The 118,997-nt window shown below is 39.9% G+C and overlaps 1 protein-coding gene across 1 annotated transcript; it reads right to left on the bottom strand.

Annotated features, from left to right (window-relative positions):
• Window positions 1-13,523: 13,523 nt before the first annotated feature.
• On the bottom strand, window positions 13,524-94,180 carry unc5b (unc-5 netrin receptor B). Its single transcript, XM_062995620.1, has 17 exons — window positions 93,855-94,180; window positions 32,796-33,020; window positions 31,300-31,443; window positions 31,069-31,172; window positions 28,633-28,813; window positions 27,898-28,065; window positions 27,638-27,802; window positions 26,332-26,364; window positions 21,223-21,417; window positions 20,657-21,022; window positions 19,180-19,267; window positions 17,625-17,793; window positions 17,283-17,522; window positions 17,045-17,194; window positions 15,847-16,011; window positions 15,349-15,527; window positions 13,524-13,689 (listed from the first exon to the last, which is right to left on the bottom strand). The coding sequence occupies exons 1-17, from the start codon at window positions 93,940-93,942 to the stop codon at window positions 13,524-13,526; spliced, it is 2,826 nt and encodes a 941-aa protein (XP_062851690.1). The 5' UTR covers window positions 93,943-94,180.
• Between the last annotated feature and the right edge of the window lie 24,817 nt (window positions 94,181-118,997).

Genomic DNA, 118,997 nt, shown 5'->3' with positions numbered 1-118,997 from the left:
TTTGTTAATGACACGCCCCCACATCGGAAACTCGGGGCTCATCGAAGAATCCGAGTTTCCCACTGGTAAATACGACATTGAGTTGCCGTTCATGTGGGGTCGCCGGCAGATCGTGACCTGCACCATCGATCTGGCACAGTTTTTACGCCGGATGCCCTTCCTGACACAACCCTCCCTATTTATCCGGGCTTGGGACCGGCACTACAATGCACTGGTTTATGCATTCTAGCGGCTAGGTATCTATAGGGCAATTCAGTGTCTCCAATTAGCCTGGCTGCATGTTTTTTGGACTGTGGGAGGAAACCGGAGCACCCGGAGGAAACCCACACAGAACATGCCAAGGTCGAACCCAGGACCTTCTTGCTGTGAGGCGACAGTGCTACCCACTTAGCCACCGTGCCGCCCTGTCAGTTAAGTTCATTAATTCATTCATTCATTTGTTGTCAGTTAAGTTTATTTATTCATGTCTGTTTTACCCATAATTCACTGGGCAAAAGGTCCCCGGTTTCCAACACTGGACAGGTCGCAAGTCCAACACAGGGCAAACACACACATTCATATTTAGGGCAAATTTTAGGAGCAAACCGGAGCACAGGGAGGAAACCTATGCAGACACGGCGAGAACATGCAAATTTCACATAGAAAAGACCCAGACCGCTCCACCAGAGAATCGATGGCAACAGTGCTACCCAACAAGCAACTGTGCAACCCACCAGTTAAGTTGAAGGGGCAAATACTATTTTACAAAGTTGATATGCCAGCTTTTATTTACAATAGGTCACATGAAATTATGTTTTACAAACGGTGTTTTTTCTTTAATTTTGTTTATTTTGTTTCAATGCCTTACTCTTCCTCATCTAGACATATTTCTGGTCACTGTGGCCAAATAATTAAAGAAACTAGGTTTTGTGACCATAAAATTACAACTAAGGCTTTATATAAGGTTTTAAGTCCATAGTGATGTTAAGCTGGCTTGACTGTGAGCAGTCAAGTTCATTTTTAGTTTGCTGTATATGTCTGTTTTTGACCCATCATGGTTTCTCATATTTTTATAAGACCTTCCTTCATTTATTTTCAGCAGCATCTTCATTCTAGTTAGGGTCACCATGGGTCCAGCGTCACCCTGAAACACTTTGCATGGACTTCACTCTGGACAGAGCGCCAACATGTTGCAAGGTACTACACATTCATATGTAAGGACACCAGAATGTCCAGAGGAAAACACAAGTATAGATAGAACATGTAAAACTCCTCACCAGCGGCAATTTCCCATAACATGTGTTTCTGTGCTTCTCCCAATCCAGTCCTCCATCTGTGACACCATGTCTAAAACACTAAAAGTAGGTTAAGATTTTCATTCTTGTTTTTAGTCCCAACAGACACTCCATTAAAATGCAATTTACTTGATGACTGAATCAGGTTATCAGTGTAATATAATGTAATATTTCTCCTGATGGTCCACACCAGGGATGTCACACTCCAGTCATAGGAGTCATACAGTTCTGAGAAGTTTAACATCAATCTAACTTGTCAGCTTATTACCAAGGTGTTCTGATTGCACTGGTGTGTGTTATAATATAAATTATTATTGGGCATTACAATATTGGTCTAAAACATTTGGGTATTCAAGGAATGTGATTGCAGTTGGGCCAAACCGCCACGTGGCATAAAACCGGTTAGAACTGGCTGAGCGGAAGCCTGGAACAAAAGGCATACCTTATATGGAGTAGTACTACACCTGGCCACTAGGGGAAGGGGGTGATAAACTATAAATAACAACTGCGCGCTCTACTCGAGGTCTGTGGCATTCTTCACTTAGACGGAGAGGCTGCAGAACGCAGCTGCTTGTGACCTGGAAGACGAACCAACCTTTTCTGAATAAAACTTTTAAAGAACGTCACCTTGCCTTCTGATAAATTCGGATCGATTCTAACAAAAGATCCACGACGTGTTGATTTTTGGGTGCTTGAAAAAAATACACCTTTGTAGGGCTGTGGCCCTTCATTAACTGAATTTGACACCACTGGTCTGCACTGTAATACTGAGCACTGCAGCTCTACCTAGTGACCATCTATAAAATAGCAACAAAAGCAAAATTTAAAGTGCAATTAACATGAGACTGCACAAAGAGAATGCACAGATTATAAAAACTGCTCAGGTTCAAATGTACAAAAAAGAATCCTTTAGTTAATTTGATGAACTGATATTTACTTTGAAATAAAATGCAAACAAACTAGAAAACTAAATAAAAATGATAGAAATGACAAATTTTAAAAAGGACATTCTCTTTGGAGTTTTTTTTTTTATATATATTTTTCTTTATGCATTTTCTCCCCTTTTTCTCCCATTTAGTGCGTCCAATTGGCCGATTGCATCATGCTTCCTCTCCACCAGTGCCGATCCCTGCTCTGATTGAGGAGAACGAAGCTAACCCACGCTCCCTCCAACACGTGGGCAGCATGCCGTATGCATCTTATCACCTACACTTTGACGAGTGCAGTGCAGCTTAGTGTTGTGTACGGAGGGACACACCCTAAGAGCACTCTTTTCTCATCTCTGTGCAGGCGCCACCAATCGGCCAGCAGAGGTCGTAATTGCACCAGTCATGAGAGAGAGACCCCATCCGGCTTAGTCACGCCCATCTGAACAACAGGGCAATCATTGTTCATGTGGCCGCTCAGCCTCAGCCGGCAGGCAGAGCTTAGATTCGATACGATGTATTCGAGATCCCAGCTCTGGTTCCAGCGTGTGTTTTTACCGCTGCACCACCTCAGCGGCCCCTCTGTGGAGTTTGTGGAATGTACACTATATGGATAAAATTTAATTTTTAGGAAAAACTGTCTAATTTTGCTAGTAAATTGTATTACTTCAAACCATCAATGAGAGAAAAGGTGAGAGGACTGGAGTAATTACATCACTGTAACAAGCAGGGTAGGAACTAAATTTCCTATACTACCATTATACCGAGGGCACTCCAGGGCAGTTGTAGCCTAGTGGTTAAGGTACTGGACTAATAACTGAAAGGAAGCTGGTTCAAGCCCCCCTCCCCATTCCAGGTTGTCACTGTTGAGCTCTTAACACTCAATTGCTTAGACAATATATACTGTCACAGCTTTGGATAAAAGCATCTGCTAAATGCTGAAAATGTAAATGTACTTTTTTACTAATAATAACTTTTTAAGCTTTGGCATTAAATAACCTTTTTAAGATATAATTATATATAAATAAGAAGAACACGACTGTTTAAGTTCTCAGGCCTTGAGACAACAATAAAGCACAATGACAGTTTTATATTCAGTGCACTCATGTAAAGCTTTTTACAGTAATAAACTGTTCGTTATACATTTAATTACAATAAATTATACACTCATTATACACTTAATTAAATCTACAGCTAGGCACTTTTGTTTTTTTGTTTTCTTTCCTTCCCTCCTACCTCCGTCTCTTCGTTCTTTCGTTCGTCCTCTCTCCCTCCCTCACGCTGGTTTTGTTCTGCCCTGATTAAATATCCTGCATTTGTGTTCATTCTTAAAATATTGCAGGTGCAGGGCTTCACCTGGCAACTCTGAGACGAGGCATTACAATGAACAGAGCAATATTCAATCAATATCTTAAGAAACTTTAACCGGCTAAGGAGCTTTTTTTTCTATTAATGAAAACATCTGTTGTATAGTGATGTGCCCAGGACTGAAAAACTACTTGTGGTTTGTACACCATCGCTCTCTGTTCCTCTCTGCTGTACTGGGAAGTCTTTTATCACTGAGATAAATGTAAGCACATCTGTTTTTCACTTCTCATAATGAGCCTATGAGGAGAAAGAAAAAAGGCTTTTCACCGCACTGCTCATTTAATCTGGAAATTGCTTACTTCAAAACCTTGCTAGCTAAAAGGCAGGACAGATACAAATGCTACAGAAAATCCGTAACAGTTGGTCTCCTCTAATATAGAATTCAGTAATCTTGGCAGAGTTTAATGTTACAGTTTATTCTGTGCACTTTATTATCTGTACAACACGGCCATGCACAATGGCCATTATTAATTTAATAAATGTTATTCTGCAGCTAAATAAATAAGGAAAATCTGTAGAGAAATAAGCTGCAGTGCAGTTTTGCTGGGGATTCCCTAATTACAATGTGGAGTGGAACCAGAAAAAGAAAATTGTTTTATAATGTTATTCACCTTTGTGGCATGGCCTCCTAACTCCTTGTTAGTATGTATGATTGAACCACAGAAAAAAAGATCACCTTGCATTGAATATATTTTATGTATGTATTATATGACCATTATATGACCTCAATCCTATTAATAACATACAATGATGAGCCACATTAGTACCACCCACAAAAATATTCATGGACATGTCTATTTTGTAACCGCTGTGGCATGTCATGATCAGGGATATATTAAAAGTTGAGCTGATGGTAGTCACTTGTAGTATATGTGTTGAATGAAGCAGTTATGATCAGACATAAGAACCCAGAGATGTTCACAAGTCACAAAATACGAGTCTTGAGTCGAGTCACGAGTCATTAGGCTAAAGTCCGAGTCAAGTCACGAGTCATTAGGCTAAAGTCCGAGTCAAGTCACGAGTCTTTAGGCTAGAGACCGAGTCAAGTCACGAGTCTTTAGGCTAGAGTCCGAGTCAAGTGTCTTAAGGCTAGAGTCAGAGTCAAGTCATGAGTCAATATAATCTACACAAAACATATATTGAAAATTTAATGTAGAAATAAACAAATAATCTGTAAGTTCAGATAAAAAACAACAACAGATTAGCGACTGTATTTTGTTGTTTTACTTAGTGCCTTTACTTTCCTAGGTACCAGTTAAAAGCTTAAACTGACATTTTGTTTTCATTGCAAATCACTGCACAGCGGCCAAAATCCAAAACACAGCAAAATATCCATAACCACTGCTTACCTTAGCTTCCAGATGCTATTAAATGTATAACCGCGTGTCCCATTAGGAATAGAATTCGTTATTTTGTAAATGTGCTTATAATTAAAAACCTCCAAACTTTTCCCGGTTGTGAAGTAAAACACAAACTCATTAGAAAGCCGATCAAGCGTTTCATTGACAATCATCTGTGTGACGCTGCAAACTGAATACATGCAAATAACAGCATTTCTTACTAATAATTACAATCAGAAGGTCGTTTTTTTCAATCATTAGCGCCAATTCTGGAACATTTACCCATTGCGTGCGTTGTGGGTTAAGACGGCCAGGGTGTTAATGGAGAGCAGAAAATTACATGATCAAAATGATGTCGGCTCATATATATATATATATATATAGTTGCCATGGTGATAGTTGACGCTGGCGCATTTGTTATATAGTTGCCATGGAGTTGCCATGGTGATGGTGGACGCTGGCGCATTTGGCTGCCGCTACCGTTACCGTATTTTACCGTATTTTACCGTATTTTATTGTATTTTTATCGTTTTTCGTTTTCATCTTTTTACACACCTTGTGGATCTATTTCTTTTATGTTACTTTTGATACTTTTATTTGTGCTTTTGATACTTTTTGTTCTTTCTACTGTACATCGCGTCTGCGGCCGGTGGTGAACGGTGGATGAGTTTTCCTGGGATCGGCACGATGTTGAACTATTCCGTTGACCAGCTGAGGAAGTTCAACAACTGCACTACTCCATCGTGTATTTCAGTCATCAAACAGCTTGGACTCCTTCGCCGGCCTCGTTATATTCACAGGGGCTCCCGGAGAAAGCTTGTTTATCTTCGAAACGGTAACGCTATTCCATCCTTCTGGTCAGCCGTGCGCACTGTCGCTCCGCAAACACGTCATCAGAGCGCTGCTGCCTTGCACACCAGTAGCGGTGTAGTCTCCATGACAACGCTGTCCACGGAGTGGGATGGGAAACGCGGAGTGGACTTAGCAAATCTCCGTTCTCTTCCTCGTTCCTCACAGCCAACTACACAACAATACCACTTGAAAATGGCATTGCTTAATGTTCGTTCACTCAACACAAAAAGTACTGTACTCAGTGAATTTATATCTGACAGTGAACTAGACTTTTTCTGTCTCACTGAAACTTGGCATAAACCCTTGGATTATTTTACGTTAAATCAGACCACGCCAATGGGATACTCGTATATTGATGAACCTCGTATGGAAGGGCGAGGTGGTGGTGTTGCTGCAGTCTATAGGGATGATATTAAAATAACCACTTTGTCTTTTCCTGCTGCTCTTTCTTTTGAACACCTGGCTTTCAAGTTGTCAGGGCCTACTCCTCTGGTCACTGCTGTAGTTTATCGTCCGCCAAAGCCAAACGCTTCCTTTCTCTCTGATTTTTCAGATTTTTTAACCCAGCTTAGTGCCCTCTCATCCTCTGTACTGCTTATGGGTGATTTTAACATCCATATTGATGACAACAACTGTAAATTTGCCAGGGAATTTTTGGAATTGTTACAGTGTTTTAATTTCACACAACATATACATTTTCCAACTCATAAAAAAGGTCATACTCTTGACCTTGTCTGCTCTACTGGTGTCCTAGTTCATCAGCCGTCCAGCCATGACCTTACTGTCTCTGATCATTTGACAATCATCATGGACATTGAGGTCACTAGGCCCATCACTAGAGCTAAACGTAAAATATCCTTCAGGAATCTTCAATATATCTCTCCCTCTGCTTTCTCAGATTCTCTTGTTAAAAAGATGTCTGTCTGTCCTGTACTGTCTAGTAATTCATCTGACCTTGTCGATTACTATAATGACATACTCGCCTCATGTCTTGATGAGCTGGCTCCTTTGAGAACCAAATTTGTTTCATTTAGTCATTCCGCACCATGGTACACAATTGAGCTTCACCAAATGAAATCCCGTAAACGCCAGCTTGAAAGACTTTATAAGAAAACCGGTCTAACAGTACATTATCAGATTTATTCTGATTATCTTCAACATTACAAAGACGCTCTTACGGCAGCCCGATCCACTTACTATTCCGAACTCATACATGCTGGATCAACAATATCCTAAGACTCTCTTTTCCACAATAAATAAACTTCTCAAACCAGTTGACAATACTACCAATTCCTTTACAGTTGACAAGTGTAACTCTTACCTCTCATTTTTTCAAACAAAAGTTGAGAATATCCACAATTTTCTGACAGTTTCCCCTGTCATCTCTGTTTCTCCGCCTATCTCATCTCAATTTATTACCCAGCCTCTGTCTCAGTTCTCACCTGTGTCTCTTTTGGACCTATCTGAGATCTTAACAGGGATGCGAAGCTCCACTTGTGTTTTGGATCCTGCTCCATCAAAACTTGTTAAGGGTTGTTTTCCAGTTATCTCATCACTTATCACAGAGATAATCAATTCCTCTCTTAGTTCTGGCTCAGTCCCTCAATCACTCAAATTGGCTGCTGTTACTCCCATACTTAAAAAACCTGGACTTGACTCTAACATTATGAGTAACTTTCGGCCCATTTCCAATCTTCCATTTCTGTCGAAAATACTGGAACGTGTTGTTGCCTCACAGCTCAAAGATCACCTAAATTCCAATAATCTATTTGAATCATTTCAGTCTGGTTTCCGCCCCCAGCACAGCACTGAGTCAGCCCTCCTCAAAGTCACAAATGACCTTCTTCTTTCCTCAGACTCTGGACAAATTAATATTCTCGTCCTCCTTGATCTTACTGCAGCTTTTGACACCATTAATCACTCCATTCTTCTGTCCCGCCTTGAATCCTCTGTCAACATCACTGGTACTGCCCTTTTGTGGTTAAGGTCATATCTCATAAACAGACAACAGTTTGTTAATATCAACAATTGTAGTTCTGCCATTGCTCCACTGTCCCAAGGCGTTCCCCAAGGCTCAGTGTTAGGTCCCCTTTTGTTTATTCTTTATATGCTCCCCCTTGGTGACATCATACGTCGGCATGGTTTACATTTCCACTGCTATGCTGATGATATTCAGCTTTACATCTCCTCCAAATCCATTAATACTGAACTTCACTCCACTCTGACAAATTGCATCACTGAAATGAAATTGTGGATGAAAGCTAATTTCCTCAAATTAAACTGTGAAAAATCAGATATGATCATCGTAGGTCCTACAACCCTGGCAAAAACCACAAAAAATTTTCAAATTACCATTGATAATGACACTTTGTCTCCATCTTCTAACATCCGAAATCTTGGTGTAATTTTTGATAGCAACCTCTCTTTTGACCGCCATGTAAATCACATCACCAAAACTGCTTTCTTTCATCTAAAAAACATAGCACGTCTACGTCCATCACTCTCCTTTTCTGCCGCCGAAACCTTGATTCATGCTTTTATTACATCCAGAATTGATTATTGCAATAGCATCCTTTATGGTACATCTAACAAAATCCTAAAAAAACTTCAGTATATCCAGAATTCAGCTGCTCGCCTCCTTACTCATACTCGCTCCCGTGATCATATTACACCTGTTCTACAAAAACTTCATTGGCTTCCCGTTGCTCAACGCATTCAATTCAAAATTCTTCTATTCACTCACAAAGCTCTCCATAATCAGGCCCCATCCTACCTCACCGACCTGCTCCATCAGCACATTCCCTCCCGTAGCCTTCGCTCTTCTGAGGCTAACCTACTGTCCATACCCTCTAGGACCAAGCACCGGACCTGGGGTGACAGGGCCTTTTCCATAGCTGCTCCATCTTTATGGAATGCTCTCCCCAAACACCTACGAGATTGTCCTGACCTGTCCAAATTCAAGTCACTTCTCAAAACTCATCTATTCAGAGTGGCATTTAACTTGTAACAACACAAAATAAATGCTTTTATTTTTGCTATTCTTTTTAATAGTTTTTATACTTAGATCACGACAGAAATGTGAAGTCCTAGATCCTAAAACTTGTAAAGTTTTCAGTTTCCTGATTGCATGTAAATCTGTCCTGCTTCTGTCTAATTTTAAGAAATTGTTCTATATTTGTTGTTCTCTCTCATAATTTAGCTAATTTTTAATGAACTGTCTTATGCTGCTCTCTTTGTTTTTATCTTAATTATTCTTGATGTTGATGTACTATTTTGATTTTGTACTATGATTTGTATGGTGTATGTACGTATTTGTTTTGATTATTTGTCTTATGTAAAGCGTCTTTGAGTATCTTGAAAAGCGCTATATAAATAAAATGTATTATTATTATTATTATTATATATATATATACTGTATATATATATATATATAATCGTCACATGTAACTAATGTTGCTGACTTTTGTTGTCCAAAAGTCATTTTTTGCATCACGAGTCGACCTGAGAGACTTTGATAAGGGCCAAATCATTATAGCCAGATGATGATATTATCCAAAACAGTATCTCCAAAACAGGAAGGAGTGCTTACAGGCAGCCATAATGAGTACCCACTAACAGTGGTCTAAGGAGGAACAAGCGATGAACCCCCAACAGGTTGTTGGTATATACAGCGTCTAGTACGAACAGAAGGGCCACTGTGGCTCAGATCATTATACAAGTCCATGCCTTGGCGTGTCCAGATATTTTGGCTCATCAGTGCTTGGATTATACTGAAAAGCAAGTCTGTGGCAGAAAACTACAAATTTGGTTGATGCCAAATTATGAGTATAGAAACCTGAACAAAAGTATGTTAGATGCTCCAGCTCTATCAACTCTCTCCAACTTTCAGTTCAATTCTTAAGTGTTAATGAAGCACAGCAAATAAAAACAGAAACACATTTTCTTGTTAAACTAAGAAATATAATTTATTGCATAAAAATTATATTCAGTTACAGTAAGAAGGTTTAACATTTATGTACATTAGATATTTACAGTGTTAAATGAAAAAGAGTTCTGACATGACATCAAAACAAAATGGCCTCCCTTTTAGTCACAAAGGGGGCTGCAGTAAAAAGCAAACAGCATCCAGAAAGAAGTAGATCCCAAAACAGAGAGACCAGATGAGGTCCAGTCGATGTCTTCTACCTGAATGATCTGCAGAGGCTAAGTCGTGATCAAAAAGACGTTTCAGTTCAAAAGAGCAACCAGAGTCAGACACGCCCATCTGTAGTCTCATTTTGTTAAGCTCTAGAGGTCCTTATTCAATCCTTTTCAAAGAGCAGAGTCATTCTTGTTCATTCTTATTTATGACTGTATGCCTCATAACAGTTGAGGACGAAATACAGCTCAGGACGTCCTTTTAATTACCTTATGGGGCAGGACAGCTGACAACCAGCTTGGTCCATCAGGACACTTGAACCTTTTTATCCTAAAGCCCTGTTACAGCATGTGCCAGTAGTACAACAAGAACATTTCCAAACTGACACTTACATATCAAACAAAAAGAGGTCTGCAGATTGACTTGAATTTGTGTATTTGCATAGAACTTGCATAAGAAATGAAAAACAATTGCTACAAAATAATGAGGCCCTTTTACCAGCACACATTCAACACCACAGGTGCACCAGCATGTACACACAGCAACAATGACTCTTTCAGAAAGACTGATACTGCTAGTAACTCTCTCTGGAGGATAGCGTAACACTTTTATAAAGAACTGGTTAAAAATATAAACAAGAAACATCATGACCTTAGTATTTAAAATTATTTCGAAGGTTCTTGATGGTTAAAAGGCCGTGTTGAGATATTGGACAAGAACAGTTTGGTATACCAGCTGACAGAATCGGGTAGCACAAGAATAAACATTTATAGTTGTTAGGGCATAGACTAAAAATACATCAAGAGTAAATTATTAAATCCTAAACAGATTATTACTAGGTATCAAACAGACATAACAGCTTAGTATTCTGTAAGGCTGAACAGCATTTGATTTCACAAGAGTTTATTTGGCCATTAAAATACACTGCAGTCTCCAGATAGTTTATTAATTTATCATTATTGTGTTTAATTGTGCCAGTTTAAACAGGTGCCAATTTAGTAATGTAATGTGCAACTGTTTGCTTCTAAATTAAGATTAATTAACGTTTTAAAAACATTAATAAAAAATCATTTATACCAAAATACCTTAGACCGACCTTAAGATTGACTTAGAAATTGTACTAACAGTTAAACCACATTGCGGTTTTAGCATATAGTAGAGGCCTGAACTCACAATAACAAATATAGTGTATATAATAAGAATAAACAGATGGAAATTACAATGTGTAGCCCAATTATAGAGTGAAATGTGGTTTCACCATGGTATAAAAATCTTCATTTATCCAATATTTTTCTGTAATGGCACATACTGTCAAGCTTTTCCTAAACCAGTTTTAGTGAGTTTAGTGAGTTTGGTAAGATCATTGGTAAAGTTTATGAGCTAAACCTATTTTTGGCCTAAATGCCAGACAGAACCTAATACTAAGGTCATGATATGCTAATGATGCAGCATCTAAACAATGCTCCAAAGTTGACAGCATGTCAACAAATAAAAGGCTGGTGACAGCCGTACCTGTCAGTCTCATACCAAACGTTTTCAGCCCAGAGTCAGCCCGGAGAATACGGTGAATGTGACACACTGTAGTACATATGTCATTTGTATAGACACTTAACAGAGGGTGTACAAGTGGCTGACCTTCCAGTCTGAGCAGTGATTAATGGCTCCACTTGACTTGCAATAGTTTTGTGAACCACACAACACAGAATCATAAAACATTTGCACTTCAGAATTTCTCGTCTCTTTCGATGGTTAAAATTAATTTTACTATGGACTCCTCAAAGCACATTGAGATCCAGCAATAAACAGAGATTCTACTCATGAACAACAGAGCAGATACAAGAAGAAAAGTGAAATAAACAATGATCCACTAATATGGACAATAACTTACGTGCGTTCCCCATAGGAAACTTGTCAGAAAGGGTTGAATAGATATATATTTATTAGAAGCAGCCAAGATACTGTGTGACCATAAAGTAAATCAGTAGATCCAAAATGTTACTCTAATAATAAAAAATCCCTATTTCTTTATTTCCATTTCCAAAAATGCTATATTATAAATTATAATAAACACTGTCTATTTTGCAAATGGCTATCTATATTTTAAAACAGTGGTATTTAAATCAAAGTGGCAGGCTTAAACTGGTAAGATGTACCCAGCAAGCACTTACAGCCAAATGGTGTAAATCCCAGTGTGTCGCCAAAAGCCTTGTTTCCCCATTAATGTAGATTATCACTAGGCACTTTATCATGATCAGAGCTGCACTGGATCTGTAGCCTACCTGAGGACCATGGCCACAAAAATAAGAATACACCCTGGACAGGGCACCAGTCAATCACAGGTTATCACATACTGACCCATTCACTTACTAACTTAATTACTAACTCAGACCCAGGTGCAATTTAGAGAGGATAGTTCACCTACTGGCATGTTTTTGGGAGGTCGGTTGGTTGTCTTGCCCCAAAAGGTGACCTGGGGCAAGACAACACCCATTCTACCTGCTTAGTGCCACTTTCCGAAATCAGCACACCCTTTTTTGTTTGTACTATTACAGGAATTATTCAATTTGTTTGTTTAGGGAGAATAAATTATCCAAAAGTACTTATATTTTCAGACTTACATTAAAAAAGTTATTTGCGGAGGAAAGATGGAAAGGATTAAATATGGTAAATTCTTGCCATTGTCCCCAGTTCTTATAACAGCAGGTATAAAATAAACAAAGCCCATTACATTACATACATCTTATTTGAAAAAAATACCTTTATATAATCCTAACCTTGGAGAACATCACATATTTTTCATTTGTAGTTTCAAATACAATATAGATTAAATCCATCTATGTTTTATATAAAATGCTAGCCTTTTGTGTATTTCATGCCAAATACAGTTATTTAATTTTATGAGCTTATAATTGGTTTTGTAAATTGCACATTTGGTCTTGTAGGTGTTCTTTGTAGGGTGTAATTTATCGTATGTCTGGGCCGCTCTGCCAAAAATATAAATACCACTGTTTTAAAAGAAGGACAAATAAAAATAACGTTTGATGTTCCTCTGTGCTTAGTTGGCTGCTTGAATTCCCGAAGTAGCAACACTCCAGTCAGTGTGTTTGCACGTAAGGAGATCAATCAATTGTGTGTACTGCTTAAGAAAGTGCTTCACTCCTGAGTCTGTCATCAAGCCTCTAATAATGACTGTGAAACAAAGGTTTAATCACAACCTCAAGTGATGTTTAATCATGCACTTGCACACTTGGCTTTCAGCAGGCTGTCAAAGTGTGTGTATGTGTAACAGAAAATATGAGCAATTCTTAAATCATGATCTTATAAGTATGCGCACCAGTGTGAACATTTTCTTTCCTGCATTAAAACTAAACAAATATAGCTGAAATTACTCTGCTTTTTGGTTTCAGAACAGTGTGACTGCATTTCCTGTGACTGAGTGCAGATGAGAACGTTGGCTCTGTATCCTCGGGGGTTCTGGGTACACGCACTGATGAACACAGGCATCATGGCGTGTGGTCACCACATTTTCGGGCACTGGTTTGTGGCTTCCTTTTCAGCAACTTGCATTCGTTTATTTGTGACGCATTATTGTTCTTTTCGTTTGAAAGCTCCTTAAATTACCCAATCAGCAGTCCCCATATGTCGTCATGACAACTAGGACCTCACTCTTGCCCATCTCTTCCAAAGCAGTCGCCAGGGAGACCAGGTCGGCGTCACCGTGGTGACAGGCCTCCCACAGGTCGAGCAGCACACCTGTGGGACTTGGCTTGGTGGCAAAGTAGTTCAGGTACCTGAGCCAGAAACATGAAGAGAGCACAACAGCAGTCAATCAGACGATGCTCAAAACCAAACCAAAAATCTGATTTACAACCACGTCCTTTATCTAAATCATTCTAACACTGTCTAATTCATTCATTTAACTGTTTGTTTGTTTGTTTATTAGGATTTTAACGTCATGTTTTAAACTTTGGTAACATTCATGACAGAAATGATAGTTACTCATTATACAAGATTCATCAGTTCACAAGGTTATATCAAACACAGTCTTGGACAATTTTGTATCTCCAATTCACCTCACTTGCACGTCTTTGGACTGTGGGAGGAAACCGGAGCACCCGGAGGAAACCCATGCGGACAAGAAAGGACAGAAAGGACCCGGACCTCCCCATCTGGAGATCGAACACAGCTGTGAGGCGACAGTGCTACCCACTTAGGCACCGTGCCGCCCCCATTCATTTAACTAAAAGGCTCTTGTGTGGTCAGCCACTGATATTGAACAAAAAGACCTGGCTCACAACTGCTGTTTCAATTTATCTCAAAGGTTTTCAGTGGATTTGAGGTCAGGGCTCTGTGCAGGTCACTGGAGTTTCTTTCCAGGGCAACACACATTCACTCGACCATGCACCCTAGGGGCAACTGGGTGTGGACACATAATTTCCTGCATGTTTTTAGAAGATGGGAGGAAACCCATGTGGACACTGGGACAACATGTGAAACTCCTAACTTGAGACAAGTATCAAACTCAATAGCCATGTTTTAGTGTGACACCCCCTTTAACTGCTGTACATGGGCAGTACTAGTGAGCCAGTAAGCATTAGAAATAGAATCACTGTAATATTGTCCACAGGATGTATTAGAAGAATTTTCAAATACCTTTAGTCTAATATTTTCTCATAGGTTTATTTAAACCAATGGCCAGAGCTTTGACAGTTGAGGGTCATGTGACTGACCATCCTAGAAAAACTGATTAGTTTGCATGAAGGATAGATCTATTATCAAAATAACCAGAGGTCCAAGACTTGCCTTCAAATTGAAAACAAGTTTTCCCTCATTGAGATTGGCTGAAGAAGGGCCAATTATTGATCTAAAATGACAGAGTGACAGTAGATAAATACACCCTGGACAAGGCACCAGTAGATCACAAGTCATCACATACACACCTATTCACTTACTTACTTAATTACTTAAATAGACCCAATTGTAATTTAGAGAGGATAGTTCACCTACTGGCATGTTTCTGGGAGTTTAATAGACATCTAGCTCTCTCTAAAAAAACATGCTGACTATAATGACATATTGTAGCATTTTTAAATACCTTTAGTCTAATATTTTCTCATCTAATATTTAAGCCATTGGCCAGAGCCTTGAGAATTGAGGGTCATGTGACTGACCACCCTAGAAACACTGATTAGTTTGCATGAAGGACAGATCTATTATCAAAATAACTGGCTAAAAACAATTACTACACATTGAGTGTACTTTGGCTTCAGATAAAAAAACACCTAAAAAAGAGGTCCAAGATTTGCCCTTCAAATTAAAACCAGTTTTGGACAGTTTTTGGCATCCAATTATATATCTACTGTCACTATTTTACTTACTTAGTATCGCCTGCTGCTTACACATGTAGTACACATACATTCTCTGCTACACACTCATGCTAATGCACCCACCTGTCAAAGCACAGACTGTGTGCAAGCAATCTCCAGTCACAGCCTCTGGAACTGGGGGCATCGAGACCGGCACAGATCTTTTGGCGGATGGATGCTGGAAGGCGGAAGGCATAAGGACCCACCTGAGAGGAGGGTAGGCATGTCCCTGTTGCAGGCAGCGGTGAGTGAGGGGGCAACGTCTAATACACAAGCACACACACACACCCCCGACAGAGTCAGCCATGTTTAAAAAATCTGTTTTGCATTCATATCATAAAACAGACTAGCACAGAACATTGATGAGTAATACCCTAATGCAAAATCAGGGTTATTAAATTTTTATGATGCTCCTCCAAAAATGACGTAAATACTCTCTAATATAAGTTGAAATTGTGCCACTGGGTAAAGACGTATGCAGTGAACAGTAACTCGGATACCTAAAGTAGACTTTCAAGGGTAATTAGATTTTACAGCAATTGCACTTGTGTCTCAGTGAAACCTTATGTAGTCTCTCTGTACCTCCTGGATGTCTGTGTGCAGCTGAAATATTTGTCCTTCCCCCTCCACCTGTCTGACACAGATCTTGCAGCTGAGCTGGGAAACGGCTAGACTGCCTCTTTCCAGGCTAAATGTGCAGTGCAGGGGCCGCTGGCTTCCATTCCAGATGTGGTAGAATGGGATTTCCTACAAGACACAGCAACACTTCAGGTGAGCCCTTAAAAATGTGATATCATAAAAAATCACAGATTTAACTGATGTGCACACATTTTATACAAGTGTCACACTTTTACAGCAGTGAATAATAGAACAAATGGAAACTACAATACACAGCACAGCCTACCTTAATAGTTGAATGTAAACCTAAAACATCCAGCAACAATCTCAAATACAAAAATACTGTTTTGACAACCCCCTCTACGTCCATAAAATCGGTTGGGAGTTCTCCAAACGCAGTTACCCGAGTCATGTTTTTACCTGCTTTAGACTTCAACATCTTGGACATTTTGACTTGGCTGAATTGCCATAGGATTGCTAGTGGAACAGACTTCCAGCTAGTGGATACATCAATGTTTGATGTATGTGTTACGTATTGAGTGCATTTTGTTTCTTTGGGGATTCCATAATCAAAGAAAAAGTGTGTTTCTCTACACACATGGTCATCTCTCTGTAGTTAAATCGCTAAACACAAACCATACATTTAAAATTTCACAGCGAATTACGTATTACACTGGAAAAGGCTCATGTCCGTGACGCAATTTTTACGCCCGTAAATTAGGTAGGGCCTTAGTTATAACAAAATACGGCCTAATTTGTATCTATAACAGCCTTCACCCTTCTAGTGTGCCTGTAAGCATTTGTAAGGCCATCCCAAAGGTGTTGAAATCAAGGTGTTTCAAATACAATTCTGGTTCTTTGGCATTCATTTTCTTTTTTTTTTAAACTTATTTATTATTGTGAACACAGCTAATTAACACAAAATGTACTAACGTCCATGCGGTGTCAAAATATATATAGAAGTTGGCTGCATGCAGCATCAATATATGTGGAAGCTGGCCATTTTCTGGTGGATCCCAGTCTGTCATGCTAATTACAGCACTTCATTGTTCGCTTGGTGTGTGGGGGCCATATAATATAATGAAATATAATGAAATATTATACATTACATATAATAAAATTATTTTACCACATTAAAGTAGAGAGATTTAGCCTCACTCACTTGATACTTGGCAAGAAGTTTGCTTCTCCAATGAGAGTGAGGAATGTCGTGGATTGATAGTCTTAGGTTGTGGTAACTGTCCTTAAAAAGAAGTAACTTGGGCTCCTCCAGTAACACCCCACCAAGACTTCGCTCCAACTCTAACACTTCCTGCAGGTCAGAGATCACAACAAAGTTAATAAAAAAAGGCAAAAGGAAAGCTAACAATGATTGGCGTTTGTGGTTATGTGAATAAAACCTTTAGAGCATATGGTGTGTCTTGAATGCAGTAGACTCTCAGGCTGTAGTCCAGAGATAGACAGGGAGCTCGAGGGGCAAACAGGGCCAGCTGCAGCCTTTTACAAGCGGGTTGAGGAGGAACTGACTGGCCTACAAGGCCATATGTGCCCAAGTGTTCCATCAGAACATGGCAGTTCTGCTCTTCTAGCTGTAGGTAGCATGGTGATGTCAGACTCTCCTCTCCTACTGTCAGCACCTCCTAGTGGCACAAAATAAACATGGTAATGTTTTGTAACGCTCTGCTTCAATAGAGTCAGCGCAAGTCAAGCGTATTATAACACGTCACCAGCGTGATGCTTACCTCCCACACTCCGTGGTTGGTCTGTGTTTTGAGGGTGAGGCTCCAGTCAGGGGGCTCAAGCTGGGCACAGTGGGGCAGGGTAAGGATGACTGGGCGGCTTAGCAGCATTCCTGAAGGCCCACAGCTCACCACTGGGCTCAGCACTGTCTGACCCCCCTCAGACGGCAATCTGACACAGAACAGTCAACAATAAGTTACAAGAGAAACAACTGTGATAAACAGGTCAGGACTGTAAAAGGACATAGCACTGTGTTCTATTTGTATGCAGCCAAGTTAAACCAACTGTCCCAGAAGCATTCTTTCTAGTATTACTAATATACAGTAAGAGCTCAAATGCTGAAGAAATGTAACTTCCTTTTAGTTCAATAAAGAGAGACAGATAAATCAGAGCCAAAACGAACATTTATTTATGTACTTATGTACTTATTGTCGGCTTTATTTATTATCTGCCTTCTGTGTGTGTCCTTGTGACTCAATGTATATATCCACCTGCTGCCAATCCAGAGCTGCTAAATGGTTTTTCGTTGTTTTGAACAATGACAATAAAGATCGATTCTATTCTATTATATTATATTCTAAAATTTAAGGATCTTACAAAGAAGTAAAAGAGATTTGAAGCAAAACAATGTTTAACATTAATAGCATAAACAAAAATCACACCCAAATTGTGTCAACTTGAAAGTGAACAAACTAGTACTAAATATTAAAAATCCCAATAAATGATACATTTAATGATACATTATATATGATTTCAGTTTATTGTACATAATTTTTTATCTATACTGTCCTCTATAAATATTAGAAACCAAATCAAATTTTAAACACATATAGAACATAAAGAAATAATAATAAATGTTAATGATAATGATCAATGTTAATTTTGTCCATGAGATGTAAACTGGGCAAAGATGTCAGAAAGAAAGATTCCCATACCACCAAACTGTTTATAAAATGACTCTAAGCTATTATATTAAACTTGAATCTATTTGCACATAGAATCCTGGGGCTTTATTTTGTAATGAAACTGTGATGTGTATGGTCATTTAGTGCCACTTACACAAAACAAGACTACATTGAGCTCGAACGGAAAAAGTTCAGGACAAATAAAATCATGCTAATCTGGAGTCAGGGAAAGCTCAAAAACAAACATGGGTCTACATAGCAAACTTGCAGATAGGGGGAGATCATGCTCCACAAAGCTTCTCATGACAAAAGCCGTTAATGAGACGCTACAACAAAAAACAAAAATGTGAATCAGCAGAAAAGTCTGCTCAGAAGCACTAGCAGAACTGTTTTCATTTCACATTAATCTCTTCTCCTCCTCGCGGGGTTTGAAGTGCTGTCACTTGGGCGCCAGTGTTTTTGCAGTTAAAAACAGCTCTGCTGTAGCTGGAGAGCTTTAGCGAATTACGTTGTCGGCAGCGGGAATGAGTGAAGGTTCACATGACAGCTAAGAGAAAGCTGTGGCTCTGACACGATCAGAAAGAGTACAGACAGACTGAAAACTGCCACCATACTACAAATAGTACAAACTGTTGTGATGTGAGTAACTTACGTGGTCTTTTCCCATTTCTTGATGATTAGGTACATTTCGTAGAATTTTCCCTGAGGGATTGTTCCTGGCGGCACTAACAGGCTCACACCTAAAACACAGACAGCGAGAATTATTAACTTGTTTATTCATTTTATTTATAAGTAGTTATTTATTCATTCAGGCAGTGGAAGCATAATGAATAATTTATTAATTATTTTTAAAACATATATTCATTGTTCTTTACTTGAGAGTTTGTTATGATTAGGGTCATGCTGGTATCCTGGTAACATAAATATGACATGAAGTCAGGAATATACCCACACACATCACTTATTCATTAAAAAGAATGAATTATTCATTAAACCGAACTTATAGCAAAGTAACCTGTATTGTCATAATTAAAACAATAAATTACAGTTTAATAGAAAGCCTCCATATTTGGCGACATGGTTTAATAATCCTTAATGTATTATTTATTTTATAAATAATTATATAATTATACATATTTATTATAGCTGTGTATTATGTGGTGTTTAAGTGGTGCACAACAACTCAGAATGACAGTTATCCAAAATGGAAATGGTGCCAAACAGAAACTTTATACTTTAACAGATACTTGAATTGATTTATTTTATTGATTAAATTACTGTGATTAAAAAAAAATTACTGTGATTAAAAGCGGTGGCATGGTAGCGCAGTGGGTAGCAATGTGGCCTCACAGCAAGACAAGCCTGGGTTTGATTCCTTTGTTTGGAGTTTGCATGTTCTCCATGTGTCTGCATGGGTTTCCTCCGGGTGCTCTGGTTTCCTTTCACAAGTCCACATGCAGTCAGGCCAACTGGAGCTGGAAAAAATTGCCCTATGTGTGTGTAAGTGTGGGCGGCACGGTGGCTCGGTGGGTAGCACTGTCGCCTCACAGCAAGAAGGTTCTGAGTTCGATCCCCAGGTGGGGTGGTCCGGGTCCTTTCTGTGGGGAGTTTGCATGTTCTCCCCGTGTATGCATGGGTTTCTGGCAGCTCAGGTTTCCTCCCACAGTCCAAAAACATGCAGTTAATTGGAGACACTGAATTGCCATATAGGTGAATGGGTGTGTGTGTGTGTGTCTGCCTTGCGATGGACTGGCGCCCTGTCCAGGGTGTTACTGTGTGCCTTGCCCACCCCCCAATTGGATAAGTGGTTAAGAAAGTGAGTGAGTGTGTAAGTGTGACTAACTTTCCCCCAATGAAGGCGGTGGTAAAACAGATAATGAATGAATGCTTAGTGGTTCATTGTTAATTTATTTATTATGTTAATTTATTTTTGTAGTATAATTCTTCCTTTGTGTTGTCATATTGTAATTGCAATTACATACATTTTCATATGTACAAACACACTCCAATGCAGAACAGAATTGAGCTCCGGCGTACCAAACCTGTATGAAAGTCATAATAGTATCTAAAATCCACATTAAAATTTCTAATGAAGAAAGGAGAAAAAACTGTAAGCAATAGAGACTTACCCGTGTTAGGGATGGTGAGGCGCCCTCCAAGGCTGCCCAGCGTAGCACTGGCACTGTGACCTGGGTCAGCAGGCAGAGTGTGGGTATGGTGGTCCCGTAGTCCACCACCCACTGACTTTAAACTCATGATGTCTTCATCGACAGTTGCGAGACCAGCGGGCAGCTCGAGTGAAGACATGGTAGACGAGTCGTACACTTTAATCTTGAGGCTGGAAAAAGTATCCAGCAGAGGTGAGTTGGTCATAGGGATCTTGTGCTGTGACGCCAGTGTGCATTGCTGCAGGGAGGAGAAAATGGGCCCTCTGTATGTTCCGGCACTTGCTGTGAGGTCAGGAGGAGCTGAGGAGTGCAGCACATGAGGGTTATCTAATGAAAACAGAAGGTAAAAATAAAGATAAAGTGAACGTAGGAGTATTTTCAGCATGATCAAAAAGTTATGACCGGAGCAGCATGGGGAGTGAGAGCTTTAAAAAGAGAAAAAGATGTGCTACTATAGAGGAATGGAGCTGATTATGAATGTAGGATACAGTACAGAGAGAAAACAGAGATGAACAGAGGGCTCTCACCCTGCCTTGGTGGTTTATAGTTGCCAGGGTGGAAGGTGGCGGCGAGGGCAGATGAGGAGTCGGTAATGTCTCCGTGGAAATGGCGGCAGCTCCGGCGATAAGCCAGGATGCCCACGCAGATTACAAAGATTACACACAAAAACAGACCCCCCACTAGGCTCGCATACATCGCCACTCCTGCTTCAGAGTCCATCACTAAGGCAAACAAACACATGCACAGGATTAGCACAGAGAAATTACAAACTGACATTTTAGATAGAAACATATAGACTGATTAACATAACCTGCATAAACAACACTAGTCTGCAGGACTATCTTCAGGCTTTATTTTTAAATTAAATGTTAAATGTTGAGCTATACCAGATTAAAACATTGTGTACAAATTAAGCATGTCAGCATTCAGACTGCCAACATCAGGCCACATCCACAAAGACGTTGATGATCAAAATCCATCAACAAGAACAACACATTGATTGACCTTGCTTGCCAAAGCAGAGCCAAGGTAAAAATTACGATCCATTCTAAATTTTTACTTGGTTTGAACCTTAGACTGAATTTACCTAATGTGTCAGCCAATCAGATCAATACTACTGTATAACAGTTTACAATCTAAAATTGTGTTTTTTACACCGATCAGCCATAACATTTCTACACTCACTGTCCATTTTATCAGCTCTACTTACCATATAGGAGCACTTTGTAGTTCTACAATTACTGACTGTAGTCCATCTGTTTCTCTACATCCTTTGTAGCCTGCTTACACCCTGTTCTTCAATGGTCAGGACCACCACAGAGCAGGTATTATTTAGGTGGTGGATCATTCTCAGCACTGCAGTGACACTGACATGGTGGTGGTGTGTTAGTGTGTGTTGTGCTGGTATGAACGGATCAGACACAGCAGCGCTGCTGGAGTTTTTAAATACCGTGTCCACTCACAGTCCACTCTATTAGACACTCCTACCTAGTTGGTCCACCTTGTAGATGTTAAGTCAGAGACAATCGCTCATCTATTGTTGCTGTTTGAGTTGGTCATCTTTTAGACCTTCATCAGTGGTCACAGGACGCTGCCCACGGGGCGCTGTTGGCTGGATATACTTTTGGTTGGTGGACTTTTCTCAGTCTAGCAGTGACACTGAGGTGTTTAAAAACTCCATCAGCGCTGCTGTGTCTTATCCACTCATACCAGCACAACACACACTAACACACCACCACCATGTCAGTGTCACTGCAGTGCTGAGAATGACCCACCACCCAAATAATACCTACTCTGTAGTGGTCCTATGGGGGTCCTGACCATTGAAGAACAGGGTGGAAGCAGGCTAAAAAAGTATGTAGAGAAACAGATGGACTAAATTCAGTAATTGTAGAACTACAAAGTGCTTCTAAATGGTAAGTGGAGCTGATAAAATGGACAGTGAGTGTAGAAACAAGGAGGTGGTCATAATGTTATGCCTAATCGGTGTATATAATGATGCCAGCTTTCAACATTTTCAAGTTTGCTTTTTAGGTATACAAGATAGTCAGAAGCTTATAAGCTGGCTGTGTTCCAATCCATATTATACTGTACAAAAAATACAAAATTGTACAGCACTATTAGTGTTGTTACTATGTTGAATGCTACTTAGTATGTGATTTGACATGTTTTGAAATTATTTTCACCAACAATCACATCAGCGATAATATAAGAATTACACAACCTTACTCTGAACTTAAGTCATGCCAGTCTGACTTGTTAAATCTATAATGAGTCTGGATTTAGAATACGTTTTCTTTTAATTAGACACCATATACATGCAGTTCTACCATTCTTTGTATTATAGTTTTGTGTTGGAAGAGTCATTAAATCATTGCTATGAAGCACATCACCACATTTCAAAATTTTTTGTGAAAGAACAGAAGAGAAAAAAACCCTCCTGAACCTCTAATTAGTGTGTGTAAAGGGAAATACATTCTGTGTTAATTTAATGCCATCGACATGCAAGAGGTGAGACATGCAAATAGGCTGTAGTAAACATAAGCATTTCAACATAGTGTGAAGATCATTTTAAGTGCACAATAAAATCTAACCTACACCTTATGTAAACTTTAGATATTATTAGTGTAGCAGAGCTGAGATTCAAACTTGATGTCAGCTCTGGTGTGTTTCACACTGCACCACCCGAGTGCCTGAGAAAATCAACCTTTAATTGAAGAAAATGTATTGCAAAAAAAAAAAAAAAGTCTCATCAAGAATTTTGTAAACAAAACCACATAGGGCTTTCAGGGGGTGTAGAGATGTATTACGCTAACCAAACACCTCTGAGATCCGGGTTTGAATCTCAGCAGTGCTGTCAGCCAGCCAGGTGGATTGACGCCCTGTCCTGTGTATCCCTGCCATGCGTCCTATAATCCAATTCTGATAATGTCGACACATTATCTGGAAGTCTTGCCAGGAAAAAGCCTTTCTGTCATCTAACCACAAACGTAACTGCCTGGAGCTAGAAGCCACTGAAACCATGTTCTGTGATCACTACTGGGACTTTGACTGGAAACATATTCTATAGTCAGACAAAACAAAAATTGAGCTTGTTGTCAACAAACAGTCCCGGTGGGTTTGGCATAAAACGAAGGATGACTACACTAAAAAGAACCTGAAGACCACTGTTCAGTATGGTGGAGGGTCTAATGATATTGTGGGGCTGGTTTTCCTTCAAAGGCCTTGGGAAGAAACTAAAATTGGTCATCACTGAATCTTCCAGCAGGACAATGATCCAAAATATACATCCAGTTGAACAGAAAAAATTATTCACTGGACACAAACAACCTAGCAGGGGACTTGATCCCCCCACCTTCTGATTATTAGAGCCCTAGAGCTCTATCTATCAAGCAACCGCTTCAAAGAATCATAACCTTGCTAAATTTACATCATTTTCCATGGTTTGGCTTCTTAACTGTTCAGCGGTGAACTACATTTACATTTTTGGCATTTAGCAGACGCCTTTATCCAAAGCGACTTACATTACAGTTACAGTCTGAGCAGTTGAGGGTTAAGGGCCTTGCTCAAGGGCCCAACAGTAGCAACCTGGCAGTGGTGGGGCTTGAACCAGCCACCTTCTGATTACTAGTCCAAGCCTAGTACCTTAACCACTAGGGCAAGCCATATCCTACTGGTTAAGGTACTGGACTAGTAACCGGAAGGTTGCTGGTTCAATCCCCACCACTGCCAGGTTGCCACTGTTGGGCCCTTGAGCAAGGCCCTTAACCCTCAATTGCTCAGACTGTAACTGTAATGTAAGTCGCTTTGGATAAAGGCGTCTGCTAAATGCCAAAAATGTAAATTTAGTCCAGTACCTTAACCGCTAGGCAACAACTAGTAGCCATTTCTAGCACAGAACATGAAATTTGACCAAATATGGGTGGGAAAGTAAGTGATTAAATAGATTTGTTGGAACGTGAGATATGAAAACAGTTTTGAATTTGTTGCTGCTTTATACTATCATCTAGTCCACATGTATAGAGCAGGTACACTAGACAAAGGGTTGTTAAATCCCCCCCCTTAAGACTCCTGTGCTTGTGTGATTTAGAACAGGAATCATTCAGTCAGTGAAAATCCTGTATTACATTCCAGCATACAGATTAATCACAGAGCAAATAAAAATGACAGGGCACAGCAAAATATATAAGATAAAAAGACAAAAGAAGACATAGTTGCTAAAAATCATCGCAACAAAGACAACATACAGTACAGTGGTGGAGAGATGAAGAGGTTATACAAATGAGAAGAGAAAAGCGCACGCCACTGTGGGGTAAAAGAGTTCAAATGGTCAGACAGAAGAGAATTAGATTTCTGTCATAACTTATTATTCTAAACGAATAGTGGCATATTAAGTGCATTACTTTTCATCTTTTCCAGTTACAGTGTCACATTGATCTGTGAATATTAGCACCGCTGCAGCTGGAAGCTACACCGCTAATCGCAGTGCGCCGAGATGCATGTTTATTAAAATCCACATGTCTCCGAGCACTACTCACTTTTGGAATCAAGCTGGCTTATGCATTAAATATCAGCCTCCAAGTATGTATATATTTATTTTTAATGCATTCGTCTGTATCCAACACTGATTCGGCCTCCAGTAATGTGCTGGTATTACAAAACAAATTCAATTTTGGTCAAATGTTTTAGTAATTACTTCTCATTCTTTATAAGGAAAAACCTTCAATCTTATTGTTATCACTCTTCTAGTTCATTAGGAGAGAAATACTTAAGAATGGTTAATGACTTTGTGGTTAATGCTTATTTTATGACTATATCTCTTTCAGCCATTACCATCAGCTTTTTGCTTGCTCTACACTATAGAGAGCATCTGAAGGCTGAGGTGCCTCTTACAGTAAACGCTTAGTTTCAATTCATTTATTCCCTGCTCTTCCATTTCCACAAGCTTTTTCATGCTGAAAAAGACTGTGAAATTGATATTTCTGACCTTTTCAAAGCCTGATATTCTCTACGCAACAGCAACAATGATGTGATACAGGAACACATTATACAGGTACACAAAACAAGGTAGAAAACGGCAGTGTCGGAGCTTAATAAGACATGACATTAGTGTCAAAAAGGATAAACTAAGTTGATGTTATTATTGTGTATTTATTTGATTTTGTGTAAATAGATTTATTACGTATGTTGGGGGTGTGTTTTTTATGTTACACACCTGCATGTAGAGCATGTGATAAAAATGCCAGAAAAGGTGTTTAAAGGGTGCTAAATGTGGGTCACGCTGTGGTAACAAAACAGTTTAGACCACTTCTCGACGTATTGGAAACTTTTCAACCATACAAGATGTTTGTCAACCCTAATATACGTAATTTATTAACTAAAAAGATGATCATTTTATTTTGTGTATTTCACTTACTTCGTTGGAACGATAAATCACTATGCACGACATATATATATATATATATATGTGTAAATGTTTGAAGTGTGTGCAAAACAAAACAGCTACCACAACATTAGTGCATGAACACTGAAGAAATCGCAGTTATTTGTATGAGCTCTTGTATTAATGCACGCACACAAGCCAGTAAAAAACACACAGGTAAAAAATATGAAAAAAAGTGAAAAGATGAACTTACGATGGGTTGTATGTTCTAGAGAAAGCTTTTTATCTAGTAAAGAAAACAAACAAAGGAAAAGAAACAATGAACATAAAATAAAAATGAAAAAATGCATTCAAAAACTAAATGATGTTCTTGATGAAGATAAAATAATAAAATATGAAAATGAATGAAATATGATAATGGGAAGAATTTGAAAAAATCATTAAAGGAGCTCTTACACAGTGCTAAAGGAAGTGAGCTAAAGGAAAAGTCTGCAGTAGGTGCATGAATCAGTGAGTGAGTGTGTGGACTGTATTATTAATGATGGAGCCTTGGAGCGAAAATCAAAACCTCCAGTTGAACGCACGCACACACACACACACACACACACACACAAACACATAGAGTTTTGTAAGGTCAGATAAGCTCAGTGCTTTAAGAAAACAAATTCTCATTTATACGTTTGATCTTGTGTTTAGTACATAGCAAGGTTTAGGATACCATTCCCTAAATTATTCCACTTGTTATAAGGATTGTCAGAACTGCTTTACTTTTTAAATATGATTTATTATTGTATCACAATAAATATTACAGTAACTATATTTTTCATAAAACTACACCCAGTTAGATTATGTGGCACTATACACTATAGTCGGGTATGTAGTAACAACCAACCAATTAAAAACCCTAAACACTGAGTCTAGAAAACTCATCCTAAAATGTGTTTCTGAATTAGTTTAACAGCTGAACCCTCCATGATATGCAAGTACATTTATTACTTTATCCTGTTATTAAAAGTTTACTATTTCTCAATTAGTTTCTCATTGAAGAAACACTACCTGGATATTCCGCTAGCACACCAGCACCGAGTTTCTGAACTCCTCGGTAAGGAAAAAAAAGTTTCGACACTTTTTAGGGAATGGCAGTGTTGGAAAGTCAGTGATTTTGTGTCTGTTTACTGTGTTTGAATTAGTGAGAGTCCATGTCAGTAATTATTAATAACTACCAGTGATTTCTCTATCCCCATAAAATAAAGGCTGATCCAAATGCTCATTAAAAATACATTTTAATATGTTTAAACCTCTTGCCAAGATTCTAAAGAAAAAACCCAGGTTTAACATTTTAGGGGTGTACAGATCCTAAAACCATAAAAATAGTCTTTCATAAAATAGAAGCTGCTACAACATGAGTAAAACTGTTTACAGTCAGACAGGTTTGGCTAAAGTTAAAATAATGTAGGTTAAAGTAATTAAAACATATAAGAAAACTGTTTTCTCTGATCACACTATTTCTTTTTCTATGTGGCTTAATAAACAGATGAGACTGAGATCCGCTGACTTACTTTGGGCACAAAGTCCCTCGGTGCAGTTTTTGCTTTCCATCATGCTTCCAACGCAGTGCCGTCCTCCGTTTCTTGGTGGAGGAGCCTGGCACTCTCGGCTGCGCCAGTGTGTGCATTCAGTACCACAGGCAGACCATTTTGCCCACTCCGTCCATCCTCCATCCACTGAGGAACAACACATGACATAGTACATTGTGTTATTGATTCAGTTGAGATTAATGAAGTCAGTAATTAATAAATTAAGTGTCACCCCATATCACCTGGACAGAGGGTGGTGCAGGTGACTCTTTGAAAGGGCGAGCCTTCACAAAAAGCACCTCCATTGAGCGGCGCTGGATTGGTGCAACTGCGTGTCCGTCGCTGCCAGCCCCGCCCGCAACGTGCATTGCACTCGGACCACTCTGTCCAGGATGACCAGCCTCCACTCACTGAAAAAAAAAAAACAAGCACACATGCATAAACTCACAGATATTATGAGACGTGAACGCACGGAACTTGGATTTATCTGGACTTGTCACAACAGCAGCTGGCCTGCCAGTTTGCTGTTACGGGAATGGATCAGCTTAGCCACAGTAATTGGAGTGTGAATGAAGTTTTTCCACGTCCTTCACCTGCATGACTCATAGCAGTCTATCTGATCTAGACAAGCTGTCTGAAATGTCAGTTCTTGCCAAAACATTTTCAACATATTAATGAAACTATACAACTATGCCTTATATCAGGGTTTTTTTTAAAACTTATTTTAAGCAACCCCATTTTGTTCATGATTTTTACCGTGACCCAGGCAACACAAACAATGCATGAAAACGAAACACAAAACGAAATATACTAAAAATGGTGACACATCTGGTCCCACTGTGGTTTACACAATGTAACATAAAGGCTCCACAAGGTTTTAATTTCTTCTTCTTATTTTTCTGCAACCCATTTTTTTGGTTCGAAAAACCCTTCCTTTGATGAAATCTGAAGTATAAAAACAAAAGTTTGCTCGTTACCATAAACAATGAGGGTAGCGGTGCTGCTGCGTCTCTTTGCGACCACATTTCGGGCCACGCATGTGTAGTTAGCTGTATCAGACAGACGGGCCTGCTTGACGATCAGGTCGTGGTCCACAGTTATGAGGAAGTTTGAATCCTGTGCTGGATCAATGAGCTCCTCGTTCTTCAGCCATTCCACCTGAGGTATTATGAAAGGAAAAGTTAAGTAAATTGTTACCTGTTTATACAGACAGTTTATACAGATAGTTTATACAGATAGTTTATACAGACAGTTTTATACAGACGTGTCTCAGTTTTATTTGGATTTCACCAAAATAACATTTTAACCACATGCATTCACATTTCTTGTCAAATTAATTCCTAATCATCTGTACTACTCTACAGGAAGTAATGCTCAGTTTAAATACATTTCTACCGTAATAAGGTTGTAGCACTGCAACTTCAATCTGCAAAATCTAAAGTACAAACCCCATTTTCAGAAAAGTTGGGACAATTTGTAAAACGCAATGAAAAGAATCATTTGTGACTTGTTAATTCTTATGAAATTTACTTTATTTAACTGGCAAAAGTAGAAAGAAAAGATTTCCAGTGTTTTCACTGATTGACTTCATCGTAGTTTGTAAATATAAACACATTGTCACGCATCCCTCTAGCTCAATACTGAGCCTAGCCCTTGGGGACTCCATTTCCCAGGGTACCTTGGGTGATCATGTCCCAGATCGGGCTCACCTGATTACTGCTTGTTTGCACCTGTTTCTTAGTTTATTTAAACTGTTTGTTTTGTTTAGCTGGTTGCGAAGTATCGTCTCTGATTTACAGTACGTACCAAGCCTTATTATTGATTACTGTACTTTCAGGTTTTTGACTTTGTCTTTGGATTCCCCTGTTTGTGTATGTTTGTTTGGTTATCGACCTTTTGCATGTTTTTGACTACGGCTTTGGACTGTGATGTGGTAATAAACCTCTTTAGCCTCATCTGCACGAGTCCTTCTTTGGCTCGAACCTTACACACATTTAGAATTCGATGCCTGCAACACACTTTAAAAAAAGTTGGGTTGTGTTTCCCCCTCTATTCCATCACCTTTTCTATTATTAAGACTTTTCAGTGGTTTAAGATCTGATAATACTAATTGTTGCAGTTTCGTAAATGGACTTTTTATCCGTTCTTGCTTGGTACGAGACTGCAGCTGCTCAACAGTCTGTGGTCGCCGTCGCCTGATTCTGCACTTCACGATGCACCCTACATTTTAACAAGAGACAGATCTAGACTGCATGGTAAGAGAATGAACAAATCACAGATTCTTTTTCTATAAATGGTGTTTGTAGTTAGTGTGTAGTAATATATTATTCATGCACTCATGAAGCTTAATAAACTCTACATTCATTTTTAGAATCAGTTAAAGCATTCGTTTCTTTTATCTCATTTGAGTTTTTATATGGTCCTTTACAGGTGTACACCAGTTTTACTTTTAGTTGTTTAATTTTGGTTCTTATTGTTTCTTAAGCATTTCATTGTTCACTTTAGATTTATAGATAGATAAGTTACATACTTGGACATGTAACCTGCACAAGTGTATGGATATTTTCGTGTGAACACAAGCAAAATATTTTCAAATCAGCTTCAAGTTTTATGAAGATTAGAATAATAAAATGTGCATTTAAAACTAGTCCTACACACATAACAACTGACCAGACCATGCCCCTTATCTTTTTTTTTAATTTATTATTTCTTTTTGTAGTAAATACAAAAATAAATGCAATGCTTGGTTTTTGATGAGCTCAAATACACTTTTAAGCTGTGCAAAATATAAGAAGTGATGCAGTGGGTAAAAAAGGACAGGACCAGTATAAACTGAACTGAAAGGATTAAGATGTTTTCAACCTGCTCTACAAACCTCTGCAAAGTCCTGCGAAGGCCAATGTTTCTCTAATGTATACCTAAAATAACTGACTGTTTTAACAAAGCGAGTCAAACACTTACAACTGCCGACTGAGGATTTGATGAATGTATAGTTTAATAGCTTTTAGTTATAGTGAAAAATATTTGCACTAGAGATATTGTTTTTCTCCAAACAAACCTGGTTAGTCTTTAATATGTTAAGTTCTTTGAAACCAACTGAGAAAATGCACGGTTATTAAAAACAATTCAGAGCGCTCGGCATCCAGAAACTTTTGACAAGCGGTGAATAATTGAGTTCTATTCCGTTCAGGTCGGCTACCTTAATTTAACAGTGAGCCTCAGGTATTTCGAACAAATTGAAGAAAGATTTCAGAATTACTTTTAAATACGTTGTTTGGGGCTGAGAACAGCACACCCAGCAGAATAACACAAGCTGGAGACACTGAAGGAATCCAAATGAGAAACAGAGAGAGAGAGAGAGAGAGGGATGAGGAGGAGGAGGAGGAGGAGGATGATGATATCAGGTAATGTACCTCAGCGGGTGGGATGCCCTCTGGTGGGCGGCACTGAAGCAAGACTTCCTGTTCCAGACGGACCTCCCTGCTGAGCGGCTCCTGTTCAAAGTTCTTCCTGAGGTCTGCGGATAAAAGCGATACACAATTTAACAACACAAGCCGGCAAACATATTCTCCATTCATTTCTGTTTTATTCCAGTACTATATGAGAAAGCCAGTACTTAAAGACTTGGTTATACATGGACTTACATGCGATGCGAACATATGCACGGCGGCTCTTGGTGGTACCTGCCGAGCTCCAGGCCACACACTGGCACCAGTAATCCTCCAGGCCAAAGAGCTCCTCAACCTGAATTCTGGACACAGAGATATCGACCTCACGCACCACCAGTCCTAAAATACAGCCAAACACGAAACACAGTTTACTTTATTGACACCATTTCCATCTACATTTTCAGCATTTAGCAGATGCTCTTATCCAGAGCGACTTCCAGAAGTGCTTCCATTACCTTACTCTAGTTCAAGTAGACAACAGTTCAAGAACACAAATCTGCTGGAACCCTGTTAGAACCAAAGTGTTTTTGTTTTGTTTTTTTTTAACAGGAAATGAATGAGTGTTAGTAAGTAAGTAAGTACATGACAGCTTAAGTGCTTAGTAAAGAGGTGGGTTTTTAATCGTCTTTTGATGTCTTCAAAAGACACCAGTTCATGGTATGATGAAAAATGAAGAACAAAGGGTGTGTGATGTAAAATCGCTGCATTCATGTCAACAGATAGCTGGTTTGCCTTAAGACTACCACGATTCCTTAAAGAATGACTTTTGCTCCAAGTGTAATTTTGTTTTCTAACTTATTACAGTGTTTTTTGTTTAATTGATTTTCATCTATCTTATGCACCTCTGATCACTGCCCCAAATTATTTTCCTGGAAAGTAATCATTCATGAACCGAGGATGGCAGTGTCTTCAACCTGTGCCTCCCTCTGGGAGAACGCATCAACCAAAACCTATAAAGTGAACACGCTAATGTTAATTTAGCACTATCGCGATGTTGCACGTCTATATTGTTTCATTAAAGTTCTTAATTGCAGAGATTTCTTAGCGAGTTCAGTTCGGGCGCATGTTTACTTCTATATTGTTTCATTAAGCTTCTTAATCGCGGAGATCTTGGAATACCGTTTTTCTTAGCGAGCTCATTTACACGCGCCACGCACTTGCTCCATCAGGCTCGCGATTTTTGCTGTTGCCGCAGCGATCAAAGCACAAAAAGCTTCTCATATGAATGAGTCCTAACACTAACCACTGTGTTTACATGGCTTAGAATTTGAAGTAAGTTTTGAGTGAATGTGTAGGTTAGATTCTGTCTTTGCTGTACGTTGGACTTAATGAGACGTGAGTACCTCTATTTTATTTCTGCTATAAGTTTAAGCACTTTGCTTTGTGTACGGAATGCCATAACCACATGTTGCACTTTGTTTAATATGGAGCACTTGAGAATTTGATAATATGGACATAAACCCTGTTTACATTCAGTTTTGTGCCATATTATTATGCCATACAGTTTGTTGTTAAAATAAAATAAGCTTAAATGAGATTCTGAATGACATTTTTTGAAGGAAAATGAATCGTTAGATTAATCGACTAATCGATAAAATAGTCTATAGATTAATCAATAGAAAAATAGTCGTTAGTGGCAGCCCTAGTCTTCATCCTTATTACAGAAGTGTAAGTGTATGAGGGTTGGTTACCTGTGACCTGGTCCAGGCTCTCCTTGGTGACATGGTCATTCTGGTTGACCCACTCGCCGTTGCATTTGAAGTAGATCTGGGTAGCAGGAGCAGCTTTGCAGGACAGTTTTACTGGTCGGTTCTTTACTATAAACGTATCTTCTGGTTCACTCTGGAACTCAGGCAGAGGCTCAGCTGGTGCAGAGGGGAAGGAGTCTGGCAGAACTTCACTGTAATCGCTGCCATCTACACACACACACACACACACACACACACACACAAACAGGATTTAGGTCATATGCTACTAAATAAAAGGGAGTGCGAAATCCCAGACCTGCAATTCTGCCACAACTGCACACTTGTTAAAAATGTTCATCCCTCAACTGTACTAGTGATTCCTTATTGATAATGACATGAATTAGAATGTGGAGACAAAAAGACAGTGAACTGTGTGCTTATACATGCAAAACAATTATTTAAATGTGTAAAATCCTGCATAAATTAACCTGGTTTAACAGTCTTGGACATTTTACGGTTGAGCGGCGGCTCTCTTTGGCTTAGTGTCCTTGGGGAACGCAAAGAGGTGCTGTACAGATGGGGGACAGCCTGACCTTCCACTGAATGGCCCAGTGATCACACATTATCCCCTGACATTTCCCCAGTGACACATCCCTCACAGCAGTAACGTTCATCCAGGGTGCTGTGCATAGAAAGTCTACATCTGGATGAGCCATCACCTCAAACACCACCATGTTCTTAACCTTTCAGCTTTAACAGCCAACACACACGCTCACACACACACACACACACACACACACACACACACACACACACACACACACACACAAAGCCTTAATGAGGTTTGAAGACCAAAATGCCTTGGGACAGAGTGAGAACGTGTTACCTTACTTGCTCACAGATACACAGTGCAAAAGATTGTAAAAATAACAAAGAGTTTTTAAAGCTAAAATTAAGAAAGAATAAAAAAGCTCATTTAACAACTTATAATCTGGGGTGGAGGACTAGATATGTCAAAGTGCTTTTTTTTTTTTTTTTACTATTTTTAACAAATCCAAAAAAACAATTGGAACAGCAGGTAAAATGTAAAAAAATCACCATCTACAGTTCATAACATTATTTAAAGATTCAACGAATTCAGCAAAATCCCAAAACCAATACTCACTGCACATGACCGTCAAGAACTTGGACGACACGGCATTTAAAACAGACTTCAGACTTCTGTACTGAAATACACTCTGGGCAAGTCGTAGCCTAGTGGTTAAGGTACTGGACTAGTAATCAGATGGTTCAAGTCCCACCCATGCCAGGTTGCTGCTTTTGGGCCCCTGAGCAAGGCCCTTAACCCTCAATTGCTCAGACTGTACACTGTAACAGTACTGTCAGTCGCTAAATGCTGAAAATGTAAATGTTAATGTAAATGAACCACATGCGCTCGGAAAAACCTTGTTAGCAAACACAGTTCATCGCTGCATCTACAAAGTTAAGACTCAAACAAGAAGCCGTATATCAACAACATTAAGAAATGCAGCCAGCTTCTTTGAACTCGAGCTCATCTGAAATGGACTGATGCAAAGCTGAAACGTGTGCTGTGAAATGTGTGCACTTTGATGAGTCCACTTTTCAAATTGGTTTTGGAAATAATAGATGTTGTGTTGTGTTGTCTGGGTCAAAGAGGAAGAGAACCATACAGATAATTGCTAAGTTCAAAAGCCACTATTAGTCAGTCATAGGGGTGTGCACAGCTGTAATAGAATTACATAATATTACATGTAATAATAATACATAATACATGTATAATCATATTTAATCTTGGTTCTCTTTTATATATATTTTTGTTTATGCATTTTCTCCTCTCCACCAATGCCGATCCCAGCTCTGATTGAGGAGAATGAAGCTAACCCACGCCCCCTCCGACACGTGGGCAGTAGCAGTATGCATTTTGTCACCCACACTTTGACGAGTGCAATGCGGATCAGCACTATGTACGGAGAGACACACCCTGACAGCACTCTTTTCCCGTCTCTGTGCAGGCGCCATCAATCAGCCAGCAGAGTTCGTAACTGCATTAATTATGAGAGAGTCCCTATCAAGCTTTTTAATATCCCACCCCTATATGAACAACAGGCCAATCGTTATTCATGTGGCCGCTCGGCCCAGACGGCAGGCAGAGCTGAGACTAGATACGATGTAATCAAGATCCCAGCTCTGGTTCCAGCGTGTGTTTTTACCACTGCACCACCTGAGCGGCTTTAACCTTGGTTCTTAAGTGTTATGTACTAACTGTACAATTACATGCAAAAAAAGATTTAATATTTGAGAATATTTTGAGAATATATGTGGACCAAAATGTTTTTGTTTTTTGTTTTGCATTTTCCCCGAACTTTTCTCCCAATCTAGTTGTATCCAATTACCCAACTGCATTACGCTTCCTTTCTACTGATGTTGACCTCCTCTCCTGACTGAGGAGAGCCGTGACTAACACACTATGAGGGGGTCTCTGACACGTGCCGTAGCCGACTGCATCTTTTCACCTGCACGAGGATCATATGTGGATTAGGTTTGTGTACAGAGAGACACACCCTGATCCTTATTATCCCCTGTCTCTGTGCAGGCGCCATCAATCAGCCAGCAGAGGTCGTAACTGCACCAGTTATGAGGAATCCTCTCATAACAAGTCAATCATTGTTCGTGTAGGCGCCCTGCCTGCCGGGTAGAGCTGAGATTCAAACCACCGAACTATCTTTAAATAGTGTGCTCATTTCTGTATCCTTATAAACCCTCCAAGTGTACTCGTAATAGTCCGCCAGATAAACATAGAGAAAAAATATTACTTCAACAGATCTTTAAATTCATAGCCATGTCTTATTTAAATCAACCCCCCAGAACACACAGGGTTTAAGGTAAAATACACAGTGGACAAATCCATCATGATCAATTTAATTAGCCAATCATCCTTTGCATGATTTTGGAGGTGGAAGGAAACCCGGAACATCTGAAAAAATGCACATGGACACCAGATGATCTGGTATTTATTGTGCCCAAAACACTTAAAAACTCAAATAAAAGATGGAGAGTACACAAAGCCATCATGTGGACTAATGCAAAAACAGTAGACAAACAAGTGTTAACAGACACACACATCTTATTGTGTATGCTGCAGGGAGAGCAGGAGCTGGAAGGCCAGAAGGTCCTGGCTTGAGCTGTCATTTCCATTATGTCTCCATATGTGACAGCACTGTCTTTTGTAGCTAACCCACACAGACTGGTCACACACACACACACACACACACACACACACACACACACACACCAACAAGCACTCACACACACACACACACACGTCAAGCTGTTGCTCCAAGCAGTATCAACTATTTCTCTGCAAGTCTCTGGTCAGGCAGACTTACTTACTACAAACGACAATGGTTGAAATTCACAAAGGAAACCAGTCAACTGAAATTACATCAGATCTCAACCGTCTATTGACGGGCTCCTCAGCCTCTAAACTTTCTCATTCTTTCGCTTCCACTCTCTTTCTTTATCCTCTGCCATCAGCTGTCAGTCTGTGTCTTTTTGACGCTGACTTCTCTGTCAATAAGCAATTTTGTGTCCTTGTTCCCCTTGCTCTTTCCACATTGATTGCTCCATTCCAACATGTGGTTTAAAACACAGCCTGTCACACATGAACATGGAGGGACAGAAAGAGACTGAAGGAAAATGTGGGGATAATTGAAGCAAAAAGTGAGAATCAGTGTAAGTACATGCTGTGTAGCTTGTGTACTCACATTTGTGTGTCTCTACATGTTGCCTGCCACCAGCACCCAAAATAACACCAAGCCATCTAGACCAGGGTTTTTCAAACCAAATAAAAAAAATGTAAAAAAATATACCGATCAGGCGTAACATTATAACCACTTTCATAATATTGTGTTGGTCCCTCTTTTGCTGCCAAAACAGCCCTGACTCGTCTGTTGGATTGGACCACATGGACCAGCCTTCGCTCCCCACGTGCAACAATGAGCCTTGGCCGCCCATGACCCTGTCGCCGGTTTACCACTGTTCCTTCCTTGGACCACTTTTGATAGATACTGACCACTGCAGACCTGGAACACCCCACAAGAGCTGCAGTTTTGGAGATGCTCTGACCAAGTCATCTAGCCATCACAATTTGGCCCTTGTTATACTCGCTCAAATCCTCACACATTTTTCCTGCTTCTAACACGTTAACTTTGAGGATAAAATGTTCACTTGCTGCCTAATATATCCCACCCACTAACAGGTGCCGTGATGAAGAGATACTCAGTGTTATTCACTTCACCTGTCAGTGGTCATAATGTTATGCCTAGTCGGTGTATAATATATAATATAAAAAATAATAAGAAGTTAAGGGCCTTGCTCAAGGGCCCAACAGTGGTTGCATGGCAAAGCTGGGATTTGAACTCTCATCCTTTTAGTTGATTAGTTTAGCTCTACCCACTAGACTACCGCTGTCCCTCAGTTCTATTTTAACATTTTATTTTAAAAATTAAAATTTAATTAGCCTTTTGAGGTTTACATGCTAAGAGTCAAATTATTTTGTCCACATACATTTATGGAAAAGTTGGAACATTTTATTTAATTAAACTTACGAATCTATATAAACAAGGCTGTGTGATTAGTGCTTTTATTTAAACATTTATTTAACTAACGAAAGTCTAAAAAAAACCTGATTGCAGCATGTGTCCTAAAATTCCTATTTACACCTCGGCACCAACGGTACCTTCACACATATGCAAGTCACCCATGCTGAGAGCTCTGACACACCCTCATACTGACATATTTAGGCTTTTGCACTTCTGCTGATACAGTCTGGACATCCTTTTTCTGAACTTATGGCTCAAACTTCAAACCTATTTATCTGCAGAGCTACATCTTGCTTTAGGTGAAGTCTTTATTGGTTGAATGATGTAGCAAATGAACAAAGAAAATGAATGAGTAGTATTTTAGAGTAGTGAGATATTTTGTTAATACAATTACAGTTATTCATCCTCCATGAAGTATTGCTGATCACAAAAGCTGAAAGGACATTGTTTCATTGCACCACAAAAGCAAAGGGTATAAACTGTCCAAGACCTTGACCCTTCCTAGAGACACCATTGGGAGTATTGTGTGGAAGTTCCAAACTTATGGTGCAGCAGAAAACCTGCCTGGTCGTGGGAGAAATCCCAAAATTTAATCCAGAAGACTGAGGAATCTCTTCTGCAGTTGCAGCATGAAACCACAAAGTTGAATCAGTTCATCTGAACACAAAACTGATTCAACTTTGTGGATTTGTGAAGCTTGATTATTGAGCATTACAGCATGAAAGTCATCAAACCTCAAACCTGAGCTGGAAGCTTTTGTATAAGAAAAATGGGCAAAGATTCCACAAAAGAGGTGTCAAAAGCTTGTTAGCACTTAACAAAATCGCTTATTAGAGGTTACCTAGGCAAAAGGATGTTTCACCAAGGACTGCAGCTGGGAACTGAATAATAATGAACATGAACATTTATCAACTCAATGCTCGATGCTTTACATTTACACTCAAAATGATGTCAATGATGTCAAATTATTAATGTTGCTTGGGATGTATAAATAAATATTCTTTTTCCTTTACTAAGGCTTCTTCTTGTATATTTTAATTAAATTCTAGCACCACAATACCTTTATTGTGTGTGTGTGTTGTAGGTGTATGACAGTGTCTCTTGAATGTTTTGATGTTTTATTACAAGCGTCTTTTGGGAGTGGACATAAACATGACAATAAAGAATAACAATAGTAGATAGAAGTTTTTTTGGGGGCATTCAAAGATGCAATAAGGGTCTTGATACACCAAGCCGGCCGTCAGTGATCAGACATTGAAGAAGGTCAGGAGTCGATTGTTGTCTTCAGTTCTTTGCATTGTTTTGTTCAACCTGAAAATGTTGAATCAGCGATGATGATGATGATGACGATGGTGTGAAAGGTTTGTAATTGACTGTCTGTTAAATTAGTGCACATGACAGGGCACCAATTTATAGCAACACACACAGACACCAGTTCACTTCCACCTAAAGACAAACTAGGGAATCATATCCACTCACTGCTATTATTAAAAAGTAAAATAAAGCTGGAGTACACGGTGAAAGAACTCAAAACTCCATACATACAGTACCCGAGACTAGGGTTGCGTCTGAAATCGCATACTTCCATACTGAACAGTACCGAAAGTAGTACACAAGAGCGGGTAGTGTGTGTGAATATGTAGTATTCATTAAACAGTACGCAAAAATTACCCGGATGACCTACTGCATGGGCAGCCTTTTTTTAATTTTGTTTATGCATTTTCTTCTTTTTTTAGCACATCCAATTGCCCGTTTGCGTCATGCACCTCTCCACTAACGCCGATCCCCGCTCTGATTGAGAAGAACAAAGCTAACCCATGCCCCCTCCGACATGTGGGCAACAGCCGTATGCATTTTGTCACCTACACTTTGACGAGTGCAATGCGGATCAGCACTGTGTACAGAGAGACACACCCTGACAGCTCTCTTTTCCCGTCTCTGTGCAGGCACCGTCAATCAGCCAGCAGAGGTCGTAATTGCATTAGTTATGAGAGAGTTCCTATCAAACTTTTAATATCCCACCCCATCTGAACAACAGGCCAATGGTTGTTCATGTGGCTGCTTAGCCCAGCCGGCAGGTGTGTTTAACCATGGGCAGCCATTTTTGAGTATGCAAAAATCTATCCCGTAATTCAGCTGGAGCTGCAAAGGCGTTCAGAAAGCGAAGTAAAACAAAAATTAAAAATGTTATGATTAAGTACAACCCTGAATAATGTTATCTGAGCTTTGTGGAGAACGACAGAATTCATTTAGTCTGATTTTAAAGTTGTTATAACTGTGGCCATGTGACGTCATGCATCATGTGAAGTTAGTGAGACTTGCATACTGAAAGAGCGTACTACTTTACCGGCACACTGCCTCGACTTTAGTACGTGCTGTTTAAGTATGTGATTTTGGATGCAGCCTAGGTGTGATCCAGATGCCCAGAACACTAAAGCTGTGCAGCACCCACACTACATTTGCTAGTGTGAAGTGCTTAAATGCATTTTAGGAATATCAAATAAAACACCCACCATGCCGCTCAGGTGGCGCAGCAGTAAAAACACGCGCTGCAACCAGAGCTGGATGTCGAAAGAGCGTCGTTTGGAATCCAGCTCTGCCTTCACCGGTCGAAAGGCTGGGCGGCTATATGAACAACAAATTGGCCTGTAGTTCAGGTGGGGGGGCGGGACTTTAGACCGGAGGGTATACTCTCTCAGGAATGGGGCGGTGGCGCCCTCTGCTGGCTGGTCGGTGGCGCCTGCATGGAGACGGGAGGGGGTGCGGCGGAGTGTGTGATCCTCCGTGCACAGTACTCTGACGCGCTCCACTCGTCAAGTGTGGGTGACAAGACGGTCGATTGGCTGTGCACGTATCGGAGGAGGCGTGGAACGGCCTCGTCAGCCCCCAATCAGGAGCAGGAACCGGTATAATGAGAGATTGACTGATGGGATGAAAATTGGACGCGCTTAATTATAAAAAAAAAAAAAAAACACCCACCATATTTACTAAAAATAATTGCTCATTTCAATTGATTATTTCTCCAAGTGTTACACTTTCTCTCTTATCCTTGTTAATACTTCAATGTTTTATATGCTGAACCAAAATTCTTTCATCATAGCCATTTTATAATCTGGCACATCTCATTTGTTGGCAGTCTGTCAGGAAGCAAAACTAATTAGTGCCACATTATGCATTGTGAAAACATGTATCATACTATATTGGTATTTTGCGATATCACCCATCAAGAAACTCCATGGTAGTTTTTATGTGTGTGATATTGTGAGAGTGGAATTGATGTTAATGAGAGCACGGTTGTGGATGGATGCAGATTTAATCAACCCGCTGCTGAGGGACAGAAGCAGAAGCACATCTGACTCTCCTGGATGCAAAAAAAGAAAATGCACATGGTTTGGAGTGCAGCCACAAATCCACAAATCCATCACAGGGCTCCTGGCAGTCCACTGTTCTGCTGGAATGGCTAAAGCTTTCAGAAAAGAAAAGAGCTCTTAAAAGGCTCCACTGAAAGTTTCTGTTATAATGGCAGTCAGCAAAGTAGCAGAAGAACCTGCTGGCTTATGTATGCAAATCCAATCAGAATGTAGCAAAGAATAAAACAATAAAGCTTTGATTACACTAATTAACACAAAAATGTGAACGGTGCTTGCATAGCCTAGCAAGTCTCCTGACTTGAATTCTACTGAAGCTTTTCCAAACCTTTGTAACTCTGGGAATTATTCATTGTTTGCCAAGAGCAATAGGCCAAAAATATGCACAGCCATGAGTACAACCATGTAGAGCGGGGTTTTTCTCGACTTCACGTCACGAGTCCAAAAAAATGTGTCACAGAGAAAAATAATAACAATTATTGTCCACACGTGTGGAGGCTTTACATTGCATCTTGTAAACCACAGTGGGACCATATTGCCCCCATTTTCATTAATTAAGTATATTTCATTTCGATGCATTGTTTGGGTCGCGGTAAAAGTCATGAACAAAATGTTGGTCGCTTTTAAAAAAGTTTGAAAAACCAGCTGTAGAGCATAACAGTTCTTTAAAAGGCTTCTATACTATTGAAACCATGAAGAACAGAATTATAACACAATAAAAATAAACTGGGAAGCTGTTTACAGTGTTGGAGTCTTGTTGGAAATTGGCGGGGGAAAAACACGCTTTGGCGGGTGGACAAAATTTGGGCAGCTTTGTATCATTTTGGCGGCTTAAAAAATAAGTAAAAAAACTATTGCTTTCTAAAGCAGCTGGAATATAAATAGGCCTACCTTCTCCCACCACATCCAACCCAGTGTCAAAAGTTTGATTGACAGGTTATTCTTTCCAGTCCAAAAGACACGGTTGCCACGCCCATCAATACAGTGATTCATATGTTGTGGCATAGGCTAGGCTTTTTTTGGACTCGTTTCTACATTCCATCCTTCCCGACAGTTTTTGGGGGACATTTGATTCATCCATTTATAGTTAACCTGGTTTGTGTACATAGTTCTTCATAATAACTGTACATAGTTCTCCTGTTGGAAATTGGAATGACAGATGATGCTGAGTTGAATATGAAGGTAAGTATGTGTACAAGAGGTTAAACTTCTTTCATTGCTTGCAAGTTTATTCTTATTTACTTGCAAAGTGTGTCCTATCATAAATAATGCATTTTAAAAACTTGGTAGGCTACTTCAAAGACATGCAAGCAAAAATAATTTGTCCTTTATAATTTATAATTTAATTACTGATCTGTACATTTTTAGATATTAATTTGTAGGTCATGGTGGTTTAATTGGTTTATTATTTTTGAAATGCTAAACATCTGCTTGTCCTGTGTTGTTTTGGGCGGTTTTTAATGCATTTTGACGGATTTTAAAAGGTTTTTGTCTGGAAACCACTGTTGCAATCTGGCAACCCTGGCTGTTTAGTGTCAGTATGGAGTCTGACTGCATGCTAAATTCTGCACTCTGGATCCGTGTTTAACTTTATTTGTTTACAAAAATGATGTGGATATTTGTGCCATGTTTCAGTGTACAAGTAGAAATGTTGCTTTCCATCTCATAATATCTACACACTAATAATTTTAAGACTGCATCTCTAGTTATGATTAGCATGTGTAGTTAGCCACTGTAATGAACTGTTAGATACAGACTGTGAAAAGCTGAACTAGTTCTACTCACCATGTTTATGTTCATATTACTGTTTTACATTACTGCTCCTTTTACCACATTACACGGTTTTTACTGAAGGTTATTGGGTAAACGGCAACTAATGACGGTCGGTTACTGATTAAAAGAAATTGGCCAAATTTGCATCCCAAGTAGCCACATACACAAACACACACTGGCACAGACACAGAGAGGCATTCAGACAGTGTAATTCTGCAAGCTCCAGAAAGTCTGTAGTCATGATTGTAGTGCTTTTCAATTACATTACAAACACACACACACACACACACACACACACACACAAGGTCTCTCTCATTTCTGTTCTTTCTTTCATTATTTTAGCTGGCAATACCACAATACCACGAAAACTGCAATTAAAACAGTATGTGTGTGCACTCTACTCTTTAGTCTAACCAGAGACGCTACATAGGCTACGTTCTAGTGCTTCTTAAGAGAGTAAAAACACTATTTATTAAGTGCTCATAAAACCTTAAAACTCAGCATTGTGACAAATATAGGAAACAAACTGCAAGATCAAGTAGTGCAGAGAGTCCTGAAGTCTGTAGTTTGACTCTTGGGGATGTTTAGTTCATGTTACTGGTGCCATCAGTGGCTGTCTATTGAACAATTGATAGTAGAAAAAATGTCTTTAATAGGAATTAATTTCAGGTAGCAGCTAAAGAAACGAAGGTTGTGAGATTACACATTACGTGAGAGGTTGTTACAACCTAAGATGACCAAATACTACTAGGAGGACAGCTTCATCGTGTACAGCATCAGCTGCATTCACATGATAAGCATTTTGCACTTTGATTACTGCAATCTGGCTACATACTGACACCTAATGCAGCGGTTAAGCCTTTAACATGACAGGCAGCTGCTCTCAAATTGGTCTGCATGGCCGTCACCCCAGAAGGAAGCCTCTTCTGAAGTCTCTACACAAGAAAGCCCGCAAACAGTTTGCTGAAGACATGTCAACAAAGGACATGGATTACTGGAACCATGTCCTATGGTCTGATGAGACCAAGATTAATTTGTTTGGTTCAGATGGTCTCAAGCATGTGTGGCGGCAATCAGGTGAGGAGTACAAAGATAAGTGTGTCATGCCTACAGTCAAGCATGGTGGTGGGAATGCCATGGTCTGGGGCTGCATGAGTGCAGCAGGTGTTGGGGAGTTACATTTCATTGAGGGACACAAACTGGGTCGCAGGGCAGTGTTCCAGCATGATAATGACCCCAAACACACCTCTAAGACGACCACTGCTTTATTGAAGAGGCTGAGGGTAAAGGTGATGGACTGGCCAAGCATGTCTCCAGACCTAAACCCAATAGAACATCTTTGGGGCATCCTCAAGCGGAAGGTGGAGGAGCGCAAAGTCTCGAATATCCGCCAGCTCCGTGATGTCGTCATGGAGGAGTGGAAAAGCATTCCAGTGGCAACCTGTGAAGCTCTGGTAAACTCCATGCCCAGGAGAGTTAAGGCAGTTCTGGGAAATAATGATGGCCACACAAAATATTGACACTTCAGGAACTTTCACTAAGGGGTGTACTCACTTTTGTTGCCGGTGGTTTAGACATTAATGGCTGTATATTGAGTTATTTTGAGGGAAGAATAAATTTACACTGTTATATAAGCTGCACACAGACTACTTTTCATTGTGTCAAAGTGTCATTTTGTCAGTGTTGTCCCATGAAAAGATATACTTAAATATCTGCAGAAATGTGAGGGGTGTACTCACTTTTGTGATACACTGTATATATATGTGTGTGTGTGTGTGTGTGTGTGTGTGTGTATGTGTGTGTGAGGCAATATACGGTATATAAGATATATATATATAAGATATATATATATATACAGTATATATATATATATATATATAAAAGCTTTCCTGTTTGGATTAGAATCTTTGTATTCAGCTGAAAAGAGGTGGCACCTGTGCACTAACATGCCAAGATGAAAAGCATTTGGCTACATTTGCATTCCAAATTACTAATGTTAATGCTGCTAATAAATCAATGAGTGTTACTGAGCTAATTGCACCTGATCTTATAATAATAGACATTCATCATGTCATCGGAAAGATTCCACATAACAAGTAGCACTCATGTTTAGTGTGTAGGATCTTAGGAATAACATGATTAAACAACATAAACAGAAAAAAACTACAAAGTTATATTAAACATCCCTGTCAGTACAAGTGGCTCGATAATCAGCAAGTGGAAAGTTAATTAAACCACAAATCGTCCATGGACAGGTGCACTACAAAAGAATTCACAATGTGCTTTCACACTAATTACAAGAAAGTAAAAAAAGAAGCCAGCAGGCACCAAAAAAGAACTCCAGAAAAACAGCAGGAGTGAAAGTTAGATAGCAAACAATAATCAACGAACAGCATTACAAACAGCTCTGATCCTAAACCCGACCAAAACTCCTCTGCTAATAAAAAAACTAAATCATACACACTGCACATCTGCTCATACTGTGAACATCTGCACTGGACACTTTTCTTCTATAGAACAGTTTACTGAACTAATCAATATTACTAGGTTTGATCTACTCTATGTCAAGCACTAAAACACCAATCAAATTCCCTGTATGTGTTATTACTTAGTAATAAATCTAATTCTGATGCTGACATTATAGACTAATCATAAGAACAGTCAGATCAAACAGAATTATAAAGTATTCACAATAGTTTGGATTGTAAAGGGACAGAAAGGTTGTGTGTATGATGCTACAGACACTATCCCCACAATGCACTATCGGGGCTCTGTCTGTGCAAACAGTACTGGAGCTATAATAAAAGAAACATGAATAAATGGATGAACTGGGACATATTACTGGGGAATTTAATCTTATTGGCCCAACTAAACACAATTTGGATGTTTCAATAAGACAACTGGTTTCTAAAAAGGAATAAGTGGAGGTGCTTGCTTGGCCTCTCATAACTTAGCTTATATTGAAACTTTAAAGTGCATTTTAAAAATTTCAAGTCTGAACCTTGTCAATGTGCAGATAATTTAATCAAAGTAATGGATCAAAACTAAAGTAAGACATGCTAGCCCACTACTGCTGAGATCTGGGGATCCAGGGTTTTGATTATCAGCTGTGCTGTCGGCCGGTTGGACAACTGCACTGACATGGTTGGCTAGTGTCCTAAACAGCCTTGCCATTGGAAGGTGCACTTGTCAGTGTGCTCTCAGTTTCAGTCCCAAGCACAGATGGAAACAGAGGGGTTGCATTAGAAAGGGCATCCAAGGTAAAAACTGTGCCAGTCTGGTACACGGACTAGATCTACTGTGGCAACCCCTATATATCTGTGTACAGCTGAAAAAACTATGCTGCAAAAAGCTTTTTACCATAGCCATCTCAAATGTTAATCACTTGTAGTATTTACAAACTTTATCCCCCAACAATCTGTAAGTACTGGTCACTGGACACTATGTGTAGAAGTACAACGATCAGCCATAACATTAAAACCACCTCCTTGTTTCTAAACACATTGTCCATTTTATCAGCTCCACTTACCATATAGAAGCCCTTTGTAGGTCTACAATTACTGACTGTAGTCCTTCTGTTTCTCTGCATGCTTTGTTAGCCCCCTTTCATGCTGTTCTTCACTGGTCAGGACCCCCACAGGACCACTACAGAGCAGGTATTATTTAGGTGGTGGATCATTCTCAGCACTGCAGTGACACTGACATGGTGGTGGTGTGTTAGTGTGTGTTGTGCTGGTATGAGTGGATAAACACCTCACTGTCACTGCTGGACTGAGAATAGTCCATCAACCAAAAGTATCCAGCCAACAGCACCCCGTGGGCAGCGTCCTGTGACCACTGATGAAGGTCTAGAAGATGACCAACTCAAACAGCAGCAATAGATAAGCGATCGTCTCTGACTTTACATCTACAAGGTGGACCAACTAGGTAGGAGTGTCTAATATAGTGGACAGTGAGTGGACATGGTATTTAAAAACTCCAGCAGCGCTGCTGTGTCTGATCCACTCAAACCAGCACAACACACACTAACACACCACCACCATGTCAGTGTCACTGCAGGGCTGAGAATGATCCCCCACCTAAATAATACCTGCCCTGTGGTGGTCCTGTGGGGGTCCTGACCATTGAAGAACAGGGTGAAAGCAGGTTAAAAAAAGTATGTAGAGAAACAGATGGACTACAGTCAGTAATTGTAGAACTAAAGTGCTTCTATATGGTAAGTGGAGCTGATAAAATGGACAGTGAGTGTAGAAACAAGGAGGTGGTTTTAATGCTATGGCTGATCAGTGTATATAAACTAACAAACAAAAGTACCTCAAGACCTGTTCCCCCCTCAATGTAAACATCTAATATTTGGCATGTTCTTACATAGGAATATCATGGATGAACACGGATTCCTCCTCTGTCTCCAAATGAGTTTGTTTCCTTCTCTGTTAGTCACTGTCAATCCCCTGCTAATTTTCTCATAGAGTGAAAACTACAAAACTGTGCCGGTCCATGATAAGCCTTATTATCACTTCAAACTTCTCTCACGCACACACGCGCGCACATGAAATATCACGCCTCTGATTGAAACTTGCATGTTAGCAAGCTATTTCTGTCTCCTGCTCCGTGTGTATGAGCGTGCCAGGTTTTAAGCCTCTAGAGTCAATTGGCTCGGGGAGAGAGGACGAGATCAGAAGTACATTTTCCTGACAGGTAAATCTCAAAGCACATAAACATACATGAGCATGCACACACACACACACACACACACACTCACACTCACACACACACACACACACACATCTGTGCTAAACGATACAGCAAAATCCTCTGTCAGAGAAAGTTATTAATAGATCACATACACATCTAAGAAACAAGTTTATGCACTAATTTTAGAAATTCTAAATCTGTGACTGGAACACTGACTTCTTATTTATTTATTAGGATTTTAACATCATGTTTAACACCTTGGTTACATTCATGACAGAAACAGTAGTTACTCGTAACACAAGATTCATCAGTTCGCAAATTCAATGTCAAACACAGTCATGGACAATTTTGTATCTCCACTTCACCTCACCTGCATGTTTTTGGACTGTGGGAGGAAACCGGAGGAGAACATGAAAACTCCACACAGAAAGGACCCGGACCACCCCACCTGGGGATCGAACCCAGGACCTTGTTGCCGTGAGGTGACAGTGCTACCCGCTGAGCCACCGTGGCGCCCCACTGACTGCTTAAAGCAAATTTCATGATTATTTGAAGTTGCTGGAACATGTGTACATGTGACGCTGTCCACGGTCAAGTGAGCTCTACATGGCTAGGAGATTTAACACTACCATACATGAAAGAACCAACTTCTGCACAATAAAGTTTGATTACATTTAATTATTGAATAGCAGGAACCTCTTTCTATCTTGCACAGCAATGGCAATTTAAAGCTGGATTGACTGTAGACAGTGTCACCTATTTTCCTGTAGCTTCTATATGGCCAAAGAGAAGACAAGGTTCAAATCCAGGCTTTGCTATGAAGCCACTGTTGGGCTCTTGAGCAAGGCTCTGAACCCTGTCTGCTCCAGGAGTGCCGTACAACGGTCGACACTGCGCTCTAAATCCATTATTCAAAAAAAGCTGGGATATGCAGAAAAAGAATTTCATTGTACTGTACACATGTAAATGTATATATGACAAATGGTGTTTTTATTCTTATTAGCTTTAGTCGATCATGATCACTATTGCTTATATGTTAAGAACACACAATATTCATACTTTTTATACCAGGAAACTTTGTACACCATGAAATAAATCATCCAAGTTGCTGTGCGTATATTTATCCATTTTTTTTAGAAAAAAAGAACTTCAAAACGTAAATTATTAAAAGCTTTTTCAAATGTTTTACTTATTCTGTCACAGAAAAATACCAGTTGCAGAATTAACCTACAATTGCTGGGATCCTGGGTTCGACTCCCCAGTGCCCATGGCTGGTTGGATATATACATACATGGTGTCTGAAGGAGGAGTGGGGATGGCCAAGGCCCATGCAATGGCTTTGCTATATATAGGTAAGATATAGGAGCGATATTAATATTATGTATCTGTTGTGCTGTATAAATGCAATTTGCTCTTCCCAAACATAACTTATCATGTATATTTTGTTTTTATTTTAATACTAATAACATTAATAACTTTTTACTACATACAACAATTTAAACTACAGCTTCACACACACACACACACTTGTTGTGTCTGTATTACAAACACAACGTCAAGAATTTTCTTCTCTGCTGACACACCCTCTCTTCCCAGCCCTGTAATCAACACTGAAGGCACTAATCAAATGTGTTCGTATGTGCGAGTGCATGAACAGACATGTGTGTTAATAGCACCCAGGGGGGCTACGGTCACACCCTGAAACATGACAACGTCCTCAGCACTTATCTGACCTGTCAGCTCTTAACACACTCCATTGAATATGATTGTAGTATTAACATGCACATGTTTGACAGTTTGCTTTTACATCTATCATATCCAACAAAGAGCTGAGTGCCAAAAGTCCTAACCAAAATGTTTCCTATTGGTTGTGGCACGGATACGTCGAGGTACAGAAAATTTTATTAAAACATAAAGCCCTGGATTGGCCCCCTGTCCGGAATATTTCTGCCTTGTTCCCAGTGATTTCTGGTGATTTCACTGAAATAAAATAAAAAATGTTATGGCACCGTGTTCCAGTACAAAGGCTGAACTCTGCTAATCATTTTAAATAACTACACTTAATTGTTTAAAAAAAGCTGTTAATGCAGAATGCAGAAAGCCTGGGTGCAAAAAATAAACATTTGTGAGATGCATAAAGTGCAACATGTTCCTCTGTGTCTCCAAACAGTCAGAAAGCTTCATGAAATACCATCTAGAGTCAAACATATAATAAAAGTACAAAAGGTTCAGGTGAAATGTTGTAAATGTTGCACATTAATGTATTTCATTTGTTATTTGTTTTTCCTGGATGATTCCAGTTGATATTTCCATTAACATACTCGGCTTTTAAATGAAATCCTAATGTCCATTACAGTGGACGTATTGTAAAATTCAAATAACGCTTTTTAAAATGCATTTTCCCCTTTTTCTCCCGATCTTTAGCACGTCCAATTTGTACTCAATTGCATTATGCTTCCTCTTCACTGGTGCTGACCCCCGTCCCGATTGAGGAGAGCAAACCAACACACGCCCCCCCTCCGACACGTGTGCAGTAGCCGACTGCATCTTTTCACCTGCACGAGGCGAGTTCATATGCGAATCAGCTTTGTGCACAGAGAGCAACACTCTGATTGCATTATTTCTCGACTCTGTGCAGACGCCATCAATCAGCCAGCAGAGGTTGTAATTGCATCAGTTATGAGGTCCCTATCTGGCTATTCCCTCCCTGTATGAACAACAAGCCAATCATTGTTCATATAGCCGCCCAGCCCAGCCGGATGGCAGAGCTGAGTTTCGAACCGACGAGTTCGAAATGTCAGCTCTGGTGTGCTAGCGTGTTTTACCGCTGCGCCACCTGAGCGGCATGAAAATAAATGTTTCCATTTTTTTCTTTGCAATGTGTTTTTTACCACCCCAACACTTAATTTATGTAAACAAAATAAAAATTGAAAAGCGTTTTCCCCCCTGGGTCTCAGGAGGATATAACGGCAGTTTAGTTAGAACCTGTAATAAACAGTCAGTTACAGACTCTGTTTAAAAGCTACATTCATGATGCTGAGGTGTTTCTGCTCACTGTGTTTATGTTCATAGTGATGTTTTACATTACTGCCATGTTCACTACATCACACTTTTTAATTAATAAAGCATGAATTGTTTACATGAAACTCGGTGATGTGTTATATATTTTAATAAGCCGTTTTAAGCTTGTCGGTTATCTTTTAACTGTTAACCAGCTTTTTTAGTGGAATTATTATTTTTCACAGAATACATAAAGGTTTCAAAACTGTGGGTGTATGCTAATGTTTATTATTAGCATATCAGCAGGAGCATCTCACACTCACTCCGATGTGAGACACTGATAGATGTGTTAAATAACTCTATATATTACGTTACTGTACTATAATATCTTCTATAATGCAATAACCTGTATATGATACCCCCTATAATATCATACTGACTCTCTTAGGAATACAGTTATCAGTGATAGATACTGAGTACAAGTCTTGCGCATGCACACACAAACCTTTGCACATAGCAAAGAGGTGCTGAAGTATGAAGAGCAGAGTAAAGCAGATGAGATGAGAGAGTTGTGAATGAAAAGAGAAAACTACACATGGACTCATATATTTTTTACAGTATGTGTGTGTCTGCGCTGTTCAAGAATCAAACTACAGTTTTCAAACCAAGTACTAGTCTGAAATAGAGAACTTCACATGTGTGTTGTTTGTCAGACATCCCATGAACACGTGTGTGAGTTTCTTTGCTACGGTTCATGGTAAGTGTATGAGAAAGTTGGGGCACAGTTCTGACTATGAGTTGGAACACAGCTAGAGGGCGCCACCCCCTGCTGAGCTTCATCAAGAACTGCCCCAAACTACAAAACATCCATTCTAGTGTCTCTGTCTTTTAATGCCAGCCATTAATGTCTAAATGGCTGGCAACATAAGTGAGTACACCCCACAGTGAACATGTCCAAATTGTGCCCAAAGTGTCAATATTTTGTGTGACCACCATTATTATCCAGCACTGCCTTAACCCTCCTGGGCATGGAATTCACCAGAGCTGCACAGGTTGCTACTGGAATCCTCTTCCACTCCTCCATGATGACATCACGGAGCTGGTGGATGTTAGACACCTTGAACTCCTCCACCTTCCACTTGAGGATGCGCCACAGGTGCTCAATTGGGTTTAGTCCATCACCTTTATCTTCAGCTTCCTCAGCAAGGCAGTTGTCATCTTGGAGGTTGTGTTTGGGGTCGTTATCCTGTTGGAAAACTGCCATGAGGCCCAGTTTTCGAAGGGAGGGGATCATGCTCTGTTTCAGAATGTCACAGTACATGTTGGAATTCATGTTTCCCTCAATGAACGGCAGCTCCCCAGTGCCAGCAACACTCATGCAGCCCAAAACCATGATGCTACCACCACCATGCTTGACTGTAGGCAAGATACAGTTGTCTTGGTACTTCTCACCAGGGCGCCGCCACACATGCTGGACACCATCTGAGCCAAACAAGTTTATCTTGGTCTCGTCAGACCACAGGGCATTCCAGTAATCCATGTTCTTGGACTGCTTGTCTTCAGCAAACTGTTTGTGGGCTTTCTTGTGCGTCAGCTTCCTTCTGGGATGACGACCATGCAGACCGAGTTGATGCAGTGTGCGGCGTATGGTCTGAGCACTGACAGGCTGACCTCCCACGTCTTCAACCTCTGCAGCAATGCTGGCAGCACTCATGTGTCTATTTTTTAAAGCCAACCTCTGGATATGACGCCGAACACGTGGACTCAACTTCTTTGGTCGACCCTGGCGAAGCCTGTTCCGAGTGGAACCTGTCCTGGAAAACTGCTGTATGACCTTGGCCACCATGCTGTAGCTCAGTTTCAGGGTGTTAGCAATCTTCTTATAGCCCAGGCCATCTTTGTAGAGAGCAACAATTCTATTTCTCACATCCTCAGAGAGTTCTTTGCCATGAGGTGCCATGTTGAATATCCAGTGGCCAGTATGAGAGAATTGTACCCAAAACACCAAATTTAACAGCCCTGCTCCCCATTTACACCTGGGACCTTGACACATGACACCAGGGAGGGACAACGACACATTTGGGCACAATTTGGACATGTTCACTGTGGGGTGTACTCACTTATGTTGCCAGCTATTTAGACATTAATAGCTGTGTGTTGAGTTATTTTCAGAAGACAGTAAATCTACACTGCTATACAAGTTGTACACTGACTACTCTAAGTTATATCCAAGTTTCATGTCTATAGTGTTGTCCCATGAAAAGATATAATAAAATATTTGCAGAAATGTGAGGGGTGTACTCACAGTGTATCACAAAAGTGAGTACACCCCTCACATTTCTGCAGATATTTAAGTATATCTTTTCATGGGACAACACTGACAAAATGACACTTTGACACAATGAAAAGTAGTCTGTGTGCAGCTTATATAACAGTGTAAATTTATTCTTCCCTCAAAATAACTCAATATACAGCCATTAATGTCTAAACCACCGGCAACAAAAGTGAGTACACCCCTTAGTGAAAGTTCCTGAAGTGTCAATATTTTGTGTGGCCACCATTATTTCCCAGAACTGCCTTAACTCTCCTGGGCATGGAGTTTACCAGAGCTTCACAGGTTGCCACTGGAATGCTTTTCCACTCCTCCATGACGACATCACGGAGCTGGCGGATATTCGAGACTTTGCGCTTCTCCACCTTCTGCTTGAGGATGCCCCAAAGATGTTCTATTGGGTTTAGGTCTGGAGACATGCTTGGCCAGTCCATCACCTTTACCCTCAGCCTCTTCAATAAAGCAGTGGTCATCTTAGAGGTGTTTGGGGTCATTATCATGCTGGAACACTGCCCTGCGACCCAGTTTCCGGAGGGAGGGGATCATGCTCTGCTTCAGTATTTCACAGTACATATTGGAGTTTATGTGTCCCTCAATGAAATGTAACTCACCAACACCTGCTGCACTCATGCAGCCCCAGACCATGGCATTCCCACCACCATGCTTGACTGTAGGCATGACACACTTATCTTTGTACTCCTCACCTGATTGCCGCCACACATGCTTGAGACCATCTGAACCAAACAAATTAATCTTGGTCTCATCAGACCATAGGACATGGTTCCAGTAATCCATGTCCTTTGTTGACATGTCTTCAGCAAACTGTTTGCGGGCTTTCTTGTGTAGAGACTTCAGAAGAGGCTTCCTTCTGGGGTGACAGCCATGCAGACCAATTTGATGTAGTGTGCGGCGTATGGTCTGAGCACTGACAGGCTGACCCCCCACCTTTTCAATCTCTGCAGCAATGCTGACAGCACTCCTGCGCCTATCTTTCAAAGACAGCAGTTGGATGTGACGCTGAGCACGTGCACTCAGCTTCTTTGGACGACCAATGCGAGGTCTGTTCTGAGTGGACCCTGCTCTTTTAAAACGCTGGATGATCTTGGCCACTGTGCTGCAGCTCAGTTTCAGGGTGTTGGCAATCTTCTTGTAGCCTTGGCCATCTTCATGTAGCGCAACAATTCGTCTTTTAAGATCCTCAGAGAGTTCTTTGCCATGAGGTGCCATGTTGGAACTTTCAGTGACCAGTATGAGCAAGTGTGAGAGCTGTACTACTAAATTGAACACACCTGCTCCCTATGCACACCTGAGACCTAGTAACACTAACAAATCACATGACATTTTGGAGGGAAAATGACAAGCAGTGCTCAATTTGGACATTTAGGGGTGTAGTCTCTTAGGGGTGTACTCACTTTTGTTGCCGGTGGTTTAGACATTAATGGCTGTATATTGAGTTATTTTGAGGGAAGAATAAATTTACACTGTTATATAAGCTGCACACAGACTACTTTTCATTGTGTCAAAGTGTCATTTTGTCAGTGTTGTCCCATGAAAAGATATACTTAAATATCTGCAGAAATGTGAGGGGTGTACTCACTTTTGTGATACACTGTATATATATATACCGATCAGCCATAACATTAAAACCACCTCCTTGTTTCTACACTCACTGTCCATTTTATCAGCTCCACTTACCATATAGAAGCACTTTGTAGTTCTACAATTACTGACTGTAGTCCATATGTTTCTCTGCATGTTTTTTCAGCCTGCTTTCACCCTGTTCTTCGATGGTCAGGACCCCCACAGGACCACCACAGCACTGCAGTGACACTGACATGGTGGTGGTGTGTTAGTGTGTGTTGTGCTGGTATGAGTGGATCAGACGCAGCAGCGCTGCTGGAGTTTTTAAATACCGTGTCCACTCACTGTCCACTCTATTAGACACTCCTACCTAGTTGGTCCACCTTGTAGATGTAAAGTCAGAGATGGTTACTCATCTATTGCTGCTGTTTGAGTTGGTCATCTTCTAGACCTTCATCAGTGGTCACAGGACGCTGCCCACGGGACGCTGTTGGCTGGATATTTTTTTGGTTGGTGGACTATTCTCAGTCCAGCAGTGACAGTGAGGTGTTTAAAAACTCCATCAGCGCTGCTGTGTCTGATCCACTCATACCAGCACAACACACACTAACACACCACCACCGTGTCAGTGTCACTGCAGTGCTGAGAATGATTCACCACCTAAATAATACCTGCTCTGTGGTGGTCCTGTGGGGGTCCTGACCATTGAAAAACAGCATGAAAGGGAGCTAACAAAGTATGTAGAGAAACAGATGGACTACAGTCAGTAATTGTGGAACTACAAAGTGCTCCCAGAGTTTAGAGTAGCCACTTCACCTTTTGTATGATTTTTTTTTGGGGGTGGGGAGAAAACCTGGAGTACTTGGAGGAACCTCAAGCAGACATAAGCAAGATAAGCAAAACTCCTCAGACACTGGAAAGGATTCAAACCAGGTCATGTGACCCATGATGCTGAGCAGCACCCACCCTACCAGCTATGCCACTGTGCCACACTAATTTATGCAGTCTTTTGAAATGAAGAAACTATGGGATTGTGTGATGTCATAACAATCTTAAAGTTGCAATGAGCAGCATGTGGTAATTATACAGCTGCCAAACAAACTGTACATTTATTATATCAAGTTGTAAACAATTATATATTTGACCTAAAAAGTGAAGCAGTTGGGCTACAAACATTTTTCTCTTGTGAATTAGATTTTTACTATAACGCCACTATGTATGTAGTATATTTTGAGTAAACAGCTTCTTTGTACTTCTGTGGTTTATAATAATCACTCATACAACAAATGTGGTAAAATTCATTTTAAAAACCACCTCTCAAGGATGTAAAAGACGATGCACATTTTAGAGACAATTCTAGAACAATTTAAGTTCTGAGAGAAATAAAAAAATAAGTCAAAGACTGTAGAGGACACAGGTTGGAGGTGGTGTACAATCCCCGTGTGTTGTGTGGATGCTCTACACAGCTGTGATGCTGAAGCTGTGGAGCTGCTTTATGTGTATGTGAGGCTGGTTGTCATGACGCTTCAGTGCATCACATGGACTTGATCTCTCTAGAGGTCTTGGGTCCACACACAGATCACCATGGAGTGCATCATTTCTTTTCTTTTCCTTGCCCTTTGTGCTTACAGACAAAACAAGTCACTGCCAGGAAAATGAGATTAAACTATAACAAGCGGACGGAACGAACACAAAATCCCAAAATACGATTTTCTCTCTTTTTTATTTGTGTTGCTGAACCTCCTGAGAATTTCCTACCAAATATGCACCCCTCTAACACACACACACACACACACACACACACACACACACACACACACACACACACACACACACATAATTCTTGCCTTCTTTTTGAACTAGGCTCCTTTAAATGGGTGTAATTACAAGAGAAGCTGAGTAACATTCCTTCCTAAGGGCAAAGTGATTACAGGCCCCTCTCTGTAGACTCACTACAAACACCCACCACATACACACAAACACTTAGATATACACACACATATGCCTCTCAGGGGGGCAAAAAGACTGTGCTCTCTACATCAACATGCCACTCTAGCTGATTGACCTAAACCTACACATTAAGGACATGGTGCACAAACAAGCACCACGACAAATTCATTTACCCCTTTGTCCTAATCAGGAGTCGTGGTAAGTGCTGAGCTTACTCAGAAACACAGGGCACCAGGTGGTAACACACCACTGACAGGACATCAATCCCTTACAGGTCACCACACACCTACACCTAGGGGCAATTAAGATGAGCTTAAATACCTGCTGGCAGGCTTAAAAGAGGAAGGAGTAATTCAGTTGTTTCTCTGCATGCTTTGTTAGCCCCCTTTCGTGCTGTTCTTTAATGGTCAGGACTCTCCCAGGACCACAACAGCAATGCTGATGGAGTTTTTAAACACATCACTGTCACTGCTGGACCGAGAATAGTCCACCAACCAAAAATATTTAGCCAACAGCGCCCCGTGGGCAGCGTCTTGTGACCGCTAATGAAGGTCTAGAAGATGACCAACTCAAACAGCAGCAATAGATGAGCGATCGTCTCTGACTTTACATCTACAGGGAGGACCAACTAGGTAGGAGTGTCTAATAGAGTGGACAGTGAGTGGACACGGTATTGCTGTGTCTGATCCACTCATACCAGCACAACACACACTAACACACCACCACCATGTCAGTGTCACTGCAGTGCTGAGAATGATCCACCACCTAAATAATACCTACTCTGTGGTGGTCCTGGGAGAGTCCTGACCATTGAAGAACAGCATGAAAGGGGCTAACAAAGCATGCAGAGAAACAGATGGACTACAGTCAGTAATTGTAGAACTACAAAGTGCTTCTATAAGGGAAGTTGAGCTGATAAAATGGACAGTGAGTTTTAATGTTATGGCTGATCAGTGTAATATTTTCCATTTACGTTGTCTATACTGTAACAGAAATAAAGAAACAAGGTGAACTGAAGATACAAAATTGTCCATGACTGTGTTTTACATTCAACTTGAACTGATGAATCTTGTGTAGCCGGTAAGTACCAGTCCTGTCATGAATGTAACCAAGGTGTGTAAAAAAAGACATTAAAATCCTAATAAAATAATAAAAAAAAAACAGTAAAGGTAAGTACAATGAAGCCACTGTCTGTAATTTGTGACGATACTATTCAGCCCATATTTTGTCAATGACTTTTACTGCGACCAAGGCATCACAAATAATTCAAGCATCGCGACCCAGGGTTTAAAGAACCCTGCCCTAGTGTATGTGTATGTGTGAGGCATTATCCTGAAGACAGACATGAAGCAAAGTCTGGAGGTATGGTCTAGAGGAGAAGGTTGTCTAGCAGTGCAGAATGAGTGAACAGCAAGAAGAAGGTGTGAGCAAGCTGTTGATGACTGTTTACAATCCATGCCTGTGATCAACATCTCCAGAGAAAAGGGATATCAAATGAATTAAACTTCCTGCAAAAATTACATCAGGCTCACTCATGAGGTGATAATGAACACAGAGAAGTGGTGGGAGAAGAGTCAGAGCACAGAGAGAATCAGACACACATGAAAGATAGGAGCTGGGATAATGGATTTGAACGGCTGTTAATAAACTAAGGGAAACATTATGGTTGTGAAGATGCATGTTTTAAAGCACAAGGAGAATCTTTAGGTAACCAAGCTGAGACATGAGTCAAGGGACTGACAAGTAAGGTGAGCACTAGTGAAAAGAAGGTGATGGAAAGAAAAACGGGAGAGAAAATTCCCAGAGTGCTTTTGAGTGCAGCTACCAATCTTTGGCTGTTTTTGTCTTTAGTGCTGCTTCCATTAGAAAGCTGTACTCGTATAATGTGTTGTGACAGCGCTGATTCTTGTGACTAACTGCTTTGGCACTGCCGCTCCTCTGTCATGCTAATTAAAAGATGCAGGAAGCGGCTCGATTGACAGCCCATCGACACATTATGGCCCCCACTCTCTCACACTCTCCTTCTCTCTCTCTCACAAACACACACTTGTATTTTTTACCTTGGTGGGGTGGTATAGTTTTATGCAAAAGTTCACATTTTTTAGATTTTTTTCCCATTAACACATCCTAGACAGATTGCGCTCATCTGTCTGTCTGGAGGACATGGATAAATTAAACTACCACCCAGAAGTAATGGCCACGGTTCAATCAAAGACTTCACACTTACCCTAAATGCTTGTACAGTGGACCCTTGGGTTATGAATGGTTTACCATACGAACATTTCGGGTTACGAGCGATCTTTTTCAACTTAAAGTACGAACAAATTTCGGATTACGAACAGAAATTCGTGAAACACGTGACGTCACGAACAAGTTAACTCCGACCGTCTCTCTTTCTCTCTCTCTCTCTATATACAGTGTATCACAAAAGTGAGTACACCCCTCACATTTCTGCAGATATTTAAGTATATCTTTTCATGGGACAACACTGACAAAATGACACTTTGGCACAATGAAAAGTAGTCTGTGTGCAGCTTATATAACAGTGTAAATTTATTCTTCCCTCAAAATAACTCAATATACAGCCATTAATGTCTAAACCACCGGCAACAAAAGTGAGTACACCCCTTAGTGAAAGTTCCTGAATTGTCAATATTTTGTGTGGCCACCCTTATTTCCCAGAACTGCCTTAAACCTCCTGGGCATGGAGTTTACCAGAGCTTCACAGGTTGCCACTGGAATGCTTTTCCACTCCTCCATGACGACATCACGGAGCTGGCGGATATTCGAGACTTTGCGCTCCTCCACCTTCCGCTTGAGGATGCCCCAAAGATGTTCTATTGGGTTTAGGTCTGGAGACATGCTTGACCAGTCCATCACCTTTACCCTCAGCCTCTTCAATAAAGCAGTGGTCGTCTTAGAGGTGTGTTTGGGGTCATTATCATGCTGGAACACTGCCCTGCGACCCAGTTTCCGGAGGGAGGGGATCATGCTCTGCTTCAGTATTTCACAGTACATATTGGAGTTCATGTGTCCCTCAATGAAATGTAACTCCCCAACACCTGCTGCACTCATGCAGCCCCAGACCATGGCATTCCCACCACCATGCTTGACTGTAGGCATGACACACTTATCTTTGTACTCCTCACCCGACTGCCGCCACACATGCTTGAGACCATCTGAACCAAACAAATTAATCTTGGTCTCATCAGACCATAGGACATGGTTCCAGTAATCCATGTCCTTTGTTGACATGTCTTCAGCAAACTGTTTGCGGGCTTTCTTGTGTAGAGACTTCAGAAGAGGCTTCCTTCTGGGGTGACAGCCATGCAGACCAATTTGATGTAGTGTGCGGCGTATGGTCTGAGCACTGACAGGCTGACCCCCCACCTTTTCAATCTCTGCAGCAATGCTGACAGCACTCCTGCGCCTATCTTTCAAAGACAGCAGTTGGATGTGACGCTGAGCACGTGCACTCGGCTTCTTTGGACGACCAACGCAAGGTCTGTTCTGAGTGGACCCTGCTCTTTTAAAACGCTGGATGATCTTGGCCACTGTGCTGCAGCTCAGTTTCAGGGTGTTGGCAATCTTCTTGTAGCCTTGGCCATCTTCATGTAGCGCAACAATTCGTCTTTTAAGATCCTCAGAGAGTTCTTTGCCATGAGGTGCCATGTTGGAACTTTCAGTGACCAGTATGAGAGAGTGTGAGAGCTGTACTACTAAATTGAACACACCTGCTCCCTATGCACACCTGAGACCTAGTAACACTAACAAATCACATGACATTTTGGAGGGAAAATGACAAGCAGTGCTCAATTTGGACATTTAGGGGTGTAGTCTCTTAGGGGTGTACTCACTTTTGTTGCCGGTGGTTTAGACATTAATGGCTGTATATTGAGTTATTTTGAGGGAAGAATAAATTTACACTGTTATATAAGCTGCACACAGACTACTTTTCATTGTGTCAAAGTGTCATTTTGTCAGTGTTGTCCCATGAAAAGATATACTTAAATATCTGCAGAAATGTGAGGGGTGTACTCACTTTTGTGATACACTGTATATACACAGTGAGCAAACATTTGGACAGCGAACAGTGTTTTCTTTATATTTTGTAAAATTCTATATTAAAATGGCCTCAAAGAAGTTGCAGAGGAAGCGTAGTGCTGAGAAAATGAACAAATCTATTACTATTCGTTGTTGTATAATTACTCCTGCCAGTAGCTGTCACTGTATCAGACAGCGGGGACAGTGAGTGAGAGAGAGTAAAGTAGTCTTTCTTTCATGCAATTAATAATAGAGAAATATGAGAGTTATTGTTGTTTCTGGTACATACATTTTACATAAAAAAAAGGAAATGTATTATGGCATATGGTATAGCACACGTACTGTACTGAAATGTGATGTGTGTGTTTTTATGTACAGTACTACTGTGTATTGTTGTTTATTATTGTTTATTACAGGAATGTCTATTCTATAATTTAAGATTTAAGGGAAAATATACTTGTATTTATAACAAAAAAGACCATTTAAGACATAAGAGAGGTTAGGTAAGGGGGGGTTTGGGAGGTCTGGCATGAATTAATTCTGTTTACGTTATTTCTTATGGGAAAAATAGATTTAACGAACATTTTGACTTAAGAACAGCCTTTCGGAACCAATTAAATTCGTAAGTCAAGGGTCTACTGTATTGGCAACTAATAAATTGGTACAACTAGGGCTGCCGTGATTGGTCGACCTAGTCATCAACACATCACTTAATGTCTCAACTGTAACATTGTAACATTGTATCTTAAAAATGACCATATATTTCGGAACATTAACTCAACTTTCTTTTACTGTAACTGCTTCTCCTTCAGCTATATTTCTGTAAACATTTAATCTTCAAAACCAATAGCTAAAGCTACACACATACAGAAATGTGCAGATGAACAACTGTAGGCATTAAAAATGGAAGTTCCTGATAGGTTTGTAACAGTATTAGTGTTAGTATTAGTCAGAGATTCTGAATGACAGATGTATTCAAACACTACGATGCGTAATGACTGGAGGAGACACGGGAGTTGCTGTAAACACCCACATACAGTGGGACTGGCGTCACTCCACGCTGCCATTGCGTCCCCTTGCATCAGAGAGATCCCACAGTGCCTGGTACAGAGATGCCCAGGTACAGAGACACCAACAGGAACACATACACACAGAGACGCAGAAACAGTGAAGCACAGGAGAGAACATGCGAGACAGAGCTAATTAGAGGGTAAACAAAAGTTACAGGAAGGGGGGAAAATACTTTACAGTACATACAATTGATGTAGTGAGAGTGAAAGAGCAAAAGGGAGTGTTAGATCGATCTACATTAGCCCTGGGCTAAGTGAACAAGTCCTTTGCTCAGCTTAATTAAGGTTAATGCTGTCCTCATCCTTTATCTCCTTTTCCCTCCATCAAGTACCATCTCTCTCATTGTTCTCTCATCTGCAGACCAGCTAACCACTCTGTGATCCATCTCTTTTTACCGTCCTTCTTAAGCCCTGATCTCCTGACCTCTGAACCACTTCTAACTTAGATTTTTTTTTAAACCTCAACCTGCAGACACCCCCCCCCCCCCCCCCCGCTCTTTCACTATCTCCATCAAAGCAGCTATAAAAAAGCTCTTAAAGACAAAATGATGTTTGCTCACATTATTGCCTGTTTCCCTCTGGTGTGACTAAGCACTCGTGTTTAAATTATTCACAAACAGCCGCTGAGGTGCTGATGCATCTTCCCTCTTATGAACAGCTGTCATCTCAGCACAGAGTGTTACAGTGTGTTTGTGTGAATGTGTACAAGTGTTTGTGTCTTGACGCATAAAGGAGAGGACCCATCATGTTACAACCTTAGAATTGATGACAGCTTGATAGATTTGTCCAAGAACGTGGCAAAATTAGCTAACGTGCTAAAATGTTAGCAAAGTATCATTACCTGTAAACAATAAATCACAAAGAATTTACATTTGGCAGGATGGCAGCATGGGCTGGATTGGCAAGGTAATTGCTGGCACCATGGCAAATATTTGACAGATACATCAATAACTATGCAACTTTGTTAATGAACTTTAATAAATAAACAATTGCTTTTTAAAAAAAATATTTTTGTTAATGCATTTTCTCCCCTTTTTCACCCTTTAACACGTCCAGTTGCCAGATTGCATCACGCTTCCTCTCCACCAATGATTGAGGAGAACGAAGCTAACCCACGCCCCCTCCGACACGTGGGCAGCAGCCGCATGCATCTTGTCACCTACACTTTGATGAGTTGTAGTGCGGCTCAGCACCGTGTACGGAGAGATACACCCTGACAGCACTTCTCATCTCTGTGCAGGTGCCATCAATCAGACAGCAGAGGTCATAATTGCATTAGTTCGGCTTAATCCCACCCCTATCTGAACAACAGGCCAATTGTTGTTCATGTGGCTGCTCAGCCCAGCCAGATACGATGTGTTCGAGATCCCATCTCTGGTGTTCAGCATGTGTTTTTACTGCTGTGCCACCTGAGCGGCCACTCTTGGGCATTTTTAAGTGAAGTGTGAGAAGGCGGGACCTAAAGAGAAAGGTGAAACCAGTGCAAAACCACGCACAGGATAGCGCACACAGACTACACAAGCAGAATCTTGGACATTTTTTGGTGATTTAGAAATCCTGACCGGACACATTTTTTTATGTCCAGAAAAAAGGACGTATGGTCACCCTTTAGTTACCTGGATAAGAGTGGAATCTCAATCCCCAGAACTTTGGGGTTGCCTATCTGATTGCTTTTTTTTTTTACGTTTTTTTTTTTGTTGTATTTGACTTTATTTTACACATTCAGACCAAGCATGTATTTTTCAAAATCATGCAATACGTGTGCACTAGGCTTTCCGAGCCACACTCACACTGACAATGAAGGACCAGCATAAGAGGCTTGTTGACAGCAGTGATTCAATTGTTCAGTCTCTCTGTTGCCTCCTGTTCATCTCATTCAGCTCCTCACCGCCCCTCTGCTTTCCACCTTTCCCGACAAAAAAACACTGTGCCAGGGATGAAGCCTTTTTAACATTTATACAGTGCTGCTCAGAGACACTGACAGCATGCATAATGTTATCTCTGTTATCTTCTGTCACCTTTCCAAATGCCACAGTACCAATCTGTTGCAAGGCTGCATTCTTTATTGGAGTCTTGCTTCTAAAAATGGTCTCTGGTGGAAGCTATTTCTAATTTGATGACTGTAATCATTTTGCCCAGGGCCGGTTGTTCTTTCATGGTTATCTTAAGCCGTTCGGCTCGGATCATCTTTGTGTGTTTTGAAATGCTCTGCAGCGCTTTGGCACTTAGGGTCAGTTGTTTGCATTTGACAGAGCTCTCCAGATACCAGGGATTGATGTACTTGCTGTCCCTTGGGCATGTCTTTCTTCGTTCCCTTGGCATATGAAGACTGACTTTGTGTGTCACATTAACATGATAACGAGGCAAAAACATCAAATAAAAAACACTTTTATGGCCAAAAATTCACACAAAATATACAGACAAGAATGTGTCCTGTAAGCACAGCTGGAAATAGGCAATGGCCTTACTGGAGATATTTTAACAGAAGGAGGGTGCGGTGGGGGGGACAGGATGGACACTATTTCTGGCTTTCTCATTTATTCTGTTACTAAATCTGTATTTTAGATTCCTTTTTAAAGGATTTTCCCTTTAGAACAAAAGAGAGTACACGGTTTACAGCTCTACAGTGAGTCAACCAATAAATACTGAAGGTGTAGATTTTTATATAAAGAGAACATCATGAGGGACAGTGATGCAGGTTGATTGTGACCTGGATGTAATAGATATATATATAGATATATAGATAGATAGATAGATAGATAGATAGATAGATAGATAGATAGATAGATAGATAGATAGATAGACGGACGGACGGACGGACGGACAGATGGATAGATGGATTCATAGACAGACAGATGGATAGTCGGATGGATGGATTGATAGACAGACAGATGGATAGATGGATTCATAGACAGACAGATGGATAGATAGACGGACAGACAGACAGACAGACAGACATGGAAAGTCGGATGGATGGATGGACGGACAGACAGATAGATGGATTCATAGACAGACAGATGGATAGTCGGATGGATGGATTGATAGACAGACAGATGGATAGATGGATTCATAGACAGACAGATGGATAGATAGACGGACAGACAGACAGACAGACATGGAAAGTCGGATGGATGGATGGATGGACGGACAGACAGACAGATGGATAGATAGACAGACAGATGGATAGATGGACGGACAGACAGACAGACAGACAGATGGATAGTCGGATGGATGGATTGATAGACAGACAGATGGACAGACGGATGGACGGACAGACAGACAGACGGATGGATAGACAGATGGATGGACAGACAGACAGAGAGATAGACTGATGGATGAATGGATGGACGGACAGACAGATGGACGGACAGACAGACAGACAGACAGATAGAACTTTATTAATCCCGAGGGAACTTGTTTTGTTACTCTACAAACTTCGAACTGCAGTATTTTTTTAATTCACCTGTATCTAGTGCTCGGGTGACACAGCAGTTCAGATACACTAGCCTATCACAGCTGAGATCTGAATTCGAAGCCCAGTGGATGATTGGTGGCATGTCCAGGTCATGCCTGCTTAGTGCTCATTGTTTTTTAGTGGGACAATAAAGCGGCTGATGAAAATTAAATGAATGAACTTAAAAAACACTGTAACTTTCAAACAAAACTTTCCCTGTAATAAATGAAATCATTTCAGACAGCATTCTGTGTTTACTTGGGTTTACTTTGTCTAATATTAATGTGTGACATGCAAAAAAAAAAACAGTGGTAGCCCAGTTGCTAGAGCTTTTGCTATCAATTGCAAAGTTGAGAGTTCGAATCCCAGTTCTGCCATGCAGCCACTGTTGGGCCCTTAACCCTGTCTGCTCTAGAGGTGCCGTACAATAGCTGACCCTGCACTCTGACCCCAGCTTCCAAACAAGCCTGGATATGTGAAGAAAGAAGTTCATTGTACTTTACACTTGTATATGTATATATGACAAATAAAGGCGTTCTATAAAAAACAGAAGAAATGAGGAAGGAGCAAATGTTATTGTGTAATTTAAATCAGTCCTTCAGAAATCCTATTACTTTTGCAGTTTGAAGCCTTTCTAGTTATTTGTTACCAGTGAAGATAGCATTAAATCAACTGACAGCTTGAGCTCCAAGAAAGTACTTGAGGACTAGAAATAAGACGGCGGGAAAGAGAGGATTGGATTCTGTTGAGTTTAAATGTGAGGTGATGGTGCACCTGACACTGTTCAAATTAGCATTTGTGCCTCGTATAATTTTTTTTACAGTAAAACATTAGAAGCTAAAAAAAATACGAACACATATATTACCACATGCAACATTCACATTATTGTCATGTGATAAATAAGAAAAAATATTCATATATTCCTTTTACATACAGATTTCATTCGATCCTTTGATCCAGTTAATAGCTGTGTGAAGCTTTGCACATGCGAGACAGCACATAAGAGAAGGAGGTGTAGGAGTTATCTCTATACAGTTTTATTCATAACAAATGTCTAGATCTCAGCAAGCAATAGTTAGAATGTTTCAATGGCAACTACACTGATCAGCCATAACATTAAAACCACCTCCTTTTTTCTCCACTTACTATATAGAAGCACTTTGTAGTTCTACAATTACTGACTGTTGTCCATCTGTTTCTCTGCATGCTTTGTTAGCCCCCTTTCATGCTGTTCTTCAATGGTCAGGACTCTCCCAGGACCACCACAGAGCAGGTATTATTTAGGTGGTGGATCATTCTCAGCACTGCAGTGACACTGACATGGTGGTGGTGTGTTGGTGTGTGTTGTGCTGGTATGAGTGGATAAGACACAGCAGCGCTGCTGATGGAGTTTTTAAACACCTCACTGTCACTGCTGGAATAGTCCACCAACTAAAGTATCCAGCCAACAGTGCCCCGTGGGGAGCGACCTGTGACCACTGATGAAGGTCTAGAAGATGACCAACTCAAACAGCAGCAATAGATGAGCGATCGTCTCTGACTTTACATCTACAAGGTGGACCAACTAGGTAGGAGTGTCTAATAGAGTGGAGACAGTATTTAAAAACTCCAGCAGCGCTGCTGTGTCTGATCCACTCATACCAGTACAACACACACTAACACACCACCACCATGTCAGTGTCACTGCAGTGCTGAGAATGATCCAACACCTAAATAATACCTGCTCTGTAGTGGTCCTGTGGAGGTCCTGACTATTGAAGAACAGGGTGAAAGCAGGCTAAAAAGGTATACAGAGAAACAGATGGACTACAGTCAGTAATTGTAGAACTACAAAGTGGTTCTATATGGTATGTGGAGAAACAAGGTTTTAAGATGGTTTTAATGTTATGGTTGATCATTGTATAATCACTTCTGTGTACAATAAAATGAAGCCTATTGCATGTACAATAATAATCATCACATAACTAAAGACCTGACATTACATACAACAGTGCACTAGTTGCGCAAACATCAATACAAAATATAAAACCCACCACAATTTCTACAAACCCCTTTGGGAAGCTCTTAAGCTTTTTAGTGCATGAGAACATGGTTATTTGGTGACTAAGAGACCCTTATAAAGCGCCTGTCAGCAGTAAGGACGAGAGGCTGTCATGTGGTTTTTACAAATCTCAGAAGTACTATAATCAACTCAGAAAAGCACCAGCAGCATATCTGTCCTTTAGTTCAATCTCCGTCTCCATCCTTGGCAACAGGATGTGAGGGATGCTCCAGAGGTAAGAGGGCCACACTGAGACCATCAGAGCAAAGTAATCACAGCTGAATGGCTGAAGGCCACACCGGGCGGCCATAGTCAACCCTCTAATGGCTTCAGTCAACTGGATCGTTTATTGATCACAAAAGCAAAAGCCCAGTGTAACATACCAGTTTCAGTGATATTAGAGTAGCGCATTTCAAGCTGGTGGAAATGAATAGAGATGTGTGGGCGAGTGAGAGGTGAAAAAGTGCTCCAGATTAGTGCAGGCTGTGTGCCAAACATAGGCCTCACAGCAAAAACCTTTGGAGTGGTGCTGAAACTGATAACAGTACATAAGCAATATCATTCGTCAGCTATTCAACCCTTGAAATTACCCATGTAAAGTCGAATACAGTAAGAAGTCTTGAACAAATCCTGTACAAACTGGTAAAAATTAAGAAATGACTCAAACAGAAACAGAACTACAGACGTCCTGGATCAGAGCACAAGAGCACAGCTACCTATTTTATATCACCAGTTACTGCATGATTAAAAAGTGTTCGAATTTGTCGGTTTGAAACTCAGCTCTGCCATCTGGCTGGTCTGGGCACCTACATGAACAATGACCGGCTGTTGTTTATACAGTATGGGAGCCGGATAGGGACCTCAAGACTGATGCAATTATAACCTCTGCTGGCTGACTGATGGCACCTGCACAAGAGTCAAAGAGTTTAATGCTTTGATCATGGTGTGTCTCTCTGTACACAAAGCTGATCCGCAAATGAAATCGCCTCGTGCAGATTAAAAGATGCAGTTGACTACGGCACACGTGTCGGAGGGGGAGTGTGTCAGTCTCGTTCCCCTCAATCAAGGCTTGGGTCGGCACCATTAGAGAGGAAGCATAATGCAATTGGGTAATTGGACGCGTTAACGCAAATTCTATACAGGAAAAGTTTACCTATACAGGCAGTAAGAGCCATGTAGAATTACATCACGAAGACCCGCATTGTTATGTTTTGTACTTAACCACGAAATACAAATGACACTAGTTATGTGGAGAACGTGTTGTCTTTATTGCTTAATCCACAACTTGGAGCATCACACTTAAACATAACACGCCGTTACCCGCTGGTCACCTGATACACATATCAGCTCAGTGACGTACAACACAGTGGTAACGTGATACGCAGATCACGTAAATGATATATATCACACGCATGATAATAATAAGCTTTTTTCTCTCTTAATTTTCCATGACAAGTGAAAAACCAAAATATAGCAACCTTAACATTATGAGGAAGAATTTCAAAGATATTCCTTTGCAATACTTTATCATTTCAAGAATATGATACAGACTGACCAACACTATTAAGCCAAATCAGCATTGAAAATTGACTTTACTTTTAATAGCCTTCTACAATGCTGGTGCTTCTTAAAACTGAATATTTTCTTTTAAACCGAAGTGTTATTTAAATGCTATTAAATTGTTTTCCAACAAAATCCACCCAATTTGGCGGATAACCACCCAATCTGGCAACACTGGAACACGTTATTATTATCGCGTTAACTTCGACAGCCCTAATAAAAACGTATTCTGATATCCAGTTAGCAGCGTAGGGTTTATATAGCAGCAGGTAGAATAAGGTGAGAATAAGGTGCAAAAACTGCAATATTGTGCAAAGATGCAAGTAATATAGTCACTAGTATGAGTTGTCAGAACCCAGGGAACAAGACTGTGTTGATTGTGAATGAGTTAGTATGTTAGTATATGTACACCGATCAGCCATAACATTAAAACCACCTTTGTTTAAAAAAAAAATGCGATTAATCGCGATTAACTATATGAAATTGCAAAAAATGAACATAACATACATTCCAAGTGCGGAATAATTGATGTCAACAAAAATGACCATCCAGACTGTTATCAGCAAAAGGTGCCAAAGCCAACATATGTCCTAATATGGTGGTGCCTCAGTACCCACAGTATGGCTAATTTGCATATGTATGAAGGTACCACTAATGCAGAGGCATATGTTGGGAAGTAAGAGAGACATATGCTGCCATAGAGGCGACGTCTTTTCCCAGGAAGTCCATGCTCATTTCAGCAATCATTTTTTTTCAGAGTCTCATTCTGCAGTCCAAATCTGTCTCCTGTTGAAAATGTATGGAGCATCATGAAGAGCAGGATCAGACTGTGCTGACCACGGACTGTTGAGCAGGCAAAGAATAGGAAAAAAACTTTCACCTGCTTGCAAAACTGCAACATTTTATATCACCAGTTACTGCATGATTAAAAGGTAAAAATGAAGAGGAAAGTTCATGTAACTGCGTAATAAAAAGCCTCTTTCCCAATGACATTGACAGCTAAATATGTTACAGCAGCTTAACTTTGTTTCCTGTTATATTTTTGTAATAAACTGTATTAATATTCTTTGGTAGCAGCAGTATTTTTGGACTGTTTGTTAGAAATACTGGGATATATCACCTTGTAATATATCATGTATAAAGCCCTAACTAATTCACAGCAGTAAACATCGCATCACGGACCGTGAAATGAGCCTTTTCCTGTGTAATATGCAATTTGGTGTGAAATTTAGCATTCCAGTGCCTGCACTATGAGACGGTCCTAGTGTAACCGAGAGTCTTTAGAGTTCATCAAGTAAGAAATAAACTGTACACAGACAAACTATCGGGAGCAGAATACGGGAGGCGCAGCACAGACTACAGACAGATGACCGTGCGTGTAGAGAAGCACACTTTTGCTTTGCTTATGGAATCCACTCAATATGTAAACACATACAATGTCAGCACACTACAGCACAGAAAAGTCTGTTACGCTAGCAATCCAGTTTACATTTAAATTTTTTCGGCATTTAGCAAACGCTTTTGTCCAAAGCGACTTACAGTACTATGACAGTATACTGTTTAAGCAATTAAGGGTTAAGGGCCTTGCTCAAGGGCCCAACAGTGGCAACCTGGAATTGGTGGGGCTTGAACCGGTGACCTTTTAATTACCAGTCCTGTACCTTAACCACTAAGCTGAAGCTGCCCTATGTCTTTATCCCAAGCGACTTACATTACAGTTACAGTATACAATCTGAGCAATTAAGTGTTAAGGGCCTTTCTCAAGGGCTCAACAGCACTAACCTGGCAGTGGTGGGGTTTGAACCAGTGACCTTCTGATTACTAGTCCAGTACCTTAACCACTAGGCTACAGATTGCCCGTTAGTAATTGCATTTAGTAATAGGTAAGTCAAAATGTCTAAGATGTCAAAGTCTAAAGCAGCTAAAAACAGGACACGGGTAGGTACGTTTGGGAAAACTCCCAACTGATTATGTGGACACAGGGGGGAGTGTCAAAACACAGACTAAAAGATTTGTATTTAATACAGAGCCTCACACCAAAAAAGAATTAATTTACACACAGAAACACTGAGTGCAAGACATGAATAAACCCTAAATAATGAACCAATCTATTAAGCAGCAACACACTTACTCATCACCACCCAGAAGCAATGTAACTGCTGATAACCAACTCTGTGTAACATATAAAAGGTCAACAACAATAAGAAACTGATGTGATATTTGTGCTATGAACTGTAAATGAGACAGGAGGAGACACATGGGAAGACAAAGTGTTTACTACAGCCGAACGAACCAGAACAAAGAGCACATGCACTGCTCGTCTGTCTGGCTGAACCACAAATGGCTAAATTAGTGAGGATGGAACTGAATCAGAAAGAGAGAAATGAAATAAAAGTCAAGAGGAGGAAAACAGAGAAAGCAAAGCCAGGAAGCAGCAGGTGAATTGGATAATGTGTGGGCCGCACTCTCCCCATGATCACGTGTCAGAGGTGCGGATATTAAAAGAAGTGGCGACCAACTACCAATTACGTGCTGGTGCTCTCAAACCTCTCGCCTCATAATCTAATACTGCTCTCTACAGCACAGCCCAGCACATCCTTTCAAGCGCTCCCTGGAGGCAGGAAGACTAATGAAATGTACACTCCAGCCACGGCCCAGGTCTGGCTCACGAGAAGCTAACGCAAACACATTCGAGGATCCCCAACACGTGAGCAATATAAGCTTAGCTTAATATCCAGCTTGGTCCTTGCTTTAATTTGTTTTGCTCTATTGTGTTTGATGGAGTCGATGGAGGGTTGATATGCAGTGGATATGCATGGCTTTATTAGGCCAAGATGAATCATTTAAGAACTTTTTTCCACCTTTAATGTTTATTATTTAGAAATTACAATATTGTGGTTGCACATACACTGGTGAGGCATAACATTATGACCACCTTCCTAATATTGTGTTGGTCCGCCTTTTGTAGCCCCATACGCAACAAACTGTGATGCTCTGTGTATTCTGACACCTTTCTATCAGAACCAGCATTAACTTCTTCAGCAATCTGAGCTACAGTAGATCGTCTGTTGGATCGGACCACACGGGCCAGCCTTCGCTCCCCACGTGCATCAATGAGCCTCGGCCGCCCGTGACCCTGTCGCCGGTTTACCACTGTTCCTTACTCGGACCACTTTTGATAAATACTGACCACTGCAGACCGGGAACACCCCACAAGAGCTGCAGTTTTGGAGATGCTCTGACCCAGTCGTCTAGCCATCACAATTTGGCCCTTGTCAAACTCGCTCAAATCCTCACGCTCGCCCATTTTTCCTGCTTCTAGCACTGTCGCCTCACAGCAAGAAGGTCCTGGGTACGATCCCCAGGCGGGGCGGTCCGGGTCCTTTCTGTGTGGAGTGTGCATGTTCTCCCCGTGTCTGTGTGGGTTTACTCCGGGGGCTCCGGTTTCCTCCCACAGTCCAAAGACATGCAAGTGAGGTAAATTGGAGATACAAAATTGTCTAAGACTGTGTTCGATATAACCTTGTGAATTAATGAATCTTGTGTAATGGGTAACTACTGTGTCTGTCATGAATGTAACCAAAGTGTGTAAAACATGACGTTAAAATCCTAATAAAACAAACAAATCCCTCTTTCAACACATCAACTTTGAGGATAAAATGTTCACTTGCTGCCTAATATATCACAACCACTAACAGGTGACATGATGAAGAGATAATCTGTGTTATTCACTACACCCGTCAGTGGTCATAATGTTATGCCCGGTCGGTGTATACGCACACTCTTGAACTAATACTTTGTTGAAGAACCTTTAAATTTTATGACAGCGTTCAGTCTTTTTGGGTAGGAGGTCATCGCCATGTCACATCTTATCTTAGCAAACATCTTATTAAGAGACAGGATCAGACAAATACTCCTCATTCTCCTTCTCTAGTACAACAATACTTTACTTGGGGTTGAACATGTCTCTACTCTCTCATTTTAGCTCCCTGCTATCTCTTCATCCTTCATAATTCATCTTAAATGAGCAAAAACAAACAAGCATCGCTATATCCAAAGGACTATAAAAGCATGGCCCAGCTTTTAGCAGAGTGTTTACAGAAGTCAGAGAGCAAGGAAGAAAGAGAAAGTAGAAGAAAAATGTTTTTTTTTTTTCCTGAAGAACAGGGTCAAAGGTGCATTTGTGAATACTGTAAAACCAAATGCAATACCCAAGAGGCAAGAGATACAGTGCACTTTATTTTACATTATACAAGCAGAGCTGTTACATAAACAACTAGTGCAAGTCAATGTCAGCAGCAAAGATACTTTAGAAAATCAGCTACACTGCATATGTAATAATCCTAGTTCATGCATAAACATCTCCTTTATGTAGTTTCCAAAAGTGTACAGAAAAAACACCAACCAAAATTGAAATAAATAAAGTAAACTTCTAAAAATCTCACACATAATAAATAATATAAAAAACAAAATACTTTGGGCAAGGTGGACAAACTGGTCTGTTGATAAGTTATGAAAACATATTTTAAATCCATTATAACTTTAACAGTTGCCTTTATTATAGCCCAGCAATACACTGTGATTTGAATACAGTAGCCTTCTTCCCCTCACAATGTTCACCTGACTTCAGATTTTGAACAATTTGCTGAAGCGTTTTGGTCAGAGCTTGATTTAAACTTTATGAAAAAGACCTAAAGTAGTCAAAGTGTGTCCTTACTTTACAATGCCAAACAGCTTAGAGCTAAGGAACAGTAAACTCTGGGTTGCTCTGCACAGAATCCTAGTGTCAAAGACTAAATAAAAAGCATCACTGTCACTGTGGGATAGATTAGAGCAGAGCAGATGTGTTAACAAAAACAGATGTACAGACACAACTAAATATCTGTAGGAACTACAGTTTGATATATATTTATATATATTTATCAGACAGTTCAGTATGTCCTACAGTATGTGGTCCGGAATAACATTATGACCACCTTCCTAATATTGTGTTGGTCCGCCTTTTGTAGCCCCATACGCAACAAACTGTGATGCTCTGTGTACTCTGACACCTTTCTATCAGAACCAGCATTAACTTCTTCAGCAGTCTGAGCTACAGTAGATCGTCTGTTGGATTGGGCCACACGGGCCAGCCTTCGCTCCCCACGTGCATCAGTGAGCCTTGGCCGCCCGTGACCCTGTCGCCGGTTTACCACTGTTCCTTCCTTGGACCACTTTTAATAAATACTGACCACTGCAGATCAGGAACACCCCACAAGACCTGCAGTTTTGGAGATGCTCTGACCCAGTCGTCTAGCCATCACAATTTGGCCCTTGTTAAACCCGCTCAAATCCTCACGCTCGCCCATTTTTCCTGCTTCTAACACATCAACTCTGAGGATAAAATGTTCACTTGCTGCCTAATATATCCCACCTACTAACAGGTGCCATGATGAAGAGATGATCAGTGTTATTTACTTCACCTGTCAGTGGTCATAATGTTATGCCTAGTCGATGTATATGTATAATATTAATATGGAAATATCACTTCATATAGGTGGACTCAAAGGGTAGCACTGTTGCCTCACAGCAAAAAGGTCCTGTGTTCAATTCCCAGATGGAGCGGTCCGGGTCCTTTTTGTCTGGAGTTTACATGTTCTCCCTGTGTCTGTGTGGGTTTCCTCCAGGAGCTCCGGTTTCCTCCCACAGTCCAAAGACATGCAAGTAAGGGGAATTGGAGATTCGAAATTGTCAGTGACTGTGTTTGACATTAAAATTTTAAAACTGATGTATCTTGTGTAACCAGTAACTATCTATCCTGCCATGAATGTAACCAAAGTGTGTAAAAAATGAACTTAAAATCCTAATAAATAAATAAATACATTTATAAAGCTGTTAATAATAGGTGTGGCTGTCCTATCAACTGAAGTGGTACCACTGAAGAATCTCGCTTGTACTACAAGCTTGTATTACATGTGGGTGGCAGATTTTGTGGTGTTTGAGTGAAAGGTTTAATGCACTCGGTAGGAAATCTGAGTCTGCTTCAATAAACTCCATCACAGGTTCTTGACCCACTTGTCATCGGGGTAATGGGGTACCTTTGTCATTTTTCAGCCTTTTGGTGTCAAGTTTCTTCACCTAAGTATTAGCCTGGCTTTGCTCAAAGACCTAATTTTACCAGATAGGTATTGAACCCTTTCTTGCTTTACTTGCACTGCAGTGACTGCAAAAGTTTCCTGCTTAATCGAATTAATTATAAGTTTGGTTTTCTTTACCTTCTGTCAGATCAGCTGTTATCTAACCGTGTACAATTAAAGCCAGACATAAACAGTTGGTGTTGTTCCTACCTGTGTCTTATTTTTCATCCTTTCTTCTCTATCATGTCACAGACACACCCATAAAAAAGCAATCAGTTTTATCACTCATATGTTGTTGTAGCTGCATAACAATGCACGCTGTGGCTGTTTATCATATTTTTATTCATCTCCTCACTGTCAGTGTCCTTGGAATTTAGGACACGGTCAGGAGCTTTAATCAATTTACTGAGTGGTATGGCTGCCCAGTCAGTCAGACAATCCTTTGGGAGAGCTAGATACAGGCCCAGCAATAAAATTATACAGAATCCAATCTGAATTATGGTTGAACGGGATTAGGGTACAGTAATCCTGTGAATAAACAGAACCAAAGTGAGGCAGAAACAGATGATGTGGGGGGTTCTACCTCTGTGTGTCCTGATTGGACAAGGACACTTCATAAAAAATACTCTACACTGCGTTCACTCTGCGTTTCCCTGTTTAATGTTTGTCACCTGAATCTAAAATACAGCCTAAAAATCCTTCAGCAGGAGAAGAGGAAGAGATGAATCTAGGGGGATAAAGACCTTGATCTCCAACTAGCTACTCCCAGGATGCACAAGGTATTTATGGTTGAAGTGGAGGGGGTAATCATGTAAGTGATGGAGCCTACAAGCACCACCAGATATAAAAAAAAAACCCCTCTTGATCAGCCTATTTCTATTTTATATTAATTTAATGAATGTACCAATGCAAGACAGAATTATTCATTATATCATTATCTTTAACAAATTCTGCTGTGTCCATTCAGTAGCTTATTTAAGTAGGTCAAAAGTTTTGGGCAGAAGACAGGGTGAGAAAGCCAGTTTTTTTAAGCCCATTTTCTTCTGGCATGATGCCTTTTTCCAGACTAGCCAATCGTTTTATCTTACATTCCTGGGATATATTTACATTTGCGGCATTCGGCAGACACTTTTATTTAAAGTGATTTACAATTATGATTAAATACAATTCAAGCAACTGAGGGTGAAGGGCCTTGCTCAGGAGCGCAACAGTGGCAATTTGGCAGTGGTAGGGCTTGAACCGATAACTTTCTGATTATCAGTCCTAAACACTGAGCTATTACAAAGGCATTTAAAGGCTAGCATGATCAGTGTACATATTGAGATCATAGCAACTGGTGCTAAAATGTTGTTTCCTGGGCTCCTGAGTGGCATAACAGTATTCATCGACTCATCCTATCATCAGGAGATTGCAAGTTTAAAACCTGACAATACTACAACCATCGGTGCTTGGCAGTACAATAGAGCATTGCTCTCTGGGTGAGCGAATGGCACTTGTCTTTTTAATTTCAAGTTTTTAATGTCAAACACAGTCAATTTTGTACACATGCTAGCCTCCCAGGCTACTATAGTGCGACAGGGGGAAGACTTATCTAGCTGATGGAAACTGGTAAAAAAAAAAAAAACATTCAAAACTTACTACAATGTTACAAACATATTTTCCACTGTGTGCCATATGATGGTCACCAGGACCTTCCTCCAGATCATTTGAGAATAGCCTACCACACCTTATTTTGGAAAAATGTGCCATGCCATCCAAGTTATCCCGTTTAACATCTAATTTAGTTCCTGCAGCTATGCCTGTTGTGATTTTGTATAATCTTTCTGGTCTTAGCATTGTAAAACTTGAATAACACATTATTGCTTACATCACAGCACCAAAGAAAAATGACTGAGCTCTGCCAAAGGCCACTTCACACTCTTTCCTGAAAATCATACATTTAAAACTGTCTGAGTTAATGGTGCTAGTGAGGATCACTTATATTTTCTCTGCTAACATTTTTAATTGACTAAAAACGTCTTCGTTTCTGATTAGACCAGCACCATTTTATGTAGAAGCCAAAAATAAATAAATGGATAAAATAATTATTTTTAATGAAGTGTGTATCTCTGAAGAAACTAAAGTAAACTAAAGATTAAATTCAAGATTAAATTCAAAAATCAGAGCTTACAGTCTGACTGGTAATCTCTGACATGAACTTTGACTGTTTTCAGTTTTTCCATCTGTGTTTACTCGTCTCTTAATTTTAAGCCAGACCCACACAAAGCTCCTTCATTGAGCAAATGACAGTTTACTCACTGCAAAATTACATTCTGCCATGTCATTTAGTAATCAGTGGATAAACGTGTAGTTCTGTGAACCTGGTGTAACTATTAATCTTAAAACTTCAAAGCATGCCAACCAAACCTGTCTGGTAGTGCTATAATCTGCCATATCTGTACATACACACTAGAAAAGTCTTCCGAAGCACAAAGGCAGAAGACATCAGTTCCCATGTGGATGAAACAAGTTATACTGGTCTTTTTTATCACTTCCTATATCAAAGCTATTGAGGGCTGTTTTCTGTTGTGCAGTGTGTCAGACGCTCCCATCCAGGATGTCTCCATGTAATTATATGCAGGAGGACCTTTATTTCACTGCTGCTGTCCACACCAGATGAAAGACATGCAAGACTCGGGCATGTAATTGCCACCTCTCGTTGAAGGAAGAGGAAAGAAAGAATGAAGAAAGACATAGGGAGGGGTGAGGCTTACCGTTCCTGTATATCCTGTTTACTGTGCGCTTCACCCTCCCATTCTTTCCTGCTTCTCTCCCACTGAGTCTTGTTTGTGGCAGTCATAGTGGCTCCAGTCAATGGGGCTTCATTATTTTCTAAGTGTCTGTCTCGGGGACAAAAGTGTAAATTGTTGTGCTAATGCAGCTGTGCGGCCAGTGCGCTTTATGGGACCAGATTTACACACTCTACAGCACTGTATAACTGTCAGTCACACAGCCAGACACAAGTACTTAAACACAAAGTGGGCAGATGCTGTCAAATACACACACAGTTCCACACACACACACGGACACTCAATACAGACCTATCAGTCACAGTTGGTAGCCTAAATCAACAACAAAACACTCTGGCAATCACAAAAACTTTTACGAAGCAGCAAATTGCATGCTGTATTAAACTTCTTTAATAAACTATTCTAGAAAACTCACATTTCTCCTCTTTAAGTCTCTGCGCATAAGCCTTAAATACGTGATCACCAAAGTTCATGAGGCATTACATAAGTGGAATGCTCTTTGAGTACTCTTTTATAAAAGTAAACAATTAACAAAATAACTGCATTATAACCCCATTTAATGATATGCCTTTTGTTAATAGTAATCTGTAACTCCCAATGCCTTTGAAGTGGCAGGAATAAATCATAGCATTAACACCTTCTACTATGCCAGTGTGTTGTCCTGGTATCAGAAAAACAAGGAAAGAAATGTGTGCATGCATCGGCTTATACAAGAGACGCAGGCTGTAATCTTTTGGCTAGACGTCTTCTGTGACAGGAAAAAAGGGCTCAAACAAGCAGTCCACACAACTGCTAAAATGTCTGCTGGCTGACTGTCCATGTGTCTGCATGTCTTCTTAAGGCCTGCACTCAGGGCCCCCGATCAATCAATGCAACCTTATGCTGTGGCATTATAAAGCATAACATTAACAAGCATTCTAAGCAGTTACTGTTAGGAATCTTATGAACTAGCTTGAGGGTCGTGATTTGATTTTAAATGTTATCTGCTGGGCAAATCCTCACAAGCATATCTACAAAACAGTTTACAGATACATAGCTAGGAAACAGTGTTAATACAAGTGTAAGTCAAATATCTATTTTGCTCCAATTGTTTCTTTTTTCCATTAATTAAGTGTTAAGTGTTCCTTTTGTGTGGAGTTTGCATGTTTTATCTGAGTCTGCGGGGGTTTCAACCGGGTGCTCCGGTTTCCTTCCACAAGCCCAAAGAAATGCAGTCAGGCCAACTGGAGCTACTAAAATTGTCCTAAGTGTGTGTGTGCCCTGTGATGGACCTGTCCAGGGTGTTTCTTTTGTCTAATGAATCAGACCCACTGTAACCCTGACCGGAATAAAGCCGTGGTGAAAACAGACAATAAATGATAAGCTAACATTGGGTGTGTCCGAAAAGCTAGGGAGCTCACTACATAGGCAGCATTTTACGTCATCCTATGCGCGCTCCCGAGAAGGAGGCTGTTCGAAATCCTAGATGCCTTAATATCCTCACTAGTTAGGCACCTTAAAATTTCAGCGTTATTTTGACTCAAGAACGAGTGAGCATCGGAAGCGTCCTTAGTGATCAAGGCAATCCCAGCATTCAGTTCGGCAGCTCTTCTCTCACAGAAAAATTATAAAAACATGGCTGACGGGGCGGAGAAACGAACGGAGTTATTTTCAAACGTAAATAAATTATTACTGATTTTTAACTTGTATAAACTTGTACATGTGTTTTTATTTGCAAGTTCGGGCTTGTCAGCTAATCTAACCGTTTTCGGTACACGGAGGGAGATAGGGAGAAGAGAGTTGACATGCTAGCGTGTTGTGCCACCCCATCCCATGGATTTGAATGACTAAATGCTAAATGCTAAACGCGAAACCCGATGGAATCGCTGTCTGAGTATCCCGTTCGAATAATCTGCCTTATAATTCAATGACTTATTAGAATCCTAGATAGATAGATAGATAGATAGATAGATAGATAGATAGATAGATAGATAGATAGATAGATAGATAGATAGATAGATAGATAGATAGACTTTATTTATCCCAAGGGAAACAGTGACAAACAAAAGAACTAACACTACAAAAGTACAATACTGACGGAGTTACTGGAGAGGCTGCCACACTCAACGGCGCCTAGATCTGCCAGATCTAGATTTGCCAATTATTGTTAGTACTGTAGAAGAATATTACTGTCACATGACCCACTAAAAAGGGTATTTTATCTACCTGCCGAACATGATTTGGATATTGTCTTATTTCCTGGATAAAATCTAACATGCTCATAGTAAAAGCTTCAAATTATAATCTATTCCTGATCACTTTCTAAATGACTAAACCCTCTTACTCACACACACACACACACACACACACACCAGTCCAGAGGGAGAGAAGAGAGATGTACTCTGACAGCATCACATCATTAGTCTTTTTTTTAAAAGTAAAGTCCCTCACTTGAAGATTAATCAATCAGGCGAAAGAATCCAGCCAACGTTTCAGCCCTCGGATCAATAGACATCTTTACAGCTTAAGCTCCTGCAGTTCCCTTGCAGCTCGCTTTCCTTCACGGAGCCGTTTAGTGAGCAGAACGAGACGAGTCGCTATGGGGTGGGATTGGGACGGTGCAGTTCAGACTCTGAGAGACCGCAAAGACGGTTAATGAACCTGCACCAGTCAGCATGGCACCCATCTGTTTCTTTAATCCCCATAACCACTGGCCATGTTGCGTTAGGGCACTATGCCATGCTAGATAAACCTGAATAGGCGCTGCCATGTAAAGATGGAGGCTGTGAATGGATTACAATGAACGAATGGCTGCGCAGGTGCACTTGCTCTAAACAAATGTGACAGTTGGTTTTAGACAGTTTTAAATGTGGTCTGGCTGGGTTTACCATGTCACATTCGACGTTTTTACAATACACAATATGTTTAGATGTCTACATTACTCTGAGTAACAGACAGAATCATCAATCATAAAACAACACATCATGAAGAAAGCAGATCCCTCATCACTCATTACACGATTCATCAGTTCAAGTCTTTAATGTCAAACACAGTCATGGACAATTTTGTATCTGCAATTCACCACACTTGCACGTCCTTGTACTGTGGCAGGATACTCACACATACATGGGGAGAACATGCAAACTCCACACAGAAAGGACCTGGACCGCTCCACCTGGGAATCTAACCCAGGACCTTCTTGCTGTGAAGCGACAGTGCTACCCACTGAGCCACCGTGCCGCCCCCAGTGCTGCAGTGAAACACAGAGGTTATTACTGACTTACTGTCCAGAAACTTACGTTTCCCGCTAAATAAGTTTGAGCCAATAACTTGCATTGCAAATGTCATGTGACCTCCAATAATAACCACAAGCAAAAGCTAATTCTGCCTTAATTACTACTGGAGAATCATAAATTGATGAATATAAGTAAGTAAATTACAATACCAGGTCTGAGACATGGCTCTAAGTTCATGATTCTAAGTTCCACTGAGTCGCATTTTACTTCTCACCACATGTGAGAGTCTAACCTCATACAAGAGTCTAATCTGACACACAGTGGGATATGAGGTGAAAGCCTGGTGGATGCTGTGGGTGTGACCTCAGCATAACAACCTGCCCCGAGATCTTTTCTCCACCTCACTTATTCTCACTTGTTCACTTTTTTGTTCTATCACAGTCCAATTGAGAGACTGACAGCACAGACCAAAGGTGCAGTATACTTTAAATAAAAAAGACTCTCGTCTTATGTTATTTGCATCATATAGGGTGTGGTGGATAAGGTAGCTTGGTAAGTTCACTTTCAAAACCAAAAAATGAAATCCAGAATCTTGACCAACATCTGCATTAATTGGTTTAGATGTGTGAATAGCTAGGACTGAAACTTGAACATTGCTGTTCAGCTGGGAATATCAGTGTGTTGATGAGCGTAGTGCTTTTTTTTTGTACTAAATGTTATCTGAAATTAGTTCCTAGTAGTGTAAATATGGTCAAAACATGGACTAATATGGGCCAATTTGTTATGGCCAGGAGACTGGGTTATAGCCACATGAAATATCAAAAGGTGCTCACAGACAAGAGTATCAACCGACAGTGTGCAGGGGAGGGAAAAGACATGAGCCCTGACAGGTTTTCGGATGGCCAGGACTCCTTAATTTAGAAGGACGTGAAGTCTATGATGTTGGTTAGTGACCAACAGAAGAGCTACTGTGGCTCAAACTGTAGAACACTGTGATGTTTAATGAGTCGAAGATATCACAACACAGTGCATCAAACCCCTTTAAGTATGCGGCAGGCCAATTCCTAAGTGTACTCCTGCCTAGGCTCAAAATGAAACAACCTGACATAGCTTAATGTGTATATTATTAAAACACAGGATTTGGGATTTTTGGTAGGATTTTTACTGTTCAGAATTAAGGTACTGGCAAATTAGCCACTTTATTTACATTAAGCTCTTAGACTGTCTTATAGAAGGTATGTTTATTTCCTGCCCCTCTGCTGGATGGTCGGCTAAAGAACCTTTTACCGTTGTGTTAAATCATGATAGCTCCTGGCTTTCTGACGTATTATTCTGGTTCATAATTAGGTGCACATCTGAAAAAAGGTTGGAATTGGTCATTTACTGGAATTTATGGACATCCTTATAAATGTGTGCCACCTAAATGGTCCTGGCTACAGTTTCAGGCCTGACCCACAACTACCTATATTAAGACATATATGAAGACAGTTTTTCCTAAAGTCATTGGACTTCTAGAAATTGCTGATTATTGTAGATTAATCTAAGGACGCATGTTTTCCAGACCTGAGTCTGTCTGGGCCAATCAGTGCTCTGAAACGTCAAGAAGCACATGGTTACTACCACAATCAATTATATAATTGATTAGTATTACAGTGCAAAAAATTCCAGCACAACAAATGTAATCTTCAGGGTTTTACAGTCAGCCAGAGGTACGAGAAAATTGTCTGTGTGAAAAGAAGAAGATGATTTCCTTCCCAAACAAGCCCAAAATCAATAGCTGGTACAAGATCAAGTTTTTTAATCGGTTGTGAAAATACCCTTTAAGATGACAAAAGATGGATTTATAGGTCTAGAGGAGACTAATAATGCCTTTTAGGTTGATTTAAATCTGGCCGGGCCGGCAGAAGCAAATCAATGCTGAATTCTTTATTATTGCACATCAATCTATTTGTCTTAATGTATAGTGTTTGTTCAAATACAATGGACAAACATTTATTTACTTACATATGTCTTGTTATAATATGATATTTTGACTCCCGAATATTCTTGTGGCAATTTAATCTGTTAAAAATCCTGTATCGTAGAAAGGGCAGAGCGTTTAACAAGGGATGACTGTGTGAGGTCTTCTTCACAGCTCTTCGTAACACTGCTTTATCACATGATACTTTACTAACCCGCAACACACTCTAACTTCACAACAATGAATAACCAGCTGCTCTGTGTGTGAACATGCATGTGCGTTTGAGGTGTTAAGGACTCCGCCCCGCAGTGCCGTAGATACCCCAACAGAACCCTTACAATACCCCTCCCCTGCCTCTCACATCCCCCAAAGACACCACCCACAATGCCATTACTCTTGAGACAGATGGGACTCTTAATAGTCATTAAGCTCTTCAGTGATACGATTCTCCACGCTGCCTTTAAAGGAGCAGTTTCCCAAACCCCTGCCACAGCACTGAAGCAAAAAAAAAGAACAGAAAGACAGATAAGACTGGCTGGATGGATGAGAAAAAGTCATTCCAAAGAAGACTCAAAACTGAAACATGACAAAAAAAGGCCAAACTACATCAAAGATAAAGGCAAAGAGAAGTGCTTGTTGATAAAGACTTCATGATTAAAGTCATCACTGGATCAAAACAGCTTAAACAGCTATTCCTTCAACACCACTTCAGCAAAATTTGCATGTCAAAGTTAGGAAAACGCACATGCACAACAGTGAGATTGTCTGGAGGCTAATCTCAAGACAGAGACAGGGCTGAGCTTCTCTTTGAAGAGAAAAGGCCAGACTAGGAAAATGTGTAAACGATTTACACTGCCTGAAAATGTCACATGGCAATGAGGCAGGATTTACAAACACCTAAATAAAACAAAGTTCTGTTACAGTATCTTAATCCACGAAACCTTCTGCAACACATGTGCTAAGAGTTACCCAAACTAAACAAATCAAACATTTTTTTTTTTAAACTGACTACAAAAGAGTTGTCTGAAGGACAAACGCATATTAATTTAATGATTTAATAATTAATTTAATTATTTCTAATTGCTTTTTGGCGGATCTCAGCCAAGGCACCTACACATCAGCGGAGTGTTAAAACTTATTTATTTATTTATTTATTTATTTATTAGGATTTTAACGTCATGTTTTACACTTTGGTTACATCCATGAGAGAAACGGTAGTTACTCATTACACAAGATTCATCAGTTCACAAGTTTAATATCAAACACAGTCATTGACAATTTAGTATCTCCAATTCACCTCACTTGCATGTCTTTGGACTGTGGGAGGAAACCGGAGCTCCCGGAGTAAACCCATGCAGACACAGGGAGAACATGCAAACTCCACACAGAAGGGACACGGACTGCCCCACCTGGGGATCAAACCCAGGACCTTCTTGCTGTGAGGCGACAGTGCTACCCACCGAGCCACCGTGCCGCCTGTGTTGAAACTAAGCTTAGACAACTAAGATAAAAAAAAAAACATGAGGGTCAAGGGCAATGCTTGAGGGCCAACATTGGCTGAATGGCAATAGCCCAAAGCTCTACCCTACTCAGCTAGTACATGACCACAATTCAGATGCATGATCTTTATCATAAAAAAGCAGCTTAAATGAAGGTATGCGCCACACATCACAGTACGTGTTATGTTACATTCACATAAAAACAGCTAGTATACACAAACAAGTTACATATTTCATTGTACAACCCCAAATCAGAAAAAGTTGGGACAGCATGGAAAATGCAAATAATAAAAAAAATCACCTGTTGACATCACCTGTTTGGAATCACATCATTATTTAGTTTTTTCACCTCATTACTAGCCCTAAATTTCAGGAATGCAGGAATGGAGGTATATTAACAAATACATATCTTGGGTTCAAACTGTCTGCAATAAAATAAAAGTTACTCAACTACACTCTGTGTTTTGACATGAGTTCATATACACACACTGCCAGACTAAAGATACAATAAAAACAATACTGAGGGTGTAACTATTTAATAAAGCAATAAGCCACGAGAGGCCGTGCATTACTGTGATTTTAGCACGGGGATGACGTTTTCTAAAACTTCTTTCCCCGTGCTAAAATCATAACAGTAATGCACGGTCTCGAGTGGCTTATTGCTTTTATAAAACGGCGGTCAACATAAAATATAATAAATACAACAATGTTTAATTCATAAATGTATTTATTGTGTATAAACTTACAATAAAGCATTCTTCCGCGACTTCCGTTGCTAGGCAACATGAGGGCGAAAATAACATTAATTTTTTCTATTCAGTGGCGTATTAATATGGAATGATGTGAGGTGGTCATAGGTCTGCGTTTATCGGGGATTTTACAACGGCTTCGAACGCGGCTCAGCCAATCAGATTTTAGGACCGGAACTATCCGTTTTATAATAAACAATTTAGTACTAGTATACAGATGTTTTACTACTAGTTTAACCTAAATAAATGTACAAAAACATTTAAACATTGGAAAAAATGAAAGAGTTCCACTATCCTTAACTATCTTTGGTAAATATCATGTTACTTCTCATTTGGTCCTGGGTTCAATCCCCAGGCGAGACGGTCCAAGTCCTTTCTGTGTGGAGTTTGCATGTTCTCCCCGTGTCTGTTTGGGTTTCCTCCGGGTGCTCCGGTTTCCTCCCACAGTCCAAAGACATGTAAGTGAGGTGAATTGGAGACACTAAATTGTCCATGACTGTGTTCAATATAACCTTGTGTACTGAGCAACTACCGTTTCTGACATGAATGTAACCAAAGTGTAAAACATGACTTTAAAATTCTAATAAACAAACAAAGTTCTAATTTGTATAAACTTTGCACAACTATTTTTGCTGTACATACGATTATGCAGCTCTAGCTAAATTCATTACTTAACAAAATTATTTCATATATATCATACTGACACATATGAAAAAGAAAGTCCTCAGCTTCTAGTAAAACAAAAAGCCCTTAAGACTCCATTACTCCTTGCAAGAAAGGCAACATGGTGAGTTTATTATCTCCCCTTAAATTTTACAACATATTTAAGGTCAATGTGCAAATCATACAGCAAAATAACCTGAAATGAGGCGTAGGGGAGAACACACACACACACACATACACACACAGAAGCTTATTAGGCCTGTGGATAATAAATGAAAGCCATTTTAGAAAATGATTACTACTGCACTTTATCGTATGCTGAGCAGTTTCGGATCCACCTCTCAATCAGAATCACTCCATCAACCATATCAGAAACAATTAAAAGCAGCAGACACGTGGCCCGCCGAAATGAGGAGAGAAATGCTTACTCTTATAAGTTAATGAGTTTGAGGTGGTTGTAATTAGGACGTGCAGTGATCTGCTTGTGTTGACAGGTGTGAGGCAGTTCCACTAAATTCCTCCAAAGCATTAAAGACAGGCAAGAGGAACCTTGCCAAAACACACTCAGGCTGACATACATCTAAACCAAATAACTCAATGTACCATGACTGTAGTTTTCTACTCCAGAAAGTCAAACAATTTTCTTCGTTAAAAGCAAAGTTATCATGTCGACTGCTGCGGCGGAACACACTGCACAAGAACCTGAAAGGGCCGCCGCGACTACAGTGCTGGAACAGAAATACAAACTTTTACGTTAGCTCCGGGCCCTTTTGTTCAGGACCACTGAATAGAAGTGTGACTATGAAAAGAGAACAGAAGCCCACAAAACACACACACTCATTCACTCTGGCTGCCTCTCAGAAGTCGAGAGAGAAGCCTGGCCTCCCCCTCACCCCATATACCCCACACAGTGGCAGAGAAGAACCCCCTTTCAGCCTTCCATTCACAACGGGCACAAAGCCACCCCACCGAGTCATTCTTCTGCGAACCCTGTCATTCTCCGCCCGCCTGACCCTCCTCATCCACGCACACATGCTGATCGGGCCAACAACCCATCTGCCGTAAACCCGGAGCAGGCTGAAGAGTCTCACTCTCTTCTTTTCTCATTCATTCCTCTGCTGCTCATCCTCACTTTATTAAAACCCTTTTTTTCTTTTCCTTCCCATCATCTACTTCTCCACCCACCCTTTCAACTTGCTTTACCCCATCACCCCACAAATTATCTCAACCCCCTGTTTTGAAGGCTCGAGTAAACTTTGCATGCTAAACTAGTAAGCAACATTTGTGTGGGGGCAGTTTCATGAAAAATGTAGATAGATTGATTAAATAGACTAGATCGATTAGATCGATTGGATGGATGGGTGGATAAGATAAGGTAAGATAAGATTGATGGTCGGTCGGTCTGATGCTTGGATGGAAGGATGGTAAGTAACTGCGCTATACATGGACATAGACGCCTTCTCTGACTTATAAATATGGAGACTGTTGATGCAGATGAATGTTCAATGAGCAATAATGGCACATAAATCAACTGACTTGATTTGCGAAGTAAGCCAGGCTAACATAGACAGTGAGTTATATATATACAGTATAAATGCATAACTAAGTATGTACATATACATCTGCATATAACTAAGACACTCATTCCTAAGCTCCCCCTGCCCCCATTGGGAACAGTTGAAGAGCCTGGGGACAAAGTATCTCCTGAGTCTGCCTGTTAAGCATTTCAGTAACAGCAACCTGCCACTTAACATACTCATCTACTTCATGATGATGGTGTGCAATGAGTGACTATCATTGTTCATGATAGAGAGCAGTTTGCACAGGATCCTTCTCCCTACCACCATTACCAGAAAGTCCAGAAAAGTTAACAGTGATTTAAAAAGTTAGATAATATCTAGCCTTAATGCAGAATCCAAACTAACAACCTCAATACTTAACTATATAACACCTAATCTGTGTTTATACTAAGTTTACTACGTATTTATTTAGTATTAAATATACATACAGTCTGTGCAAAGTGGGTTATCTTTTTCAGCAATCTTAGCCTTAGTGTACTCCACAAATGCAGGCTAAAATCTCCACACAATAGGATATGACCAAATCACGTACACAAGAGATTTGGTGGAATTTGCATTTAAAACACTTCAACTTTGTTTCATTCACACAATGTTTCATTCTACATTATACAGACAAACGTATTGAGACTCTCCTTCTAATTTTTAAATCCAGGTGGCTTAGCCACAGCAGTCGTTAACAGGTGTATTAAATCAATTATATACAGAACATTAAATTAATTCTTCTCAGAAGCAACAGCTTAAGGAAGGCCCTTTCCAGTTCCAGCATAACTGTGCACTAAGCATCTATAAAGACATGTAGAAAAGCTCAGTTTGAAGAAACTCCCATGGCCTGCACAGAGCCCTGACCTCAGCCCTGCTGTACAGCTTTGGAATAAACTGGAACATCACTCAAGGCTTTCTTGACCAACATCAGTGCCCAGCCATACAAATGCTGTTTTGACTGAATGGGCACAAATTTCCACAGACATAACTCAAGCCTTTTAAGAAGAGTGGCTGTTCTTACAGCAGAAAGGATCACATGGAGATCATAAGATCACATAGAGAAGCATAAAACCTACAAAGTAAATTAGTCAATAAATAACCTAGTAAGTGTACATGTAAAAGATGTTTAAGTGTTCAAATGTTAGAATGTTTACTGCTTGTTTAAAAAGACTTTTTGTGAGTATTTAAAAGGTATAAATCTAAATGACACCATCAGACTCAACAATCTTTTTAATGTCATTTACAACCGATATGTTTGAAGTGTTTAAAGCAGTGGGATTTACGCCTCGTTTTTTGTTTAGCTTTTCTTCTCTCAGCTCTATAATTGCTTCTCAGCTGTCTCTCCTCCCTCTCTCTATCGAATGTTTGCTGCACATTTAATGCAGTGCACAATATGTACACTGCATGTATTGGCAAAGCATTAAAGCTGTCCACCACAATTTGAAGCTCTAGTAATTGATACAGGCCTTAATAAAGAAAAAACATCTTCCTGCAATGATCTGCTCATTAGTTACTAACGTTAAGTCTTTGTCTCTTTCTCTTTCACTATGTTCCTTCTCCTAGAATGAGTCAGGAACTTAATGATGCTTGAATGTCACTGCTCCTGTCTTTTCTCTCCCTCACTTTTTAATATCAAAAAACCAAGCCCTGTGGTCCATACATCTCAGGTTCTTTAGGAAATTCTTTTCTTGTTCTCGCTGTGCTTCTACTCGGATGAGTAACAGCGACCATAATGATTAACCTCACCCCCATATACATGCATTGAAAGATATGCACCATTTACTGCAGTCGTACTGAGTTCAGTTTTAACACTACTAAGTCTTGGTGTCAGGAATAACTAATTATTATTCTGACTAGTTCTGAATGTCCATACCAAGCATACAGACTTACTTTAATGACACAATGTACTACACATTTTCTATTACACACACACACATACACCCTTACATACACACAGCGCCATTTAAAGGTTCTGATGAATCATAAACAGCTTTAAAATATTAACAAGGGCCACTTTGCAGTGATGAATAATACAAGATTGGGGAGTGAGTCTAACGCCAGTGATAGCCAATACCCCCCTCCCCTCAATGTTTCCCTCCCAAAGCTCCCATTAAACTAATGCACAGCCCAGCATTGCAAGGTCGCACTCCCTACCAGCCTGCTTACCAACATATGCGTTCTCTTCCTCTTTATTTTCTCTATTTAAACGACAGACTACACAGTTAATTGTACTCTGTCCTATTCTCTTTTGCATCCAACATTTTGTTTTAGAAGTTTTAAATACTGCTTAACTTCGCAACCTCGTTCCTACATAGACCTATATACCTAAAACCGTACTGTCTAAAAACTACCCCAGTGTTATAGCCTAATTCTATAAACACAAAGCAAGCATGTGACAATTCCTTTTGGAGCAGCACTGAATAGAACAGGGCAGTCTTTTTCTATAGTTAACCAAAAGCACCTCTATGACCTCGAACACTGCAGAACAATTCACATGGTCCTCACTGGGAGGACCAGACATGTTCTGCTCTTTAAAGATGACAAGGTGAGAGACCCAGAGGTACCCTCTACCGCCTACCAAATTGTTTTTCAAGAGTTTTGACCTTAAGTAGAAGAGACTAATATAAAGCACACACTCATCTCACCTACATTAGATCTCTTATTTAGTCCTACTCTTCCAGTCCTCTCAATTCCAGCCCTCACAAGTCTCGTCTCTACTCTAAGATTATAATCTACCATGTTGTAATTTTTCCTGGGTAATCGCAGACTCAGAGACACACAGACAAAACACATACACACCCACAAGCATATGCATGCTTCTGTTATCTCTTTTTTTCTCAACAGAAAAACTCTAAAATGTCTTGACAAAAGTTTTAACATGTTGCCTTACCGACAATTGTGAAGACAACAGTTGGGACAATTAAGAAAGTAAAGGTCACCCGAACAGGTTATGTACAACTAACAAAGAAGTGTGAACTCTCAGAGACTGGTTCAGAAATAGCAGTGTGTGAAGCTACGACTCTCTTGTTGGGACAGGATGAGCATGTTTGAGACAGATATGCAATCTCAAAACATTTAATTGTGACACACTTTTCAGTTTGCTTTGGAATTATTGAACCTACTGGTAAAGAAAAAAGAATGTGTGGGTAGAAGACCTAATAACACAAAATAAAGCATTTTTTTATGAGATCTTACCAGAAACTAAAACAATTATTTATATTGATTTATGTATTGGGTAATTGCTGGAAAATTAAAAGATAATAGATTTAGATTTTTTAAAGGCAGGCAAAAATTAGATTTAAAGCTTCTGTTTCTTCATGATACCAAGTATCCTACACCAGGTTTACCAGTGGGGATTGATTTGTATAACAATCTTTCATTTAAATGTATAATTCACCTTTGTGCTAAAAGTTTTACTATGCAGCATTTGACCAAAGAAAGTGGTTGTAGTCAATAGTCCAGAAAAACACACTAGCCCACCAGTGCTAATATTTCAAGCTCTTGAGTTTGAATCTCAGCTCTGCTATCAGCCAAGGTGGAGGAAGTAGGTGTTTACATACTGTTACTCAAACCAATGAAGTACAGTAACTACAATCTTTAATATTTTAATAGTACCTTGCCCAACTACCTTAGCTTGCAAATCTGCTTCAGATGAAAAACTTTACTTTTTTATTGTTAAGGTTTGCTGACATTTGTTTCATTACTACTGCCCGTTTCTTGTCCCTTTATTTTATTGACAACCAAAATCTACTCTTTAGATAAACCATAACTATCACGTTTTCTAAAGTTTGTTTCAAATAGCTCTGTTCAGATAACTCATAAACCAATGCAGTTATGCATTAACAAAGTAGTATTGTGGGTCTGTTGGTGGTACTTGTCCATACACTATAGATGAAATGGACTTATACATGGTAAACAAAAACATCTTGGTAGTATTCTTTTAAACAGAGAGTCTTACAATAACACTTACACACTCATAAGCGATGATGCTGATGGGGCAGAGAAACCAGACATCGGTTCCTGGCAGTCTGGGTAATTAATGTGTATGTCAACACTGAGGGAGCAGTCTAATAGAGGAAATTTGAGCTCAGCAAATCCACTCATACACACACTTCATGATGAGAGAGAATGAATAAAGACATAGACAGAAAAGAAAATGATTGTTATCTGTTACGACTGTGACGTTTGATGGACTGAAATAGTGTTGGCATCTCAAAGAGTCAAACAAGTTGGCAAACAAGAGTCCAGTGCTTCCCTCTGCCTTTAGCTGGTCAGACCAACAGATTATTTTTTTCATATCCAGGCAAATTCATTTGTACACAAAGCTCCTTTTATTAAGCGTAAGCAGCTTTTCTGGGTTGCCTGTCCAGGGACACAGACAAGAGAGATGCAAAACTGCTCCAGTTAAACAGCATGGCATGAGGAAATCAGATGCAACACACAAAACGTGATCAGTAAGAACTAAGATGTTCAATTCAATAGAGAATAAACAGCACTCAACAGCACTACACAAACCCCTAACTTCACCACCACCCAGTGCTGCTCACTTCCAGCTATCACAGCTTGACTCCAGTCCTCTTTTCACTGCTTATTAAAAGAAAAGAACTCCTCCAAACCAATGCATGCTTTTGTGTGTAAACTGGGTTGCAGAGGTTAGAAGAGGGAGCTTTTCCTTCATTTTTCGTGCATCACTTTTTATTTTCATTGTTGAGGCAATAATCAAAATATATCAAAACCGTTCACCTCCTATTGCATTTTGCATATCCAGATATCCTGTATTATTGTAATACAAATCAAAAGCATTTAAGCACTTGACAATTGTAGAGAAATTAAAATGCTTAATACTTCAAATGCTAAACAAAGTGCATGGTCAATGTGTGAAATAGTAAAAACAATATTCTAGCATTTCAAATAATTTAAACTAATTTCTACCTGTGACATATTATTAAAAGGTAATTTCAATTTTAATTTAATTTTAACCTGTTATTTATATGCCAACCTATTAAAACAAATATAAAAACCAGCACAACCATAATGGAATGCGACGGAATTTAAAGCTTCCTTGTCAGTTTTTTTTAAATAAATCTTTAATAATGCAAAATTTAAGCTGATTCACTTACTTAAAGCCATAAAACCAATGCTGTTTTAACTATGTGAAAAAAATGTAAACAATGTAAAACTCAGCTCGAATAATCATCTCATGTTGTAAGGTATCCGCGCACAGGCCACCACTTTGGTTTACTTAAATAACTTAAATAAGCTGCACCAGCCACATGGCTTAATTTACAAATAAGTCTAAATAAAAAGTTTATAAAAGTATATGCTTTCTTTATTAAGTTCTTTGGCAGCAAAATAACAAAGCTGGTACGGTCAGTGCCACACAACAACATACGTCCTGGGGAATTAGTCACTGTCTTTAAAACATTTGCATGTTCTAAGTGTCTTAATGGCCCAGTGGCATGCAGAAGGTGAACTGATCACTTCTTAGAACTATGTTAACTAGTAAGTTTTAAATAAAAATTCTTAACAGACACAACTGAATACAAGATGATCCTGGTAAACAGTTTAAAAAAGGTATACTTAATAATGTGTTGTAGTAGGAGAACACAATGTTACATGTTATGCTTCTTTTTATTTTTAAATTGATTATTTGGGGTATAAATGTAAAGGAAGCTGAATTAAAGTTACTCGGATTAGGTTCTCCTGAGATAAATAGGGAATACGGTGTACTAATACAAGGCCTGAATGTTAAAAATCCAAACTAATTTGAGCTTTTTTTAAATAAAAAAGATAGTACACATTACATAAAGAAGACCTATTTTAAGACAAAATCCTAATAGCAGGGTGGGGTTTCCTTACTTTTTGACAATGACATTTAAAAAAGCTGGTTGCCTCTTGAGACTTCCGTAGCACTTTATTGATATACAATATGTTGTATATATTGTATATACTGTTCTTCACAGATTTTATGTACTATTTGTAAAGCACAGTATATACAATACATACAGTAAGTGTATATGCCTCTTGTGACTCTTGTGGCGTATACACACACACACACACACACACACATATATATATATAGTATATGAAATCTGTAAAACGTAGTATATATGATATTACTCGTGGCCTATATTATATACATATAGATTTCATATACTATACTGTATATATACATATATATATATATATATATATATATATATATATATATATACAGTAAATGAAATCTGTGAAGCACAGTATATACAATATATACAGTAAGTGCATATGCCTCTTGTGACTCTCATATATATATATACAGTACATGTAATCTGTAAAACATAGTATATACGATATGATTCACAGCATATACAATATATACAGTAAGTATTGCTTACATATTTTTGCATTATAAATGTGTAAATGACTTACAAAATGCATCTATAATAAAATTAAATAAATAAATAAAATGAATTAATAAATTTTCCTCAATTTTATGAGAGTTAAAGTTCTCAAAACAAACATAAACTTAACTTGGCTTAAACTCTTCAGAGTTAGGACTGAACATGATTTAGTGAAATATACATATCAAGTCCCATCATAATGATTATAAGTTTTTATTATATATGGGGGGATTTTACTGGTCATTTTGGGTGTCTGGGACTTGTAAATAGTTCTTGTACATCATCTGTCTGAACATTGCAAACCCATGTTTAAGGTGGGGCAGTGTTTGTGACACCAATTAACAGCGAATCAATGTTTCATAAGGTCACGTCTTAAAATGATTAAATTGATTTTTAATAGCAGAAAAATTAGCTTCTTTGTGTGGATGAATTTGAGTATAGTCATTTATATTTTATTTCATAGGACAATGTGATGAAAATACTGTATATTTTTCTAAACCTGAGATCTACTTTAAGACCGACCCAGATCCAGGTGTATTTTAATATACTGCACAGTCAGTATTTATTATTGCGAAATGAAGGCTGAACAGGTAAAATATCTTAAAGTGGAAATAATATTTAGACAGAGCAAATTACCTGCAATGCACATGAAGGATCCACCAATTAGAAGAAGAGCGAAGAGAGGACCGGGAGCTCCTGAGCGCTCTATCCGCACACGCTTCATCTTTCCTCGGCTACACTGCTGTCCAACAGCCCGGTGCTATCCGTCAGTCCTTGGTAGTCTCTAAGCAGCGCACGGTGAAGTATTCCTGTAGAATATGTTTCAGTAAATTCGTCCGTAGTGACAAAATCAGTCCGCGTCCACAAACTTTCACATAAAGAAAAAACGCTGTAGTTCCACAGGCGAGTCCTCAGAGCGCAGAAAAGCCTCGCGTAAAGTTCGACCGAGTTACAACTTCACCATTATTACACCGTTTTTATCCACAAACGAGACCATGTCGACGTTATTAAACTCTTCTGAGAGAAATATACCCAGAAAGAAGATGAAAAATAAGAACCTCTCGATAAATAAAAGCCGCGCTGATCTCGGCGGTTACCGGCTGTTATCTGTGAGCGTCCATCCTCGCGCGCGGGTCGCTCTGTGGAGCCTGGAGGAGTAAACACGAGCGGTGAGAGGAAGCAACCTGTACTCAGCTCGCGCTCCCCAATCAGCCAATCAAAGACAAGCTTCTGCCACGAGTACGCGCAGCGAGTGAGAGGACTCTCCTCAAACACACACACACGAGCGCGCGCACACATTCATTCATTCATTTATTTCCAGTATACCACTGATCACAGATGCGGTGGGTCCGAAACCTGCCCTGAAACAATGAGCTCAAAATGTTAATAAAAGCTGGACAGTTTATCGCACATAAAGCACTTATTTATTTATTAGGATTTTGGTTACATCCATGACAGAAACGGTAGTTACTTTTTACACAAGATTCACCAGTTCACAAGTTTAATGTCAGACACGTGGACAATTCTGTATCTCCAATTCACCTCACTTGCATGTCTTTGGACTGTGGGAGGACACTGGAGCTCCCGGAGGAAACCCACGCAGACACTGGGAGAACTCCACACAGAAAGGACCCGGACCGCCCTACCTGGGGATCGAACCCAGGACCTTCTTGCTGTGAGGCGACAGAGCTACCCACTGAGCTCATCGCACATAAACCACACACTATTTTACTTTCTACATCACTTACACATAGAGATACAAGGTAAATACTGTAGGTATAGGTTGCAAAGGCTTTTGGGTAGTAAACCCTTTTTGTAGAGTAACTGTTGGTTTTAGAGGACTTGGCTCATTTTACTTTTTGTTCTTGCAAACGAGTCTGTTCTGTGGTTGGTATACTACATGGCAGTACACCCATCTCTCTAAAATAGCTTCCAAATTAAAGTCACAAAAATAATACAGTAGTTTGCTGTTAGTCTGTTTTTTTATTGTAGATATGACATTAATGAAGAAACAAGGGAGCCAATTTTCAGATACACAATAGGTGCATCTCATAATTTAATTCAAAAAGGCAAACTGTTATATATTTTTTATTCATTACATGTAAAGTCACATATTTCAAGCATTTGTGTATTAATGTTAATCAGTATGGCTTATATTCTGGTGCAAGTCAGTATCTCAAATATTGTAATTATTTTTTTGGTGCATTTCAGGATGAATGATTTAGAGACCCCCTCAACATTCATTTGCCTATTAAATTAATCTAACTTTTTTTAAATGACCAACCTGCAGATCTGTTGAGTGAAGAAAGCATGCATCTAGCATCCATGTGTGGTAAAAACCTTGGCATCTATTAGAAGAGTCTCTGTAAGACTTCTAATTCTGAGACATTTAGAAGAACTAGAGTTTGTCTATTATTACACTAGATTTACTTATCATTATACTTGATTTACACTAGATATAAATACATGTATTTCTGCCTTGTGCCCAGTGTTTACCGGTGGAACTAAACTTACAACTAGATAAATAATTAAATACAAATACTTAACCCAAGTAACAGTGTAGTGTATGAGAGCCAATAGAAACCAAATGGTGGCTTGGACTTGACATGACAGTTTTGGAGATTCATCATAAATGTCATAAACTCACTGAATCATCATAAAATTAGGAACTCACTGAAAACTCCATAAATGTTTATTAGCTAAATGTCATTGCAGCCTAACAAGAAAAAACTATTCAGTCATCCTTAGTTAATGCTTCATTCTGATAAAGGTTGATGTGGGTTTAAAGTACACCTAAATGGCAACACATATCCTACCCATACCAATCATAACCTACTTCCCTCCTCTCTCCAGAGACTGTAGCATGTTACCACGATAGTGGCAGTGAATGTGTCCATGTCATCACTGTAAACCAAAAGTATCTCCTCAAAACTGAATGGTGTAAAACTAAGTACTGGACTTTCAGAAAGGTCAATGCTTTGGGTCTTCTTCAGGCAAATTCTTCCTACCTTTTGCTATATGCAGCATCCACATAGGTTAACTAAATTTTCTCCAAACAAAAACATGCAAGGTGGATTGGCTGGTTTAAATTGTGTGAATTGAGGCGTGAGTGAGTTAATGTGTAGGTAAATATGTTAGTAAATGTGTCAGTGTGTATTACCCTGCAGTGAGTTAGCACCATTTGTAGAGGTGTTTTTGTCCAGTGTTAAAAGATACAGATAGTGCTGGAGAGATTGTGACTCAGACCTACATTAAATGAATGAATGAATATTCAAATGAATATACATGCTGTATGAATGTATGTATGTATGTACGTAGTTTTTCCATGTCACTGCTTTCCAGAGAATAATTTCCAACCTACATAAAACATGTTCATCTATCACCCTATTGTGTGCATTTTAAGTGATGTGTGGGTGACAAAATCTGACTGCAAAAGTTACAAAGTGCAGCCATAAGGACAAAATTCTTGTTGGTGTACCTACAGCGTTAATTCAGCCATTCTTTTGGAAGTAAACAAACAACCCAAGCCTGTCTTGTGACAAATTACTTATGTCCCCAGGTCACGATCCATTGAAAAACATTTGTAAGTCCACGTCCAGATTTACATATCCCTAAACTCCTTGGTTCAGGTGCACTATGCTTCAGGCAAAAGGTCGACGATTGAGTTTAGTGCCACCACTAGAGGGCACCGCTTCCTATCTGCTTTAGTAATCGTTCCTGTGCAAATAATGGTATGCTCAGTGACATTTAAGTGATTAATAAGAACTACCTTTGTGTATCTGAACCCCCCACAAGCACCTTGCATTTCTGTGAACAAATTAGTGCTCTTATACTGTAGCCTCAGCCAGCCTATATATTTATCAGACATGCAGCTGCCTACAGGCTTTTCATTCTCATTGAGTATTCACACTCCCATGCAAAATCTGTGGTTGGTCTGTGGTTAGTCATTTACAATGCCAGTCCAGTGACAGCAAGTACATATCAGATATTAAGTAAGGCTTTTTTTTTAATATGACATTGAACATAAAATTAACATGTGTTTAAAACAATAAAGCCTGCATGGGACAGTGGTAGCCTAGTGGGTCGAGCTTCGGGCTATCAACTGAAAGGTTGAGAGTTTGAATCCCAGCTCTGTCATGCAGCCACTGTTGGGCCCTTGAGTAAGGTTCTTAATGCTCTCTGCTCCAGGGGCACAATACAATGGCTGACCCTGTGCTCTTACCCCAGCTTCCAAACAAGCTGGCATACACGAAGAAAGAATTTTGTTGTACTGTGTGTCTGTATAAATGACAGGTATAAATGACAAATAAAGGCATTATTTGGTTTAAAGAGTGCATTTATTAATATACAAGACAGCAAAGGAAAACCTGCAAACCACTAACAGAATGACAATCTGATGAAAGCTGGGACAATGTGTCAGTAGCAACCATAAGAAGATGACTTTACTTTTCTTGACCAAAAATTACAGTAAGAGTTGGGTGGAATACAACAGAAGGAGTTTGGATAGGTTTAAAGAATTCTGGAACACAGTTCTATGGCATTTTATGGATTTTCTATGGAAGCATTCCATTCCAGTAGGTTGTGTGGCTGAATTGCCCCCATAAATCAAAAAGGAGGTGTGTGAGATGTGTTAATTCCTACCATGTAACAAGTGTTTTTTGCCCTAGATCAAGCATACCTTGTGCCTACTGACTTGTATAAAACAGCGACTAAAGATAAATAAATGAATGAATGCACACTGTGTTTCTGGGATAAGCTCTGAATCTATTACAGTCCTGACCAGACTAAAGCAATGGTGGCTTAGCAGTTAGGTACTGCACTATTGATCGAAAGGTTGAGGGTTTAAGCCTCATCGTCACCAAGTTACTACCTCTGGGTTCTTGAGCAAAGCCCTTAGCCTTCAGATATCAGGATCAAAATCAGAATCAGGCTTTATTGGCCAAGTATGCTCACACATACAAGGTATTTGGTTGCTTAGAGGCTCGCAGTGCACAAAAACACAGCTAAAAAACATCTCATCACACACAACTTATTCTCTTGCTTACACACACACGTTACACACGTTGCTGGAGCCTATCCCAGCTTTTCAATGAACGCAAGGCACACAGTAACACCCTGGACAGGTCGCCAGTCCATCCCAGGGCAGACACACATACGCACACACACACACACACACACACACACACACACACACACACACACACACACAGATACACCCACCCATTCACCTATAGGGCAATTCAGTGTCTCCAATTAACCTGACTGCATGTTTTTGGACTGTGGGAGGAAACCGGAGCTCCCGGAGAAAACCCACGCAGACACGAGGAGAACATGCAAACTCCACACAGAATGGACCCGAACCGCCCTGCCTGGGGATTGAACCCAAGACCTTCTTGCTGTGAGGCATAGTGAAACTATATACTTTAACTGTAAAGTAAATTAATTGCTAAATGAAAATAAATAAATACATTTATTTATTAGGATTTTAAGGTCATGTTTTACATTCATGACAGGACAGGTAGTTTCAGGTTACACATGATTCATCAGTTCAAGTTCAATGTCAACCAACGTCACAGCCAATTTTGTATCTACAATTCACCAAACTTACATGTCTTTGAATTGTAGGAGGAAAATGGAGCTCCCCGAGGAAACCTACGCAGACATGAGGAGAACATGCAAACTCCACACAAAAACACGAAACCCAGGACCTTTTCGCTGTAAGGTGCCAATGCTATGCTACCCAACCCACCAAACCACAGCACCGCCAGACCGCATTAAATGACACGTAAACGTATTAATCACTACGGTCATGAAAGCACAAGCAAGTCTCTTTTCCACTGACAGTCCCCACTTAACTTCTGTGACTTTGCTTGCTGAAATGCAGACATGCTGTAAATAAAATCATCGCAAGTGACAAAAAAGTCCATTCCACACCGCTAAGCTCATCTTGAAGCTTCCTTTTAAAGATGTACCAGGAGGGAAGCCAGACAACCAGCACCGACCTTGTCTAGGCTTAAGGAACTGTGTCTGACATAATCTTTAACATTCTGTAGCTCAAAGCCAACTTCAAACACTCATAATATCAAGGCACTAGTGACGCCTAATCCCTCCACCAGCCATTTCAATATTATTAAACATGTTTTCAATCCACTGGTATTTTAAAGCAGGATGTGTTTCTGAGTTTGTATATACGATTACTCATCAGGTCAGTTATACTTTATGAGTTCAGACCACACATTATATAATGGCTGATGAGTGATTATGAAACAGTAATAGGACAATAGAAAGTTGGATTGGAGTTCAGGGGGGATTTGTGCTGGACAGCCAAACACCCCCTTTTTATTTAGGAAAACAAGATTGTGAAGCGCTTTGGAGAAAATGGGGAGGAGGTGTGTGCAAGGATCCGTCAAGGAGGAAATAAGGGATTGATGGGGACGTGAATATGCAGTCAGTTAGGAGTTGGAAGCGGTTTCAGCCGTGTCCTTTCTCCCAAACCTTAGTTATTCTTGCCACATAACTCCATAATCTGAAGCCTGAGGTAACTGAGAGAGGAGGATCTGTCTGATCACATGTGACTGATTAGACCACCTCCGGGCTCAAATCTCAGTGATGCGATCAGCTTGCCTGGCATCTACACAGACATGATTGGCTATGCCTGGGGGGATGGATTGGCACCCTATCCAGACTATTCCAGCCCCGTGCCCATTGTCTCCCAGTGAAACAGTACCTGCCGAGACCCTGACAAGGATTAAGCGATGGATGAAAATGAAATGAAATAAAAAATTAACACTACTATCAAAAGACTTAACATTATTATATTTTGAAAGAATAGTCTTTCTCTTCAGTACAGTTGCATTGCAATTTTCCTCAAACATAACCGCCTTTTACTGTCCATGTGAAATTTGGTCCATGTGGTTTGTCCTAAGGTGCAGTTACAAGTACGAGGGATCTTCAAAAGGTTTCTGCACTTTTATATTTTTGTTGTACATGGTGAAGGCGGGAGAAGTAGCAACTGGTTGTGTCTGAGAGACTGAGAGAGCTTATAGAGCTTATAGTCCGGATTTAGCGCCATCTGATTTCCAAATTTTTTAAAGCTTCTTACGCTCAAAGAAGCTTTAAGGGGAAGAAGATTTTCATGTGATGATGATGTGAAAGTAGCGGTGCATCAGTGGCTACGAGCTCAACCAAAAACAAAAATGCAAAAATGCTGATGGCATTAAAATGGTACGACACTGGGGGAAGAAAGGTGACTATGTAGAAAAGTGATGTAAAAAAAATTTTTTTTTTTTAATGCATTTTCTCCCTTTTTCTCCCCCTTTAACGTGTTCAATTGCCCAATTGCATCATGCTTTCTCTCCGCCAATCCCTGCTCTGACAGAGGAGATCGACGCTAACCCACGCCCTCTCCGACACGTGGGCAGCAAGCCGTATGCATCTTATCACCCACACATTGACGAGTGTTGTGCCACCTAGCGTTGTGTACGGAGAGACACACCCTAAGAGCACTTTTTCCTCATCTCTGTGTAGGTGCCTCTAATCAGCCAGCAGAGGTCGTAATTGCACCAGTCTGACAGAGAGAGACCCCGTCCGGCTTAGCCATGCCCATCTGAACTTCATGTGCCCGCTCAGCCTCAGCCGGCAAGGCAGAGCTGAGATTCGATACGATGTATCCAAGATCCCAGCTCTGGTTGCAGCATGTGTTTTTACTGCTGCGCCACCTGAGCGGCCCATGTAATCTGTTTTTGAAATAAAAACTGTAACTTATGTTTTTTTATAAATAGAGTTATAAACGTTTTTAAGAACCCTTGCAGATAAATAAGCAAAATGGCCTGTAAGTTGTTACAACCCTGTCCTAGGTGTTCTTCCATCTTGCAGTTCCCAAGACAGGCTCAATATTTAAAAAAATACAAAAACACAGTAACTAAAAATGTAAAAATGACTAAAGCAAAGTCTACCACCATGCTAAAACTACTGGGTTCAACAGCCTCTTTAGCCACCTCTTTAGCAAAAGTTCCGACCACACCTCAACTAGTGACACACGCTTCACTTACAATCAAATCAAATTACGCTGCACCAGTTCCTGACAAGACTAATAGAAATGTAACTAATAAACATGATAAAATAAAGGTGAAATAGTGAAAACAAGATAGAGGGTATGACTACTGTAGGTATTCTCACAAGAAAGAATTGTAACATATTTATAGTGCAGTATTTCTTGTCGTTCACTGTTTTCACAAACCTTTCTGCCTATACCAACAGAAAGAAGCCATTTAAATGTTATGCAAAGGAACCAACCACAGGCCAGTGTTTTTGTGCGGCATGTAGGATGCTTGGAGATGAAAATGCAGGGGCGGTTTAATGAAATGCAAAACTACCAACCGTGTAAAGAACATACACATTGGAGTATATTTAGCCAATAAGCAAATTCTGATTCTTAAGTTGGTATAGGCAGTATGGCAGCATGCGAAAGGAACTACATATTTGTACCCATAGTAATAAACAAGGTATGAGAGGACAGTTGGTAGGCACATTTTCTGAAGTACTAAACATATACATTCTTATACCCAAAATAATATTGTAATCTAAATCTTTTACCTTTGTCCATAATGTGTGTTCCTTTATTTCATCTAATCTCTCAAAACACGAAGAAGGTGGACTGGCTGTCCTAAACTGCCATAATATAAAAGTGAGTGAGTAAATGTACAATTATTGGCATTTACAAAGCTACTTTCTCATAGGGGCCCTGCTCGGGGGCCAGCAGTGGCGGCCTGGCAGCGGTGGGACTTGAACCAGTGACCATTCAATCCCAGTCCAGTTCCTTAACCACCAGGCTACAACAGCGACGGCAGCTCCCAAGCATGTAGCCACTTGTAGACAGTTGTGGCCTGGTGGTTAAGGTACTGGACTAATAATCAAAAGGTCGCCACTCTTGGGTTGCCACTGTTGGGCCCTTGAGCAAGGCCCTTAAGCCTCAATTGCTTAGACAATGTATTGTCACAGTACTGTAAGTCGCTTTGGATAAAAGTGTATGTTAAATGCTGAAAATGCTCAATTTTTGAGGTCACACTTAAGCCCAAGATTCAAAAGAATAAGATTTAGAAGATTTAGAAGATTTAGGAGAAGATTCAGCACTACCTACTGCACCCCTTGTCAACATTAGAAAATAAATCTGGTCTGATCTGATGAGATAAAAATAAAACACCTTTGCCAAACAAGCACACACCAGTCTGTAAAATGGCTTTACACATCACCTGTGTAATACCATACCTACTGTAAAAAGAAACACAACCAAATACAGGATCAGCCCTGAAGAAAATCTCATTCAAAGTGCATGCAAACTCAGACCAGACAAAAGTGGAATCAGAATTCTAATTCACAATAGCGTGAACAAAAAATAAGTGAAAGGATGCTGCTGTAATGACAAACTAATCATAAAAACCTTATCCAGGAATTTATTATCTCTATAAAATAGAGCTCCATAAAGAGACTCCAATCACCGAAAGCAGCGGATGCTATAATTAAATATTATTTTCAGGAATTATTGAATTGACCCAAACCCCACATTAATTACTCCTGAGGGCTAAGAAGGAGAGCATTTAATAGATTTCAATAAGTGCAATCGCTATATCTGTATTCTCTAATCGCCCATTTCAGCTCAGTTGAAGGTACTTTCAGGAGGCATAAAAATAGTGGAGATGTGTTATTGTTACACTGTCAACAATAAAGGTCTTATAAACACAGCTTTACTGCGTACCACCTAACCTTACATAGTAGTGTCTTAATAATTATCATGTACATACAGATAAGATGGCATTTTGATCCATCCATCCAGATAAAATCAAATCACTTTTATTGTCACGTCACATTAACACAGGTGTGAAAGGTGAGTGAAAATCTTGGGTGCTTAGTTCCTCACAGTTTTAACACACATTAAATACAAAACACACATTTACTTACATAAAACTAGCACCCTCTGTTCAATATATACATGTAAAGCTATGAATGTACAGATATACAACATTATAGTATAATCTACTGTGAGTCCGTTAATGTAAATGTTTCAAGTATTATTCCGGCATATAACGTTTCAATTCCAGCATATAACGTTTCAATTCCGGCATATAACATTTCAATTCCGGCATATAACATTTCAATTCCGGCATATAACATTTCAATTCCGGCATATAACGTTTCAATTCCGGCATATAATGTTTCAATTCCGGCATATAACGTTTCAATTCCGGCATATAACGTTTCAATTCCGGCATATAACGTTTCAATTCCGACATATAACTTTTCAATTCCGGCATATAACTTTTCAATTCCGACATATAACGTTTCAATTCCGGCATATAACGTTTCAATTCCGGCATATAACGTTTCAATTCCGGCATATAACTTTTCAATTCTGGCATATAACGTTTCAATTCCGACATATAATGTTTCAATTCCAGCATATAATGTTTCAATTCTGACATATAACTTTTTAATTCCGGCATATAATGTTTCAATTCCGACATATAACGTTTCAATTCCGGCATATAACGTTTCAATTCCGACATATAACGTTTCAATTCCGGCATATAACATTTCAATTCCGACATATAACGTTTCAATTCTGGCATATAACGTTTCAATTCCGACATATAATGTTTCAATTCCAGCATATAACGTTTCAATTCCGACATATAACGTTTCAATTCCGGCATACAACGTTTTAAAAGTTTATTCCAAGTGCAGATTCCAAATGGACTGTCTGTGTGCTTCTTTATTAACACGTATGATAGATGACCATCAAACCAATGTTCCATGCATGTCACAAAAGAATAGTATAGCTGGTTTAATTTAGATAAATAGCTATGATTGATTGGCTTTGAGTGTTGGAAGCTTTATGTACCTCCATATTCAAAGCTAAAAGCTATATGCTATAATACAGCGGATGCTATAATTAAATATTATTTTCAGGAATTATTGAATTGACCCAAACCCCACATTAATTACTCCTGAGGGCTAAGAAGGAGAGCATTTAATAGATTTCAATAAGTGCAATCGCTATATCTGTATTCTCTAATCGCCCATTTCAGCTCAGTTGAAGGTACTTTCAGGAGGCATAAAAATAGTGGAGATGTGTTATTGTTACACTGTCAACAATAAAGGTCTTATAAACACAGCTTTACTGCGTACCACCTAACCTTACATAGTAGTGTCTTAATAATTATCATGTACATACAGATAAGATGGCATTTTGATCCATCCATCCAGATAAAATCAAATCACTTTTATTGTCACGTCACATTAACACAGGTGTGAAAGGTGAGTGAAAATCTTGGGTGCTTAGTTCCTCACAGTTTTAACACACATTAAATACAAAACACACATTTACTTACATAAAACTAGCACCCTCTGTTCAATATATACATGTAAAGCTATGAATGTACAGATATACAACATTATAGTATAATCTACTGTGAGTCCGTTAATGTAAATGTTTCAAGTATTATAATGTTTCAATTCCGACATATAACGTTTCAATTCCGGCATATAACGTTTCAATTCCGACATATAACGTTTCAATTCCGGCATATAACATTTCAATTCCGACATATAACGTTTCAATTCTGGCATATAACGTTTCAATTCCGACATATAATGTTTCAATTCCAGCATATAACGTTTCAATTCCGACATATAACGTTTCAATTCCGGCATACAACGTTTTAAAAGTTTATTCCAAGTGCAGATTCCAAATGGACTGTCTGTGTGCTTCTTTATTAACACGTATGATAGATGACCATCAAACCAATGTTCCATGCATGTCACAAAAGAATAGTATAGCTGGTTTAATTTAGATAAATAGCTATGATTGATTGGCTTTGAGTGTTGGAAGCTTTATGTACCTCCATATTCAAAGCTAAAAGCTACTCAACAAGCTCAGAACAATCACACCCAATGTGTTCAAAAAGCTGTAAGCCTATAAGAGAAATAAGGGCTATTCAACTGCAGACAGTGTCATTAATGCTCCAGGAGCTTCTAACACATTGCAGACCTGTTTTTTGTGGATTCTGAAATAAAATAAGCATAAGGTACTTTGTAATGAAGTCAAACTAATGTTACTAATATGGGTCCAGAAAAGTGACCAACAGTGCTCAATCACAATAAGTGACAGGGGATTAGGAGGCCATGTCACAGAGGTTACAATAGTTCATTTTTTTCTAGGGGGTAGGGGTGAAGGAGTTTCAGGCCAAATGTTGCAGAGTATTTTCCAGTCATTAGGTCATAGAAAATACAACGATTAGGCATAACATTATGACCACCTCCTTATTTCTACACTCACTGTTCATTTTTATGAGCCCACTTACCATATAAAAGCACTTTGTAGTCCGTGACTGTAGTCCATCTGTTTCTCTACGTACTTTTTTAGCCTGCTTTCACCCTGTTCTTCAATAGTCAGGACCGCCACAGGACCACTACAGAGTAGGTATTATTTGGGTGGTGGATCATTCTCAGCACTGCAGTGACACTGACATGGTGGTGACATGGTGGACTGAGAATAGTCCACCAACCAAAAATATATCCAGCCAACAGCTCCCCGTGGGCAGCATCCTGTGACCACTGATGAAGGTCTAGAAGATGACCAACTCAAACAGCAGCAATAGTTGAGCGATCGTCTCTGGCTTTACATCTACAAGGTGATCCAACTAGTTAGGAGTGTCTAATAGAGTGGACAGTGAGTGGACATGGCATTTAAAAACTCCACTCATACCAGCACAACACACACTAACACACCACCACCGTGTCGTTGTCACTGCAGTGCTGAGAATGATCCACCACCTAAATAATACCTGCTCTGTGGTGGTCCTGTGTCGGTCCTGACCACTGAAGAACAGGGTGAAAGCAGGCTAAAAAAGCATGCAGAGAAACAGATGGACTACAGTCAGTAATTGTAGAACTACAAAGTGCTCCTATATGGTAAGTGGAGCTGATAAAATGGACAGTGTGTAGAAACAAGGAGATAGTTTTAATGTTATGGCTGATCAGTGTAAATCAGTTGCAGAAATTCAGGACTGCCATAACATGCATTTATCTTAGACATGTATGTACATTTTTGACTGTGAAGCTACTGTGACAGCTTCATTCAGATTAAAAACAATGGATCTGGTGCTCTCCAGAAACACTGGGTGCAGCAAAAACACAGCCTGGACAGGGGGCCAATCCATCACAGGGTGACACGCTCGAATTCATTTACTTAAAACAGGGACAATTTGATGCAACCGATTTACCTTTTACATGTTTTTGGGAAACAATAGAAAGCTTGAGACACCTTTGTGAACAAAGGGAGAACATTCAAAACTCCTTAAACAGTGACCGGAAGCAATACTCAAAACCAGGACCACAAGAGCCATGTTGCTTTTGCATTGGCTTGTTTGTCTACAGGTCAACTTGTGTTTGGGAAGCTTTGCTGTTTTTTTCATGCCCTGCCTTGCTGTAATCCTCACAGACTGGGGGCTTTTAGCAAATTTCAAGTGTGGAACTAATCTCTAACAGCCGCCCTAGAATCGTAGCCTTGTTGCAGTCATGAGGGGAGAAATTAATTAAATTAAAGGTGACACAAGATGTCAAAATGAGAAATTTCAGACTCATGCTCTTTTGAACTTGTCCATCAGCTACAGTGAAATGTAAAAGCTAGCCTAGGGCTAAAGCCCTGCCTAAATGATGGAGAGGTACATATAAAGCTCTCCAGCATTAAGTGTATGATTTAATATGTGATATGTACATGTATTATACATACAACTGTAAAGACATGAGATATACAGAGGAACCTCATTTTAACAGACTAAAAGTGGGAAGCACTGCTCCATAAAATGCGAGGTTTTTTTCCATAGGGTGTGAAAATATACAAAAACACAGCACTAAGGTCCACAAAAGTGCTAAACATGCACATATGACTCTGGAACTTTCATGTGCTTACAGGTATGTACCACTCCTTTCTAATCTTTACTTTTTTCTACTGCATACTCATTTAGTTTTTCTTTAGACCTACGTATATCACTCACTGTCTGTTTGTTCACACCATATTCCTCACATACATGAGCCCCAGATACAGTTTTAACTTTTCAGCAATACCTAGATGCACCTCTTTCACTCACCACTTCCCTTGTCTTTCAAAGCCATAACTAGTCACTAGCATAAAACACAAAGAAAAAGGCGAGAACAAAGTGAGCCTTCTGGCAAAACAAAGTGTATCACTCATGTAAACTGAGAAACGTGCGCCGGCTAGCGGACAATTACTAAACTACTGGTCTTGGTGCACTTCTCGCAGGAATTTTAAACAATCAGACTGGACGTTCGGTTTTCCAGATCGTGGGCGGACCGCCCTCTAAATGCTAGTCTGTGATTGGGTAGTTGAATTTCGCCCGCTCGCTCTGTTCTGCATACACCTCTACTAGAGTCAGTCAGCTCTCATGCTCAGGAATGCTGTGAAAATGCCAAATATATCAAAAGTAGACACAACATTTTGTGAGTAAAACAGTAATTTGTTATAGAATTCTTGCTTAAATTGGTCAAATACTCTGTTTTATTTGGTTATGGTTTCATTCTGTGTGTTGCAGTATCATGTCCCCCTGTTCCTGGTATGACGTCCTCCTTTTGGGGGTGTAATGTCCTCCTTTTTGTGACTATTATTGTGGCCACCCTAGATGAGGGGCAGCTGGGGCTAATTAATAGAATGAAACCAATCATCAGAAGGGGTGTTGGCTTGCCACTGAAGACAAACTTCCCTCAAACTTCCCTCTGTTTTTCAATTTCGTTGTGTAAGTGTACAAGTACAATGTGCAATGACAATAAAGGATTCATATCGTATCGTATTTTGTAACGTGCTCCTGGAGAGGTGGGCGTGGCAGGTGCACCTGAGAACCAGGAGCACAGAGGCTTGAATCGTGACACATACATATTCCATAAACATTTGACTTTTAATTATGCAGTGTTTGCATACTGTTAAAATGCTGTCCGTATTTAACAAGATTATTCTGTATTTTTATGAGAAATAAAGCAAAACATTTAGACCAAACTAATAATAACAATAAGAGTCTTCTAGAAATATACCTTTTACCTTTACTGAAATACAAAGAAGGCAGAAATAAATAACAATGTCCTTGTAGAATATCACTGCTCTGTAACCATTTAGCATTTTATATAATCAGTAGGTTCACTACCAAACTTTAAAGTCTGTGTGTGTGCGTGTGTAGGTGTGTGTGTGTGTGTGTGTAGGTATGTAGGTGTGTTCCAGGATGTACTTTAAATCGAATTCTAAAGTAAATGTCTACTCAGCTCACTCGGCAGTTTTCTGATTGATGCTTACGTACTCTGGCATTTGGAGCACATCAGAGCAGACCAGATCTGTGAACTACAGTCCTGCCACCTAAAAGTCAGCTGGGTAAATAACTCAGCCGTGAGAGAGATGTGAAAGGATTCAACAAGCAATGGAGATGAAGACTCCTAACTGTATTAGTATGCATCATGTTTAGGAGATTGTGAAATTACTAAGGATAAGTCTGCGCTCTGATGCATGTGAGCAGAATTATTTCGGAAAACGGAATTTGTGTGGCACAATGACACAGCTGGTAGAGTGTGGGCAGTGCAGGAACAAAAGTTCTAGAGACCTGCCTCCAGTCGCCGTTCGTTAGGGGTTTTGCATGTTGTCATTTCATTTTCATCTGGATTTTCTCCAGCTCCACTTACCATATAGGAGCACTTTGTAGTTCTACAATTACTGACTGTAGTCCATCTATTTCTCTAAATACCTTTTTAACCTCCTTTTACTCTGTTCTTCGGTGGTCGTGTGTTAGTGTGTGTTGTGCTGGTATGAGTGGATAAGACACAGCAGTGCTGCAGGAGTTTTTAAATACCGTGTCCACTCACTGTCCACTCTATTAGACACTCCTACCTAGTTGGTCCACCTTGTAGACGTAAAGTCAGAGACGATCGCTCATCTATTGCTGCTGTTTGAGTTGGTCATCTTCTAGACCTTCATGAGTAGTCACAGGTCGTTGCCCACGGGGCGCTGTTGGCTGAATATTTTTGGTTGGTGGACTATTCTGAGTCCAGCAGTGACAGTGAGGTGTTTAAAAACTCTGGCAGTGCTGCTGTGTCTTATCCACTCATACCAGCACAACACACACTAACACACGACCACCATGTCAGTGTCACTGCAGTGCTGAGAATAAGCCACCACCCAAATAATAACTGTTCTGTGGTGGTCCTGTGGGAGTCCTGACCATTAAAGAACAGAGTAAAAAGAGGTTAAAAAAGCATGCAGAGAAACAGATGGACTACAGTCAGTAATTGTAGAACTACAAAGTGCTTCTAGAACAAGAAGGTGGTTTAAATGTTATGGCTGATCGGTGTAACTCTCTGCTGTAAACAAATGAGTAAATGTACACTAACCAAAAGTATGTAGACCGGACTATGAGCTTGTTGTTCTAAAACAATGGACAATAAAATAGATACAGTATATCTAAGAACAAAACAGCCTAGCCATAAAGTGACAGGGCACACAGGCTAAGATGCATTTTACTTAAAAGATGTCAGTTCTTTGTGACAGTATTTTGACCTGCACAGAACAAGAGTAAGTGAACTAAAATGCCAATAGCAACCCAGTCTAAGAACTGCTCTTTGCAAGCTTCATGGATCAACTTCTATCATGCTTTACCAGGTGTAAAACACAACACCATTGGAGAAGTGACAGGACATCTGTAAGACAGACTTATGGTCTAGGATTGTGTTTGATGGTTTGGGCTTCCAAACTTCTGGTAGCAGTATAGAACAATGCACCTTAAATAAATGTTTTAATGTTTTTATGTGGTCTGGTTTGGCAAATTTGAAAAATCTTTGGCATTAACTGAAAAAAGCAACTGCAGATTGGACATTATTACCCAATACAAGTGCTATACACAAGCAGAATGCAAGACGCCTGACTATGGGTCTGTTCGAAAACCTAGTGAGCTGCCTTGCTGCCTACCTGGGCAGCTGCCTAAGTAGAGAGGATTCTAATAAGACAGGCTATTCAGACACACTGCTTAGACACCGATTACAGCGATTATATTACCACAGTTTTCACTTACTATGCCATTTAAACCAGTGGGGTAAGGCGGCACAACCTGCTAGCATGCCAGCTAACATCTCCCTCCATGTACCGAAAACGGTTAAACTGTTCGAGGTTGAATTTGCAAATAAATGACACTTGTACACCTTTATACAAATTTGAAAGGAACTCTGTTAGCTTTATATTTTTTGTGAGAAAAGTTGTGCCGCACTGAATGCTGGGATTACCTTCACCGCTAGGGAAGTATCAGATGCTCCCCCGTTATTCAGTCAGATTATTGCTTTAAAATAAGACACCTTAGTAGGCAGCATTTTAAGGTATCTAAGAATTCAAACAGCCTTCTTCTCGGGAGCACGTGTGGGATGACGTAAAATGCATCTATGTAGAGAGCTCACTAGGTTTTCGAACAGACCCCATGACACAGGCTGACTTAAGGTAAGTCTTGGTCAGTCAGAGAGAAGGAGGAGGAGATCTTTCTCGGCACCGAGTTGGTGTAATTGCATAAAGCTGGTTTATCTCCTTTATTCTCTTCTTCTTTCCCATGTTCATTGATTCAGTTTGTCCTCTTCGGCTCGTGCATAATGCATTAAGTATGAACAGAGCGAGTGAGTCCCACAAGAGAGCAGTCAGTTGATTTGTCCAAATGAAGAATAAATTTGGGCTGAGGTCTGTTGTGTGTGTATGTTTGTGTGTGTGTCACTGATGGGAACTGTGAGAACACTAATTAAACTCAGCATCTGTCTGCGTAAGGGCCTTCGGGAATACTGACTGTGGAGACTTAAAGTTCAAATGCCAACAACACTTGATATCAGCTATATGGTCCAGACTCCCATTAAATTATATTTAGACCGTTGTTAATAACACAGGTAATAATCACATTTTCTCTGCTTTTCTTTAGACATTGTAGACATTGCCAGTTTCTACCCACTTTCAGGTCTCTGCTATCACATGACAGCCACCAACCGAAGGGGACTGGGGGGGGGGGCAACAGATGGACTACAATCAGTAATTGTAGAACTACAAAGTGCTTCTATATGGTAAGTAAAGCTGATAAAATAGACAATGTGTGTAGAAACTGAGTTTATCGCTGATTAGTGTATATATAAATACATAATTAGTAATGCGTTATTGCATTAGTGCTCTCTTCTATAAGGAGTAAAGACATTACCATAGTACCTCCTTGGCATGGAAGGGAAGCTTTCTTCATTCAACATGCACATCCAGAGAGAGAGTGAGTGGTGTGTGGAGAGCAGTAAATGGAGAAGGTGAGAAAGTGCTGCAGGCTAGAAGGTGGAAAAGGCCTGTTCTATTAATCATAGCTTTGATGAAGGGCGCCACAGAGTGACAATGAGCTCCGGTGCTCCGACAGTGAGCCACAAATTCCTGCTGTTAGTAGCCCAGCTGCAGAGGGCCAGTGAGGCCCTTGTAGATGCACAACTCATCCACAAGATAACAATAAATGAAATGGCACTACTATAAGCAACTGGAAACAAAACTAAATTAATTATATTCATGTTGTAATATTAGGTCTTATTGTATGTTTGGAGTTTCTGATTTTTATTTAAGATACATATTACTAGGCAGAGACTAAGGCCCTAAACATAACATTGATATTACACAACATTTAAATATGAAACATATACATGAATGCCTGAAAATAAGAAAAATCATATGTTGGCATACAGCCTTTTTTTCTATTATCTTAATAAATTTCCATATATAAATTAAACATATATGATATCATATATGGATACAACATATAATACCATATAAAATTAATCCTATAGATATTTTTAAATTATGTACATACACAAATTTTATTATAGGTATTATGTGTGTATGTAATATGTTATAAACCTATATCTACATACAGTATATCCAAAGGATACATGTATGTTATAATAATATATAACATTACAGGTAACATATGTGGAAAAAAACATTATTGACATAGGGGCATATATGTCATATATTACATTTCTGTGTGGGTAAAGTGAGGAAAAAGACAGCAAACTGTTATATAAGCAACAGTGTTGGGTTCATATAGCAGCCAATATATAAAATAATAGTGTGCAGAAATGCAGTGGTGTTTAAAATGCATGTTTTAATACAGTCACTGAGGGTGAGAATAGTACTTGTATGTATGTTTTATGGACTAATGAGCCTGAGTGATGGTAGAGGGCTCTTTCTCTAGTTGGTGACTTCCATTGGAAGATTGACTTCAATTCTGAACTACCTTAAAAGACCAGAACAGACAGCACAGACTTCAGACTGAACTGTACATAAGGGTGAAAGCAGAGTAACCTACACGTACAACACATTTGTGTGAATTTGTATATCAGTGTTGGGAACTTTTTAAATAATATTTGATTTGTGTTGTGAAAAAAGGGACTTAAAATGTTATATCTGCATATCTTTGATTAGTCAAATATTTAAAATAAATGAAATGATTTAATTATTTCACTTTTTATTTTAAATTGTTTATTTGTTCTATGCTTTAATTTCAGAGTTCTTTTAAACAGGGCGTCATGGTTGCTCGGTTGGTAGCACTGTCGCCTCACAGCAAGACGGTCCTGGGTTTGGTTCCCAGATGGAGCAGTCCGGGTCCTTTCTGTGTGGAGTTTGTGTCTGCGTGGGTTTCTTCCAGGAGCTCCGGTTTCCTCCCACAGTTCAAATGCATGCAAGTGAGGTGAAATAACATTGAGACCTCAATCTTTGTAAATATATATAAAACTTTTGACTAGTAGGATAATACACTCACTTACTCACTCATTCACTTTCTTAACCAATTATCCAATCATGGTGTTGTTGCTGGAGCCTATACCAGCTTTTCAGTGGGCGCAAGGCACACAGTAACACCCTGGACGGGGCGCCAGTCCATCGCAGGGCAGAAACATACACACACACACACACACCCATTCACCTATAGAGCAATTCAGTGTCTCCAATTAACCTGACTGCATGTTTTTGGACTGTGGGAGGAAACTCCACACAGAAAGGACCCAGATCGCCCCACCTCGGGATCAAACCCAGGACCTTCTTTACAATAATATAGCCCCCCAAAAATGCAATTTTCAGTAAAACATTTTTTTAATAAAGTGCATAAAGCTGAATGTTTTTTTGTAGATGTTATTTAACATGTACATACATCTGTTTTCTACACATTCTTAGCTACAATTTCCTAACTAAACTAGATGTAGAAAAACAGAAATGCTAATAAGTATTTTAATTTACATACAGTGTATCACAAAAGTGAGTACACCCCTCACATTTCTGCAGATATTTAAGTATATCTTTTCATGGGACAACACTGACAAAATGACACTTTGACACAATGAAAAGTAGTCTGTGTGCAGCTTATTTAACAGTGTAAATTTATTCTTCCCTCAAAATAACTCAATATACAGCCATTAATGTCTAAACCACCGGCAACAAAAGTGAGTACACCCCTTAGTGAAAGTTCCTGAAGTGTCAATATTTTGTGTGGCCACCATTATTTCCCAGAACTGCCTTAACTCTCCTGGGCATGGAGTTTACCAGAGCTTCACAGGTTGCCACTGGAATGCTTTTCCACTCCTCCATGACGACATCACGGAGCTGGCGGATATTCGAGACTTTGCGCTCCTCCACCTTCCGCTTGAGGATGCCCCAAAGATGTTCTATTGGGTTTAGGTCTGGAGACATGCTTGGTCAGTCCATCACCTTTACCCTCAGCCTCTTCAATAAAGCAGTGGTCGTCTTAGAGGCGTGTTTGGGGTCATTATTATGCTGGAACACTGCCCTGCGACCCAGTTTCCGGAGGGAGGGGATCATGCTCTGCTTCAGTATTTCACAGTACATATTGGAGTTCATGTGTCCCTCAATGAAATGTAACTCCCCAACACCGGCTGCACTCATGCAGCCCCAGACCATGGCATTCCCACCACCATGCTTGACTGTAGGCATGACACACTTATCTTTGTACACCTCACCTGATTGCCGCCACACATGCTTGAGACAGTCTGAACCAAACAAATTAATCTTGGTCTCATCAGACCATAGGACATGGTTCCAGTAATCCATGTCCTTTGTTGACATGTCTTCAGCAAACTGTTTGCGGGCTTTCTTGTGTAGAGACTTCAGAAGAGGCTTCCTTCTGGGGTGACAGCCATGCAGACCAATTTGATGTAGTGTGCGGCGTATGGTCTGAGCACTGACAGGCTGACCCCCCACCTTTTCAATCTCTGCAGCAATGCTGACAGCACTCCTGCGCCTATCTTTCAAAGACAGCAGTTGGATGTGACGCTGAGCACGTGCACTCAGCTTCTTTGGACGACCAACGCGAGGTCTGTTCTGAGTGGACTCTGCTCTTTTAAAACGCTGGATGATCTTGGCCACTGTGCTGCAGCTAAGTTTCAGGGTGTTGGCAATCTTCTTGTAGCCTTGGCCATCTTCATGTAGCGCAACAATTCGTCTTTTAAGATCCTCAGAGAGTTCTTTGCCATGAGGTGCCATGTTGGAACTTTCAGTGACCAGTATGAGAGAGTGTGAGAGCTGTACTACTAAATTGAACACGCCTGCTCCCTATGCACACCTGAGACCTAGTAACACTAACAAATCACATGACATTTTGGAGGGAAAATGACAAGCAGTGCTCAATTTGGACATTTAGGGGTGTAGTCTCTTAGGGGTGTACTCACTTTTGTTGCCGGTGGTTTAGACATTAATGGCTGTATATTGAGTTATTTTGAGGGAAGAATAAATTTACACTGTTATATAAGCTGCACACAGACTACTTTTCATTGTGTCAAAGTGTCATTTTGTCAGTGTTGTCCCATGAAAAGATATACTTAAATATCTGCAGAAATGTGAGGGGTGTACTCACTTTTGTGATACACTGTATATGAAAAACATTTATGTTATGATAAACATTAACATTTCATAATAGGATGCTTTATTAAAGAAACTAATTATCAAAGCGTACTCTGAATTCGCAACTTCTTTTAAGGCAGCATGCTACATTCATAGTAAACCCTATTGACAGAGGTGCTAAAAGGTCAAATTTTCCTTCTTGTCTTTGTTCATGCTTAGAGGTGCTGAGAAATCTCATAATCACCTAACATCACCTTTGCTTGTGAATGCTCAGTGCTGTAATGAGTGTGACGACCTGAGTGATGACAGCACAGAGCTCCTGGTATGCTGCGTGGTCATCTTATTAGAGTCCTGTCTAAAGGTCTAGGTGTGTGCATGTTCTGTTTGTCAGCACATGCTCCTATATCACACCAATTCCAGCTCATCTACAAATGTGGGAGACAGCTGGGTGACTAAAATACTGTAGGTGGGGAGGATAAAATGGGGGGACAGATCTCTGCTGACTATAATCACCCTTAGAGGGTCAACAACCTTAATTTAACATGCAATTTTACATATAAAGAGAGTCCTGGTACAACGAATACAGTCTAATTATCTACTAATTGACTGAATTATGCTGCATAATATTTTTTATTTGAATTGTGATGTTGCAAGTGTATTAATATGAGTTATTTTACTGTTTTAAAATTGTGCATGGATTAAGTGGGAAGTGTCACTAATATCACTAATATAAATGTACAGTGCCACACATACGTTGGTGTTGTATGATGCAAGCTGCTATTGGAAGTAAATCCCTACAGCTACATTCTAAATCTAGCTGAATGCCTTTTCGAATGAGAACAGACTGTTTACATTTACATCAGGATCTGGAATGACATTAGTATATACACCGATCAGCCATAACATTAAAACCACCTTCTTGTTTCTACACTCACTGTTCATTTTATCAGCTTTACTTACCATATAGAAGCACTTTGTAGGTTTACAATTACTGACTGTAGTCCATCTGTTTCTCTGCATGCTTTGTTTGCCCCTTTCAAGCTGTTCTTCAGGACCACTACAGAGCAGGTATTATTTGGGTGGTGAATCATTCTCAGCACTGCAGTGACACTGACATGGTGGTGGTGTGTTAGTGTGTGTTGTGCTGGTATGAGTGGATCAGACACAGCAATGCTGATGGAGTTTATAAACACTTCACTGTCACTGCTGGACTGAGAATAGTCCACCAACCAAAAATATATCCAGCCAACAGCGCCCCGTGGGCAGCGTCCTGTGACCACTGGTGAAGGTGACCAACTCAAACAGCAGCAATAGATGAGCGATCGTCTCTGATTATACATCTATAAGGTGGACCAACTAGGTAGGAGTGTCTAATAGAGTGGACAGTGAGTGGACACGGTATTTAAAAACTCTATCAGTTTTGCTGTGCCTGATCCACTCATACCAGCACAACACACTAACACACCACCACCATGTCATTGTCACTGTAGTGCTGAGAATGATCCACCACCTAAATAATACCTGCACTGTGGTGGTCTTGACCATTGAAGAACAGGGTAAAAGCAGGCTGAAAAAACATGCAGAGAAACAGATGGACTACAGTCAGTAATTGTAGAACTACAAAGTGCTTTTATATGGTAAGTGGAGCTGATAAAACGGACAGTGAGTGTAGAAACAAGGAGGTGGTTTTAATGTTATGCCTGATCGGTGTACATTTTTCAGGTAATGTCATGTAATGGGTGTCTACATATTTTTGGTCTACATAAGAGCGTGTGTGTGTGTGTTTTTCTGGGTCCTTTCTTAATCATTAGCTCTACATGATGCGTTTCTGCTTGTAGTGCGGTGGAAGAAAATGATAAAGGCCTTAATATGCATTTGAATTGCAAAGTGTCTTTGAAATGGCATTAGTTCCATAAAACTGGGGTGATCTAGAACATGAGCAACATAAAACAATGAGAGAGAGAGAGAGAGATGGAATGGAAGAGGGAGTTTTGCCTGAGGTAGCTAGGCTTTTCTTGTTGAGGACGGAGAAAAGGACATTAGTCTAAAGACAGAGGGAAAAAAAGTGTTAACCCAAAGAGACATCTGATTCAGTCGCTCATGCTACACTGTGTGTACAGAGTTAGGGGTGTTTTAACAATGTGTCAGTCAAGTCTCTGAAACCAATAGATTCAAAAGTGCAATGTAAACAAGTTGTTTCAGCAGTTGAAAGTAGCAGGATGAATATATGTAAAGCTCTAGGTCTTTTTAGTACATCGTTACAAGCTTTGAACATCTGGATTTGGGCAGATTATCCCATTCTTCATTCTCTGTCAGACTAAATGTCAAGCATTTGTAAACGTCAGCTTTGGGTCTCTACAGATGTTTGATGAAGTTCAAAGTCTAAACGTTGGCTGGGCCACACAAAGACATTCTGAAACCTGTTTCAAACACCTCCAGTGTTGTTTTGGATTTATGCTTCAGGTCACTGCGCATCTTACAGTCAGTGCATTCTTGTGTGAATGCGCCCTTACTGAACGGAATACGGTATTCCGAGAATGAGCACCTCCATGATAAAGAAGCGTAAGGAAACAATAAAGAAGTAAAGATAGTGCAGGTTTTATTGTATTTTTTTCAACTGTTTTTCAATTGTATTTTAGTGTTTTTTGTATTATATTTGTGTTATTTTCAGTGTATAAGTGTCAAAAACCACCCCATTATTTTACATAAGCCTAAAATATATGCAGTTCCACAGGACCATGGAACGCATTAACAGGTTTCCCATACATCCTTATGGAAAAAACAAATGATCTACAGTCAGTAATTGTAGAACTACAAAGTGCTTTTATATGGTAAGTGGAGCTGATAAAATGGACAGTGAGTGTAGAAACAAGGAGGTGGTTTTAATGTTATGCCTGATCAGTGTACATTTTTCAGGTAATGTCAAGTAATGGGTGTCTACATATTTTTGGTCTACATAGTAAGTGCGTGTGTGTGTGTTTTTCTGGGTCCTTTCTGAATCATTAGCTCTACATGATGTGTTTTATGCTTGTAGTGCGGTGGAAGAAAATGGTAATACCTTGAAACTCAACGCCTTTTAAACTCAATGCCACTCCCAGAACCAATTGACGTCGACTTTCAAGGTAGCACTGTAGTTAACGTTTCTTAGATGGGTGATAATAATTTACAGTGAGTCAAAAAATAGATGAATATACACCAATCAGCCATAACATTAAAACCACCTCCTTGTTTCTACACTCACTGTCCATTTTATCAGCTCCACTTACCATATAGAAGCACTTTGTAGTTCTACAATTACTGACTGTAGTCCTTCTGTTTCTCTGCATGCTTTGTTAGCCCCCTTTCATGCTGTTCTTTAATGGTCAGGACCCCCACAGAGCAGGTATTATTTGGGTGGTGGATCATTCTCAGCACTGCAGTGACACTGACATGGTGGTGGTGTGTTAATGTGTGTTGTGCTGGTATGAGTGGATCAGACACAGCAATGCTGCTGGAGTTTTCAAACACCTCACTGTCCTTGCTGGACTGAGAATAGTCCACCAACCAAAAATATCCAGCCAACAGCGCCTAATGGGCAGCATCCTGTCACCACTGATGAAGGTCTAGAAGATGACCAACTCAAACAGCAGCAATAGATGAGCGATCGTCTCTGACTTTACATCTATAAGGAGAACCAACTAGGTAGGAGTGCCTAATAGAGTGGACAGTGAGTGGACACAGTATTTAAAAACTCCAGCAGCACTGCTGTGTCTGATCCACTCATACCAGAACAACACACACTAACACACCACCACCATGTCAGTGTCACTGCAGTGCTGAGAATGATC

The sequence above is a fragment of the Trichomycterus rosablanca genome, chromosome 5, assembly GCF_030014385.1.
Source record: "Trichomycterus rosablanca isolate fTriRos1 chromosome 5, fTriRos1.hap1, whole genome shotgun sequence".
Taxonomy (NCBI): Eukaryota; Metazoa; Chordata; class Actinopteri; order Siluriformes; family Trichomycteridae; genus Trichomycterus; species Trichomycterus rosablanca.
Note: the sequence above shows the minus strand (reverse complement) of the source record. Positions and strands in the feature narration are given on the sequence as shown.

What these genes read in the sequence shown, in the direction of transcription:
- unc5b (XM_062995620.1), bottom strand. Translation starts at nt 93,942, where the DNA reads ATGAAGCGTGTGCGGATAGAGCGCTCAGGAGCTCCCGGTCCTCTCTTC. An exon ending in CTGCACCACCCTCTGTCCAG is followed by an intron (nt 27,803 to 27,897) that starts GTGATATGGGGT and finishes GTTGTTCCTCAG; the next exon opens with TGGATGGAGGATGGACGGAG. An exon ending in TCTAGAACATACAACCCATC is followed by an intron (nt 21,418 to 26,331) that starts GTAAGTTCATCT and finishes TGTTTGCCTTAG; the next exon opens with TGATGGACTCTGAAGCAGGA.